Here is a 143,637-nt window from a genome sequence, read left to right as displayed (position 1 = left end):
CCACCAAGAGGGGAGAGTAGAGCCAATACAGAGAAAAGTTCATTGGAGAATACAGAGCCTTGTTTTGATAAGATCATTAAGCACCTAGATACAGCCATGCCTGAAGCCTATGGCTTGAATTGTAAGAGTCATAAATTACCGTTTGTCTTAACCGTTTTGACTTCAATTTCTGTAACGTGCAACTAAAGGAGTTTTGACAAATTTAGACACACAAATAGATGTGAAAACACAGGGGGGCTAAAATCTCTTAGATTACCATTGATTCACTTATTTAACAAATACAAAGTGCCTAGGTTTATCAAGCATTCTGCAGAGGTAAAATATACAGCCCCTGTCTTCAGAAATTAGCGGGGTCATTTTAGAAAAATATTGCTCAAGCCTTCCAAGTGATGCATTTTTATAACAAAATCAATAAATCAAGTGTTGCTGCTTAACTAGAAAGAAAGAAAGAAAGAAAGAAAGAAAGAAAGAAAGAAAGAAAGAATTTAAATGAAGATTTGAACTCTCAGATACCCTACCCTAATACTACAAATCTCTGTCCAAACTCATGTGTTTAAGAAATCAGTTTGCTTTATCTTTATAACTCTGCTTAATCTCTATCTCAAGCCTCATTCCTTTGGCTTGAAGGTCCTAGGCTCTTCCCTACACCCACCCCCAAGGTGTGGTAAGGTTCCACTGGTTTTTCATTGTGCCAATTCACTGAGGAAGATGAAGGGCACACAGTGCCCTCTGCCTGGTGGTCCATGTTCACCGATGCAGATAGAGGGCAGATGAAGCTTTCTTTGCTAAAGGTCATTAGCCCCTTCAGGTGTGTGGCAGACACTGCTAGTTGCTTTCCACTTCAGCTAGATACAGCCATGTGACTAAGTTCTAAGGAGATGTCAATAGATGTATTACAAGCAACTTCTGCAGTAGATCTTTCAAAAGCAGTTGTTTTGCTTGGGAGAAGCATTCTTTCAATCTTCCTGCGACCAAGAATTCAGATGTGATGGCTGGTGCCCTGGTAGCCACTTTGGAATTTGAGGCAACCTTGAGAAAGGAAACCATAAAGTGAGGATAAAGGAACAAAAAGATAGATGTCCCTGATTGCCTTGTGTCACTGGCACACCAGCTCTGGACTACTTGCCTCCAGTCTTCTCTGTTTTTTAACCCATGTTGCAAGCAGCTCAAGCCACAAAATTAGGAGAGGGTGGTCTCTGTTGCTTGCAGGCATTATGCAATTCCTGTTTCAAAATCTCCTAGCTCTCTCTGCTGCTCTTCCAGTTCAGAGACCCAGGGACCTAAGCAAGGGCCCCTTTCTAAGTTTGGGGAAAAGCCCTCTGTGGTCAAACCCTGCTTCTCCTGAATGGGTTCAGGATGCTGAAAGTGGGAGAGAGGAAAAGGAGAGTGTGCCCCAAACCCACCCCAAGGCAAGGAACACAGAGCCAACTCCCTGCTTAATGGGGGAAGGGGAGAGACACCAGGAGACAAAAAGAAAACATCACACATCTCAAAAGCATGATCCAACACACTGTTTCTGAGAAGGTTTTTGCCAACCGTGCTTCCGCCTTCCTCTGGAAACATTAATATTTCCTTCTCTTGCTTTTTACCCTAGCAACAACTTGTGCAAGATAAACACTTCTACAAAGAGGTGTAAGTTTCCATCTAATACACGCTGCCAATTGAGAAATTCATAATACATGAAAGCAACCTTGAAGGCCATGAAATCAGATGGATCTGGAGGAATACCATCAGACTTGTTGCGAAGAAAAACAGTTGTCAGGATGATCTTTGAAGTCAAGAAAATAACGAAAGGAAGTGAACACGGTCTAAGAAAATTAAAACGGATTATCTCCCTGAAAATGGGATGCTTAAATATGCTAACACACGCAGAAGTGGGTCCTCTGCCTGGCCCCCCAGGGCCCTGCAAATGATGATATGTGCTTTGTTTTAGGAAACCTGCTGAAAGAGCGGACCTTTGCCGGCCGACTCCATCTTGTTCTGTGTCCTCCACCTTGAGTGATTAGGTGCCCGACATGGCCCCCTTTCTGGGAAAATCACAGAAACCTCAGACCACGCCTCCTCCCCTTGAGTAACCTCCCGCTCACCCGTTCAAACTTCCCAATCAAAACAAAACCAGCGACCTGCCTAACAGGACTCCGACCCTTCCCCAGCCAATCGGCTGAGGCCACGACCCTTCCCCAGCCAATCGGCTAAGGCCACAACCATTACCTCACCAACTGCCCCTAGACCCCTGTAAAACCTTTGTGCTTTTGAAACTCGCTGGCTCTCTCTGGCATCTCACCACTGCATCGGTGCAGGTAGGGGATTGAGCTCGAGCTAGCTCGAATAAAGGCTCTTTGCTTTTGCATCGGACTCGGCTCCCTGGTGGTCTTTAGGGATCGCGAATTCTGGGCATAACGCTGCCTTGGTTTGGAAGTGTTTTTAAATGATTAAGGAGCAGAGATGTGCAGGGTAAGAAAAGAAGCGACTAAAGTTCTCTATTTCATTGGGAATCCGGCCCGACTTAAAAGTCCTGTTGCGCTGCTAATCAAAGTATGAAATACAGAGAGAGCTTGAAAACAGCATTAATCATTAATCTGGGGAAGTGCTTACGGTTATGAATTCTTCAAGAGTTTCGAAAAACTTGCAGCACTTTTCCAGATAATACTCGGGAGGCTGTGTGTTTTTATTTTTCTTTTCCTCAAGTCCCTTGTGAAGAGATAACCAAAAATAGTGTCAGGGTCAAGCTGGTGGGGGGCGGTGGGGGGCGTAGAATGAGCTATCCCTTCACAAACTGCTCCGGAAAACAACATACAATGTAAGTAATTTGTTTTTAAGTAACTAGCAAGGCATGGTGATTTCTTACCTGGGGCTTCAGTAAATGCCAGGTCGCTGGAAGCTGTTATATGGACATAAAGGCATTACTTTGCCATTCACTAATGTGAGTTCAATCAGTGTGTGTGCCTCTTCAGGAAGTCCCTGTTGTGCATTTATTTTCCTTGGTGCCATCATTCCGAAATCGGTAGTTAACCAAATGCAGGTTTCGCTTTTAGCTCCTTTCGGGTTTGTTTTTTTTTTTTTTTTTTTAATGTTTATTTATCTTTGAGCGAGAGAGGGAGCGCCTTCGAGAGCCGGGGAGGGGCAGAGAGCGAGGTGGGGCAGAGGATCCAAAGCAGGCTGCATGCTGACAGCAGAGAGCCCGATGCGGGGCTTGAACTCACCAACCATCAGATCATGACCTGAGCCGAAGTCTCAAGCTTAACCAACTGAGCCACCCAGGTGCCCCTAGCTCATTTCAGTTTTGTAGCAGCATTAAAAAACAAACAGAAAAAAAAAAAAAAAAAACAGGAAAGGAAGAATAAAGTTCGAATGAATAAATGTCAATCTTCTCAAGAAGAAACTATAGATTAATAATATATTACTATTTCCAAGGGAGTACATAGAGTTCATATGTTTCATCTGTCAGTCTCCTGTTTTTCAGTAACTGTTTTGGCTCCATGTCTGAAGTAGGAATCAGTCGCTAACGTTTTTCAGACTAACGTTCCCATGAAGCCACAAAGCTGCCCTCAGATGTGACGGGATGGGGCACAAACCAGTCTCTGCCAGGTTACAAGCACCCTGCACTTCTTACTTGCCCAGGGTAGCAAATGCCTTTGAACCACACTCCTTCCGCCTGGGTCAGCGATGCTCAAAACAGTGGGGAGAGGAAGGGAGGCAGGGTGGGAAAGTCACTTCAGAGTCTAATTTCATTTGTACACTTCAGAAAGAGCAGTGGAGATGTGACAACCATCTGATGATTTCGATCTGGATAAACAGCTCCGAAGGGACAGGGCTGAAAACAGCGGTTCTCAAAATGTGGTCCCTGGACCGAAGGCACCATCACCATCACCTGAGAACTTGCTAGAAATGCAAATCCTGGCTCCAGGCCAGAGCTACTGAACCTGACACTCTGGGGGTGAGTCTCAGCAAGTCCACCTGGTGATTCTAAGGCATAAGACTGAGACCCTGACTCAAGGTGTCCCTGAGGCAATCTGGCATGGCCTCCATAGGCTGCCTGAACTTGGAAAAGTCCCTTCACCCCTCTAAGGGTTAATTTCTTGAGATGTTAGAAAAAGGATAATGAGTGCTCTTCAAGATGGCAAGGACATGAGAAACAAGGAGGACCGAGAGACTGTCACAGGCCAGAGGAGCCTGGGGAACATGATGGTAACATGCAGCATGGTACCTGGATGGGATTCCGGAACAGGTGGAGGACAGCCAGACACTGAATGTTTGTGTCCCCCTCAAATTCGCATGTTGCATCCTGCCCCCTAAAGTGATAGTATCAAGGGGTGGGGTCTTTGGGAGCTCCCCAAAATGGGACTTCCCTGATAAAAGAGACCCCAGAGAGAGACCTCGTCCCTTCCCATCAGTGAGGACATAGCAACACCATCTATGAACCAGAAAGCAGGCCCTCCCCAGATACCAAATCTACCAACCCCTTGATCTTGCCTTCCAGCCTCCAGAGCGGTGAGCGATACATGCCTTTTGTTTGAACCCCTCACACCCCAGCCTTTTTATGATAGCATCCCAAATGGACTAAGACAAGGACATTAATGGGAGAACTGGTCCACACAAAGACCTAACAAGGTCAGTTCCTTCATTTTAACCAATGCACCCCAGTGAGGTAAGAGATGGCCAATGGGGAAAAGCGAGGGGGGTCCTGAAATCTCTGTTCTACCTTTGCAACTTTTCTCTAAATCTGAAACTATCCTAAAATTTGAAGCTTATTGAAAAAAAATAGAATGTTACCTAACTTTCAGACATCTTGTGATGAGTGTAGGTAATACCTAAGTAAATGCTCAGACACAGTAGACCAGTGGATGTCCAGGGAAGAGGGGGGATCGAACCAGCTTCGCCCTGGGGCTGCAGAAAGTTTCTCCCTCCCCACCCCGGCTTTCCAAGGAATATCACTGTGGGGAACAGAGTAGGCACGGCACCTTTTCCTCTCACCCTGACCTCCTTTGTCCTTTCTCTCCCTCCAGCCAAGCCCCCTCCCGGGAAGAGCACAGCCAAAGCCTTCCCACACAACGCGTGGTGACTTTTGAGTAGCTTGGACCAAGATTTATTGTCAACAGCCCAGTCGGTAACAGCTGTTTGCATTCCTCAGCCCCTCCATTGCCTCCTGAATGTCAAGTCTCTTAGCTGAAAAAGCATCCTTCATTTGGCTATGCCTGCTCGAAAGAATTACTTTTGCATGGTATGATCTGCTCAGCTATACCCATCTTCCACATCCAGTCCTCCCAAGCCAGACACGAATACAAAAGAAACGGAAGATTAATTTTAGATAGTACGTGGCTCAAGCCAATTAACTCAGCGCACACTGGATGGTCCCTAATCGCTCTTCTAGCGAGTGGAGGCTCTGCATTTCCCTTCTTACTGCCTTCTGGCCTCTCTTTGTAAATACATACTAGTCAGAATTGAATCTGTCTCATTGCACTTCCCTTTTGGAGCCTGGCTCTCGGAGCCACTTTGTTTTTTTCCCTTTTGCAACTGCGTTTCATAGAGTTGACCCTTGTTCCTCATTTGTAATCTTTCCTAGGTGGACTAGCTGAATAAATTCAACACCCACAAGGGGGACATTTGTCACCGAAAGGTGACAGCTAAAGCATCGCCACAGTGAAAACGCAGCGGGGCGGGGGGGGGGGGGGGGTGGGGGGGGTGGGGAGGGGACAAAGAAGACCCGAGGGCCTTTGCTTCCCCATCAAAAGAACAGTGAGGCACCTTAAAGAATCCATGGTTGGGGGTTGTGGTTGCATGAAGCTGACAACATCACCTGCTTTTTTTTTTCTTTTTTTTTTTTTCTCCTGCAGTTTTGTCTGGTTTGGTTTTGGTTGGATTTTTCATACATCTGTTGTGACTGTGCTACCCTAAGCAAAAATGTATGCCCAACGCACACACTGATTTATCACTGGGCCACATTAAATATGATCTCTAGTCTATCCCCTGCCAGACGTCTTTCCCTCCCCTCGTCTTGCCCCTCACCGCTGGGCTCTCTTTAAAGGGAATGAAAACACGTGGAGGCACAGCCAAGGATTTCAGCTGGGAATGGCCCAGCGTCTGTGCACGGATGTGTCGATCTACCCAGCATGAAGTTTCCAGCAAAGTTCAGCAAAAAGCGACACGTCTGAACTGAGGATTTAGACTCAGGGGCTGGCGGTATTGGCATTTCCATCTATGATGAAAAAGCAAGGGGGTTACAGAGCAAAATGTTCTCATCCTCTCAGCCCCCCTGCTGCTGGGACCACGTCTGTCCTGTTTCCCCAACAGCTGGCACAGGGCCAGGCACTGAGTAGTGTCGTGATAACAGCCCACGTGTGCTGAGCCACATCCAAGCCTTTGGTTGGTTCAACTGCTCCTCAGGGAACAACCCCTGACAACTCTAAAAGGTAGACACTCCTGTTATTGCCCAGGAAGGTGGAAGGAAATTGAAGCCCAGAGAGGCTACAGACATCTCCTAGAAACACACAGCTGGGGTGATGGTTGCAGGATTCAAATTCAAGCAGTTCACCCACGGCTTTCCTCAGAAACCCTGCCTGTCCTGAGCTTTCAGTATGAGAGTCTCAAGCTGTGGCATAAACTGAGGTGAGGGCAGGGCAGGTAAATTCTCCAGCACGCTGGAAAGAAAACAAATCGATTTCTATACAAAGCAAGCATCAGACAAGGAAGCAAAATGTTGGCTTAAAAAGAATCTTTTCTCAAAAAAACAAAACAAAACAAAAAAAAAACTTTTGTTTGTTTGTTTCACCAATAGAACAAGAGGGAAATTAAAGCTGTACCAAAAGCCCAGGCTGGGTACAGTGATTACAGGGAACAGATGTTTTGGGTTTTGTTTTTTTTTTTTTTCTTTAGTATCAGATGAATTAATAGATAACCCACTATGGCATATTGCTCAAATGTCATGAGAGTAGGGAACAGTATTCTGTGTCCTCCTAAGCCTTTGTGCTGTTCTTTTTGCCAGGATTGCCTTTCTTTCTCTGCCATTTAATGAGCTTACTTTTGCCATGAACACCCAACTTAGACATGGCCTGCTCTACGGTTTTCTCCAACTCTCTCCTCTGCGTTTTCAAAAGACTCTGATTTTATCTTCTCTGTTGTATGCATCATGCTTCATAGTGCAGGGATTGCAAACTCCGATATCCTGCAGGACCAAGCATGAGTGAGCCAAAGGGGGTGAGTCCTACCTAGGACAGTAGGGAGCAGTGGGGTGTGGGGAGTGGACACAAAGCGCCCTCCTAAAGTGAGGAGCTACCAGTCAGCTCCAACTAAGCATCGCCATATGTACATACTTTTCCTGTATTAACAAATATTCTGAGTTTTGTTCAAGAGAAGCCAGCTGTGATGGTTAGTTTTGTGTGTCAACTTGACTGGGCTAAGGGATGCCCAGGGAGTGGGTAAAATGTCATTTCTGGGTGTGTCCATGAGGGTGTTTCTGGAAGAGATTAGCATTTGGATCAGTAGACTGAGTAAAGATCATACTCACCAATATGGTGGGCATCACCCAACCCACCAAGGCCCTAAGTAGGACATAAAGGTAGAGGAAGGATGGATTTGCTCTCTCTGCTTGAGCTGGGACATTGGCACTCCTGGCTCTAGAGTCCTTCAGACTCAGAGTGAGATTTGTACCGTTGACTCGCCTGGTTCTCTGGCTTTGGGTTTGGACTGAACTACCCCACCAGCTGCCCTGTACCAACAGCTTGCGGACAGCAGATTCCATAATCACATGAGCCAGTATCTCTTTGTAAACCTCTTTCTGTATATTTGCATACATATCCTATTGGTTCTGTTTCTCTGGAGAACCCTGACAAATACATCAATAATCCAAATTGTTGTGGGAAAAAGCCCTCAGTTTTTAAATATTGGCACCTAACTTTTTAAATGTTTTAAATACTGTGCAGGCTGCCAATAGCATCTCGCTACTGGTTACTTGCTTCTGTCCTCGCCTCTACAACTAAATATAAGGCCCCCTTACAGGTTCAGCAGCAGTTGAGAAGACAGACCCATGTTGAAATCATGACTTTGCCCCTCACCAGGCTGCATGACTTTCAGTATATTACTTAACCTCTCTGTGCCTCAGTGTTCTCATCCTTCTTAAGTTGGGAGGAATAATAAAGCCTACCTCCTAGGCTCATTGTGAGAAGTCCACTAGCTAATGTGAATACAGTACTCAGAATATTGTTTTGCACAGGTTAAGTGCTCATTAAGCATTATGTATGACCATCATCATATCTTTATTTTCTCAGTACCCAGCACAATGCTTGGTACATAACTGCTGTGTATTTGATGTTTATTCGGATAACTAATATTAACATTCTTATCATGGGCTGAAAATGAAATATTCAGGCAGACAGGAAACTTCAAATCTGCTACATGTCTTTCCATCTCTTCGAGGTCTCCCAGGTAGATAGGCTCTGTGGTCAGATACCTTTCCAGATAATTGAATAGGAACACATTTGGTTTTTTATAAATTTGTCTTCAGTGTTTATTTCTTTTTGAGACACAGAGAGAGGCAGAGCATGAGCGGGGGAGGGGCAGAGAGAGAGGGAGACACGGAATCCGAAGCGGGCTCCAGGCTCCGAGCTGTCAGCACAGGGCCTGACCCGGGGCTCGAACTCACAAACCATGAGATCATGACCTGAGCCAAAGCCAGCCGCTCAACCGACTGAGCCACCCAGGTGCCCCAGTAGGAACACATTTGTTCAACAAAATTATCTCTAGAAACTTAGACCTGTTACAGCTCTCTCTTAATAAACCTGTGGGTGATGATGACAGAGAGCTAACTAGCAATGTGCCTACTAAACTACTCACCTTCCCAGACTCCTCTGCAAGTAGAAATGGCCGTGTGGTACCCTTCTCACCTGTCAGAGACAGAGGGATGTCCCTGGGGAAAGGGCCACTCCCTAAAGCAAAGATTCTTCAAGGAGAAAATGTGTTTTGTTCTTCACGTTCCCTTCTTTCTGCCTGGAAGGACATCAGCCCTCTTAATACCATGGGGACAAAAGCTGTGCACCAAAGGTCGCAGAGCAAGAAAAAATGAAGGAGTCTGGTTTTGGATGACTTCCTTGAGCAGGTGTACAATGATGCTCGTTCTGAATGTATTCCGTAGTGATGAATACCACAGGGAACCATCCAAGCCTAGTGCAAGTGTTACTTTTGCTTGTATGAAACTTCGTCCATGAGAACCACCAGATAATTGCAGAACACTGCACCCAGCTGAACTGAGCCATGTACCTGCCAACACCCATTTTCACAAGCAAACTTCAACCCTTTTGCAAGACAAAGGGCCATATTTACCATACTACCTATTGTATTTCATAACCATTTAGCACGTATAAAAAATATGCTACTGTTTTTATGGAGTTTCTATCTTGTGGATGTGTCCCTGCTGATTTTTTTAAGTTTATTTATTTGTTTTGAGGGAGAGAGAGAGAGAGAGAGCACAAGTGGGGACAGAGCAGAGAGAGGGAGAGAGAGAGAATCCCAAGCAGGCTCCACACCATCAGAGCAGACCCCAATGTGGGGTTCGAACTCATGAACCTCGAGAGCATGACCTGAGCCGAAGTCAGACACTTACCAATTAAGCCACCCAGGCTCCCCCATGATGATGTTTTTGAATGTTACACTCCAACATATCTTTCCTGTAAGACTGTGGTTTCTAACTGTCGTTTAACATAGTGTTGGAAGAAGTCCTAGCATCAGCAATCAGACAACAAAATGAAATAAAAGGCATCAAAATTGGCAAAGATGAAGTCAAACTCTCACTTTCCGCAGATGATATGGTAGTCTACATGAAAAACCTGACAGACTCCACCAAAAGTCTGCTAGAACTGATACATGAATTCAGCAAACTCGGAGGGTACAAAATTAATGTGCAGAAATCAGTTGCATTTTTATACACCAATAATGAAGCAACAGAAAGAGAAATAAAGAAACTGATCCCATTCACAATTGCACCAAGAGCCATAAAATACCTAGGAATAAGCCTAATCAAACATGTAAAAGATCTGGATGCTGAAAACTATAGAAAGCTTATGAAGGAAATTGAAGAAGATACAAAGAAATGGAAAAACATTCCATGCTCATGGATTGGAAGAATAAATATTATTAAAATGTCAATACTACCCAAAGCAATCTACACATTCAATGCAATCCCAATCAAAATTCTATTGGCATTCTTCTCAAAGCTAGAACAAACAATCCTAAAATTTGTATGGAACCACAAAAGACCCTGAATAGCCAAAGTAATATTGAAGAAGAAAACCAAAATGGGAGGCATCACGATCCCAGACTTTGGCCTCTATCACAAAAGCTGTAATCATCAAGACAATTATGGTATTGGCACAAATAGAGACCAGTGGAATAGAATAGAGACCCCAGAACTGGACCCACAAATGTATGGCAACTAATCTTTGACAAAGCAGGAAAGAGTATCCAATGGGAAAAAAAGACAGCGTCTTTAACAAATGGTGCTGGGAGAACTGGACAGCAACATGCACAAGAATGAAACTAGATCATTTTCTTACAGCATACACAAAAACAAACTCAAAATGGATGAAGGACCTGAATGTGAGATAGGAAACTATCAAAACCCTAGAGGAGAAAGCAGGAAAAAACCTCTTTGACCTCAGCCACAGCAATTTCCTACTTGACACATCTCCAAAGGCAAAGGAATTAAAAGCAAAAATGAACTATTAGGACCTCATCAAGATAAAAAGTTTCTGCACTGCAAAGGAAACAATCAACAAAACAAAGACAAATGACGGAATGGGAAGAGATATTTGCAAATTACATATGGGATAAAGGTCTAATATCTAAAATCTATGAAGAACTCACCAAACTCCACACCTAAAAAACATAATCCAGTGAAGAAATGGACAGCAGACATGAATAGACACTTTCCCAAAGAAGACATCCAGATGGCCAACAGACACATGAAAAGATGCTCAACGTCACTCCTCATCAAGGAAATACAAATCAAAACTACAATGAAATATCACCTCACGCCGGTCAGAGTGGCTAAAATGAACAAATCAGGAGACAATAGATGCTGGTGAGGATGTGGAGAAATGGCAACCCTCTTGCACTGCTGGTGGGAATGCAAACTGGTGCAGCAGCTCTGGGAAACAGTGTGGAGATTCCTCAAAAAATTAAAAATAGAACTACCCTATGACCCAGCAATAGCAATACGAGGAATTTACCCAAGGGATACAGGAGTGCTGATGCCTAGGGGCACATGCACCCCAATGTTTATAGCAGCACTTTCAACAATAGCCAAACTATGGAAAGAGCCTAAATGTCCATCAACTGACGAATGGGTACAGAAGATGTGGTTTATATATACAATGGAATACTACTTGGCAATGAGAAAGAATGAAATCTGGCCATTTGTAGCAACATGGATGGAACTTGAGGGTATTATGCTAAGTGGAATAAGTCAGGCAGAGAAAGACGGATACCATATGTTTTCACTCCTATGTGGATCCTGAGAAGCTTAACAGAAGACCATGGGGGAGGGAAAGGGGGAAAAAGAAGTTACAGAGAGGGAAGGAGGCAAACCATAAGAGACTCTTAAATACTGAGAACAAACTGAGGGTTGATGGGGGGTGGGGGAGAAGGGAAAGTGGGTGATGGGCTGGGAGGAGGGCATACGTTGGGGTGAGCACTGGGTGTTGTATGGAAACCAATTTGACAATAAATTATATTTTAAAAAAAGATTGTGGTTTCTACTGTGCGATTTTGCATAACACAGTGATTTTTAGTGCCTTTGTCCTATTATACTAGAACTGACCATACTGTCTTTAGACTGCTTACATCTGGGCTCTTGTCACATTAAAAAAAAAAATGTGATAATGCTTAAGCCAGTATTTGTAAACACAGCCAAACATATTCTCAACAGGTCCACTTTCATAAAATCTAGAATTAGAACTTCTGAGGGTGCCAAAGGGTATTATTCCAGATTTATTTTGAAAACCAGAATGCTCAGGCCAAAATGTCAAGGTATTTTTTTAATGCTTATTTATTCATTTTGAGAGAGGGAGAGGAGAGCACATGAGTGGGGAAGGGGCAGAGACAGAGGGAGAGAGAGAAATTCCAAGCAGGCTCCATGCTGTCAACACAGAGGCCGACGTGGGGTTCGATCCCATGAACCATAAGATCATGATCTGAACCAAAATCAAGAGTCAAACACCTAACTGACTGAGCCACCCACGTGCCCCTCAAGGTGTCTTGTTTTTATTTTATTTTTTTAATGTTCATCATTTTTGAGAGCGAGAGAGACACAGCACAAATGGGGGAGAGGCAGAGGGAGACGCAGAATCCAAAGCAGGCTCCAGGCTCCGATCTATCAGCACAGAGCTTGACATGGGGCTCGAACTTACGAACAGAGAGATCATGATCCGAGCTGAAGTCAGACGCTTAACTGACTGAGGCGCCAGGCGCCACCCCTCAAAGTATCTTTTGCTAAAGTTTCCTCCATCTTCTTCACCACTAACCCTGAGCACATATAGATGGGAGATGACTGTGTTATGTTGAGGAGGGGGGATAGCCGATGAGAGAGAACTTTTTGGAAGCTATCCTAATTTGGAACTGAAAACAAAAAATTCTTTGTGAAAGCCTCTCTCTCTCTAAGTGAGGCTTGGGCAGGGATGTCGTGAACCCCATGCTGGGGGAGTTGAGAATTATTCCCAGTGCTGTGAAGGGTTCTCCCCAGATGACTTGGGGAACGTGAGGTTTTCCTTTTTCTGTCACCACCCTGTCCCCACCGCCACAGGCACTGGTGACCTAAGAATTGCATCAAGGAGATTTCTAATACGGGTTGTCAGCAGAGGTTCCGTTTTCCTGTAACACGTGGAAAAAGCTGCCTGTGACATGTCCTCAGAGCTGGATTAACGTCTTCCGCCTCCCTGATGGGTGGCTTGTGCCTCCTCTGCCCCAAGTCAGAGTCGCCTCCCAGGCACCGATAGTCACCAGGAAATACGTCTTTATCTGTCTTGCTCCTGTTTCTCATGGGTTGGGTAATAATGACATAAAGATGTTTAGGGTTTTGCTTGTTTTTTTAACCAGCTTTGCTTTGTTTGTTTTGAGAGAAACAGAGACAGTGCAATTGGGGGAGGGGCAGAGAGAGAGAGGGAGAGAGAATCTCAAGCAGATTCCACACTGCCAGCGCAGAGCCCAACGCGGGGCTCGAAACCATGAACCGTGAGATCTTGACCCGAGCTGAAACCAAGAGTTGGACGCTTAAACAACTGCATCCTCCAGGAGCCCCCATTTAAGGTTTTGTGAGAACAAACATGTCAGAGTCCTAGAAGTCTGCAACAGGTCCTCATGAATGACGCATGCTATTTCTTTGAGCGAGCTTTCCAGGCCACGTTTGGGTCTACAAGTGGCCCAAAATGTCCAGGTTGTAGAAACAGACCAATCACACTTTATTCTGTCCTCTTCAGTGGCTCTGGTGGGGGACTGGGGTCTGGGAGCATACAGAATCCATGACAGGACTGTGAAATCAAAGGTGTTCCCATCCAGCCCCCCCAGGTTGCTCCGCCAGCTTCTCTGTCCTCATTGGCTGTCCCCCGCCTTCCCCATCTACCAGCAAAACAAGGCAGGAGTGAAACGATGACCACGACTAGTACGCCCATGCTGCTGCATTTGGAGGGGGTTATTCCTCAAGAGGCAGAATGTGTTCCTGATGGTCCAGAAAGCCTGTCCTGCAGGCAGTGCTAGCCTCAGAGGCTTGAGACACAGGGCAGGCAGGAGGACAGGAAAGCATGCTGAGGGATGATAAAGCTGTTGTCCTCAAGAGTCCTTGAGCAAATAAACTCTGATTAAAGTCCCTCTGAAGGGACAAGGGAGGACAGCCAGCAGACTCCTTCCTGAAGTGGCTCCAAGTGAGGGCACCCTTCTAAGCGGGTCACGAGGAATTGGTGATTTTCCTCTTGAGAGGGGAGTGGAGAGATGAAACCATTTGCCCAGCATCATATAAAGTCTCTGGTTTGATATGTACAGCTTCCTTGGGAACAGAGCGACAGAAGCCAGGACTTCGGGGACATGATGGCCCCACGAGCTGTCCAGTGCTTGAAGCCTAGCCCACTGCCAGTCTACACTACCCCGAGCCCCGCTGGCTGTGGGGATTTGTTCTGGGAGCTAGGGATGGGGCAGGGAGACTACGCCCACACAAACTGAACTCCTCTATGAACATAAGAGCCCTTGTATAAAGTGTGTTGGTTTTATTTTTAAAAATGATAAAATAACTGTTCTAGGAGGGTGATAATGAAAGGGTTTATGAGACCCCAATTCTGCTCTGTGATGATAGAAAATCAGTGACTAAGGTTTGAAATGGATGAACCCAAAAGTAAAATGGTAATCACATGCATATTGTTTAGAAATATAGAGACAAGGAGGACACATGTGCAATCTAGAACCTCTGCCGTACCGTTACTCTGTCGGTTAACATGTAGGTGCAGGGCAGACCTCTTGTGAACATGGCACATAACACAGCACACTGCTCAAGTGTCACACCAAAGCCCCGCCCACAGTGGGCTCTGTATTCTGTCCGGAATTCGCATGTTTCATGCCCAAGATCTTCCTTGTACCTGGAAATTGCTTCCCCCATTTCTCCACCAAGCGAATCCTATTCGAACCCTCCCTCCTCAGTCAAAACGAATCACTTCTTCCTCTAGTTACCATTCAGTGGTGCTCATTCCTCAATTTAGCATCCACGACTCTACTGGAAAATCACATCACACTGGCCACGTGACTGGCTCTGGGAAAGGCGGGTGAAGCAAGCCCAGCCAATCAGAGCCCAAGAGAGGCAGGGCCCACACGCTTGTGGGAAGGTCGGGAAATTACCTCTTTCCACTAAAGTTGCTGGAAGAAATGAAAATGAGTTTATATCTCCTGGCAGTCCTCTGATCCCCAGCGGAAGAAACCTGAGTGAGTGAGGCCAACACAGACGAAAGTCAAGGGGAGAGGTAAAGACACGCTCTATTTTTATTGTGGTAAAATACACACAACGTAAAATAAAATCCACCGCTGTAACCATTTTAAAGTGTACCACACAGTGGCACTTAGCACATTCACGGGGCTGTGCCATCATCACCATTGTTCCAGGACTTTCTTTTTTGTCACACAAAAGGAGACCTGGCAGCCATTCAGAAGTGTGTCTGTATCCCTGCTGGCCCCTGATAACTTCCAATCTACTTTCTGTCTCTATGGATTTGCCTGTTCTAGATACTTCAGAGAAGTGGAATCATACGCCATGTGTCCTTTTGTGTCTGCCCTATTTCCCTTATCATGATGCTTTCAGGGATCACCCATGTTGTAGCAAGTACCAGAACTTTCTTCTCTGACCCCCCACTTTATTGAGATATAATCGGTATACAGTATCATGTAAGTTTAATGTGAACAATGTGTTAATTTGCTATGCTTGTACATCACAACATGGCTACCACCAGAGTGTTAGCCTAACACTGCCATCATATCACATAATTACTGTCTCTTTTGTCTTTTTAATGTTTATTTGTTTTTGAGAGAGAGACAGACAAATAGAGAACGAGTAGGGGAGAGGCAGAGGGAGAGAGAGAGAGAGAGAGAGAGAGAGACAGGGGAAGAGAGGATCTGAAGTGGACTCTGTTGACAGTAGAGAGCCTGATGCGGGGCTCAAATTCATGAACCTCGAGCTCATGACTTGAGCCAAAGTCGGAAATTTAACCGACTGAACCACCCAGGTGCCCCCTATTTCTTGTTTGTTTTAAGAACATTTAAGATCTACTCTTTTAGCAACATTCAACTATATAATACAGTATTTATTTTTTTTAATGTTTATTTATTTTTGAGTGACAGAGAGAGACAGAGCATGAACAGGGGAGGGGAAGAGAGAGAGGGAGACACAGAATCCAAAGCAGGCTCCAGGCTCTGAGCTGCCAGCCCAGAACCCGACACAGGGTCCAAACCCACAAACTATGTGATCATGACCACAGCTGAAGTCGGATACTTAACCCACTGAGCTACCCAGGCTCCCCTATAATACAGTATGTATTAACTGTAATCACCATGCTAGATGTTAGATGCCCAGAACTTATTCATTTTATAACTGGAAGTTTGTGCTCTGTGGCCAGCCTCTCCCCATTTTCCCTTCCTCCTAGCCCCTGATAACCAGAAATCTACTCTCGATTTCTAGGACCTTGGCCTTTTAAGATTCCACATGTAAGTGAGAAAAGTATTTATGTCTCTAGGTCTGACTTGTCTTACTTAGCATGATGCCCTCAAGGTTCATCCATGTTGTCACAAATGGCAGGAATGCCTTCCTTTATAAGGAATATATAACGATATATAGAATATATAAATAACATCTTAAATATATATCAGAATATATATAAACAAATGTATCCAAATTTATATATATATATATATATATATAAAAATATATATATATTCTGAGATATATATATACATATGTGTATATATATGTGTGTGTGTGTGTGTGTGTGTATATATATATATATATATATATATATATATATATATATATCTTTCCCATTTTCTTTACCCACTATTCACCAGTAGACATTTAGATTGTTTCCATGTCTTGGCTGTTGTGAATAATACTCTAGTATACATGGGGGTGGGGGGCAGATATTGCCTTGAGATCCTGTTCTCATTTTCTTTAGGTGTATATCCACAAGAGGGATCATTGGATCATATAGTAGTTCTATTTTTAATTTTTTGAGGGACCTCCATACTGTTTCCTATAGTGGTGATACCAGTCTGCATTCCCACCAACAGTGCAAGAGGGTTCCCTTTTCTCCACATCGTCATCAACACCAGTTCTTTCCATTTTTTTTAATTTATTTTTTTTATTTACATCCAAGTTAGCATATAGTGCAACGATGATTTCAGGAGTAGATTCCTTAATGTCCCTTACCCATCCCCCCCACCACCACCCCTCCAGTAACCCTCTGTTCTCCACATTTAAGAGTCTCTTATGTTTTGTCCCCTTCAAGTTTTTATATTATTTTTGCTTCCCTTCCCTTGTGTTCATCTGTTCTGTGTCTTTAAGTCCTCATATGAGTAAAGTCATATGATATTTGTCTTTCTCTGACTGACTAATTTCACTTAGCAAAATACCCTCTAGTTCCATCCACGTAGTTGCAAATGGCAAGATTTCAATCTTTTTGATTGCCAAGTAATACTCCATTGTATAGATATATCACATCTTCTTTATCCATTCATCCATGGATGGACATTTGGGCTCCTCCCATACTTTGGCTATTGTTGATAGTGCTGCTATAAACATGGGGGTGCATGTGTCCCTTCGAAACAGCACACCTATATCCCATGGATAAATGCCTAGTAGTGAAATGGCTGGGTCGTAGGGTAGTTCTGTTTTTAATTTTTTGAAGAACCTCCACACTGTTTTCCAGAGCGGCTGCACCAGTTTGCATTCCCACCAGCATTACAAGAGATCCTCATTTCTCCACACCCTCACCAACATCTATTGTTGCCTGAGTTGTTAATGTTAGCCATTCTGGCAGGTGTGAGGTGGTATCTCATCGTGGTTTTGATTTGTATTTCCCAGATGATGAGTGATGTGGAGCATTTTTTCATGTGTCAGTTGGCCATCTGGATGTCTTCTTTGGAGAAGTGTCTAATCATGTCTTTTGCCCATTTCTTCACTGGATTCTTTGTTTTTTGGGTGTTGACTTTGAAAAGTTCTTTATAGATTTTGGATACTAACCCTTTATCTGATATGTCACTTGCAAATATCTTCTCCCATTCTGTCAGTTGCCTTTTAGTTTTGTTGATTGTTTCCTTCATTCTGCAGAAGATTTTTATTTTGATGAGGTCCCAATAGTTTATGTTTGCTTTTGTTTCCCTTGTCTCCAGAGACATGTTGAGTAAGAAATTGCTGTGGCCAAGGTCAAAGAGATTTTTGCCTGCTTTCTCCTTGAGGATTTTGATGGTTTAGGTCTTTCATCCCTTGTGAGTTTATTTTTGTGTATGGTGTAAGAAAGTGGTTCAGGTTTATTTTTCTTCATGTGGCTGTCCAATTTTCCCAGCACCACTTGCTGAAAAGACTGTCTTTATTCCATTTGGGTATTCTTTCCTGCTTTGTCAAAGATTAGTTGACCATACGTTTGTGGGTCCATTTCTGGGTTCTCTATTCTGTTCCACTGATCTGAGTGTCTGTTTTTGCGCCAGTACCATACCGTCTTGATGATGACAGCTTTGTAATACAGCTTGAAGTCTGGGATTGTAATGCCTCCGGCTTTGGTTTTCTTTTTCAAGTTTGCTTTGGCTATTCGGGGTATTTTGTGGTTCCATACAAATTTTAGGGTTGCTTGTTCTAGCTCTGTGAAGAATGCTGGTGTTATTTTGATAGGGATTGCCTTGAATATGTAGATTGCTTTGGGTACTATTGACAATTTAATAATATTTGTTTTTCTTATCCAGGAGCATGGAATTTTTTTTTCTTTTTTGTGTGTCTTCTTCAATTTCTTTCATAACCTTTCTATAGTTTTCAGTGTATAGATTTTTCATCTCTTTGGTTAGATTTATTCCTAGGTATTTTATGGGTTTTGGTGCAATTGTAAATGGGATCAATTCCTTGATTTCTCTTTCTGTTGCTTCATTATTGGTGTATAGGAATGCAATCAATTTCTCTGTATTGATTTTATATCCTGCCACTTTGCTGAATTCATGCATTGGTTCTAGCAGTTTTTTGGTGGAATCTTTTGGGTTTTCCGTGTAGAGTATCATGTCATTTGCGAAGAGTGAAATGACCTCCTCCTGGTCAATTTGGATGCCTTTTATGTCTTTGTGTTGTCTGATTGCTGAGGCTAAGACGTACAATAATATGTTGAAAAACAGTGGCAAGAGTGGACATCCCTGTCTTGTTCCTGACCTTAGGGGGAAAGCTCTGTTTTTCTCCATTGAGGATGATATTAGCGTTGGGTCTTTCATATATGGCTTTTATGATCTCGAGGTATGATCGTTCTATCCCTACTTTCTTGAGGGTTTTTATCAAGAAAGATGTTGTATGTTGTCTAATGCTTTCTCTGCATCTATTGAGAGGATCATGTTGTTCCTGTCCTTTCTTTCATGGATGTGATGAAACACATTGATTGTTTTGAAGATATTGAACCAGGTCTGCATCCCAGGTATAAATCCCATTTGGTCGTGGTGAATAACTTTTTTCATGTATTGTTGGATCTGATTGGCTGATATCTTGTTGAGGATTTTTGCATTCATGTTCATCAGGGAAATTGGTCTATAGTTCTCCTTTTTAGTGGGGTCTTTGTCTGATTTTGGAATAAAGGTAATGATGGCTTCATACAATGAGTTTGGAACAGGTATTTTTTGGAACAGCTTCAAGAGTATAGGTGTTAACTCCTCCTTAAATGTTTGGTAGAATTCCCCTGGAAAGCCATCTGGCCCTGGACTCTTGTTTTTTGGAAGATTTTTGATTACTAATTCGATTTCTTTACTGGCTATGGGTCTGTTCAAATTTTCTATTTCTTCCTGTTTCAGTTTTGGTAGTGTGTATGTTTCTAGGAATCTGTCCATTTCTTCCAAATTGCCCATTTTATTGGCGTATAATTGCTCATAATATTCTCTTACTATTGTTTTCATTTCTGCTGTGTTTGTTGTGATCTCTCCTCTTTCATTCTTGATTTTATTTATTTGGGTCCTTTCCTTTTTCTTCTTGATCAAACTGGCTAAGGGGTTATCAATTTTGTTAATTCTTTCAAAGAACCAGCTTCTGGTTTCATTGATCTGTTCTACTGGGGTTTTTTTTTTTTTTTTTCGATAGCATTAATTTCTGCTCTAATATTTATTGTTTCTGTCTTCTGCTGGTTTTATGTTTTATGTGCTGTTCTTTTTCAGCTCTTTAAGGTGTAGTATTAGGTTGTGTATCTGAGACGTTTCTTCCTTCTTTAGGAAGTCCTGGATTGCTATATACTTTCCTCTTATGACCACCTTTGCTGCATCCCAGAGGTTTTGGACTGTGGTGTTATCATTTTCATTGGCTTCCATATACTTTTTAATTTACTTTTTAACTTCTTGGTTAGGCCATTCATTTTTTAGTAGGATGTTCTTTAGTCTCCAAGTGTTTATTACCTTTCCAAATTTTTTCATGTGGTTGATTTTGAGTTTCATAGCATTGTGGTCCAAAAATATGCATGGTATGATCTCTATCTTTTTGTATTTACTTAGGGCTTATTTGTGTCCCAGTATGTGATCTATTCTGGAGAATGTTCCAAGTGCATTGGAGAAGAATGCGCATTCTGCTGCTTTAGGATGAAATGTCCTGAATATACCTGTTTAGTCTATCTGGTCCAGTGTGTCATTCAAAGCCATTGTTTCCTTGTTGATTTTGTGATTAGATGATCTGTCCATTGTTGTAAGTGGAGTGTTCAAGTCCCCTACTATTATGGTATTATTATCAATGAGTTTCTTTATGTTTGTGATTCATTGATTTATATATTCTGGTTCTTTCGCATTTGGAGTATAAATGTTTACGATTGTTAGGTCCTCTTGGTGGACAGACCCCTTAATTATGATATAATTCCCTTCTCCATCTCTTGTTACTTGTTTATTTTGAAGTCTAGATTGGCTACTTGGGCTTTCTTTTTGGCTACTTGGCTACTTGGGCTTTCTTTTGTCGAACATTAGCATGATAGATTGTTCTCCATCCCCTTCCTTTCAATCTGAAGGTGTCTTTAGGTCTAAAGTGGGTCTCTTGTAAACAGCATATAGATGGATCTTGTTTTCTTATCCATTCTGTTTTCCTATGTCTTTTGATTGAAGCCTTTAGTCCATTGATGTTTAGACTGAGTACTGAAAGATATGAGTTTATTGCTATTATGTTGCTTGTAGAGGTCGAGTTTCTGGTGGTTCTCTGGTCCTTTCTAGTCTGGGTTACTTTTGATCTTTTTTGGGTTTTTTTTTTTTTTTGTCTTTTCTCCCCCTCAGAGAGTCCCCATTAAAATTTCTTGCAGGGCTGGTTTAGTGGTCACAGACTCCTTTAATTTTTGTTTTTCTGGGAAACTTTTGCTCTCTCCTTCTATTTTGAATGACAGCCTTGCTGTATAAAGAATTCTTGGCTGCATAATTTTCCAATTCAGCACATTGGATATATCCTGCCTCTCCTTTCTGGCCTGCCAAGTTTCTGTGGATAGGTCTGCTGCAAACCTGATCTGTCTTCCCTTGTAGGTTAAGGACTTTTTTTCCCTTGCTGGATTCATGATTCTTTCCTTGCCTGAGTATTTTGTAAATTTGACTATGATATGCCTTGTTGATGGTCAGTTTTTGTTGAATCCAATGGGACTCCTCTGTGCTTCCTGGATTTTGATGTCTGTGTCTTTCTCCAGGTTAGGAACGTTTTCCACTGATATGCTCACATAGCCCTTCTACCCCTTTTCTCTCTCTTCATCTTCTGGGACCCCTATGATTCTGATGTTGTTCCTCCTTAATGAGTACTGATTTCTCTAATTCTTAAATCGTGCTCTTTTGTCTTAGTCTCCCTCTTTTTTCTGCTTCATTATTCTCCATAAGTTTGTCTTCTATATCGCTGATTTGCTTCTCTGCCTCATCCATCCTTGCCACTGTGGCAACCATTCAAGATGGCAGCTCATAGTATTTTTTATTTTGTCCTGACTAGCTTTTACTTCTTTTATCTCTGTAGAAAGTGATTGTAATCTATTTTCAACCCCAGCTAGTATTCTTTTCATTGTGATTCTAAATTCTGGTTCAGACATCTTGTTTGTATCTGTGTTGGTTAAGTCCTGGGATGTCATTTCTTCCTCCTCTTTCTTTTGGTGTGAATTCCTTCATTTCGTCATTTTGAAGTAAGAAAAGGAATTGATAAGGTAAAAAAAAATTAACATTCAAAAATTAAAAACAATACACACACACACATACACACACACACACACACACACACACACACACATACAAATCAAATACATGATGCTAGATCCTAGGTGTGTTTTGGTCTGGTTGTTAAAAGGAGCTTAATAGTTGGGAGAAAAAATGGGGGGAGGGAAAGGAAAATGTTTGAAAATTTGAAAAAATGAATACAATGAATTAGAATAAAATGAAATGATGGAAGTAAAATAGAATTCAAAAATTTTACAAAGAAGTAAAAAATATAGTAGAAAAAATTAAAGATTTTTAATAAAAATTGAAAATAAAAATAATTTTTTCTCTTTCTGTATTCAAGAAAAGGAAACTAAAAAGAAAGAAAATAAATTGAGTAGATGGACCCGCAAACAGACTAAAATACGATTGAAATTACATCGGTTTCCCCTTGAAGTCAAACTATGAAGTGCTTTATAATCCATCAACTAGGCAGGCGGAGAGACTTGTATTTCTGAAGAGCGAGGTTGGCCCAGTTGGGCGGGGCTTGGTGTAATGACTTCGTTCTCCACTAGATGGCGATGCTCAGCTTACTGGAGGGGATTGTTGTGGCGCTTGCGGGTGTGTATGCGCATGCGTGGGAGCCGTGAAAATGGCGCCACCCAACTGCCCAGTCTCTAATATCGAAACTCTGTGCTCTCCCCAACCAGCAATCATACACCCATCCTTTGTCTCTGGCTTCCTCCGCTCCTGCTTCTACACTGTCCGTGCAAGCAGTCAGGTTGCCAGGTGGCATCTCCCTCCTGAGTTTTATCTCTGACGTGGCTGTTTCCCGACCCCTCACTTCAGGGGAACTGCGGCTTGGACCCGCTCTGATCCTCTGTGGGAAGGTCTCCCTGAGCAATGGCCAGTGGTGGCCACAGCCAGGAACGTTTGCAGGACCCCTGCTGCTGCGACGCCCAGAGACTGCAGCCGGGTGCCAGCCCACCCCAGAGAAAGTTTGCACGATTGTGTAGCAGCAATGTTTCAGGGATCATGGAAAATCACAACACATATCTGGCCCCTGGCTTTGCCCTTAACAACCTTGTTCCAGCACCAGCGAATGTGGTTGTTCTCTGGGGTCTGCTGTGGACCATCTGGCCACAGCCTCGACCATATGTCCTCCCAGCAGGGAAACTGCCTCTCCCCATGTGACTGGAGGATAACCGGCCTTCACTCTGCGCCTGGGGATCCGCCCTTCCCACCAGAGCCCCGCCAGGTAATGAGCTGCGGAGTTTCAGACTCTGCCCTCCCCTGTTTTTAGAGTCTTAATGGAATTTCAAACCTCTCCTTTCTCCTTTCTCCCTTTTTAGTTTAGTCCCTGTGGCTGTTTCCACTTTTCCACTTTCTCTCCAGCTGCTTTTGGCAGTGGGTGGGTGCTTTTTCTGAACTCTCTCCCGTCTCCATCCTCTGTCTGCAAGCAGAAACAGCTCCCTGCCCTTCAGGGCTTCTCTCTCCCCCAGTTCACCTCTTCCTGCTGCATACTGCTGAGTTCTGTGGTTCAGGTTGTGCAGATTGTTGTGTTAATACTCAGATCAGTGTTCTAGGTGTGCAGAATGGTTTAGTGTTGATCTGGCTGTATTTCATGGATGCAAGACACAAAAAAACTTCCATCCTGTTCTACCATCTTGGCTCCTCCCTATATGATCTGTTTTTCTTATTAATTATTATTATTATTATTACTACCTTGCAGGTGTGAAGTTGTAAATTTAATTGTGGTCTTGATTTGCATTTCCCTATTGACTAATGATATTACACATGTTTTCATGTGCTTTTTTGCCATTTGGTTATCTTCTCAAGAGAAATGTCTATTCAAATTTTTTGCCTATTTTTTTAATTAGGTTTTTTTGAGAGACACATTCTTGATGACGTCTTTGAGCCCTAGATCCAACTATGAGACTTTGGGGTCTTACTCTTTTCAGTTACGGGAATCAATAGATTCAGTTTTCTGTGCAAGTCCTTTTTCATGTGTCTCTTGTCACTCACAACTAAAAACTACTCCTGAGAAATAGGCTAAGTCCACGGAACAAACCTGGATTCAGATCTGCTACTTGCATCCCCGAATAGCAACTCCTGAAATAAATTGCTCTTAGAGTTATGTTTATTTCTGCCAGAACTTTTTTTGTAATCAATGACCCAATTTTAAAAAGTAGAGAGTGCCTTTTAGGAAGATGAAAATCATCTGTATGATACTATAATAATACATATATGCCATTATACTTTTGTCCAAACTCATGAAATATACAACAGGAAGTGTGAACCCTGAGGTAAACTGTGGACATTGGATGATTATGATGTGTCCATGTAGGTTCATTTACTGAAAAATGTACCACTCTGGTGAATGATGTTGATAATGAGGGAGGCTATGCATGTGTGGGGGCAGGGGAGAATCTCTGTGCCTTCCTCTTAATTTTGTTGTAAAGTTAAACTGCCCTAAAAAAAAAAGTCTCTCTCTCTCTCTCTCTCTCTCTCTCTCTCTCTCTCTAATTAGAGTTTTAATGAAAAGCCAATCAGCTAGGATGGACCAGGAAGTTTCCTGTAGGTATATCAAGATTGCTCTGGTATAGCAGAGCCCTACCTCTCCCATTTCATTCATGGACTTTTCCTGCATGGCCCCTGCAGGATTTTAAGTTTGCAATTCCTGACTTAACAGATGTGTGGATTTAGCTGGATCTCTTACCCTCAGTTTTCTTAATGGGTAAAGTAAGACTGATTAATAATATATACTTTGAAAGTTCATGTGTGACTTAGGTACCAAATAATAAAAGTTATTATTGCTGCTTTTAAATTATCATCATCACTGATGATAGTCATTGTGGCAGATTCTTAGGGTGACCCCATCTTCCCCACCTCCTCATGTTCTTGCCCTTCTGTGCTCTCTTCCCTTTCAGTATAGGCATGACCTGTGACTTGTTCCTAATCAATAGAATATAGCAAAGGTAACAGGCTACACATGATTATATTACATAAGCTTGTAGCACCTGTCTTGCAAGAGTCTCTCCCACCTTTGTTGGCCTTCAGGAAGCCAACGTATGCTGGGAAGCTCCAGGTTGAAAGGAACTACCGGTGGCCTCTAGAAACTGAAAACAGGAAACTAAAACTTTTAGTCCCATACCATGGAACTGAGTTCTTCCAACAACATGCATGCTTGGAAAGAGATCCTTCCCCAGTCTAACCTCAGATGAAACCACAGCCCCAGCTGATACTTTGAATGCAGCCCCACAGAAGACCCAGTTATGCTGTGTCCAGACACCTGGACACAGAGAAACTGTGAGATAATAAATGTCAGTTGTTTTAAGTTCCTAAGCTTAAGGAGTATGGTTCACCCATACTCCTTAAGGTAGTATGGCTATGCAGCCAAAGATAAGTCATACATTAAGTATTAATGTCCTACTTATTAATACATAAATATTAAGCAATAATACATTAAGTATTAATGCACATTAGATAGCAGGAAGATTATGGAAGAGATGGTCTAGATAAGAAGGAAGAGAAAAGTAGGAGTGCCTGGGTGGCTCAGTTGGTTAAGAAGGAAGAGAAAAGTGACTTGCATCCGGTTCCCAATGATCCCACAGCAGCAACCAGCCACACAGACAAAAACCACAAAATGTTTCGTGTCCCCGTTTTCCAAGGATGATTTGCCCCCTTTCTGCTTTCCCCGAACAAACACTGCTTTTGACTTGCTTTTGACTGTCAAAGAGAAGTTTCATGCAAATGAGACAGCCCCCTGGAAAGAATGAATGATCCCAGGGTAGGATCCCAAAGAAGAAATCTTATTCAGTGGATCCTAACAAAGGTGCTTATGAAACCAATATTTCAAGGCCTAATTTTTAATAAAACGCCCAGGTGAGACTTGATAAAAGCATCTCTAGAGAAAAGAGAGGGAGAGTCCCAATCTTGCAGCCACTGTCCAACTGTACGTGAAGCCATAAGTGGAGAGATTAATGGCTCCTCACAGCCATAAATACATTGTTTTTCTCTTCGATGAGTCCTGGGGGACAGGAATCTGGTTATAATTGGATGTGTTGCAATATTGCTTTTTCATTTACAATTACAGTACTGAGAAAATGAAAAGGAATAGCGTGAGACTTGAGTGTGCTGGTGATTAAAAATGGCACTCGCAATATGCCATCAAGGCAGCCCTTCCTACCGTGCTGGCCCTCTCTTTCATGGGCACCTGCTCTGAAGGGGAGATGGGTGCCCTGTGACGAGGCAGGCACTGGGAAATTGGAGCTACCATACTTCCTTCTGCTGCCCTCACAAAGACAGGCAGCTCTCTTCAGTTTCTACCCTTGTGTTCTGCCCATCTCAAACACATGATGACATCCTCACCCAAGTTCAGGATTCCAGAGAAAAATGAGGGTCTCATCTCTCCTTCCTCATCTCTGTCACCTCCCCTCTCAGTTTTCCACAGTGGCGGTTATGGCTGTGCTTTCCGGAGCTTTGTTTTCCATAACATCCTCTCTGAATGCATTTACAAATCAGAGAGAGGATGTTTCAGGAAACTATAGAGGGAAAACTCTTCGCACTGGGTGCCCAGTGTGTCGCAGGTGCTTCATAAGTTCATTGCAGGTGCCAAATAATGAATAACTTAGTAGATTAATAACTTCATAAGTTCCTTCACTCCTTCATTTTGCATTCGCACCACTCCCCTCCTGCCAACCGTGGCCTCACTCACGTTCTCACTGAAATGCTTAGAAACTGGTCCCCCGCCACCATCCAGCCGTTGTCAGTGCGAAGTGTGGTCCCTAGACCAGCAGCATCAGCATCACCTGAAGACCTGTTAGAAATGCAAGCTGTCAGGCTCCAGGCCAGAGCTACAGAATCTGACACGTCAAAGGTGACGATTTGCAGTCTGCATTTTGTTGTTTTAATGTTTATTTATTTTTGAAAGAATGAGAGAGAGTGCAAGTGGGGAAGGGGCAGAGAAGAGAAGGAGACAGAGGATCTGAAGCGGGCTCTGCGATGACAGCACAGAGCCCGATGCGGGGCCTGAACCCGCCAACCGTGAGCTCATGACCTGAGCCGAAGTCAGACGCTTAACTAACTGAGCCACCCGGGTGCCCCTAGCAATCTGAGTTTTAACAAGCCCCCCAGGGGATCTGGAGGCAGGCTCAAACACCTCAAGTACCAATCTAATCCCTTTTAATGCCTGATGGATCATCCACATCGATATCCTTTACCACAAACTCCAGATTCACTGGAATTATTTTTGGGAAAAAAAAAAAAACCAAAAAACAGAAGACCATTTGCCAGAGCTTAGAAATCCATTCGAGAAATTTCTCTTGCTCTGCACAGGTTGTAAGAGGACTTCACTTGAAAATCACATATGGCTTGCTGATGAATTACTCTTTAGCTCCACTCTGTGGATCTTTTGTGTTTTGTACCTACCTGCTTGCAGAGAGGTGCTGGTCAATGTTTAACAACTGGCTTTCTGGGAGCAAGATGCCTTTGCCAATCTCCGGGGTGAAAACACTCCCACCGTGGCCCACGTCAGGCTCCCAACATGATGTCACCAAGCGCAGATTCAAGAAAAGACACATACAAGGGTTCTCACAAGCATGCACCTGTTATGCCCACTGCCTGCTTGCCAACAAAAGCCTGCATTTCTCAGGGTACAGAATCTGTCTTCTGCTTCTTTGGCATTGCCCCCAAGGGTTCTGCTTGGCCAAAGGGGAATGTGTCCGCCTCTACCCTTAGGATGGTGGTACGCTTGACTCTCTTGCCAACGATTCTGTGTCCCTTCTGTTCACACTAGCCCTGTGGGAGGAGGACTTGCTAACTGGAGGTGGCAGCTTGAGACAGTCGGTGGGGCACATTTTACTAGTTGGCTGGCTATTGGGATAAAGGTAGGAACCAGCTAGATCTTTCCTCTTTCCCTTCTGTGCCTGTGCATGGTGGCCCCTTGCCCACTTCCTATTTTTTGTCCCATGTCATGATGCCAGAAGACAAAGCAGCCCCTGGCTCCTCCTCCAGGGGCTGCGGGGGTCTGTGGCCCCAGAGTGGCTCACACACCCAGCCATTACCAACCCTGGGGGTAGGGTCCAGGAAGCCCTCTTGGACTTTCACCCCCAGACACACGCACAAAGAAGTCCAGTTCTCTGGGGGCGGGGGAAGGAAGGCACCAAGCCATGTGCCCACTGTTAATGCAGCCGCACTTCATTTTCCCTCTTTACCACTGTCCTTGTGGAGGAGGGGAGCAACCTTGGCCATGAACCCTGAAGCCCTAACGCCTAGCTCACTGCTCTGAAAATAGCAGGTACTTAGTTCTTTCGGGAGTAAGAAGGGCCTGGGTTTAGTAGACAATGGGTGCTCCATAAATGAGATATTTTGTAAGTCTTGTTTCATGGCATCTTCGGCCAAAGACTTGGCCCCTAGAGACCCCTGCCAACTGCTTCCCCAGGAGGCGAGGCCCTACAGGAGAAGCTGGGCCCCACGGTGGCCAGCTCAGTACCATGCGGCAGTTGTGACAAGGCTCCCTCCACACCAAGCCAGGCCCACTCACGCCAAGCTGTCATCTACCCAGTCTTCTGCAGGCAGGAGGCCATTCCCTCTCCCATGTGGCAGACCTTCAGGACTGATGGCCAAGTGTATGTTCTCTCCCTCCCTGTTTAAGGGCTCCACCAATCAAGGGATGTGGCTTAGCATTTGTTTCAGAGAACCTGACATTCAAAGATGGGGGTTAGGGGGACCAGGAGCATAGCAGGTACCTTAACGGTGATGTGGCTGCTGTCCCAGCCTTAGTCCTGGCAACCAAGATAGATTCTGGTGTTTCCACTTAATGTGAACACAAGTCCTCTAGGGATCACGTTAAAATGCAGATTCTGGAGCTCCTGGGTGGCCCGGTCTGTTGAGCGTCTGACTTTGGCTCAGGTCATGATTTCATGGTTCGTGGGTTTGAGCCCTGCATGGGGCTCTGTACTGACGGCTCGGAGCCTGGAGCCTGGTTCAGATTCTGCGTCTCCCTCCCTCTCTGCCCTCCCCCACTTGCACTCTCTGTGTGTGTCTCTCTCTCAAAAATAAATGAACATTAAAAAAAAAATTTTAATGCAGTATGCAAATGCCATCCTTCTCAGACTCCACTCTCATGACCGTAACACAATCCAGTCATAAATTACGGTTATGGTGATTTTTGAATTTAATTTCGAATTTTCTTTTATGTTATAATCAGGCTTAGAAGGAAAGGCAAAAACAATATATCACGCTCTTGTGTTTTATTGGTTAGGGTTTAAATACATTTGTTCATTTGACTACTCACTGATTGCATTTTTAAACATAACGTATTTTAATGCGATTTTTCTCTGCTGCACACAAAATGCTTTAAGGCCATAAAATTCTGTGATGAATAGTCACTCCTCTTAGAAACCAAGGCATCAGCGATTCCTTTGAAGAATTTCTTCAAATTGACTCTTCAAAAATGCTGTAATGTGGTTGTGTCTACGTGACATCAAAAACATCTGAAGCAAACTGTTTTGTCTACACAGAGCCAAGTCTTGAGATATTTACATACATTTGAAGACACAGAGGAAAAAGAATCCTGGCAAAGAGCTGATTTTCACTTCACATCTTGCTCACAGCAAGTAAAGAAGGAGCCCGTAACAAATGATGCTTAATTAATTACAGTAAAAACTCACGTCTGACTTAACAAGCATTACTGGCAACCCCATTAACCCAAATCCTGTGGATTCCCACACCAGCCGGAAAGCCTTCCAATCGCAGAGAGGATGGAATGAAAACACAACTAAATCACGTCTTCAGAGGAATGCCAGCAAAAAGCAGGAGTTAAAACATCCAAAGATAAATAGGAAACCGGCGAAAGCCACGAAGCATCCGCACATTTTGGTGAAATTACAGTCCATTTCAATCTCATTAGCGGCAGCCACCAGTGGAACGCAGAGCAGAGCTAGAAATAACTGGGAGGCATGTGCTACATCAGAGACGATGATTCTGTCCCGTTTAAGGTACAACTTGGCTAATTCACGGGCACCTGCGGGGCTCAGTTGGTGAAACATCCATGTCTTGATTTCAGCTCAGGTCATGATCCCAGGGTTGTGGGATGGAGCCCCGCCTCCCCTGGGCTCCACGCTGAGTGATTCTCTCTCTCCCTCTCTGTCTCTGACCCTCCTCCCTCGTGTGCTCTCCCTCTCAAAAATAGTAAACAAATAGAGGCACCCGGGTGGCTCAGTCAGTTAAGGGTCCAACTGCAGCTCAGATCATGACCTCGGGGTTCATGGGTTCCAGCCCAACATCAGCTCTGTGCTGACAGCTCAGAGCCTGGAGCCTGCCTCGGATTCTGTGTCCCCCTCACTCTCTCTGCCCCTCCCCTGCTCGCGCTCTGTCTCTCTCTCCAAAATAAACGTTAAAAATAATAATACATACATAAACATTTTTTTAAAAAACTTGGCTAATTCTTTCTCATTTTGCCCCACATTTAAAAAGTGAAACTCATTATTTGAGAGATCAGGGATCCTCTCTAAGCGAACCTTGGGTGTGGTCAGGCAAACCATTGCCACAATAACGCTGCAGAGCAAACCCCTCCCCTCCCCTCCCCTCCCTTCCCCCAATCTCAGTGGCTTACGCTCATGGCCCCGCAGTTGGGATGTGCTCTGGCTGATCCCAGCCGCAATTGACTGCATGTCTCTGCTTCAGACTGTAGGTTCAGTTCAGCTTGGCTCCAGGGGTCAAAACTGAAGGGCCAGTGGTTTCATGGCCACTAGGACACAAGAGGACAGGTCCCGCCGCCCAGCCACATTGCAAGCCTCTGCTCACACCCCAGGCCCCAACATCCCATTGGCCAGAGCGAATGATACGGCTGAACCCCAAGCCAAAAACGGGCCAGAGTGAAGAATTGGGGCCGATAACGTAAGCTACCACACCAGATACACCAGTGTTTCTCAATCTTGTACTCGTTATCACCCGTCACCCCCCCCCCCCCAGACAGCCTTTAGACTTAGGCACTCTGTAGAGAATGCATGAGAAGCACTTGACAACGAGTGCTAGAAGCTAAGTCCACTTATCCCTCTCCGCCTAACGTAATTTGAGCTCGCCTTCCCTGCTTTGCAGAAGAAGGAACCCGGCCACAGGTTGGATACCTACGATGGGTTCTTCATTACACTTTAGTCCCAGTTTGCTGTACAGGTGTCTCTACTCAAGTGCCTCTGCGGCCTGCTTCTCCCACTGACGCGCACAACTTCTCCTTAAGGAAATCATCTCATTTTATGCCTGAAAGCCTCTCCAATGCAGCCTGAATGTTATTACCAGTTCACCCGCATTTGCACGGCCTCTCAAACAACTAGCAAATCACAGACAGAGCCCTGATCCTGCAGCTGCCACCAGGATCCTGGCCACAACGCCAAGTGTCACCTCCTATCAGGGTAACAACTCCCTGCGGCTATCTTCAGAGCGCACTACGAACGCCTATTGCTGATCTGACTAGCATAATGTTAGAGTCTAATTCCCGCCTAATAAAAAAAAAAACTGTAGTTTTTTCATATTAATTACAACCCAGTTAATGTGCCTACAGGCACATCACACTCCTGAATAGCAGAAGATGTCTCTTACCAGTTAAGAACCACACTCAGCGACTCGTGCAAATCCCTAATGATACAAGAGGCTTAAACAAATTCAAGGTTTATTTATTTTTTCCATACACAAAAGAAGTCCACAGATAGAGAGACCAAGGCTAGAAGTAGAGGTACATCACGAAATCGAGCTTTTGCTTTCTTTCTCCCCTGGTATCCTTAGTAGATGGCTTCCTTCCTCGCTGTCACCTCATGGTCAAAAATGGCTGCTAGAGCTCCAGCTGTCACACCCATGCACCAGGCAGAGAAAAGGAGGAAAAGTAGAAGGGCAAAGACTGTGCTTGTCAGTGGATCCAACTGAGTTCATTTCTCTAAGTGCTATTGATGTTATTTCTAGAAGTCATCTGAAGTTATCTCATGTACCATGAGAAATATGTGTGGCACTCTTTGGCCCCAAGTACATGGGGTACGTTATGGTCACTCCGAAGTCTGTCTGCTCTGAAACCCTTCTCTTCCCCTTATTGCAAAGCCCTTCATTCTCCCCAAGGCCACCACCATGAAGCGTGCAGGTCGTGACCTTCTTTCCTGAAGAGCCAGGTCAGTTGCAGAAGAAAACCTCAATATGAGAAGGTAATGTTTAAAGTCCTCACCGCTAGGGCTCTCCTTGGAGTTGCAAAAGGAAGCCATCTAAACACACGGACCCTTTGCAGGTGGCAAAATCCTTTAACTGACACCCTGAAGGAGTGCTCTTGATCTGGTTCACCCCACCTCAGGTCTGTAATTCTCCCCTAAAATTTCTTCTGCAAATCTCTCCATTCAAATATTTATTAACCCTCTGGGCAAGTCGAGAGGTGAGCCACTCTCTTCTAAAAGGGAAAGAACACCTTCCCTGGACACTCCTCCCCCTTCCCAGATTATAAAGCCCTGAGGCTGTCCATTTGCAACTATAGAAGAGACTACTGGCTGCCTTCCCATTTTTACTTCTCTTCTACTCAAAGAACCTCAAATTTATTTCATGTGGCAATGTGACCAGCAGAAGGAGTGTTTCCTGACCTCTCTCACCGCTAAAGTTAGTCAGTATTATATAAGAATAAGTTGGTGGATGGAGTTTCCAGGGAAACTTAAAGAAGGGTTAATTGGGGTGCCTTCTCACCCAGGCTCAGTCAGTTAAGCATCTGATGTTGGCTCAGGTCATGATCTCATAGTTCATGAGTTCCAGCCCCGCATCAAGGTCTGTCCTGACAGCTTGGAGCCTGGAGCCTGCTTCAGATTCTGTCTCCCTCTCTCTCTCTGCCCCTCCTCAGCTTGTGTGCTCCCTCTCTCCCTCTCCCTCCCTCTCTCTCTCTTTCTCTCTCTATCAGAAATAAATAAATAAACTTAAAAAAAAAAAAAGAAGGCTGATTCATCCAGGAGATTCCTGTTTCTTTTTCCCCCTTGCTTCCTACTTCTTGCTTGGAAAAGCTTATACGTTTGCAGGGTTCCAGCAGCCATTTTGAACCATGAGACACTTTGACTATGAAGGCCTACATTTTACTGAAGCCAAATATATATATATGGAAGATAGGTCCTCACTGGCCATGAAGCCACACTATCAGTCCTAAACTCTTACTTCTGGACTTCCATGCACAAGAAAAATAAACATCTATCATATTTAAGCCACTGTTATTTAGGTTATCTTTTCTTTGCAGCTGATGAACCTTCCCTTAACTGATACAGCGATCCTGGGCTTAAAGACTTCATTCTGACTGTGACTGAATTCTCTAGCTCAGTGACTCTCACACTTTGCATGCTTCAGTCTCACTGGAGGGTTTATTAAAACAGATCACTGGGCCCCACCCCCAGAGTTCCAGATTTGGCCATTCTGAGGACCTGCATTTCTAACAAGTCCCAGGTAATGCTGATCCTGATGTTCTGAGGACCACACTTCTAGAATATCTACGCTGGCTCGTTCCTAATTATTTGGATGATTTTCTTCCTAGAGACTGTGAAGAAAACAAGCGGCTGGGAACTGAGTCATTCTTGTTTCTCCCTTTTTGGCTTTTTGGCTCACGAATTCCTTTCCCAGACGTAGCAAACTGTACCTTTTGCCTGATTTTTTTTTTCTTTTTTGGCAGTATGCCGCTCCATGTCTACCATTATGAGAACTGCTGCTAACTTGATCACACGAACTTTGAGTCCTGGCAGAGATCCATGTAATTCATATAAATCTGCAACTTGTGAACACTTCATCTTGTACACTTTCCATTTTCTCTTCATCTTTAAAAAAAAAAAATTTTTTTTAAGGTTTATTTGTTTGTTTGTTTTTTTATTTTTTTTCAACGTTTTTTATTTATTTTTGGGACAGAGAGAGACAGAGCATGAACAGGGGAGGGGCAGAGAGAGAGGGAGACACAGAATCGGAAACAGGCTCCAGGCTCCGAGCCATCAGCCCAGAGCCTGACGCGGGGCTCGAACTCACGGACCACGAGATCGTGACCGGGCTGAAGTCGGACGCTTAACCGACTGCGCCACCCAGGCGCCCCAGGTTTATTTGTTTTTGAGAGAGAGAGAGAGAGAGAGACAGCATGAGTTGGGGAGGGGCAGAAAGCAGGTACACAGAATCTGAAGCAGGCTCCAGGCTCTGAGCTGTCAGCACAGAGCCCGATGCAGGGCTCAAACCCACAAACCGCGAGATCATGACCTGAGCTGAAGTCATACGCTTAACCGACTGAGCCATCCAGGCGCCCCTTCTCTTTATCTTTAATGCCACACTTTTCATAGACAATAGTTCAAAATTGTGTGGCAAAAAAAAAAAAAATGATTTGGGGTTTATGGCTTTCAGTTTTGCTGTTTTGTTTTGCATTTGAAGATAGTTGTATATATTTTTTCCTCTCACATATTATTTTGGTTCATTATCTGTACAGCATGTCAGTTCACCCATAGCCAAACATGAATTTTTTGTTCAGAGTTCTTTTCACTGGACCCATACATTTTCCTCTTCTAGAGGATTCAAAGCAATGGTAATATATCACTGGGTAATTTTTTTTTAATTAAAAAAAATTTTAATGTTTATTTATTTTTGAGAGTGATAGAGAGACAGACAGAGTACAAGCAGGGGAAGGCAGAGAGATAGGGAGACACAGAACCTGAAGCAGGCTCCAGGCTCTGAGTTGTCCCACACAGAGCCCAAGGCAGGGCTTGAACCCACAAGCCATGAGATCATGACCTGGGCCAAAGTAGGAGGCTTAACCGACTGAGATACCCAAGTGCCCCACCGGACATTTTTTTTTTTTTTTTTACCCAGCAGCATCCATTCTCCTGTATTTGGGTGATAACATTCTGGTTTCCGCTTGAAAATCACCTCTCCTGGTTCTCAGCCATCCCCTCACAGTGGAACATGTCACCCATCCACAGCCAGTCAGAGCCCATGGTCTTCTCCTTGTGGGCAGAACTGTGCCCCCCTCCCCCATTCATATGTTGGAGTCCCAACCCCTAGGACTTCGGAATGTGACTGCATTTGGAGATAGGGTCCTTAAAGAGGTCATTAATTTAAAATGAGGTCCTTAGGATAGGACCTATTTTAATATGACTGGCATCCTTATAAAAAGAGAAGACAGCCATCTACAAGCCAAGGAGAGAGGCCTCAGAAGAAATCAATCTGCGGACACTTCAGACTTCTAGCTTCCAGAATCGTAAGACAATACATTTCTGCTTTTCACTCGGTCTGTGATTTTGTTATGGCAGCCAGAGAAAACTAATACATCCCTGGCCCTAGGGTCGGCAAACTTTTTCTGTAAATAGCCAGACAATAAACATTTAGACTTTGTGGGTCATATGGTCTCCATTACAACTACTCAACTCTGCCATTGTAGCATCACAGCAGCCGTAGGCAACATTCTAAACGAATGGATGTGGGTGTGTTCCAATAAAACTTTATTAACAAAAATAGGCAGGCTGCCCTTGTAGTGTGATTTCCTGACTTCTGTCCCCAGATGATTGGTTTAGGAGTAAACATGTGACTGAGTCCTGGCCAATAAGCACGATTCTATTCCTCTGACCAGAATGTTATGGTGACTCTCAGAATTTGCTCCAAACTAGGAGGAAAAGCACACTCTTTTTACTGGACCATAGTTAGGAGGATGTGAGAATGCAGCCGCCGTTCAGACACAAACCTGCCATCTTTCATCTGTTTTTACAGAGGCCAGAATTCAGTAAGTAGATGCACATAAATGCCTAAAGAACAAATAAGCAGTAATCAACAATTTAAAATCTTCTACATATCCAAATGGGCTTGGATGCTAGCTTGAATCAAGTTAACAAGAGAAGTGTCCATTGCACCGTTTGAAAACAACAGAAAGCAACATATCCTGCTCTATGGCACCTTAGGTAACCAGAACTTTAAAAGAATAACAAGACCCAGGAGAAAAAGCCAGAGGGAAGATACTTATCCAGATTCTCTGAGAATTCCCAGAAACAAAGCAGCTTTAAAAACACATCTGGGGGCGCCTGGGTGGCTCGGTCGGTTAAGCGTCCGACTTCAGCTCAGGTCACGATCTCGCGGTCCGTGAGTTCGAGCCCCGCGTCGGGCTCTGCTGACAGCTCAGAGCCTGGAGCCTGTTTCAGATTCTGTGTCTCCCTCTCTCTGCCCCTCCCCTGTTCATGCTCTGTCTCTCTCTGTCTCAAAAATAAATAAATGTTAAAAAAAAAAAATTTTTTTTTTAAATAAAATTAAAAAAAATAAAATAAAATAAAAAAATAAAAACACATCTGGTCAGTAATAAAGGAGATTCAAGGATGGCTGAATTTTTTTTTTCCATCAACTTACTTGATTTTAATTTAGATCTTTAACAGAAGAATTCAACATAGCTTCCCTGTTATGGATCAGATAGAAGAAGCTATCAGAGTTCTTAAAAATTGAAAATCGTATATTATTTTCTTTCCAGACTGATATTTATTTCTGTGTAGTAATTAACAAAATCAGATGCGAGCTTGCTTGTGTCCAACCGCTGATGGTGCTGGTGTCGGATAGTTAGCAGACCAAGTTAAGCTCTAGTAGTAAGCAAAACTCAAATCTCGGGGGCTTTATGCAAGTTTATTTCTTGTTCCTGCAAAGCCCTGAGTCTGGGCAGCTTTCCGGGGAAGCTGCCTTCCACGTGGTAACTACTTCCCATGGCACTTCCAACAGATGATTCACTATGGACAGAGAAACAACACGGAGAATCACACACAGCCTTTAAACGCTTTCACCCTAGTGTCAGAGGACACGCCTACTCTCAAGCCATTGGCCAGAATTAGTCACATGGCTTCCCCAACCACAGAAGCCTGGGAACTGTAGTCTTTTAGGTGTCCAGGAAGAGGGGGGAGGATGGGAAACAGTGATTATCACAGTGCGATTCCTTCCAGAGGAGGAAAAAGGGCAACTTGCAAACCAATGAGGAGGAAGCACAGAGAAATAGGGATGCAGGTAACTGGAGAAGAGACTACCATGGGGTGTTGCTCAGTTCCGTTGTTCTCAAGATGCACTTATGTACAAATGCCTGCCCATGACGTTGTTCGCTGAGCTGTGGTAAAAGGAAAAAAAAAAAAAGAACATGTCATTATAGAGCTAAATTGGCAGTGTAATCCTTCAGTGTTGCTAAGATTGACAATAAGAAATGGCCCTCCTACATTTTTTTTTGTTTTAAAATGTCATTTCTTTTTTTACTTGATGGTGATCATAGTTAGTAATTGCTTATCTAATGTCCTAACTTGGCAAAATAAAAGGTTGGCAGCCGCTCATAACTTTCACCATGTTTTAAAGTTACTGTGTCAGTCTGCAAAATGAAATTCTTGGAGCCAATGACCTAGTTAATGGCTTTGCCTAGAGCTTGCTTTAGCTGTGTAAGGAAATTTACTTTTTTGAGCACTCAATCTGCAGTGTTTAGCATTTTTCAAAGGAAGGTATCATTATCTCACATTTATAGATAAGGCAACAGAGACTCAGAATAAAGGGTTCCTGGTTATAATTTCTCAGTTGTCCCACTTTTCAGCCCTCTAATAAGTCCCTTTCTCCGCATTACTCTCTGTGGTTCTCCTGCTCTGATTGAACCCTTGCTGATACACACAAGGATCCTCTTCTCGGTGTCTACTTGTGGGGACTCTAACTTAAGACAAATCTCTTAATAAATGGTGCGCTATGTGACTTACCAAGGCCACACTGTTAATTAAGGCCAACAGTGGACCTCAATCCAGATGTACATGACTGAGGTACACGTTCCATCCCTAAAGCCCACTGTCACTTTAGATACTGAACTACATCAAAGCAGTGAATTAAGAGGAACTTCTGGGTCACGTTCACCAAGTGCATGTGGGCAGAAATCCCTGCAGCTATATTAGAATGATATTTAACTCAAGACCTGTTAATGAAGCACCCCTCGCCTGCACACTGGCAACAAGAAGGAGAATCATGCAGTAGGGTGTCTGAGAGCAAAAACGGGCTAATTCTCAGCACAGGTGCTCTTGTGGAATATTGATAGCTGTTCTGAAGACCAAATGGAGTATCTTTGGCTCTTTTTACCCCACCAGGTGTTTCTCACTCCCGGAGCCGAAAATGTATGTGCCTTCTAAGACTGTAAAAATAGACATCTCTCACATTCCTCTATAGGAACATTTAGAAACAAACAACATTTGGAAAGCTGCATACATCTTATATGAAATATAAAGCTGTTCCACTGTAACTAGGGGCTTGCTCAGTCTGATGCATGAGCATAGATATTTGTATATTCATAAATTTCTGGTGCTAATGCACTTGAAATTCACTGTTCCTGAGAAAGGCAGGAAGAGGCAAGACCACTTTGTTTTTTGTTTTTTGTTGTTTTTTTTTTTTTAATTTTTTTTTCAACGTTTTTTATTTATTTTTGGGACAGAGAGAGACAGAGCATGAACGGGGGAGGGGCAGAGAGAGAGGGAGACACAGAATCGGAAACAGGCTCCAGGCTCCGAGCCATCAGCCCAGAGCCTGACGCGGGGCTCGAACTCACGGACCGCGAGATCGTGACCTGGCTGAAGTCGGACGCTTAACCGACTGCGCCACCCAGGCGCCCCGAGGCAAGACCACTTTGAATAAGTTGGTGGGTTGTTTTTGTCTGAGATTTCTTCACTAAACAAGTTTGTAAATATCCAACTTGCTTTTATTATTGTTAAACCCTAAATCTTATGAATTATATTAAAATATCAAACTTTGAATAGGGTTTTGGGAAAGGCTAAAATAAAACTTAATTTTTCTGATTTAATAAATATTACTAATAAAATGAGGCCATTTTGTTTTCATCTACATACATTTCTAACAATCCCTCTTATATCTATACTTTCTTGTAAGTAGATAAAAATCAGTCCTATATATCATGAGTTATTTTAAAGCTACTTTTATTCCAGGACTTCAAAGACATACAGAATGTACTTTTCTTTAAGTGCTCTGCAACTCAGTATCCATGATACATCATCATAAAATATCAAAAATCTTATTATCCATCAGAAATATTTAGGTGGAATAGTTAATTAAATGGTGCAAAAACCTTAAAATTATGATTCACATTTGAGGCTATAAAAAGGTACTAAAGCATAAGGAAAGAGAACATTACCTTAAAGACTTAGAGGAAAAACAGAACTTAATGATCATCTTCTAAAAGACATGGACGTAATTTTTTTTTAAATATTGGTAAAATTGCAATTAATTTTATATTGATCAATTTAAAGGAAGACAGATAGATAGATAGAAAATCAAGAGTCCTCTATGAAACAAAAGTAGGAGGCCATAAGAGATGAAGGCAAAAATGCAGGGGAAAAAGCCAAATACAATTTTTAAAGAATTTAAGGAAATCTAAACTCTAATAGGAGAATTAAAATCCACACTGGAGACAGTTTAAAACAGAAAGAACACTGTAGAAAACTGCGTTATAGGAAAATTAGAAAACCCTAAAGATTATAGAGTAGGGAAAAAGAGGCAATGAAAATCAATTTTTGAAGGATAAAGTACAAAAGCAGTAATCATAAAACAAAATATCAGATATAAGACTAAATGGGTTAACATGTACAATGAAATATTACTTGGCCGTAAAAAAGGGAGAGCTATTGCCATGTGCGACAATATGGATGGACCTCAAAGGCATTATGCTGAGTGAAATAAGTCACAGAAAAACAAATACCATATGATTTCATTATATGTGGAATCTACAAGACAAAACAAATTAATTAAACAAATAGAAAGCAGAATCAGACCTATAAACACAAAGAACAAACTGATGGTTACCAGAGGGAAGGGGGATAGAGGGATAGACAAAATGGGTGAAGGGGCGTTGGAGGCTTCCAATTATGGAATGATTAAGTCATGAAAATAAAAGGCATACCATAAGATATACAGTCAATGATATTGTAATAGTATGGTAACTACATGGATGGTAGTTGGTAACTACACTTGTGGTGAGCATAGTAATGTATAAACTTGTTGAATCATTATGTTGTACACCTGAAACTAATATAACATTATGTCTCAGCCGTACTCAAATTAAAAAAAAAAAAAGGGGCGCCTGGGTGGCGCAGTCGGTTAAGCGTCCGACTTCAGCCAGGTCACGATCTCGCGGTCCGTGAGTTCGAGCCCCGCGTCAGGCTCTGGGCTGATGGCTCGGAGCCTGGAGCCTGTTTCCGATTCTGTGTCTCCCTCTCTCTCTGACCCTCCCCCGTTCATGCTCTGTCTCTCTCTGTCCCAAAAATAAAAAAAAATAAAAAAAAAATAAAAAAAAAAAAAAAAGACCAAACATGCTGACATTGCCAATAAATATAAATGGGTTACACTTCCCTGTCAAATGGTTAGGAATTTCAAATAAGGTTTTAAAAGAAGTTTCTTTTTTTTTTTTTTTTAACATTTATTTATTTTTGAGACAGAGAGAGACAGAGAATGAACAGGGGAGGGGCAGGGAGAGAGGGAGACACAGAATCTGAAACAGGCTCCAGGCTCTGAGCGGTCAGCACAGAGCCCAACGCAGGGCTGGAACTCACGGACCGTGAGATCATGACCTGAGCCAAAGTCGGACGCTTAACCGACCAAGCCACCCAGGCGCCCCTAAAAGAAGTTTCTTTTTTTTTTTTTTTTTTTTTTTTTAAATTTTTTTTTTCAACGTTTTTTATTTATTTTTGGGACAGAGAGAGACAGAGCATGAACGGGGAAGGGGCAGAGAGAGAGGGAGACACACAGAATTGGAAACAGGCTCCAGGCTCCGAGCCATCAGCCCAGAGCCTGACGCGGGGCTCGAACTCACAGACCGCGAGATCGTGACCTGGCTGAAGTCGGACGCTTAACCGACTGCGCCACCCAGGCGCTCCTAAAAGAAGTTTCAAATAAGGTTTATTAAAAATAAAACTCTAGGGGTACCTGGGTGGCTCAGTTGGTTAAGTGTCCAAGTTGGGCTCAGGTCGTGATTTCAGGCTTCATGAGTTCTAGTCCCGTGTTGGGCTCTGTGCTGACTGCTCACAGCCTGGAGCCTGCTTCGGATTCTTTGTGTCCCTCTCCCTCAGCCCCTCCCCAACTTGTGGTCTGCCTGTCTCTCTCTCAAAAATAAATAAACATTTAAAAATAAATAAATAAATGAAAACTCTATTTTGCTTATAATGTATATACCAAAAAGGCAGATTAAAATAATAGAGGAAGATCTATTAGACAAACGCAAACTGAAAATGAAGCATAGATGAGAGATAAAGTAGGTGAAAATTCGACATATGTGCATGGGCGTGGATAGGATGTGCTGGAGGCACCTTGAACTGACTCACAACAGCTGACTATACACATCTCTTCTTACCTCTACATTTAGTGACATTTTAGTACTTGTTTTTGCGGAGAGCTGGTTTACCAGCACACCACTGTGTATGCCCCTCTTTCCTTCACTCCTGTCCTCAATGTTTCCCAGCATTATGGATTTAATTTGTCATCTTAGATCTTGGTTATCATCATTAAAGTACTTTTATTTACTGTAATGGTTCATTGTATGTGTCAACTTTACCATCGGGTACCCAGATATTTCATCAAACATTATTGTAGGTGTTTCTGCAAGGGTAATTTTGGACAAGATTAACATCTTAATAGAGGAAAACAGATTGCCATCCATAATATCAGGAAGACTTAAATAGAACAAAAAGAATGACCTTCCCATGAGTAGAGAAAAGTCTCCAGCAGACTGCCTTTAGACCTCGTCTACATCATCCACTCTCCTGGATCTCCAGGCTGCCAGCCTTCGGACTGGAATTATACCATTGACTTTCCTGTATCTTTTTAGAATCTACACACACACACACACACACACACATACACACACCTCATTTGTTTCTTTTCTCAAGAGAACCCTAATTAATACATTTATACATTATATGCTTCACTTTATAGATTCTTTAAACATTTCCATTGTTTTATAGCTATATTAGGATTAATTTAGACTTCGTGTAAGCAGTTATTTTATACCTTCAGTTCCACATTCTTCATTTCTATACTTTGATTTTCCAGTTGTCTGGAGTATGATGGTAAATACTTTCAGGAAGTGTATGTTAAGATATACATCTTGGGGCACGTGGGTGGCTCAGTTGGTTTAGTGATGGACTTTGGCTCAGGGCATGATCTTGAGGTCCATAAATTTGAGTCCCACATCGGGCTCTCTGCTCTCAGTGCAGAGTCCTCTTCAGATCCTCTGTGTCCCTCTCTCTCTTTGCACCTCCCCTCCTGTGCTCTCTCTCTCTCTCAAAGATAAATATTTTTAATAAAAAGATATACATCTTGATCATGTCTGAAATTGTCTGTTGCCTTCCCACATGAACAAGAGAGGAGCCAGATCCTTACCTTTGATCACTGGTTTTGCAGATAAGAAATATCTTAGCCTTATTTTTTTTCCTAAGTAAGTAGTCTTTTATCCTGTCTGAATGCCCATCATATTCTTTTTCTTCTTAACATTCAAACATTTTGGGGTGCTAGGGTGGCTCTGTTGATGAAGTGTCTGACTCTTGATTTCATCTTAGGTCATGATCCCAAAGTCATAAGATCTAGCCCTGCTCCATGGAGCCTGCTTAAGATTTTCTCTTTCCCTAGGGACACCTGGATGGCTCAGTCAGTTAAGCATCCGACTTCAGCTCAAGTCACGATCTCACAGTTCCTGAGTTCGAGCCCCACGTCAGGCTCTGTGCTGACAGCTCAGAGCCTGGAGCCTGCTTCGGATTCTGTGTCTCCCTCTCTCTCTGTTCCTCCCCCACTCACACTCCGTCCCTCTCTGTCTCTCAAAACTGAGTAAATGTTAAAAAAAAAAAAAAAGATTCTCTCTCTCTCTCTCCCCCTCAGCCCCTTCCCTGCTCATGTACATGCTCTCTCTCCCTCTCTCTCTCAAAAAAAAATTCAAACATTTCATAAAAATAGCCTGTTTGATTGATTTGAAAATGAACATTTTATCACATGTTTACACCCTCTGGAATCAGGGTACAACTTACAGTCACTGTCTAACGTATGGCAGTATGATTCTGCAAACTCCTTCTATTTGACACCTGTGGAAAAGAATCAAGCATAAAACCCTCTTAGCCTTGATGCTATGTGGGTTATACTCTTTGCTAGTCTATTTTCATAAGTTTGTTTTGGCCTGTGCTCGGTAAACCATAAATTTAACATTATTCAGCTAAAAAAAAAAAAGGCATCTCTATTATTCCTTTGAATGATTCCGTCTCTATGTGCTGTTTGCTCCTTCTGAAATTCTTCTCATTCTTCTCCCTCTAGTCTGCATTTCTTTGATCTTTTCTTAAGTCTGTGTTCATGTCTTTGTCCTCTCCCTTTGGGTTTGGGGAGAAATTTTTAAACACGTCTCACACTGCTCTGATTCCATTTTCCAAAACAGACAACTGTGTTCTGTATAGCAATTGTGTCCACTGCAGATTTTCATTTATCCAGTGTGGATTTTCTCTCCATACAATCCTTCCAGTCTCCACCTCTTTCCTCTTTAATATCACCCGCAAATGTAATGTTTCCAAATGTAATGCTCCAAAGAATTGTGTTAAAATATACTTCAGAGATATCCTAAAATATGAGACATATCCTAAAATTTCTTGCAACACCCCTAGTTCGCAAGGCGATTTTTGTTCTTTTTTTTTTTTTTTAATTTTTACATGTTTACTTATTTTTGAGAGAGAGAGAGAGTACAAGTGGGGGAGGAGCACAAAGAGAGGGGAACAGAGAGAGGGGGACAGAGGATCCGAAGCAGGGGCTCGAGCCCACAGACGGTGAGATCATGACCTAAGCGGAAATCGGACACTTAACCGCCTGAGCCACCCAGGCGCCCCCAGCGAGTCTTGTTCTGATTGTTGAGTTTGATCCTACGATTTTGAGATCGCTCTACTTTCGTACGCCAGTTGGTTTCCTATGTGCTTGAGCATCTGGAGACATGAGCAGCGATGCCAAAGCCATCGTGCCTGGCCCTGGTAGTGTGTCTGTCAGGCTCAGAGTTTGAGTGGAAACATGATTCACTCCTGCCCTCGATCAATTTGCGACAGGCTTTCTCTTACTTCTTTCCTCCCCTCACCCTGTAAGGGAAACTCTTCCTAGAGAATTCAACTGTCCGATCGTGCTCCACGGGAGAGGAAACCAGTTCCTTTACTGGCCTTGTCTACTCTGTCCCAGACATGTGTTGTCCCTCTTCCTCCTGTTAATGCGTGTTGTCCCCCTCACCTCCAACAAGCCACTTTGCAGGAGTTCAGGCAACACATCTGATTGAGTTGTGTGTTTCTTCTTGAAGAATTTGATACATTAATACACGCCTATTCCCTAGACCTTCATCAGTCATTATTCCTACCAAGACAAAGTATACCCCAGAGGGATGTTTTGTTTCTCCTGAAATGATGTGAGATAATTAAGATGCTATTAACTAGTCTGGAATCATTTCGGAGTCTTTTAAATTCCGTTATCTAATGAGATGAGGGACTCACTCCGATATTATGGGAAGGTAATTTATTTCCTTCATCAAAATAAACAAGCAATTGCTCGCATCCCAAAAAGATAGTAAACACTAACTATATTCAAGAATAGGATATGAAAAGATGACAAAGTCTACATGATCTATTACTGATCCCATCAAGGTAGAAATCTGCATTAATGCTGGTCAGTTAGAACCAAATCAACAAAACATACTAATTGTCACAGGCACACACATCAAGATTAACTTTTTGCAATTGTATTCACATGTACTCTATGTGCTACCTTTTGGCAAAGCACAAACTCACTGGTCTATATTACATATAGATCGATACAAATACAATACACATACACTCATAGAATCCAGAATGCATCTATATTTTAACTAAATTGAATCTATACATTTATTCTTCAGTTCCTTCCCTTGGATTTATTGCTAACTCAAAATAAATTCACAAAGTTAATATTCAATTTCCATTTATTTCATTACAATCTTCGTTCTTTGGGGCCATAGTAATTTTGCTGGGGAAAGAAGTAAGAAAAAGTTTCATCCAAATATATTTTCTTTATTTAATTTTAATAATATAATTTAATATGTAACTGGTGTTTGGACTAAAATGGGTGGTGAATAAAAAGATTGGAAGAGAAATATGGGTTTTCTCAGAGTCTTGACATTTTGATATGAAATATAGTTATTTAAAGCTGCAGCTCACACTTAAAAAATTACCTACACACTGACTTTTGACATCCATGGTTACCAAATTGCTCTGCTCTTCTCAGCATCTACTTCATTCAAAAATACCCTTCCCTGGGGCGCCTGGGGGCTCAGTCCACTCAGGTCACGATCTCACGGTTCATGGGTTTGAGCCCCATGTCAGGCTCTGTGCTGACAGCTTAGAGCCTGGAGCCTGATTCAGATTCTGTGTCTCCCTCTCTCTCTGCCCCTCCCCTGCTTGTGCGCTCTCTCTGTCTCTCAAAAATAAATAAATGTATAATAAAAAAAATTTAAATAAAAATTAAAAAGAAATCCTTTGCCCAATATTTGCCAAGCTATGACCATGTGTCAGGTTAACTCGGTTAACACTCAAAATAGTCTTATGATTTACTTTTCATTCCTGTATTCCCATTTTACAAGTGGAAAGACTGAGGCTCAAGAAACTTGCCCACAGCCATGAAGTTGGTACGATGCAGAAACTGGATTCCAAGACATGGCTTCCTGTTTCCAGACCCCATGCTTTTGCCAGCCAGGACCATTGGGCTGAACCACCTTGGCTTGGAGAGTCTTTTGGTTACCATGGTTACCCCCCACAGATACACTGCTTTCCAAATGTGCTGTTAGCTAATTAACTAAAATACTTGTGGAAATCAAGAATGGATTAATACTAGGAAATCGAGAATTCAACATAGTTCTTCAACAGATCAAAGGAAAACATCATGATTGTATCAAGACATGCTGAAAACTATTTGATAAAATCCAACATCCATTCCAGGTTTGAAATAAACTCCTAAAAAGGAGAAATTATATGTATGAAAACTACCTCAGACCGGAAGAAGTGTATTAAAGTAGAAATGAACAGCTCCACTAAAGCCAAAGGCAAGGCATGACCACTATTAGATTTTCCTCTGCAGCAACCTCCTGGCCAAAGTCCCAGAGCTCTGGAAGCTGGTAACATACGGGTGGATTCTTCTCCCAAGAAACAAACGTGGCCAAGAGGAAATATCTGGAGAATGTGGAGCATGGAGATCCCTTGATGAAGCCAATTAGTCCGCCAGCCCGGCCCAGGCACACGATGATAGCCAAGAAACCACTGTGGGGATTTGCCAACCGCCAAATATGTCCATTCTAATTACACGTGGCTAGCCCCAAGAAGTGACAGGCTTCTTCTGAGAGCAAGTCTTAGAGGTTAGGACAAAGAACCTTTGGCCCTCAATGCTTCCACCAGGTGGGGAATTAATGTTTCTGTTTTCTTTTTTAATGTTTATTTTTCTTGAGAGAGAGACAGAGTGTGAACAGGAAGGGGAGAGGCAGAGAGAGGGAGACACAGAATCCGAAGCAGGCTCCAGGCTCTGAGCTGCCAGCACAGAGCCCCATGCGGGGCTCGAACTCATGAGCCGCGAGATCATGACCTGAGCCGAAGTTGGATGCTTAATCGACTGAGCCACCCAGGCGTCCCTGGATGCTTCTTAATGCACAGGTTTCTCAGCCGGAGGCTACTGGCATTAGGAGCAGGACGAGAACCTGCTTTGTGATTTATTTGTCTTAAAGAGTAATTCCCATGAATAAGCTCTTCCACAAGTTCATTTCTCCCACCGAAAGGATAGGTAAACTATCAAATTATTTCCTCCTTTCTGTTGTTCCAAGTACATGTCTTGACTTCTAAACATAATGCCTCACTCTAAATATCAGGGCTCTATATCCTATCTCCCTGTGCAGGTAAAACTACATTAAACATATTTACATTATATATTTACATTAAATAATAATAAATTCCACTTTTGAAATGAATCAACTTTGAATTTCCTGAGTCCATTTTTTTTTTTTTTTTTTTTTTACTAAGAAAGCACCTTCACCCCATGGGATTTCTTAGGCAGATAGAAGAAGTAAAGTCCAAATTAAGCATCTCAGAGGTCAGGAAAAGACCAGGCCATGAAAAAATAATTACAGATTTTTTTTTTAACGTTTACCTATTATTGAGAGACAGAGTGAGACAGAGCATAAGCATGGGAGGGACAGAGAGAGGAGGAGACACAGAATCTGAAGCAGGCTCCAGGCTCTGAGCTGTCAGCACAGAGCCTGATGCCGGGCTCGAACCCACCAACTTTGAGATCATGACCTGAATCGAAGTCGGATGCCCAACCGACTGAGCCACCCAGGAGCACTAATTACAGGATGTTTTTAATAGGCTATAATTTAATTTCATTTATTTAACAAATTAGTAATTTTATCCCCAAAATACAGCACAATGCATATTTGATGTCTTATTTGTATTATTTTTTGTTACGTTTAATTTTAATTTATGTTAATTGTATTTAGCTTAGAAAATTTTTTCAATGTGTATTTATTTTTGAGAGAGAGACAGAGTGCAAGCAAGGGAGGGGCAGAGAGAGAGGGAGACACAGAATCTGAAGCAGGCTCCAGGCTCTATGCTGTCAGCACAGAGCCTGACGTGGGGCTCGAACTCAGGAACTGTGAGATCGTGACTTGAGCTGAAGTCGGATGCTTAAACTCATGGACCACAAGATCATGACCTGAGCTGAAGCCGGGGTCCTTAACTGGCTGAGTCACCTAGGTGCCCCAGGTTTAACTTTTAATACGTTTTTTAACTATGTAGTTCAAAACAACAAATATAAGATAAACAATGAAAAAAATTCCCGTTCCTCCTCATTCCCATCTGAAAATTCCAATAGAAAACCAACAACCTTAGCTTCTTATATATCCTGCCAGACTTTCTTTATGTATATTCAAGCACTACACTCACAAAAAATTTCTTACACATCACATTGTACTTTGCTTTTTTCACTTAACAAAATCAATTGTTTTTGATGAATAAAAAGCCACAGGGTTTTGCGGGGGGGTGGTGGGGGGGGTGGATGGATTGCAGCCAGATATTAGGATATTTTGGCAATCATAATATTTTTGCATGTATGCTTGGGATGATAGCTGATTGTAATTTATAATTTACAGATTTAATTCTGTATACATGCTCTACTCCAATGACAAACTCCTATAGGAAAATGACATGGTTTATTAAAGATTGTCATAGGTCACTACGAGCAATGTGGTCCAATAATCGGACCCATATTTAGCATCTTCTACCTATGCTTCTTCCCCCGTCTGTGCTTCCATGAGACTGTAGGTGGAACCACATATGGAGAAAACACTGAAAGTCTATGTGTAAGTCCCCTCATGAACAAGATGCCAGGGAAATGGCCCCACCACCACCACCCCTACTTTCCATTCCCCACACATGACACTAACTCCAAGTCAGGCAAATGGATTACAACAGCGTCATCAATGCCTACTGACAAAGACGAACAGCTCTTAGATCATTATTATTCACAAGGTCAAAGCTCTTTGTCAGCGCCATGGTCAGGGCTTGCGTAGCCACCCGGACCCCAAGCTCGGAAGGGTCCCAGGCTTGGTTGAACGCTCTGCTGTCGCCATCTTGAAATTCCCATTACTTTTTTAACAAGATGCCCTGAATTTTCATTTGCACTGGACCCCACAAACTATGTAGCCAGTCCTCTGTTCCTTGTCAGAATACATTCTAAGAGGGAGAAGACGGTAAGGGAAAAGGAATGTCTCTAAAATTAAGGAAAAACCTGGGTCATCTGGGTGGCTCTGTTGGTTAAGCAGCCGACTTCAGCTCAGGTCATGATCTCTCTGCTGATGAGTTCAAGCCCTGCGTCGGGCTCTGTGCTGACAGCTCAGAGCCTGGAACCTGCTTCACATTCTGTGTCTCCCTCTCTCTCTGCCCCTCTCCTGCTCATGCTCTGTCTCTCCCTGCCTCTCAAAAATGAATAAATGTTAAAAAAAATAAAAATTTTAAAAAAATAAATAAAAATAAGAAAAACACACTTCACAAAATTTGCCTGACTCACATATTCTTTTCCCCATGGGAGAGTTTCCTCGGGGTTCCTCATAAATTCCTGCAAAAGGCTAATTGCCTAATCCATAAGAACCACTATCATTTCTTGATGTCCTTGCAAAGAGGGGCAGGTAATTGGTTTTCAGGTTCAGATTCATTCTTACTTTTTTTTTTCCTTTTCTGTTGTCAAACAGTAAAAATATTTTTATTTTAATTAGAGTCATCAAAAGTCCTTATTTCTGAGAAAAGAGATTAGTTTAATGATTAAATTCCCTGTGCCTCTATGAGTAATAATTAGTTAACCAAATACAAGTCTTCTCTCGGTGGAATAATGACACAGTGTTAGTACACAGGTGACTTCATTTTCAGACAATTAATGTAAGTGACACACACCAGTGGGTCTCCCAGGGACCTCAGGTCCCCGGCAAAGCTCTGTAGGTATTGCAATGGTTTCCTCCCTCCTACGCGTACCATCCATTGCCCGCAGACAGAATCGTAACAGGCCTCTCAAGGTCATATACTAAAAATTTGCACATGCTCGTAGACGCTGTCTGGTTTAATATACCACAGATCTATTTGAAACTGCTGCTGAATTCATAGTAGCTTTTTAAAAATGTGGCTGCAGGGCACCTGGGTGGCTCAGTTGGTTAAGTGCTCGACTTTGGCTCAAGTCATGATCTTGCAGTTCATGAGTTTGAGCCCCGCCTCAGGCTCTGTGTGGACAGCTCAGAGCCTGGACCCTGCTTCGAATTCTGTTTCCTTTGCTCTCTGCCCCTCCCTCACTCATGCTCTGTCTCTGTATCTGTCTCTTTCTCTCAAAAATAAATAACAAAAAAAGATATGTTTTTACTTTTTTTAAATGTTTATTCTTGAGAGAGAGGGAGACACAGAACCTGAAGCAGGCTCCAGGCTCTGAGCCATCAGCACAGAGCCCAACGCGGGGCTCAAACTCATGAACCATGAGATCGTGACCCGAGCCAAAGTGGGATGCTTAACTGACTGAGTCACCCAGGCGCCCCAAGAAATTTTTTTAAAGTGTGGTTGCCACCCACAGACACAAATCTACTACTGTCATCATGGAGGGATTGATCCAAGAGTATTCTGAGTTTATGTTAAAGGGATGTATAAGCATAGAAAGGATGTGGACCGTATGAGTCACGTGTTCAAGTCAAAGTGACTCAGTGACTCAGTGATTCATGGCCTGCCCCTGTTAGGCATCTAAGGAAGCAGTAGGGGGAGCAGGGGTGTCCACAGTTTTCGAAGTCAAGTAGAATTTGCTCCTGCTCCCACCTGGGGGCCATGGACAAGCTCCTTACCCTCCTATGTCCTCTTCTCCTTACGTGTAAAATAAGGAAAATAATAGTAGCTACCTTATGATCTTAGTGGACACCACCTCATTGTGCCCCCAGGACACCTTGAACTCAAAGGAGAATCATGGCAGTAGAAAAAGCCCCCAGCCCCGAATAAGGGAGAGGAAAGGGCTGAACAGAGCAAGGTAGAGCCGGGATGGTGGTTAGCAATGTGCCCCGCCCCAGCCACAGTGTCTGCACATTGCAAGCCCACAATAGACGTGACTTGGTTGTTGTCGCCATGGTTAGGTCGCTTGCCCACCTGTCTCTAGGTGAGTAGCTGTCCTAACTTGCGCGATCATTAAAAACACACTCTAGCTCAGTATATCTTTCTGTTCATTACCTGGTAAGACGTTATCTAATTTTTAAGACATTATCTAAGCCTCTAGGTTTTCCTAATTGCTTTCCCCATGAAATTTTAATACAGCAGATGCATTGCAATTCTATGTGTTGTCAGTAATTTCAAGCGTCGTCTCAGCTGGGCGGTGAGTTGTAAACCCAACCCCTAGTACACAGACTCGGGGGCGGGGGGGGGGGGGGGAGATGTTATAGGCTCCGGATGGAAGGTTCTTAGCCAAGCGAGACTGTGGCTCGTGACCTGAAAGACCTCGCCTCTCAGTTCCGCCCTTCCAGATGGTGGGCTGGACAACTTCCCTGAGAGGCAGTCCCAGGACGTTGGGCCCCACCTAGAAACCTCCTTGCTTGCTCTTCATCCCAACACTGCTATCTTCCATCACGTTCTCAACCTGCAACCTCTTTATCCCCTACGTAAAACTCTTGATATTCTCTTTTCCTTTCATAATCATCTTTAAAACATTTTGAAACTGGACCCCAAAGATTAGCAACTTTCCCTTTGTTAGAGGGCAGGGATGATCCAGGCACCAAATGCTCCTCAGCATTAAGAGGGAAGGTTTGGTTTTAATCCTTAGGAATACATGTGCTTCAGGTCTTAGAATGGGTTAGAGTGTTTTAAAACAGTTGTCACTGGGGCATCTGGGTGGCTCAGTCAGTTAAGCATCCGACTCTTGATTTGGGCTCAGGTCAAGATCTCATGGATCGTGAGTTCAAGCCCAAGCGCGATCTGAGCTGACAGCCCAGAGCCTCCTTCGGATTCTCTCTCTCCGTCTTCTCTCTCTCTGCCCCTCCCTCGCTCTCTGTCTCTCTCTCTCTCTCTCTCAAAATAAATAAACATATAAAAAATAAAATGGTTGTCATTAAGTTTTTAAATTAAAATTGGTTGAATGTTCATGTCCTGCTATTTTCTTCATCTCAGTTAACTTCTCTACCCATCACATGAGGTAGTTCCTATTATCAGCCCCCATTTTAAAGATGAGGCAACTCAGAGAGGTTAAGTAACTTGCATGAGGTCACACAGCTAGTAGGTACCTAAGCTGAGTTTTCAGCCCAGGTCTTTCTGACTTAGAGCCTGAACCCTTAAATCACCACAAGCAAACTCTAAGAGACTCAAAGGTATTCTGGCCCTAGGACAGGGTTAAACTCAGGAAACATTCTCTTTTTATCCAGCTTCTGGATTTAGCAGACATTCTGCATAGGTATGAGAAAGGCTGAGGTTGCTAAGAGAAATCACAGTCGTGGTCAACCTAAGGTTAACTGAGATATGCTGGGTTCTATCTCAGGGCAGAGGGAAAAAATGATGCTTAATCTTATTCCCAGCTCAATGCTAAAGGCCAAAGGCCAACTACCTGCCCTGTGTCCTGATGGGCAAAAAATAACTGGAACTCACAAAGTGACCTGGAGGGGAGATGGCTGTGGCGATCAGAACACCCTAAGAAATAAGAAAAAGTTTAGGAGAACTGTGGCGACAGAGGCCCGGGAAAAGAAGAGTCCCGTCACCTTATGTTGAAAACGTTTGCCCACTGGAAAAACTGAAATTTTAGTCTAGACAGAATCTGTGAGAATTTATGTCTGCCTCCCCAGATGCCAACTTTTGACGTTAAGTGTTGCCCACCACCCACATATTAAATCTCGAATTCACAAGAGTATCATCTTTAGCACTAATGAAGTATGTATATAGCACCTGGGAATTGGTTTTGGCTTCATTTTTATTACACATGCAATACATGTTCAAGGTAAGCAAGACCAACATCATGGAAGGGAATCAACGGAAAAGTAAAGGTCTTACTGCGATGCCAGCCACTCATTTCGCCTCCCCAGGAACAATCGCTTTTGCTAAGAGATTTAATTCCAGAGCTCTTCTAAGCAGTCACGGGAAAACATTGGTTTTTTTGCTAATGTTTTTGGGCAAATGGGACCGTACTAGACATTATTGTCTTGTAACTGCTTTTTTTCAGCATATAATAACATGCACGAGATAGCTTGCCACATACACCTTTTAATAGCCATATGATATTCCGCTCAGTAGAGATGTATGAAGAGATTTTAACTAGCCTCCTTCTTTGGACATTTAGGAGCAATATCTGAGAAATAATGATAGTTCACAAAATGATCTGATGAATAAACATTTTTGTACACAAGCTCCCGCTCGAATACGATAAATTCTATGGTGGCAAAAATTTCACCTGCTTTGTTTACTGATGAACCTCCAGCATTTGGTTCGCTGCCTGACATGTAGCAGGTGTCCAATAAGTGTTTATTGAGTGAATATATCTTCGTGTGTATATGTATCTACACAAGTATTTAAATTTTATGTGTATGTCGACCACTGCCCTTCCAAAATTATTGCTTCACTATCTATTCTCTACTCTGTTTTGTTCTGTTTGGTTTTGGTCTGCTGGGGATATCTTAAGAGCTCAGTGTCATGGAAATAGTGAGTGACTGTGTATGTTTCCCATTGTTGCTGTAAGTAGCTGCCATGAATTTCGTGGCTGGAAACAACATAAATTCATTATCTTCTAGTTCTGGAGGGCAGAAGTCTATAGTATAGGTTAGCAAGGCTGCATGCTCCTTAAGAAGGTTTTAGGATAGAATTCATTTCCTTGTCTTTTCTGGCTTTTAAAGCTTGCATTCCTTGGCTCATGGTCTCTTCCACATCACTCCAACACCTGCTTTCACTGTCACATCCTTTTCTCTGATTCTGACCCTCCTGCCTCCCTCCTTCCCTTCTCTGGATGCTTGTAATTTACACTGGCCCCACCTGGATAATCCCAGATAATCTTCTCGTTTTGAAATCACATCTGCAGAGTCCCGTTTGCCACAGAAGGTAACATATTTGCAGGTCCCAGGGATTAGGACTTGGACATCTTTCAGGAGCCATTATTCTGCACACCACAGCATGGGAATCAGGTTTGAACTTCAGCACTGCCTCTCCCACATGCACACCCTAAATACATGGTGTGTTCCTGCTTGCCACGTCCTGAACTAAATCTAAGCAATATACTAACTAACTCCGTGGTCTCGGCCAAGTTGTATAACTTCCCTGAAGCTCCATCTGTCACTTTCAGAATTGGAGAGATTAATATTTGTTTCACAGGAAATTCTGCCTGTAGAAAATTGCAGGCAAACCTTCCCATTCAGGAATTATTACACGTTGTTTTAACCTTGACAAAATGTAAGTAAAATCCTGGTTAAGCCGTAATGAGCTAGAGAAACAGATCCTCTTGCATCTGGTGATGTGAATGTAGATTGGTACAGGCTTTCTAGAGGGCAATGTTGCACTATGAATGTAACGAAAAGCCTTATGTTGGTTCTCTTTATCCCACTAATTATCCGTTCTAAGTATATCTTAAGAGCATGGTTGAATTTATGTGCAAAAATGTTCAGTGAAATATTATTTATAATAGGGGGTGATGGTGAAAACAAACTAAATGTCCATTAATCAGGGCTTAGATAAATAAGTGTGGTATATCCTCATTACAGAAATATTATCAGCCATGTAAAAGGATTCTGTAGAATACTAAATAGTATGCTCGAGGTTTGTCAAATATCAGTGACAAACTTGGAAACCCGCCTCACTTACTATCTCAAATCGGTAAAAGAATTGTGCGGTGAGGAGGGAAAAAAAAACAACTGAAAATACACATTTCATGGTATTACAGTGACTATTTCTGGGTAATGGAATAACGGTTGATTTTCATTTTCTAATAATTAAGTTGGGGGGGAAGGAATGTCCACATAGAACAATTCCTTTGGTTGGATTATCAGGCGGTCCTTGTGTAGAACAAAAACTTCCGAAGGTGTCCCTCTAGTGGAAGAAAGGATGCGGCGGCTGGGGGGACACCCGGGCGCGACTTTTTAAGAAACAGATTATTATTGCATTCAAGACATTTCGAGAGAAACAAGGGCCTGAAAGTAGTAAACTATTCTGCTCATTCAAAAAAAAAAAAAATGTTTACAGGGAGACAGAGACCAACTGCAAAAGTAAAACTGAAACCTCACCGTGGCAAAGAGGGCCACTAATTCTAGGCGCGCTTGGACAACTGACAGCTTTTTAATTGCCGAGGTTGGGGAACTAAACTCCTTGGGTTTAATTCTCCTCTCCTTGCTTTCGGGTAGCTCGGGTTCTAGTTGCAGATCCAGGCCGCCCCACCCTCCGACCCAAGGGACAAGGCAAGACGCATTCCCTAAAGGCCGTGGGCTGGAGCCTAAGGTCTGGAGCGGACACCTGTCGGGAGCTCGCAAGCACCAAGCTGCGGGGGAACTCTACGAATCTTCGGCTCCACTCGGCTCCTCTTCGGCTAAGTTCGGTCAGGTCTCCTCGCGGCTTCGGCTCCTCCTCGGCTGAGTTCGGCTGGCTCTCGACCTGTCGGGCTCGGCTCCCTTCGGCTTCCTTCGACCGACGCTCGTCTCCCGCTCGGCTCTGTTCAGCTGAGCTCGTCTCCCGCTCGGCTCTGTTCGGCTGAGCTCGTCTCCCGCTCGGCTCTGTTCGGCTGAGCTCGTCTCCCGCTCGGTTCTGTTCGGCTGAGCTCGTCTCCCGCTCGGTTCTGTTCGCCTGAGCTCGGCTCCCGCTCGGCTCTCTTCGGCTGAGCTCGGCTCCCGCTCGGCTCTCTTCGGCTGAGCTCGGCTCCCGCTCGGCTCTCTTCGGCTGAGCTCGGCCGCGGCCCCGGAAGGGCGCCCATGGAGCCGGTACCGCCGGCTCCGCCGACCGCTATGGCGCCGCTGCTGGAGTATGAGCGGCAGCTGGTGCTGGAACTACTGGACGCGGACGGGCTGGTAGTGTGCGCCCGCGGGCTCGGCGCGGATCGGCTCCTCTACCACTTCCTCCGGCTGCACTGCCACCCCGCGTGCCTGGTGCTGGTGCTCAACACGCAGCCGGCCGAGGAGGTGCGGCTGCCGGCGCGGGGGTGAGGGGGTCCCCGAGAGAGCTGGGAGCTTTCCGAGCGCATGCAGGCCCGGCGCGGGCGCGAGGCCTCTGAGGGCGCCGGCGATCCCTAGCGCCGGGGGAGGGCGTTGAATGGGGGTCCGTGAGGCAGATGCAGGGCCCTGACACCGGCGCGAGGACGTAGGGTGGGAGGGGTCCCTTGGAGGATGCATGTCCCTGACACGGGCGCGGGGACACCGAGAAGGATGAGAGGGGTCCTTGAGGCGGACGCGGGTTCCTGACGCGGGTGGGAGGACACGGGAATGGGAGGAGTCTCGAGGCCGACGCAAGTCCCTGACACCGGCGCGGGGACACCGAGGGTGCGAGGGGTCCCGAGCAGGGTGCAAGTCTCTGACACTGGTGGAAGAGCTTGGAACGGGGGTCTCTGAGACAGCTGCAGGTCCCTGCCGAGGGTGCAAGGACACAGAGGGACGGAGGGGCTCGGAGAGGGGGAGGGGAGTCACCACCAGAGGCGAGGGGCAGAGAGAAGGATTGGAGGTGCCGGAAGAGGACGCGATGGCCAGAGAAGGCTGCGGAGAGGAACGATGAGAGAGGCCCCAGGCTGGATACCATGGGGCCTGTTGGGTCAGAAGAGCGGGATCTGGAAAAGGGAACAGTGACGGGGATGGGGGAGTCTCAGAGGGTAATTGCAGGATGTGAAGGGAGAGACTGAAACTGGGGAGAGCTCTGCAGGGAAGAGGAGGGTCTGAGGGGGTTGACCCAGGCTGGGGGGAGGGGGCGGAGGGTCGGAAGGGAAGGGAGCTGGAAGCTGAGGACCTGGCGGTTAAGGAATGGAGGGCACTGAGGACAGAAGACGGATACACCTGTGCCAAAACGGGGCGTTTGCTATTGAGAGGTGGCACAGCCTGGTCTGACAAGTCTGCTGCGCCCCTAGGTAGAGCAGGTGGCCAGGAGGCAGGTGGCCGCTGAGAAGAATGCCCACAGACTCCTTGAGGGCAGGGATACTGTCTGATTTGTCTAGGGATCCCCGGTACCTGGCACAACCCAGGGCCCCCAGGAGAGGGAGGGTTGCCCTGAAGACACAAAGGGCCAAGCTCCCACTGACCTGAAGCCCCGCTGGGGCGGATGGGGACAGAGCCACCAGTCTAAAACTCGGCTTGGGAAAAGGATTCCTTGCGATGTCCTCACACCCTGTGCTTGCCTGCAAACCTGGCTTTGATGGCAAGTATTTTCTAGCTAGCCGAAGTCTTTTAACTGAGGGTTTTAAAGTCTTTGTTATTGTTGTTAAAATGCTCATAACTCAAGTGCAGTGATGCCTCAGCACAAACCCAAAAACACAACAAAAATAAAAGCCTGGTTGCATGTGGATGATTGGTTGATCACCTAAAGCAGTAACTTGGTTTGTATATTCCTCAAGTTCCCTGTCTCTCTTTTTAAATACAAAGACCTTGCCGCCCAGTAAAAACTGCCCTGTATTAAACAGACTGCTAATCAAACTTGATTTCACGTAGGAGTATTTTATCAGTCAGCTGAAGATTGAAGGAGTGGAACACCTCCCTCGTCGTGTAACAAATGAAATCACAAGTAACAGTCGCTACGAGGTCTACACCCAAGGAGGTGTGATATTTGCAACAAGTCGAATACTTGTGGTCGACTTCTTGACTAATAGAATACCTTCAGATTTAATCACTGGTAAGAATTTGACACCTTGTCATTATTTGTATAATGATACAAACTAGCACTGTTTTGTGCCTGTCCCCACTGCTAAAGTCTAAACTAGAACCTCCTTGGGGGCAGCACTGGGTGTTTGGACTCAGCATTGTACTCCCAGGGATTAGCACAATACCGGAAACATTTTAGATACTTAAAAAGTACTTGTAGCCTGAATAAGTAAGAATGACTTTTCCTTGCTCTCTAAGCTCCTATCTGGTTAATACTTCATAATTGGCTGGCATTTGCTTTTCGAACCTAATCAGCCTTGAAATGTTTATAGATATTCTTTGTATATTTCCTAAAATATTTGGTTTTCTCTTTAAAGAGTTTTTCTCCCGCCCGTGATTTGAAATTAAACCGAGTCGTTGCTTATTTATTTTGAGAAATAATGGCTTCATTTTAGCTAGAATTAATATAGAAAAGGAATTCGTTCTCATTATTATTCGTCTGTTTGGCAACCTTTTCTGATTTCCCCCAAAGCTCATTTGAGGTCCCTACCTCTCTGTCCTCGGGTTATCCTGTGCTTCTCCCCAGTCATAGCACTAAAGAACAACCCAGTATATTTGCCAGTTTATTTTTCTGTCTCACTCTTAGATAACAAGCTTCATAAGCACAAGGAACAATTTGTTCATCGCAGGCTAAGAACCTGATACGCAGGGTATTAAACACGTATTTGTTGGATGAACGTTGTGTGAATAAGCTGTGATCTTCAGTAAACTTCTGGAGGGCAGAGCGACTGTGACATTCATAATGGTATATCCCACTATTGCCCTGACCCAGAAGACCCTCAGGAAACATTTAGTGAATCAATGTATGAACGAATGTTTTATGTGGCTCATGGTAAACTGATTGAAGAAAAGTGTTTTTATACTTTTATAACATTTATAACTGTAATAAGCTGGGACACAGGTGGTGAGGTCGGACTCACCTGGCTTTGAATGGGGATGCCACCACTCACAAGGAAGTTATGTAATTTTGGTGAGCCTCAGTTCTCTTTTCTCATTTTTTTTAAATTTTAGTTAACATATACAGGGCAATATTATTTCAGGAGTAGAACTCAGTGATTGATCACTTACATACAACCCCCAGTGCTCATCACAAGTGCCCTCCTTAGTACCCATCCCCCATGTAGCCCATCCCCCACTCCCCTCCCTCCCTCAATCCTCAGTTCCCTGTGTTAAGAATGGCATGTTTCCCTCTCTTCTCTCCGCCCACTTCCCACGTGTTCATCTGTTTTGTTTCTTGAATTTCCACACATGAGTGAAATCCTATGGTATTTGTCTTCCTCTGATTGACTTAGCATAATACACTCTAGCTCCATCCACATCATTGCAAATGGGAAGGGGTCATTCTTTTCGATGACTAAGTAATATTCCATCGTATAGATAGATACACCACATCTTCTGTATCCATTCACCAGTTGATGGGCACTTGGGCTCTTTCCATAATTTGGCTACTGTTGATAATGCTGCTGTAAACATCAGGTGCATGTACCCCTTCCAATCTGTATTTTTGTATCCTTTGGGTAAATACCTAATAGTACAATTTCTGGATTGTAGGGTCATTTTATTTTTAGTTTCTTGAGGAACCTCCATACTGTTTTCCAGAGTGGCTGCACCAGTTTGCATTCCCACCAGCAGTGCAAAAGAGATTCTCTTTCTCCGCATCCTCACCAACACCTGCTGTTTCTTGTGTTGTTAATCTTAGCCACTCTGACAGGTATGAGGTATTATCTCATCATGGTTTTGATTTGTATTTCCCTGATGATGAGTGATGTTGAGCATCTTTTCATGTGTCTATTGGCCATCTGGATGTCTTCTTTGGAAAAGTATCTATTCGTGTCTTCAGCCCATTTCTTCACTGGGTTATTTATTTTTTGGGTGTTGAGTTTGAGAAGTTCTTTGTAGATTTTGGATGCCAACCCTTTATCAGATATGTCTTTTGTGAATATCTTCTCCCATTCTGTAGGCTGTCTTTTAGTTTTGTTGACTGTTTCCTTTGCTGTGCAGAAACTTTTTATCTTGATGAGGTCCCAATAGTTCATTTTTGCTTTTGTTTCCTTTGCCTCCAGCAACATATCTAGTAAGAAGTTGCTCCGGCCAAGGTCACAGAGGTTGCTGCCTGTGTTCTCTAGGATTTTGATGGTGTCTTGTCTCACATTTAGATCTTTGATCCATTTTGAGTTTATTTTTGTGTATGGTGTAGGAAAGTGGTCTGGTTCATCCTTCTGCTTGTCGCTGTCCAGTTTTCCCAGCACCACTTGTTAAAGAGACTTTTTTCCATTTTTCTTTCCTGCTTTGTCAAAAATGAGTTGGTCATATAGTTGTGGGTTCATTTCTTAAATTGAGAAAAAGAGCACCTCCTAGAGTTATCTTAAGGATTAAGTGAGTAAAAATAAACGGCTCAGTATAGTGCGTGATACATACTAAATGATAAATAATAGCAAAGAAAAAAAAAAGCATTGGCTCTTCGTAACCAGAAATTCTGATGCATCGTAAAGTCACTGTTTGCTGCTTTCTTCTCAGCTTAGTTTTATATTGCTTTAAGTGGATAAAATGGGGGCAGTGTACCGGAACTACCACTAGATGTCAGTATCGCTCTGACTTTTAGTCACCATTCAACCTACTTAGGCAGAGAGCGGGATGAATCAAAGAAACCTCCAAATTATAGTTTATAGGTAGTTCCTAATTAAAAGCGCAAAATTCCCGGCCCATATCTGATCAACAGCCACTAATGAAGGCGCTGTTGCTGCCGCTGCTTGGCTGCATGGAAGGTGAATGAATGCCAGACAAGAACCCTGCCCGATTCTGCTCCCCAAGGGATCATTCCACACACCCCCCCCCACCCCTACCCCCCACCCCCCACCCCGCTCCCGCCAGGCTGGCAATGACACTTTCACCACAACTCTGACAGACCAAACAGCAGTCCTTGAGACATGTAACCCTCCGGAAAGTTCTGAATGTCCCCGGCCCTAACCTGCCCCCCCACCTCCGCCGCTGCCATTGCTACTCGTGGTATCCGCCACCACACCCCACCCAAGGGTCCCTGCCAAACGCAACTCCCCGGTGCGGAGAGAACTGTGTAGATAGCGACCCTGGTTGTACTGGCAGGAGACAGGACAGGAGGCTTTCATTGCTTAAACGGCTCCTGACATCCCCAAATAGAACTCAGAACACGCTTTCCACGGGACGCTTAAAAAAACCCTCCCATGTTACATGTTAGGTTCGTGTGCCCAGTGCTATAATCCAGTTTTCTGTTCACTCAACAAACATTTAGTGTCCTAAGGGTCCTTTGTTTGGTAGGGATGTGATAGGTCCTGGAGACAGATGAACGAGGGACTGGTGAACTCTTGAGCTAGGCTCCCTCTGGGCTTGACCCCGCCTCCCCCCGTGTACCAAAGTTGTGACCCCTGGCACGTTCCTTAATGTCATCAGGACTCCGTTTACTCACCCATAAATGGGAGACTGTAACAGTGCCTTCCTCTTAGGCTTAGCACACGGGTGAAATGAGATCATGTTTGTAAAATTCTTAGCTTCATGCTCAGCACACAGTCAAGCATTCTCTGATGACTGCTCGTTGTGATGTCCTTGTCCTTGAGCGGTGTCGTGGAGGAGGCAGGTGGAAAGCAGTACTCGCAGTACAGGATGAGATAACGAACTGTTGTGGGAGCATCAGAATGAAATGTAAGGAGGCTTTGGTGAGACGGCAGTTGCCCCCAGAAATACACCTGCTCGTGTTTTCTTGTTGCTGGTTTTTCAAACGGTGTGTCGGGGGTGGTGGGGAGTCCTCAGGGGGTGTCACTTAGGAGAAACCAGGCTTTGTCTTCAGGCACACATGGTTTGGGACCTTTAGCCTCCCATTGCTTGGCGGATGACCTTGATCAACCTGTTTGCCTCTCCTGATCTCATAATAATACCTACATCATAGAATTCTGAGGATTAAATGAATAACAGTCTGCAAAAGTACCTGACCCCAGTGCCCGGGATCGAGTATTCTCTTCTTCCATCTGGGTTCCAAAAGAATGACAGCCTTTTGGAACACAACATTTTCTTTCTTTTTTCTTTTTTTAATGTTTGTTTATTTATTTTGAGAGAAGGGAGAACGTGTGCACACGTGCATGAGCGGGAGAGGGGTAGAGAGGGAGAAGAGAGAGAATCCTAAGCAGGCTCTGGGCAGGATCTCACGGGGCTCGATCTCACGAACCGAAACTGTGAGGTCATGACCTGAGCTGAGATCACGAGTCAGACGCTTACCCACCTGAGCCACCAGGTGAGCTGGAGCAGAACATTGTCTTAAATTGAGGCCCATCTTTCCTTTAGAAGCCCACCTTTATCACTTCAACCTTGTATAATAATTCAGTCTAGGCCAGCAAAGTGTAGCCCAGTGAAGTACTCGGAAAAGCCCAGCGTCTTAAGTCCAGGATCTTTTCCGAGTTGTAAATTTGTTAGGTACACGTACTGCAGTTATTGAAAACCCTTTGTCTGTAAATTCCTAAATAACACTGATTTTTAGCACATCTGAAAAATAGTGTGCTTAGCTAGAATTAGAATAGACGGTAGCTCTCTCCGCCTCAGTCCAAAATTTAAACGCCAAAAGAGCAGAATCTGAATTGAGCCTCCTGAACTACACTAAAAGGGGTCATAAATCACTATTAATGTCATTTCCCAGATGCTAGGAGTCATGGGAACTGGTACAAAAACACATAAGCACATTTATGACAAATTTTTATGTAAGGTAATTGGCTTGATGTCGGTCTCAAAGACTAAGAATCATCACAGAATAATTGAGTTTTTGATTCAGAAATGACATCCGTGCACTCTTACGTCATACGTCTTCCTAATTTCTCGCTAATCACACTGCATCAAAATGGCATATATGTGTCATGTCTCGTGGATGTATTATACACACAAAAGAAAGATTATCTGGTCAGTGCTCTCATTTTATAAATAAGGAAACGTATAATAATTTCCTTGTTTTTGTGATCTCAGAAGTGTCCTAATCACAGCACCCCCAAACCTGGATGTAGTAAATATATTCATTAAAGGCCTTTATTTTAATGGGCTAGTTTATCTCTCAGTTGAATATCCTCTGATTCCAAAAATTGAATTATTCTAGTAGGTGGTACAGATGTTACCCAGACTTGTGAAATGGCCCTCTTTTCTGTAGTCCACATCTGGTTCACATATGAAAGGAGAGTCATTGAGGCACTTTGCTTTCAGAAACTCTTCCTCCGCCGTGCCAGACACACCCCACCCCAGGGCCTTTGCTCTTACTGTCCCCTCATCCTGGAATGGTCTTGGTGCACGTGGTTCCAAGGCTCACCTCCTCTTTTCCATCTAGCCTTGGCCCAGATAGAGCCTCAACGAGGCGACCCTGCCTAAAGTTGCCCCCCATCACCTGTCACACACACTCCCTCTCCTCCTCCTCCTCCTCGGATTCCTTTTTTCCTCCCCAGCCCTTATCGCTGTACAACTTACTAAATCGTCTCTTTGTTTATATTGTGTATCGTAAGTACCGCAAGGACACAGATTGCCATCTGTGTGTTCACTGCTGTATCTCCGGCCCAGACGAGCACACTGCCCGTGCTCAAGAGAAATGTGGTGAAATCAGTGAATGAAAACGAGCATGAACTTCCTTGTCTGTTCTGTAATCTAAATTATTATCTCCTCCCAGGCATCTTGGTGTATAGAGCGCACAGGATAATCGAGTCTTGTCAAGAAGCATTCATCTTGCGTCTGTTTCGCCAGAAAAACAAGCGTGGTTTTATTAAAGCTTTCACAGACAATGCTGTCGCCTTTGACACTGGTTTTTGTCACGTGGAAAGAGTGATGCGAAATCTTTTCGTAGGGAAGCTGTATCTGTGGCCAAGGTAAATAGCCTTATGTGACAGATTTCTGTGAGAGAATCCACTACGACTTAAGCGTGCACTTGAAAGTGATGTAAAATTTATAGGAATTGCACTTGACATATGATAGCCGGGTCCATACCAAGTGCATCAAATAGAAACATATGGTTACCTCATTTGTGATTATTTTAAAAGGAGAGACAGATTTGATATTTCCTTTTCTGGTAGCCCGTCACATCCATCCAAGGGCAGCCACTTTATTGCCTCTTCTACATTTAGCGAAACCCCCAGGGAATCTAGAGCCTAAGGTATATAACAGGTTTAGGAGAACTAAACTCCCTCTGAAGATTACCCGTTGGGGAATAAGGCACAAAGATTGTTTTATTAATTTTGTTTAACGTTTATTTGTTTTTGAGAGACGGAGCACGAGCAGGGAAGGGGCAGAGAGAGGGAGACACAGAATCCGAAGCAGGCTCCAGGCTCCGAGCGGTCAACACAGAGCCTGACCCAGAGCTCGAACTCATGAACCGTGAGATCATGACCTGAGCGGAAGTTGGACGCTTAACTGACTGAGCCACTCAGGGGCCCCAAAGCGTAAAGATTTTTGAAGAATTCCTGTAAATGTCTGGGGAAACCCGGAAGGTTCCAATGTTCAAACATCTCGCACCTATGCTGATACGTATTTTGGTTACACTACATGGCATTTGAGAGTAATTGCCAGGGTCTTTTGCCTTTCTTGATTATGCTGTCTCAAGGATAGGCATGCTTTTTCTGTGAAGGGCCTGATAGTAAATATTTTGGGCTTTGCAGGCCATGTGGTTTGTGACAATGCTTCCAGTCTGCTGTTACATCAGAAAAGCAGCCATAGACAATACATAAACACTGGGCACGGCTGTGTTCTAATAACACTATTTCTAAAAACAGGCAATGAAAAAAAAAACAACAAAAACGGGGCGCCTGGGTGGCTTCACTCGGTTGAGCATCTGACTTTGGCTCAGGTCATGATCTCATGGTTCATGGTTTCCAGCCCCACGTCAGGCTCTGCTGACCGCTCAGAGCCTGGAGCCTGCCTCGGATTCTGTGTCTCCCCCTCTCTCTGCCCCTCCCCTGCTTGTGCTCTGTCTCTCTCTCCCTCTCTCTCAAAAATAAATAAACATTAAAAAAAAAAAAAAAAAACAGGCACTGGTTTGGGCCCAGACCATATTTTTGCTGACCCCCCGCCTTATTCAACGAATGCATCCTTTCGTTGAGATTAAAAGTACTTCTGAAAACATTGTCATTTTGCTGTCTGTTTGGTTTGTGTCTTAGTTGCATTTCCAAAACCCCTGTGAGAGCAAAAACTGAGAGCCGTGTTATTTCTGGTCTCGGAGAAAACGTTTGGAAACAATTTGTCTCTTCAGGTTCCATGTAGCAGTAAACTCATTCTTAGAACAGCACAAACCTGAAGTTGTAGAAATTCACGTTTCTATGACGCCTGCCATGCTCGCCATACAGACTGCCATCCTGGACATCCTAAATGCGTGTCTGAAAGAACTGAAATGCCACAACCCATCCCTCGAAGTTGAAGATTTGTCTTTAGAAAATGCTATTGGAAAACCGTTTGACAAGGTACTCTGCCTCTTTTCCTTATAAGCGCAGTGTGTTAGGTTACAGCTTTAAAGAATTCCCGGTTCTTTTGCTAATTGCAGTGTCCTCAATAGGATATCGCTGTTATTTTTTTAAATGTTTTTTTATATGCATTTTTGAGAAAGACAGAGAGACAGAGTGTGAGCAGGGGAGGGGCACAGAGGGAGGGAGACACAGAACCCGAAGCAGGCTTCAGGCTCTGAGCTGTCAGCAAAGAGCCCAGTGCGGGGCTCGAACTCACAAACCGCGAGATCATGACCTGAGCCGAAGTCGGACGCTTAACTGACTGAGCCACCCAGGCGCCCCAGAAATTGTTGTTATTTTAAAACTAATCTGGAGGCGATTTAAGTACAACCTGTTCGGTTTACTGGAGAGTCATAATTTGTAGTAGAATACATGGATTGACCTGTAAGCACAACTCTTTATTTTTGCAGTTATACAGTGATTATCTTGTATTTCAAGGATAATTAAGAGAAGGAAAAATAACCTTTTTGCTCTGAAATGACAGCATTTGGATATCTACAGATAGAAGAGTTTTACATGAGAATGCTTTCATAATTTATGATCTTTTGTTTGGAATAAAAATAATTGGGACGAGTTTTCATTACTGAGGAATGTGAACCTTGCTGTGTCCTAAAATTACGTTTTCAGTTGAGAAAATGTTAAGACTTTTAGTTCAAGGAACTTATATTCTAACTGATGTTTTCTATTGTAGATGAATATTAATACAGATGCGTAAATGTCTAAAATTGAATTGTAGATCCAGAAAACGCTGACTTTTAAAAAAATTCCAGGCAGCTTTTTTTTTTTTCTATATTTTGGTGGAACAAGTTCCTGTCTTTTAAGCTCTGAATGCATCTCTGTGTCACTGGAAATAATTCACAGTGATTATTTAAAAGGAAAAATTTAACTCCTCATATCTCTGATTCTTCCAGAAAGTGCTTTTATTGAAATAATGATACATAAAACTAATTACATTATGTTTTGTTCCTCTGTTCTTACAGTTTAGTGCATGTGAAGCCACAAAGAAAAACCACAAAAAAACCCTTCCCATTCTTTTAATAGAATGTGTGCGTCCTTATTAAAAAACACAATATAACCTGATAGGTTTTGTGCTAAGTTTCTGTTTCTCATTCCCTGGTAAAGGTCAAAGTATTATTTTGGGTATTCTTTCAGCAACCAGATGTAAATGCAGACATGACTCTCATCTTGTTAGAAAATTAACATTTTAAAATTTTTTTTATTTTTTATTTATTTAATTTTTTTAAACATTTATTTATTTATTTATTTATTTATTTATTTATTTATTTATTTAGAGAGACAGAGAAAGACAGAGCATGAGCAGGGGAGGGGCAGAGAGAGAGGGAGACACAGAATCCGAAGCAGGCTCCAGGCTCCAAGCTGTCAGCACAGAGACTGACTTGGGGCTCAAACCCACGAACCGTGAGATCATGACCCGAGCTGAAGTGGGATGCTTAACCAACTGAACCACCCAGGCGCCCCAGAAAATTAACATTTGTTTTAGAGACAGAGCGAGGGGCGCCTGGGTGGCTCAGTTGGTTGAGCGTCCGACTTTGGCTCAGGTCATGATCTCATGGTTCATGGGTTCGAGCCCCGTGTGGGACTCTGTGCTGACAGCTCAGAGCCTGGAGCCTGCTTCGGATTCTGTGTCTCCCTCTCTCTCCGCCCCTAACCCACTCGCGTTCTGTTTCTGTCTCTCTCAAAAATAAATAAACATTAAAAAAAGAATAGGAGAGAGAGCGAGAGCATGAATGAGAGAGAGGGGCGGGGCGGAGGGGTGGGGTGGGGAAGGGGCAATCCTAAGCAAGTTCCACGCTGAGCGTGGCTTGATCCCACAACCCTGGAGTCATGACCCAAGCAGAAATCAATAGTCGGATGCTCAACTGCCTGAGCTGCCCAGGTGCCCGGAAAATTTAACTTTTGTAGATTATTTTACAAAGCAGGCATGCAGTTATATGTCCCAGTTTGTCTAGGATAGTTCTAGGATCTGTCTGTTGTCCCGGAGTGATTATTAATAATATAATTTCATTTTCATAAGAGTCCCAGATTGGACAGTAAACTATATGGTCACCCAGATACTCCTTCTGAGTATGAATTTGTTGGGTAAAGTGCCGTGTAGTGATACTGCTTCCATAGCATGCTACAGGTATTATCCTTTTTAGTTAAGAAATAGTTTGTGGGGCGCCTGGGTAGTTCAGTCGGTTAAGCATCCGACTTCAGCTCAGGTCATGATTTCGCCGTTCGTGGATTCGAGCCCTGCGTCGGTCTCTGTGCTGACATCTCAGAGCCTGGAGACTTCTTCAGATTCTGTGTCTCCCTCTCTCTTTGCCCCTCCCCTGCTTGCACTCTGTCTCTCTCTCAAAAATAAATAAACAGTAAAAAAAAAAAAAAAAAAAAAAAAAAAAAAAAGAATCAGTTTGTGAAGGACGTGTATATACGTAGCAGTGGATACGTAGATACCTACATAGTACATGCCAAAGCTAGCCTTCATTTTAGGCAACACTTTAGGATCCCAGAAAATATTCAAATGTAGTCCCTTGTTAATTTAACAAATTCTTTTCCATCCATGAATCACATTGGGGGGGCGGAAAACCCAAGCAAATCACTTACACCACAAAGTTAAGGTACGTCGTTATTTAATTTGATATCATGTAGTTTCCCTGGTACGTGCCCTCTGTTCCCTGTTCAGCTGGATCCCACATCTTTATGTATCCAGGATAGGGTCACAGCCAAATTCGGCAGAAACTGGGCGGGTCTAAGCTGTCAGCTTTGATGTTTCATGAAAACAAATGATTGGGGACACCTGGGTGGCTCAGTCAGTTCAGCGTCTGAATTTGGCTCAGGTCATGAGCTCATGGTTGATGAGTTCAAGCCCCACATTAGGCTCAGCACTGACAGCGTGGAGCCTGTGTGAAATTCCCTTTCTCCCTCTCTCTGCCTCTCCCCTGCTCCCACGCTCGCTCACTCGCTCTCTCTCTCTCAAATAATAAATAAAAAAATAATAGCTATATCCAATATATTTTTAGCCATACTAAACTGTATTCTTGTTTTAGACGATCCGCCATTATCTGGATCCCTTGTGGCACCAGCTTGGAGCCAAGACTAAGTCCTTGGTTCAGGATTTGAAGATATTACGAACTTTGCTGCAGTATCTCTCTCAGTATGATTGTATCACATTCCTTAATCTTCTGGAATCTCTGAGAGCGACAGAGAAGGCTTTTGGTCAGAATTCAGGTGGGAGATAAAAATACTAATATTATTATGGGAGCTGATTTGAATAAAGTGTCGGATTTTGTTGGGGAATCAGATGTGGGGAGTGCTATATTCAACTACACGGTATACTAAGCTTTCAAATTACGTTTTATGTTCATAGCATAAGGATGTAGGTTTTATTGATAGCTAATGTTTCCGCCTACTGAACTTCTGTTCTGTATAATAATAAATATTCATATCCATTCCGGGCAATTTTATTTCTAGAAAAGACTCTGTATATTACAGGCAGTCCCCAACTTAGAAATAGGTTGTGTTCTGGAAGTTTAGTTGTTAAGAACTTCAAATTCATTTTCTCCTAAGAAACAGCAAGGGAGTTTAGGGTTTCATCAGCTAGAGTGCTGAAGACTGAAGAGATTTGTAGAGAAACATACTTAAACAGTTGGCTACCGTCTTCTTTTTCTACCAGCCACATCTGCCCCACTAATGTGACCTCTGTCACTGTTTGACTAGACCGTTGATTTTCAAAATGGGGTCCGTTGTCCTCTGAGGCCAAGATTTACTACCATTAGTAATGTTTTTAACTTTTAAAAATTATTTTGTTTTATTTGAGAGAGAGAGAGCAAGCAGGCAGGAAAAAGGGGCAGAGGGAGAGAGAGAGGGAGAGAGGATATTAAGCAGGCTCCATGTTCAGCACAGAGCCTGATGCAGGGCTCAGTCCCACAACCTCAAGATCGTGACCTGAACAGAAAGAAGGAGTCAGACACCCCACCAACTGAGCCCCCCAGGCGCCCCTACAATTAATAGTTTTTATTGCTTCATCAGGGACATTAAGTAATAAGCTACGAATGCACAGCAGTGAAGAACACATTGACCACTAGTACTCTTTGGTTCCACTGCCTTGATGATGCTCAGGCACCCAGCAGTGTTACCCCCTAATGCTTTTGCACCATTACCAGAAATGTCACCACAGTGGGAAAAAAACCAAATAAGGAATTATTACTCATCTGAGAATAGTTTTGAGCTCCAGACTCCCTGAAAACATTTTGGTGGCCTCCAGAGGTCACTAGGCCACACTTTGAAAGCCCACTGGCCTAATCAAACAGTGATTGAGGCCTCAGTAAGGGAGAAGGTACGGTTCAGAGAACACTATGGCAGGCAGTTGTATAGATAGGGCATGTGACCATCAGAGAGTCTTTAAAATTCATCCCAAATTGAAGGCCTTTTTTTTTTTTTTTAACTTTTCATATTAGGTTGGCTCTTTCTTGACTCCAGCACCTCGATGTTTGTTAATGCTCGTGCAAGGGTTTATCATCTTCCAGATGCCAAAATGAACAAAAAAGGCAAAGTGTCTGAAAAAACGGAAATTGAACAAGTACAAGGTATCCTGTAGGCTTCATCTTTAACTGTGTCTCTTATTTAAGTATTTGGTGTGAAAATTCTTACCAAGTCAACGTGTAATCCTCAGTCTCCTTCAGCTGTGTGAAGAATGCGTGCCTGTATGTTAAAGGCGTGTTATGTGTAACGTAAGTTAAAAGTATCCAGCATGGCAAGTCCTAGAATCCGTTGTTAGAGGATTCCGGATGACAAGTGCCAAATATCAGTCAAGAGTGTTCTTACTGCTATATAAGAACTATTGATTGATACTTTTTTTTTTTTTTTACTTCAGAATAATAACTGCTTTTGGCACTTACAGTCTTAACAGAATATTTAACATTCCTTTTAGCTGTACAAAAATAAATATACCAGAATGAGGCGAGAATAGGTTTATTCCAATACTTATCTAGTGGGTATGACAAATATCATTGGTTTTTTAAAGCATGGGATAGGATTGATGCTGACTTTCTGCCTAGTTCAAAGGTCTAGTTCAAAACTTAAATACATTAGTGATGCGTTTGGGTACTTACAGAAATGTTTGATTGTGGTCTCCTTGTATTCCATTTTCAGGAATGTGAAAGTCATGCGGATTAGAAATAATAAATACTCTTCCTCTGTACTAATTCTTTCGTTTTATGTAGCAGCTTATATATAGTATCACGGTTGACGACTAATATAGAATCATCTGAAATTCATGACGTACATGTAACTTTCTCTCAAGGCACTATGAAACCTCTCTTTCCTTGAAATTAAAGTTCATTTATTTATTTTGAGAGAGAGCATGTGTGCAAGCCAGAGAGAGGCAGAGAAAGAGGGAGAGAAAGAATCCCAGGCAGCCTCCATGCTGTAAGCACAGAGCCTGATGTGAGCTCAAACCCATGATCCATGAGATCATGACCTGAGCCGAAACCAAGAGCGGACGTTCAACCGACTGAGCCACTCAGGCGCCCCACTGTGAAACCTCTGTTAATGTCGGTTTCAAATATCTTCTATTTAGACCTTAAAGAGACCTTTTTCAAGAAAGTAGTTTCTATCTGGCCTCAGGAAGGAAGCTCAAAAGAACAAGCTTTTGGAATGACGCTTGTGTTGTCTGTGTTGTGTTGTTTTGAAAGCCTGTGGAACACTTTACAGGTGAATACTACCCTGGAGAATGAGGTTATCCTTTTATTCCCATACAGAAACAAAAAAGGAATTGGTGCTAGAAAGCAACCCGAAGTGGGAAGCTCTGACCGAAGTACTGAAAGAAATTGAGGCGGAAAATAAGGAGAGTGAAGCCCTTGGGGGTCCAGGTAGGAAAAAAAGAGAAGAGGACGTTTGCTTTCAAAATGGAGCAAATGAGTCTTCGTTATTAGTCCTTTAAAAGTAACTTACTGTTATTGGGGCGCCTGGGTGGCTCAGTCGGTTAAGTGCCCGACTTCAGCTCAGGTCACGATCTCATGGTCCGTGAGTTCGAGCCCCGCGTCGGGGTCTGGGCTGATGGCCCAGAGCCTGGAGCCTGCTTCCGGTTCTGTGTCTCCCTCTCTCTCTGCCCCTCCCCCGTTCATGCTCTGTCTCTGTCTCAAAAATAAACATTAAAAAAAAAAGTAAAAAAAAAAAGTAACTTACTGTTATTTTGTTTAGCAGACGTAAAAGAATAAGTGCGAGATGAACACAGAAATCCTAGTGGCAGCCTCCTTTCTGTTCGTTTGATGTGATTTTCTCCTGGTTGAATCCTTGCATACTTGTAGAAAGCAGGCTGTCTTGCTGGGCTGGTTGACTTCTCAGGACTTCTATTTAAAGATGCAGCTAATCTCCACATACACATTCACCACGATTTCAATCTAGAATCCCCCGAGGAGAAAGCTAATGGGCTTTTTTTATATTCTCAGCAAGTGTCTTTCCAAAGACGTCTCAACTGTTCTGTGGATCAACACTGACGTGGCCCTGAAAAAAAAAAATTCCAGATTTTAGGGCCCCTCTCTTCAAGCATGAGTATACTAGTAGATTAGCATCGTAGACCAAACCCGCTAAAATTTTTTTTAAATAAAACCAGATATTTACTTTTTTTTTTAATGTGTATTTATTTTTGAGAGAGAGACAGAGGCAGAGCACAAGCAGGGGAGGGACAGAGAGAGGGGGAGACACAGAATCTGAAACAGGCTCCAGGCTCCGAGCTGTCAGCACAGAGCCTGACGTGGGGCTTGAGCCCACAAACCGTGAGATCATGACTGAGCCAAAGTCAGACACTTAACCGATTGAGCCCCCCAGGCGCCCCAAAACCAGATGTTTAAAAAAACTAGATTTTTCTTTAGTCTATTGAGACTTTGAACTCCTATGAATCAGTAAAGGCAAGCACATAATTCTTACATGAGTAAATACGCTGGTGATATTATCTGAGAATGTATGGTACTTTGATTTAAGACTCCAAGTCATGCCTGCTCCCTTAGGAAAATTGAAAAGTACCAAGAAAAAAGAGAAAGGAAAAAATTATGGCTAGAAGCCACATTGGTGTATTTCCTCCAGGTTTTCTTTTCTGTATTTTCTGTTTCACATTGTTAAGGTCACAGTGCAATGTAATTTCTGGATATATAATTAGCAAGTCAAATGATAACGTTCTTGAGACATATTACCACATTTGACTTACATGAAATTTTTATGAGTTTTCATTTCTTCTAGCAATGTTAGAGCTCATCTCTTTTTCACTTAGCAGTGACTGGAGATCATATATTCGTGTGTGTGTATACATACATATGTGTAACAATTTTATTAATTTGGAGAAAAATGTTCATTTGAAATTTGGTATTTGCTAAGCTCATTGTTTTCTTTTTTTAATGTAAAAAACGTTTTTTAATGTTTATTTATTTTTGAGAGAGAGAGAGCACAAGCATGAAAGGGTCAGAGAGAGGGAGACACAGAATCGGAAGCAGGCTCCAGGCTCTGAACTGTCAGCACAGAGCCCGATGTGGGGCTCGAACTCATGAGCTATAAGATCATGACCTGAGCTGAAGTCGGACTTGTAACCGACTGAGCCACCCAGGCGCCCCAAGTTCAATGCTTTCTTAATGCTTTTTCCTCTTTGGTGAATTGTCTTTCTTTTCCTTGGCCAAATTAGGGTATGTCCTCGGTTTGTATTGGCTTTTTATATATTAAAGATACTATCATTTATGATAGTTGTTTTGTAAAGTCGTTTTTCTGTCTTTAGCTTTCTTAATGCACAGTTTTTTTCTTATATAGAGTCCCTCTCAGATTATAGATATCAGTCTTGTCTGAGATATCTTCCACTGTTTTTAAGCCTAGAAAATCATCTCCATCCACAGAGATGGAGAGTAGTTGCCTTTTTTTTTAATGATTTAATGTTTAACATTTGACTCAGTAATCCATTTGGAATTTATTTTGGCATATAAAATCCTCTGGAAAATTATTAATTAAAAAGAGCTTCTGTAAAGCCTCCATTATACCACAGCTAGGCTTTCCTAAGACTAAATGTTTCTGGCTTCAACTTTACTCAAAAGATTTCACTAATCCTGTCAGAGAGGGAAAGCATTTGATAAGCATCTGAGACCCTTTTTAAACAAATTGTAAATGCGCCAAGGGGTAAGATGTGTCTTCTTTGTCAGGGGAGGAGGCGAGCAGGCGGACAGAGAACGGGGGTGTGGTGGCAGTGGGGGGACACGTGAGGTAATGGTAACAATACGCTGTTTGGTAATTTTAGGTCAGGTACTGATTTGTGCAAGTGATGAGCGAACGTGTTCCCAGCTGAGAGAGTATATCACGATCGGAGCAGAGGCCTTCTTGTTGAGGCTCTACAGGAAGACCTTTGAGAGGGACAGCAAAGCCGAGGACGTGTGGGTGCAATTTAGAAATGAGGACAGTGCAAAGAGAATGGCGAAATCTCACAAAAGGCCTAAAGACCCCCACAGCAAACAGAGGGCTGCCCCCAAAGAAAGGACTCTCAAGAAGAAGAAGCGGCGGTTAACTTTAACACAGATGATAGGAAAGCCTGAAGAACCGGAAGAGGAAGGGGATGCCAAGGAAGGCTGTCCTGGAGACACGGGCAGTAGCCCAGACAGTTCCTTAGAAGAAATCAAGCACGAGGAATTTGACGTAAACTTGTCATCCGATGCCGCTTATGGAATACTGAAAGACCCGCTCACCATCATCCACCCTCTCTTGGGCTGCAGTGACCCCTACGCTCTGACAAGGGTGCTGCACGAGGTGGAACCGAGATACGTGGTTCTGTACGACGCCGAGCTAACGTTTGTTCGCCAACTTGAGATTTACCGGGCAAGTAGGCCCGGGAAGCCTCTGAGGCAAGTTATAAAGAACATGAGCTCTTTCCTCTCTCTTTTTTGATGCATATATATATATATATATATATATATATATCTATCTTTGTTATTGAAGTATAGCTTGACCTGTTCGATTAGTTTCAGTTGTACAACACAGTGATTGGGCAATTATATACGTTCTAAAATGCTCACCATGATAAGTGTGTTACGATATCATCGCCTATATTCCCAATGCTGTACTTTTCATCCCGCGGCTTATTTATTTTATAAGTTTGTACCTCTTCATCCCTGTCGCCCATTCTGCCCATTCTCCCCACACCCCCTCTGGCAACCATCACTGTGTTCGCTGTCTGAGTCTCTCTCTCTGTTGTTGTTTGTTCATTTGTTTTGTTTCTTTTTAGATTCTACTTATAAGTGAAATCATATGGTATTTATTTGTCTTTCTCCGTCTGGTGTATTTCGCCTAGCACACTGCCCTTGAGGTCCATCCACGTTGTGGCAGATGGCAAGATTTCATTCTTTTTCGTGGCCAAGTAATATTCCATCCGTTGAACTATTTCTGAAAGGCTCCAATCTCACAGTTCTTCAGGCTTTAACACAGACACCGCACCAGCTACACATGGATTGTCTTTAACATTCTGTTGTCATGATGGGTGGGTGGAGTTTATGAAACCTTCTTTTGCTTTCTGACCAATCTAGGAAGTTTACATATGAAGCGTGTCAGATGTCCTAGCAGAACAACAAGTCTAGGGAATGATTTGTATTCCCATTACTTACTGCCCTGCTGTTCCATACTGTGTGCCTTATGCATTGGTTGTAGCTTCTGGGGTACTGGATCTGAACAAGGCCAGAAAATCTATAATATCATAACCTCCACCAAAAATTACTGTAGTTATGACTCACCTCCGTAATTTCAATCTTCTGAAAGGTCATCCTTATAAATTTGAAGTGACTCTAAGTTACATCCACATAAAATGAAAGTGTTTGGGGAATTATTGTACCAAGTTTTCTTGAGTTTCAAGAATTAGCAGCTAAAAAAATCTAGAGAAATATCAGATTGAGAAAATGATGCCTCTCAAAGAATATAGTGTTCTGGCCCTCCAATTATCTGAAGGAAATAAACAGCAAAATTAATATCCTGAACTCAGTCTGAACCAAAAACAGAGCCAAAAGAAACCTTCCTAGCGGCTTAACTGACACAACCTTCCCGAGCAGAGATGAATGGAGCAGGTGGGTCAGAAATAATACAGGATGAAGAGATTGGACGAAGCTGGTCAAATAATTATAGGCTGGTAGATTTTTCATACTTTGCTATTGATCACCTGTGTAGATAGCTTGTTCACTGTAAAGTTCTCTGTTGCCTGAGAATGGAACAGTGTGATATTTGAAAACAAAATGTGAGAATTGGAAGGGACCTAGGGGTTCCACTGGTCTCCATCAGTGGGAAACTGAGGCCCAGAAGTGATGAGTTACTTGCCCGTGGCCATGTCGCACTTCTGGGGGACAGCTGAGGTCCCTGGACTCATTGTCCAATGGTTTTTTTCATATGTTTTTTTGTTTTTGAGCTGTCCACACTTCAAAGAAAGATAACCTAGGAGTATGATGTCTGGAAGAAAAGTTGAGGACTGAAAACCTCCGGTAAAAGGTGAAGAAGGAGGACAGACAAGGTGCTTAATTCAGCCTCTTAGCAACAAACAAGATAGGAAAGCTGCCCTTCCTAAGAGAAAATAATATATCGAATTATTGTCTTGAGGCTGATAGCATCCATATGTCTTCCATGCCCATGTGTTTATATAAAACGTGCACTGACTCGGTTCTGTTAAGACATGGGTAAAAAAGAACCGAGAAGGAAGATAAAGGTCATATAGATTTCATGTGTTTATTTCTCACTGGCATGAACTTTCACAAGCTGCGTTTTATAACTAGCAGCCAGCTTTTCAAATTATCGTTTGGCAGAGGGGTAAAGAGAAAAGTGACAAAAGAGAAGCCGCCGAGATTCTGTGTTTTCTGATTTGTTTATACTTCTGAGGCAAGACTTACTCTCTCCCTTTAGTTATATTTCAGTGTTTACCTAAACTCTGTTCCTCCTTTCTGTGAAGGGGGCAAAAAAATGTGGTAATGAGACTTTTAACAGGTGGGGGTTTAGGCAGCTTCGTTTTTAGGTGTGTGATTAATGGAACCTTTTATTCTTGGTCAAATATTTATTATTGCAGCCCTCTAGGTTGCTGATTTCAAATGCTGTGCTGTGCTCTTCCTTTTAGGGATTAAAAATTATGTTTTTACAGCCTAAAAGAGTTCTGTTTTAACTGGCAGGGTTTACTTTCTTATATACGGAGGCTCAACAGAGGAACAGCGCTATCTCACTGCTTTGCGGAAAGAAAAGGAAGCTTTTGAAAAACTCATAAGGTAATAATACATGGAAATTTTCAAGGTCTAGGGGCTTCTCTGAGTGGAGGCATAGCATAATCACCCTCAGGAGGGATGGAGAGGGGGAGACCCTGGGAGGATCGCGTCAAGATAAACCTGTGGTCCGCTTCATCCCTGGGGTACGTGCACCTTTCTTCTTTCTCCCCCGTCTCGGGTTGCCTTTCGATGGTTTGACAGAATATTGGAAACGTGGAGAGACCTGCTTCTCTGCTTGTAAAGACGTGCGACGCAAAACACCAAAAATACAGCTCAACCAACTACTTTCCTAAGAAATAACGTTCTTAAATTTCCCATACCCCCATGCACGAGATTTCTCCTTTGCCTTGGAGTGATGATTTAGTTCCTCCTTGTAAAATTTCCATGGTCTGGGGGTGGGTGACTGCCTTCCCTTTGGCCGGGAAATGCTTTTACAACCCAGTCACTTCAGATCACCAGCAGTAGAATCACCCCAGGAAGACATTTTTTTTGTCGGTGTGACATTTACCCAAACATTCGTGTATGAGTTTTAGGACGAGCGTCTGGCAGCGTGCCGAACCCAAATCGAAAATGCTCTTCTGTGTAACATAAGGCAGATGTTCTAAGTGAGGTACGCACAAACCAGTCAGCTACCTTTTACCCCCCTAGGTCCTGGGGAAATCTGATAACCTCGCACCAGAGGATGCTGTCCAGGAGGTGGCAGCTTGGTGAGGGAAGATGGGCCACATGATCTCTGAGGGGCCTCAAAAGCCAGGGCAGGGGCTGGACAGGGCATCCTCGAGCTGAGCTAGAGAAAAGGCTAGAGTGGAGGAGACCGTGGCTTGGACTGACCAATCGTCCAAGCCTCAGACATTGGCAGTGTATCAGTGGCAATGAGAGAGCGGAAATCATTGTCACTGGCTATCAGCCCACCAGGGCTCCCCACAGAATTTCACAATGGACAGCCTTCCTCTAATACTGGCTGTGGGCTCTCAGTATACACGTAAAATGTCCCCATACCCCACTTCCTCCGGGGCATGCTTTCTTGGAAACGCGTGCTTACTGAATCCGTGCCACTGGGTCCCTGTGGAGGGGCTCAGCTCGTTACATGGGCAGCACCCTTCCCCCCCCGCCAAATCCTCTGTGAATACGATGTGCTTTGGCCGTGGATTCTTCCAGCTTCTGGCCAGTCCTTTCAGCCTATGAAAGTATTTTCTATTAACAGGCTCTGTGGGATGGTTTATATGTGTGTACTTATGGTTTTGGGCAAAATATTTCAGAAAGTGTGATAACCAACCAGGTATTCAACAGACTGCCTCTTCCTGTCCAAAGCTTTTAGCGTTTCTTCTGTGCCTTCTAGACCCTCTCTCCCCCACGACTCAAAACCGCCAAAAGACATGTACCGGGCATCTCTGAGGTGCCAAGCCCTGTGCCACTAGGAACATGCTGTAGTCACAGCAGTGCCGGAAGTCCCTGCGCTGCTCGAGCTCATCCTCTGGTGGAAAAGACGAGCGTTAAGTGACCATGAATATTACACTAAGTGGACCTGTATGGAGCCCGGCCACAGTGGTGAAAGAACAGGGTGTGGTAGTGGGTGCCAGAGAGACCAGGCCCGGTGTGGGGACAACGGGTGGCTTCGCTGGAGAGGTGACGCGTAAGCCGACGCGTGAAGAATGTGCCCTAGGTGCTAAGACGACAGGGCGGAGAGGAGTGTGCGTGAAGGCGCCGAGATACAGGAAGCCCTGGTGAGGATCGAGAACGTGACTGTGGAGGCAGTGAGACAGCACCGAAGCGTTCTAAGTGGGAAGTCTATTTTTAGAGGCGCTCTCTGGCATCAAACTGGGGAAGGGATGGAACAGGGAAACGAGTCAGGAGAAAAGGTGGTAGCCAAGATTAGGCTGACGAGGAGAAGGGAACAGATTTCAGAGATTTGCAGATGCTGTTCCTTCGCTCTTCTTAAAACATCCTCTGCCCAAGCTTGCTCTGGTTGATGGTCACCAAGCCCCAAATGAGCACGTAGAGCTAAGACCATTCAGATTAGGTTACTGGCGTTCATGTGAAGGTCCGCAAGACCCTCCTCAGATTCGGGGATGGACCCGAAGGACCCACGAGAGCCAGAAAACACTGGTATACTCCCAGTCATGGTTTATTACAGCAAAAGGACACAGATTAAAATTAGCAGAGGGTAAGAACCCATGCGGCACAGTCCAGGAAAAACCAGGCGGAAGCCCCCAGGTGTCCCCTCCCCGTGGAGTCACATAGATGTGCTTCATCCTCCCAGCTGCGGAGAGTGACAGCACGTGCTAAGGGTTGTCAACGGGGAAGCTGACCAGAGCCTTGGGGCCCCGAGTTTTTACTGGGGATCAGTCACATGAGCACAGAGTACCCATCGTGATTGTAGTTCTCCAGCCCCCCAGAGCAAAAGCAGGTATTTACACCACATCAAGTTAGCATAAAGCATCTGATCAGACCGGGGCCAGGTGGCCCCAGGCCTCCGGTGTGCAAAACCCTTGATGAGGCAGACGATTGCAAGGGTTCAGAGCTCAACTCCCAGAAGCTGGTCAAGGGCCAATCCTCAGGAGACTGGGCCTTTCCTGCAGCGGCGTAGCCAAAGGAGCCTGGTGGGATGGGGGGGGAGGGGGGGGGGAGAAGGCCTGAGCGGGTGAGGTTTTGTGCTCCAGGCTGCCTCTTGTCGAACACATCAGGGAACCTCATCTAGAAAAGAGTCCTTTTAGTAGATTGTAGCAAGCTGCCGGGGACCCCAGGCCATTCGTATTTTGGAGCGAGCCTCCACATCAAAGGGCTCGGTGGTAAGCTGTGGGTAAGCCTGTCACGTCCTAGAAACCAGCCGGCAGAATCTGGAATACAGACTGTCCCCTGCCTTTCCATCTACATGATCATTTCCATATCAGAGTTTAATGTAATTTTATCTGTGGTCCAGCCTAATCTCCTAACTCAATGGTGGTTGTCTACTTATTAGAAGTTAGATCTTCCCATATTACACAGCAATCAGGAAGTTACACCATCTAGACTCTCAAGATATTTACTTTCCCAGAAAACTTGGGGAATTTGAGACGTGTTTGTTTTGAAAAGGAAAATATATATGAGGTGTGGTGCTGAAAGAGCATTTGCACTGAGCCCGCACTGAGAAATTTAATGTGAGAAAAAGACAATGTGCTTTTGCCAGGACCTCCGTGGGTGATGTCGTAAGAATAAAAGCAGTGCTACTATTTAAAACAACCAGAAAGGAATGAATCCCGCAAACTGGCAGTGAACAGATGGCTTGTCTGGGCAAGATCAGTGGGTTACCGATGACAGAAGAAAAAAAAAAATGGCACTCCTAAGTATTGATAATAAAACGCTCCCCGGGTAGAAAGATTGGCCGTAACGTTCCGAGTAGACATAGTTTGGAGAGGTCACTGCTTTGCAAAGGTGGGGGTGAGGTTATTTGAATAGCTCATGATCCCAAAGTGAGTTAGCGTGAAGGCCAGAATGCGTGCCCGTTGGAAGAGACTTACGGTTCAGCACCTCCTCCCTACATCATCACGTTATACAAGCTATTCAAATATCATTAAAGATGCTGAAGTAAAAATAAGGAACCTCAGTACTTTAGATTAAGTGGGAAGAGGGGTCTGCACTTGTAATTATTTTCTGTCTGTCATATGGAACTTGGGTAATCATGCTAAATGTTGAAGGCGAAGGAGCGAATGTTTATAATTATGGCAGATTTCTGTTCATTTGAGGGAGACTTCTGATTTTCCTCCCAATCCAGGCTTCATTTCAGGAGCTTATTTTTTCTCAGATTCCATTTGCTGTTATGCTGTACAACATTTCACGGTAAACTGGCTGTTTTTATAGAACGATATTCATTGAAACCCTCGTGGAATCCTTTGAAGGCAAATCTCTAGTGTTTTAGCATTATCATGGATAATTAAGGGGTGAACTTACCACATTATAAGAAAAGTAGAATTATAATAACAACTAACCTTTTATAATGCTTTTTATATTCCAAGCGCTATTCTGAGTACTTTACATGTATTGGATAATCCTCCTAACGTGCCTCTTTTAGGGTAGGTTTTATTATTGTCCCCATTTTACAGATGAAATTGAGGCACAGAGCCATTAAACTACTTGCCTGAGACCACACAGCCAGTGAGTGGTTTCAGATTCCACAAAATACAGGTTCGTACGCTAACCCACTATGCCGCTCACAGACTACAAATTAATCAGAAAATTGGGATGCCCCCATGTGTGATATGTAGCGTAACAAGTAAAGTAAGTGGAAATAAAGAAAAAAAAAAATCCCTACTATTAATCCCAAATGTTAAAGAAAAAGAAGTCAACGAGCAATTATTTTTCTGAATAGATTACTCTTTGTCCTCAACTAGAGTCTAGTAGGTGTCACGGATCCGTAACGAGTGGCTGTTGGGGCCACGGCCACTGCCAAGCCGATTTCAGCAGGGCCACGGTGGACACTGACTTTGAGAAAAATAGGAAAAATGGAACTGGTACTGTGGCCACCCCCTTGTGCCATTTAGCTATAAAACGTTGTACTAATAATAACTTTGTATATTGTTTCAAAGGGTATATATAGGATTTAAAATCGTAATTTCTGTTCTTTGGTGGTAGCTCGTAGTGGCTAAAACATCACTTATCCAGAGTTGGTCGCAAAATTGGTCCATCTGGTTTTATTTCCTTTAACTGGAAAATCTTTGTTGTTTCAGCCCTTCCTGAAATTATTAGTGAGTACTAAATATCCCCCTTCTGTTTCACCTTACGCCGCGCTCTGTGACCGCCGTTGGTCAGTGCCGCTGTTGTTTCACCCTCGCTCTGTTTTCTCGACTCCGTTTCTACGAGGGAGGAGACCCAGCCTTGTGCATCCTTTCTGCCGTTCCCGGCACCAGTCAGACACACAGCGCTTGCTGGCTCATGAATTGACTATAACCGACTTCATTGGTTCTGAAAAATACGACTGTGGCAAACCTGGTCCGCTCTTTCTTTGGTCGTTGAGGATTGTAGTTCCTGACCACAAACCTTAGTTATGATAGTTCGGTCCTGTCCGTCGACCAGCCCTGAGATACTGAGCTACCTCGAAGACAGGATTTGTTGTGTAACCATATTTAAATCCAAAGCACCTAGCACAGCAGGGAGGAGCACTCCGGAAAGGTTTTTCAGCAAATGCACGAGTGAATGAATCCTTGCTGCTCCGTTGTCTCACCTGAGACGTCGATCTTTGTGTTGAATCTCTGTTGGAAATTTGTATTACTCTGGATTGTCTTGTAAAATTGCAAGTATTTAATGGGGCTCCCACCTGTTTTTTTTAAATCAAAGTTGTATCATCTGTGCTTTCATTTTCTTAATCACTGATTTTTAACATTTCTACCTATGATTTACTCTGAAAGTATTGGAATATAAGTGGCTTGCATTATTTTTAACGCTCAGAAACGTATTAGCACATTTTTATAAAAAATCTCCATCTCTCTGTGGCATTTTTTACATGTTTATTTCATGTGTCAGAGTGCTTGAAGGACGCACAGAATGGAAACTAAACAACAGATTTTGTGACTCCGGAAGATCAGAAGTAGCACCCAACCAAGAAACTCTTTTCTCCTTCCTTTGCCCGTTGTTCGTCCGTGTGTATTTACTGTGCTTGCTGGTCTAACATATTTCTTGTGTTCTCTTTGCCACTATAGTCACGCAGATCATTTTCTTATAATGTATGGAAATTTAAAATCTGGAATTTTGAAATTAGTTGAAACAAATGTTTAAAATATCTTCCGCCCCAGGGAGAAGGCTAGCATGGTTGTGCCTGAAGGGAGGGAAGGGAGAGATGAGGGGAACCGGGACCTGGTGAGAGGCTCCGCGTCCACAGGCTCGCCCACCGACACGCGGAAAGCAGGTGAGTCCTGCCCTTTGCTGGGCACCCCCGTCGCCTGTAAAGGAGGCTGTGGGTTTCCAGAGCTTCTCCACAGAGGTGAGGTTTTTCTCAGCAACCTCGTACAGGTGGCTGCCTGCTCCCATACCCAGTGCCCGTGCTGACATTTGCTAACCATGTGTCCCTCCCGGGCCGTTGGCTGCTCATCTGTAAAATAAGGGGGCTGTGCTCCAGGCGCCCCAACCTCGGAATCCGTCACGCCCCGGCATTGCTCGCAAATGTGATTGGCTGAGATACAGAACTCAAGGAACCTGTACAAGTGGCAATTAGGTTCTTACCTTCACCCAGAGAAGCCGGTTTACCTCACAGGTAGGCAGGAGCTGTGTGGGGCACGTCCCCACTTCTCTTCCTGCGTCCACGTGTTGCTTCTTGGCACGTCTCCAGATCCCGGGTGTGTGGCGCCCTCATTGCGGTCTGCGCTGTGGCATGCCAGCAAAAGCCGCTGAATTCCGAGTGCAGTGTGACCCAAGAATAACCCTGTCCCCCTCCCCAAGTCCCCATTTGCCCCTGGCGGTGGCTGCTGCCAGCCAGGTGGCATGAGGAAAGCAATATGACTGAGTTGACTTAGCGCCCAGAGCGGGATCGGTTAGAGCAGCAGGACTCCAGGCGTCAGGGTCCTCGGGAATAACCTCAGAGGCTTGTCAGAGCTGCGGATCCACAGGCCCCCCTCCGTGGAAATTCTGACTCAGTGAGTCTGGAATGGGATCGGCCTCTCAGGGCCTCCTGATAGGAGTGATCTCGGGACCCTACTTTGGGAAACCTGGCCTCAGAGCATCTATATCTTTTTTAAAGAAGATTCTCGTTGACTCAGATAGGCTGCTGACATTTCATGCAGAACTACCAAACATCAGCCATACGAAGGAAGTGAGATTTGAGCACGTAGATGCCACGCAGAACGCTGTTTACAGAAGTCCGTCCTTCTGAGTTCAGTCCTCCAGGCCCTCCAGCTGCCATAACAACTTGCCACAAATCCAATGGCTTGAAACAGTATACATTTTTTTGAATGTTTATTTATTTTTGAGAGAGAGAGAGAGAGTGCACAAGTGGGGGCGTGTTGCAGAGAGAGAGGGAGACACAGAATCAGAAGCAGGCTCCAGGCTCTGAGCCGTCAGCACAGAGCCCATTGCGGGGCTCAAACCCCTAAACTGTGAGATCATGACCTGTGCCGAAGTCAGACGCTTAACTGACTGAGCCACCCAGGTGCCCCGAAACATATATATTTATTATCTTATGATTATTTTCTTCAAATTCTGGAGTCCAAATGGGTTTCACTGGGCTAAAACCAAAGTATAAGCCAGCTGTGCCCCTCCCACAGGCTCCAGGGGAGACCCCATCTCCTTGCCTTTTCCACCTTCTAGAGGCACCTGTGCTCCTTGGCTCCTGGCCCTTCCTACACCTTCAAAGACAGCGCCTCTGACCCTGACCTTCCTGCTTCCCTGTTTCACTTGTAAGGACCCTTGAGGTGGGCCTGGGTAATCCAGAATAATCTCCCAATCTTGAGATCCTTAATTTAGTCACATTTGCAAAGTCCCCTTTGTCACATAAAGTAATATATTTACACATTCCTGGGATTAGGATGCGGGCATCTTAAAGGGGCCACCATTCTGCCTACAGCAGCCCCTGGTCCTTCCGGGTGTAGTCCTTCAGCCAGCATCCTTAGCATTCACCTGCGATCTCATTAGAAACATGGTGTCTTAGGCCCTACCCCAGACCCTCTGAACACAGAACCGCCTTTAACTTGCTCCCAGGCTGTTCTGTGCACATTCAAGTGTGAGAAGTTCTGATCTACCGGCTTACGGTTTTTCCCACCTTCTTCCATTTTCGCACCTCCGGACTCACTGGTACAAGCACTAACAGCTCCAAAGGTTCTCACAGCAGCTTATAAGGCAGTTTACTCAGCGAGCCTTTTTAGGCATCTAGTATGTGCCGGACTCTGCCGTGGGAATCAGGAGTAGAGTGGGGCCGTGTGCAACCATCAGGGACCGTTCTTAGAGGGGCAGAGAGAAGGCAACAGTGAACGCTGGTGTTCAGGAGTCATTTGTGACTTTTCCTTTTAACTCTGTTCAGTTTAAGAGAAAATCGCCTTTAGTGACTCTGTAAACAGACCTTTCTGAAAATAGAGAAAAAGGAGGAATAAGCATGGGTTATTATATGACAGCGGATCCGAGGTTAGCAGCAGCAACCCAGATTTTAAACTTTAGTTGTTCGGCTTCGTCCTTGAGAGTTCTTCCTCAGTGACATCACTTACCGTGCCACCTTTTGTTAACAGGTGGCCAGGAGCAGAACGGTACACAGCAAAGTATAGTTGTGGATATGCGTGAGTTCCGCAGCGAACTCCCATCCCTGATCCACCGTCGGGGCATTGACATTGAACCGGTGACGCTGGAGGTCGGAGACTACATTCTGACTCCAGAAATGTGCGTGGAGCGCAAGAGCATCAGTGATTTGATTGGCTCTTTAAACAACGGCCGCCTCTACGGCCAGTGTATCTCCATGTCCCGCTACTACAAGCGCCCAGTGCTCCTGATCGAGTTCGACCCCAGCAAGCCCTTCTCGCTCACTTCCCGAGGTGCCTTCCACCAGGAGATCTCCGGCAATGACGTCAGTGCCAAGCTTACCCTCCTCACGCTTCACTTCCCCAGACTCCGGCTTCTCTGGTGCTCCTCCCCCCACGCCACCGCCGAGCTGTTCGAGGAGCTGAAAGAGAACAAGCCGCAGCCCGACGCGGCCACGGCCATGGCCGTCACGGCGGATTCGGAAACCCTCCCGGAGTCAGAAAAGTATAATCCGGGTCCCCAGGACTTCTTGTTGAAAATGCCAGGGGTAAATGCCAAAAACTGTCGCGCCTTGATGCACCACGTTAAGAACATCGCAGAGCTGGCGAGCTTGTCGCAAGACAAGCTGGCGGGTATTTTGGGCAACGCCTCGAACGCGAAGCAGCTCTATGACTTCATCCACACCCCTTATGCCGAGTTTGTGTGTAAAGGCAAAATGAGAAAGTGAACGAGGGCGGCCGTTTTCTCATCCCGTGACTCTGACTTCCAGCCACCCTGTACTGGAATGAACAGACCGAGATGAATCACGAGCTCAGAATTCCGCTCTCTTCAGCACCTTATGACCGCGCAGTCCGCTTCTGGGGTCAGCGGACCACAAGCCCAGATGCCCCTCTGGACTTTGTGTCTAGGCACTGATTTTAACCTTCCCATGCCGGCCCGCCTCCCTCCCTGCGCCGTCAGGGCCAGAGGCAGCGTGTCCCGCTCTTTGGTCGGGAGTCAGAATCAGGCGAGGCGTCTTGTGGGGGCTTATAGGAGGCCGCTCTTGACGCAAGCAGCAATTTATGTTTCCCCCGCAGGCCGATAAGACACGCTATCATGTCCCTGCCCTCTTTGTTCAGGACGGGCCCCCGGAACGCCCAGAAGGAACCTTGTCTGCCATTCCTCGCCAGTTCTCACCTTCTTTTCCGCAAATACGCGCTTCCCCCTTTAAGAAAAACCCATGGGGACTTCCTCGTACTGACGTAAGACGTAAGATGGCGCCCGTGAAACTAGCCGGTTCCTCATCCCCCGAATGTGTGACGCGTACCAGAACTCGATTGTGCAAAGCCAGCAGCTTTAAAACGTGAGATGAATTGTTCCCTATTTCCAGAATTTGATGGTGAAGGAGCGCTGAGGACGTGCCCTTGTGCAGACATCTTACCTCCTGAAGCGCAGAGATCTCTAAGCCCAAAGGGCTCGTTAGAGTCTCTTAAGACTTCCTCTTTCCCCCCAAGCCTCTCCCCACACGCCTGAGACCACCAGCGCCACATCCTCTCCACACGCAGCGTCAGCCCACCCTCTGTTCCCCGCTTCTGTCCCTGGGCCAGCGTGCTCGCTGGCGTCTGTGTGAGGACTCACGACGGACAAGCAAACCGGTGGCCCCCCGAGTCTTTAAGATTGGGTTTCCTTCTTGGAGTGGAGATAAAAGAAGTACAAGTAAATGGAAGATCGGCGCATAGAATATCTAAGAATTCTAGAGAAATTTACACACTTAAAAATTCACAAAGCCATCTCCTTCTCCAACCTTCCGATTGAGTTAGGTTAGCTTTTTACTGAGGTGCACATACAAGACATTCATAGCATCTTTGTGCAGTTTTTAAACTTTTCTATTTCAGCTTTACTAAGGCATTATTCACACATCTAGTAACGAGTAGTAAATTTTCTACCTCAAGAGCTGATGCGGACGTAGACAGCAGTGCCGCCAGCCAGCCACACCGCACAGTTTCGCGTTTTCCGCGTCGGCCATGTTTTCGTTTGTCACAGTGTTTGAACTCCGAGTGGACGCGGGAGCACCGAACAGAGAGTGGTCTTAGCCTCCACAGACGTTCTTTCCACCAGCCTTTCCACTCATATTGACGTCTCGATCCCTCCATATGTTAACACTTGTTGATAAGGTTAAAGCAGACGTGGATTTCCAACTCTCTGCCAGGGTAGGACAAGAATGAATTGAGAGAGATCAAGGAACCGTGTCCTTACATGGAACTGTGTACAGTGATCTGAGGAATGGAGAAGACGACAGGAAACAAAAATTAGTTTAAGGTAGAATAAATAGTTGGGCTACTCATTTTTTTCCCCCAGAGTTAAAAATACACCCTTGAGGGGCACCTGGGTGGCTCACTTGGTTAAGCGATCGACTTTGACTCAGGTCATGATCTCGCGGTCCTTGAGTTCAAGCCCCGGGTCGGGCTCTGGGCTGACACCTAACAGCCTGGAGCCTGCTTCATATTCTGTGGCTCCCTCACTCTCTGCCCCTCCCCTGCTCACACGGTGTCTGTCTGTCTGTCTCTCTCTCTCTCTCTCTCTCTCTCTCTCTCAAAAATAAACATTAAAATAAATATACACCCTTGAGAATAGAACACAAAATGTTGAGAACATTATGTATTTCTTTAAGAGTCCAGTCAGAGTTAAAAGTACATTAAAATAGACATCCCGCACCAAATGGAAATGGCTATTAACAATTTTTCTTCACCCAGTTCTAGCTCTTCTGCTTGTGGCAGATGAAATTGCTATTTTTGTTTTCTTCTTGTGTAATCCCACCTGCCGTATTTTGTTCTTCCATTACATAAAAGGCAAATCCGAACATAGCACATTTTTTGATGTGGGTTTCCCTCCGATAGAAGTCTTCAGAAATAAGCCCTAGTCCTAAATCTACCATTTTAAACAGCCCTTGTTATCTAGTCCTACATAGGTAACAGTCTTAATTGTATTCAGAGCACTGTTGTCTCCCTGCTCTGATTCTGTCGTTTGCTGTTGGACCTACCGGACCCTTGAAGACAGGCAGGCGTGCTGCCTCACGTGTATTTAATTTATGGACGATAGTTTCTAATGAACTCGAACGTGCTTGTTGTAGACACAAGTCTCCCGCTGCCACTTCCCGTTCCCACTAAGGAAATACATCTTAATGTGTGTCCAGTTGTGGGGAGCCTTCAGCACAACCATCGTGTATTCACTTTTATCACATTCTTTGACACATTTTTACAACCTGAGACTCTTGGCAAAGGACTAATGCATGAGTTTGCAAAACTAACGTATCGCTTTATTTTCCAGCATCATATTGTTACCTTTGCCTTTTTTTTCCTTTCAAAATAGTAAATATCTAGTTCACTTATGAACTCACGCTTAGCTTTTTTCCAAACCTTTTTTAAAAACCTGAGATCGGCATTATACTATTTTTTGAGCTTTTTTGCATAAAAAAATCAGCACGTATGAAATAGGAGAGAGAGCATTTTGACTGAAAATAATTGTCCCATCCATGCACCCATCGGGACACAGAGGGTTAAGTCTAGATTTGGTTGTGTTGAGGTAACAGAGTATAGAATTAATAAATGGCCTCCAGCAAGAAAGCCTACCCCGAAGTCAGTCCAAAGAATTGGGTGGGGGCAGAGAGACAGAGTGTTGTTAGTCTTTGCTTTTGTTTTTCAAGCATAATTTGATTTTCCTCTGGCTCAGAAAACTTCTTTAGGGAACTCCTCTTCTCTTTTGTGTTCAGTTTAGCCCAGAAACATCCTCCTAAAACCCAGCAGTTTAGGAAAGTTCTTTTCTCAGTCTTGAATACATTCAAATGTATCCAGACTTCAACGTGAGTTGTCATTTTTCTTAATTATTTTGCTTTCTATTTTGGTTTATTGCTACTTCCTGCCCAATTCTGAACTTCAGTACTTAACCGTCTTTATCCACAGGTTTTTAGTGGGTCACACCCCTGCTGTTTTGTTTTTTTTTTTAATTTAAGGTTATGTAAGCCAAAAGGGAGACTGATTCATATCAATTTGTAACAAGAGGCGTGTGTGTGTGTGTGTGTGTGTGTGTGTGTGTGTGTTTAATAAAATGTGTATTTATTCAGTGTTTTCCTCAGCATTCTGTGGGCAAAATAAAAATAACAATGTATAGTGAAAGGACATGTGTTCCCAGCGGGTAGTTTTTACCAACATGTTGGTAACTATAATCAGAAACGAAGACAATATGTAACGTGCTTTCTTTTTTGTTGTGCACAATAAATGATTGCAAACCCCAGCTTCTGCGTTTGACTTGCGTGACAAACCCACTTTCTAAGGCTGCAGCACATTTTTCTTTTCAGTTATTTTTCCTTTACTGCCTTTTATTTTGTGCGTATTTCCTTAAGGAGTGGGGGAGAAAAAGTATTCTTCTGAAAACACTCGTTTGTTGACGTGTAATGAATATGTGCTAAGCACAATGCCTGGAACATCTTAACTCAACAGAGAGATTAATTTCCTGCCGCCCCTGACTCATAAGTTCTTGTTCCTTCAGCGTCAGAGTTGAAAGTAAATAATCCTTGCGACACATCTAGAATTTATTATAACCTCTTATGTTTAATTATTATTTAATTAGCTTACTAATTGGCTCATCTTGAGGATTTCGTTATTTTCATTTCCGTCTTAAAATGTAGAACCGATCCCTTTGTAACAAGACATAAGACAGGTTATTTTGCAAAATGTTTTAATATTGGAATAAAGACTGGTAGAATAATTAACCCTTTTTTAGTAGTAGTGATTTAATTCAATTCACATTTACTGAGCCCTTGTGCATGATCTCTTTTCATCACAAAGACAAAGGTGCTATTATTTAAAAGCCTCTTTTACGGTGGGGGAACTGAGGAGCAGAGAGGTTAAGTCATTTGCCCAGGGTCACCCAGCAGTAAATGATGGAACCTTGATTTGAACTCAAACAGTCTGACTCCAGAGCCCATGCTGAAACAATGGTGATGAGTGGTGGGGGGAGAGAGGTTTGTGCCCACTTTCAAATATTTCATTACAAATATGTCACAGAGAAAGCAAATTGGTTTGTTTTCATGCCTCTCTTAGTTAATAGTTTCAAAAGCAAGTATATAAAATTTGAAAAAAGGTCAGAGATTACTGAGCTGGATGATGTCGGGGCTCCCGGCTGGCTTAGTCAGTGGAGCATTCCACTCTAGATCTTGGGGTTGTGAGTTCAAGCCCCACGTTGGGCTCCATGCGGGGCATGAAGCCTACTTAAAAAATAAATAAAATAAAGTAAAAAAGAGCTGGATGTTGTCCAGACGCATATGCTCCCTGGGGATTATCTGGTTTTCCATGGCTGCGTACCTCTTACTATTTCACAACTTTATGAGACTAGAGGTTAACTTGTAGAAAACCTGAAAGCAATACAAGCCATTCCTGTTCAGTAGTGTTGCAAGGTTATTGCCCGGTGAGACATGAACCAGTGCTACATTCATTAGCAACTTTATTTCCGCATTCATCTGACCAGCTACCAATCTCTGGGTCTTTAATTTTCCTTCAAATCAGTCTTAACATCTAACTGGTTTCCTCGTGCATTGAATCTAATAAAATCTTTGACCCCTTTTGTTGTTGTTTCTATTTGTATGAGAGCCATGTTTCTAACTTTCTGAAAATGGTGTTGCCAACATGAGCTTCCATATGACGATAAAACCGTGTTTCCAGCCTCAATCATCCCCAAATTGCACCTTGTAAACTAGAAGATGGGTAATATACATATGCATATGTTTAAGAACTGTGGTTTGATAACTAAGATGTTAATACTACAGACTATAAGTGGATCAAATTTAAGAACTATAGACTCATTTTAAGATGCTCCGTGGACCCCTGTTTCTCTGTTTACAAAAGCTTAACTGAATGTTTCATCTCAGCTCTGTTTCCCTACAGCCCCTGACTATGAGTGTTCGGGAGACTGATTCATGAATGAGAAAGAAGAGGAATTTTAGATATTCCCAAGGATCCATTTGCCCTACAAAGATATTTCTACATGAAAAGAACAGTGCTCCCCAAGGGCCTGGGAGACAGGTAAACAAAATCAGTTTGTGATTTCCACCAAGGGAGTTTCCCGGGATTCATGAAAACAGTAAATAGACCAGGTCTGATGGAACGGCAGCGGCACAGTATATTTAAGATGATGATCTTTGGGGACCCTTTTCCAACAGAATTTGGTGTCAGTGCGTGCCTTTCACTGAGAGATTTGCTTCTCTGTGCAACTTTGTTTCTGGGCAGGGGGACGCCCAACTGAAGCTCAGGGAAGAAGATAGTTCAGTAGACTAAGAGAAGCATGACTGGGCAGGTTTGTTTTCGTTTTCAGCGTAAGGCGTTTCCTGCAGAGGGCAGAGGGCCAGCTCTGGGTTCGATGCCGTAACAGCACATGCCATCAAGGGACATTCAGCCTTGCAGTGAAGGCAAGTCAGAGAATGAACCCAAGCGACTAAAACAACTCAAATGCACGAGAGAAGTAGAAGTGCTTTGGAGGTCAGAGGAAGATGCCGCATCTGGCTGTAGGGGGATCTAGAATGGCCTCAGAGGGAAGGGCGGAGCATGCATGTCCACGTGCAAGAGCTTTAGCAAAGACATGGAGAAAGTGGTGGTGTTTAAAAGAAGGAGTCGAGAACAGCAGAGTTGGGGCAATTCGCTGGAGACATATCCTAGGGGTCTCAAGTGCTAGGCTCGAGGTGTTCTTATTTTCGTAGAAAAAGAAATGCTCAAATAAGGGAAGGGTGTGAGCAAGAAGTCTGTTTTACAACTGCAGCCTGGGAGTAGTGAGTTTGAAATGGAAATATTAATTGAGCACTTACAGTGTGCCGGATATTTTAGGTACTTTACCCCAAGTACGTCCTCACGCCCTGAAGCAGGGAACATCCCTGCTTTGGTAATGGGGCTGGTAAGATTGAGAGAGCAAGAATTGAAAGTCACAGAGGAAATAAGCGGCAGAGGTGGGACTCAAACTCCACGGCCCCCTTTCCTTCTGCAGCCCCTTTCTACCTAGAAGGAAGGACTGGAGGTGGAAAGGCCATTCAGAAGGCTTTGTAATAACCCAAGCAACAGAGAATGACAGCCAGAACGAAGATTATAGCTTTGGAAATGGAAAGAAGGACAGAAATTGAATAGGCATCGAAGGGGAATGGCAAAGAAAGTCAATGCCAGGGAATCTAAACACTTGCCTTTAAGCCCAGGCTCAGAAAATGATGATGCCGTGAACAGAACCAAAGAGGACCCAGCCGTGTTGGAAAGAAAGTGAAGTTCTGGGGTTTTTTGTTGTTGTTGTCATTAAAGTTTATTTATTTATTTTGAGAGAGAGTGAGAGCAGGGGAGGGGGGGGGGCAGAGAGAAGGGGAGAGATTGAATCCCAAGCAGGCCCCATGCCGCCAGCACAGAAGCCAGTGCGAGAGTCGAACTCATGAACCGCCAGATCATGACCTGTGCCTAAACCAAGAGTCAGATAGATGCTCAACCGAATGAGCCACCCAGGTGTCCCAGGCTCAGAAAACGATGATGCTGTGAACAGAAACAAAGAGTCTGCAGAAGGACCCCATTGTGTTGGAAAGAAAGTGAAGTTCAGTTTTGACCAAGTCGATTTCAAGATAGCCGATAGGCAGACAGTCTCAATTCAAGGTGCAGTTGACCTCTGCACAGAAGTGAGAACCGAAGGCATCAGATAAATGGTTAACACAGAGAAAGATGCAAGAGAAAATTAGAAAATGCCCAAATCTTGGGAGTGAGAGCATAGAGGAGGCAGACTCTTAGAAGATCCTCAATGTGTAGCAGCCACCAGAATCAAAAGTGTCAGAGAACTTCAAGGGAGACCCACAGGGCTGGGAGCTGAGCTCGGACGCGCTGGTGGCCTCACACTGTGACGAGAGGGCATCCTGGGCAGGGGTTCCTGGGATCCCAAGGGCACACACCAGACAGGGGCACGGTGAGTCTGGAGACAAGGAGAACAGGCAAGCAGCACTCCCAAGGTGATCATGTGTGTTGGTGATCAGAAGAAAGGAGCGCAGTGGAGCCAAAGAAGGAAGATGCAGGGCGCCCGGGTGGATCGGTCGGTTGAGCGTCTGACTTTGTCTCTCAGGTCATAATCTCACAGTTCGTGAGTTCGAGTCCCGCATCGGGCTTTGTGCTGACAGCTCAGAGCCCGGAGCTTGCTTCTGATTCTGTGTCTCCGTTTTGCTCTGCCCTTCCCCCGCTCACGCCCTGTCTCTCTGTGTCTCCCCAAAAATGAATAAACGTTAAAAAAAATTAAAAAACAAAAAAAGGAAGATGCTAGAGAGAGAACAGATCGTTAGTGGAAGCAAAACCCACTGTTGGGGGTCCTGAGGGTGGAGGGAAACAAAAGTGATTTTTACTTTTTTTCCTTTCACAACCACAGAAAACCCATTTTTGTATCTATTTGCTGCTTCTTTTGGGGGAGGGGGGCAGAAATAGAGAGAAAGTGGGAGAAAGCACAAGCAAGGGAGGGGGAGAGAGAGGGAGAGAGAAAATCCCAAGCAGGTTCCATGCTCAGCACAGAGCCCCACGCAGGGCTCAATCCCACCATCCCAGGATCATGACCTGAGCCGACATCAAGAGTCAGACACTCAACTGACTGAGCCACCCAGGCGCCCCTGATTTGCCTGGTCTTAAAAGCTAACATTTATAGTACCATGTACCCCCAACTTGGGAAGGAACCGGCAGGCCACAAGAAGTCACAATGAGCCCTTTTCTGAAACCTGTTTTAACAACAAAATGCTGCTGTTTGGCAGTGAGGTCTGCTTGCGTTTAAACTGGCAGGGGGGGATGGCCTAGAACCCCTCCATTTGTAACCTGGCTGTGGAGTTTTATTATTCTTTAAAGCATCCCTTGCAGTGAACTATGAAACCAAAATGTATGCTGGCTACTGTCGTCTGCAAACAAACTGGATGTTCAGTAGCTCTCCCTAGCCAATCCTAAGACTGGGAAGGATTTTTATTTTGGTCGCCCTGAGCTTACTGTAACTGGGGCGGCTGGGTTGCTATGGTGATTTCTTCCCCAAACAGCGCTTTGCTGCAATACACGGAAACAGCAGATAAATCTGCTTTATGTTGATTTGATAGCGACATTAATTCTGGTTGGCACATCCCGCGTGCCTCCCATCAGGACTTGTGTGTAGGAATTTTCGATCGGGGCCGAGGAGGCCTTGTCTAAAAGAATAATAGAAACTTCGGTTTTTTGAACCTGGGCCTTCCTTCACAATTCATGCAGCTGAAGACGGCTGGCTCAGGGCCTAGAGCCCGACCACGGGGGTGGGAGGGATGGGGGTTGTAGCTGGAAGAAGGTCCATCGCTGAAGCAATTATGTGGTTAATCGCTCCAGTGTGGGCATAGGCTGAAGGTTGTGACTCACGCCCGACTCTGTCACTAATAATCGGGGGTTGGGCAGGATGCACAGAAAACTCAGCCGGTCCTTCCCGTTCCTCTTGCAAATCTGTAACTTCCTACATACAGGATCTGTCCGTCCTTGGAGTGGGGCGAGGAAGCAAGGCCTCAACTCCGGGACGCGGCGCTCCCTGTCTCCACCAGTAGGGGTCCCCATCGAGTCACAGCTCCTTAAACCAGCTTCGCTGGAGTCGCTGGACGCTTTAAGGCCGACCGCACTTTGAATGGGGGTGTATCTGCCTCTGATTCTTGCCTAACCGTGACATGGGAGAGAAGAAAAGTAGCTGCCTGTTTCCAGCATGACTCATTATAAACAAACGGAGGACAGATCGACTGCCTCTTATCAGAGCCCGAGTATGTGCCCCAGGCCTGAGGGTGAGTCACACTGGAAGTCGCAAGTCTTTTGTTGGGTGGAAGGGATTTTTTTTCCCCCTAGCAGAAGAGGTGATTTCTTAAATACAATCAGTGACCACCCCCCCCCCCCACAGTGAGCCCTGGGCTTCTAGATGAGGTCAAATGCTCCCCCCACAAAAAACCAAAAAGGCTTCCAAATAAAACTGGCCTCCTGCACAAGGACCCATTTAGAGTTGATGATGGAAGCATTTGCAATCTGGCCGCGATGGTTTCACAACATACACACCTGCCAATAAATCATCCAAGGGTGCACCTTAAGTATGTGCAGTTTATTGTATGTGAACTACACCTCAAAGATTTTTTTTAAGTTTTTTTTTTTTAATTTATTTATTTTGAGAGAGAGAGAGAGCGTGCACAAGCTGGGGAGGGGCAGAGGGAGAGGGAAAGAGAGAATCCCAAGTAGGCCTTGCGCTGTCGGCACAGAGCCCTACACGGGGCTAGATCCCAGGAACCTTGAGATTATGACCTGAGCTGAAACCAAAAGTCAGAGGCTCAGCCGACTGAGCCACCCAGATGCCCCTTCACTGCAAAGATTTTTAAGAAGAAATACAGTTAACAAGTTAGTGAGGAGGGGGAAAAAAAAAAAAACCCTGGCCAACCCATTTTTGTGAATTATCATGAAGCTGCCTGCACACCCCCTCACTCCCTTATCCGTACCCTTCTGTTGCTTTGCATTTCGGTGCAAACCCAGACAGGGTGCCCGCACCTGAACGGAACCTCATGCTGGTAGGCCGATCCCAACCCTCAGAGTGTGTGTTGGTAGGCGAGTTATTTATTTCTCCCGAAGGAAGGCGGTAGAGAGAGGTATCACTGGCAACAAATTTGGAGTCGGGGCAGATGGCGGGGAGCAAAAGGAGAAATAAGCCCCCTCGATGTACCTGCTCCTCGCCGGTTCCCGGCTGCCAGCAGAACGCAGGAGGCTGTTTATGCCCTGGGTGCCTTCATATTTCAGCCCATACAAGTCAGGTCAGGCCAGCTGCATGACTGCAGTCAGGAGCTCCGCGGACGGGCTGTGCCGACAGATCCTGCACACGTGAATGACCTAACGCTTGGCCGCCAGAGCACGAGTGAATTCAGAGGGAAACGAACATGTATGTGCTTAGATGGTGGAAAAGAACCAAGTAGCCGGGTGGGTGGGGTGAAGCCAAAGAAAGCAGCGAGCAGAGGAGGGGTGGCCCCGATATAAAAGCTGACGACCTCAGTTAGGAAAATAGGGACACGTGTTTGCTCGTGGGCTCGCTGATGCATTTCTTCCAAAAAGCAATTGACATTTTTCTCCTTTCAGATACTATGCTCTCAAGTGGGCAGGAAAAGTGACTCATCTTGCAAATACCTGCTTCTGACTGCTTAAGGAAAAGGCCTTACCTATTTCTTTCATGTTTCTGTACGTCTTTTCCTGTTGCTGTCTTTGGGTGAAGAAATTCAGGGTACACATCAAAGTGGGGGAATCCGGCTGTCATCTTTAACAAAAGGGTCATTAACGTTGGAGGGGGTTGTCTTCATTTCCTAATCTCTCAGTCAGTCGCTGTCACTAAATGTGTGTGTGAGAGACTGTGGGGGGGTGGGGAGAGTCGTGTGTGTGTATGTGTGCATATGAGTGCGTACGAGATCATTTGAGTATGTGTGTGGGGGTCGTGGGTGGCGGACGGGTATGTGTGTGTGTGTTATTTTCTGACTCCCTGGATTCTGTGTATACTTTGAAGGTACGTCTTTGCCCACAGCAGCTGATCTCACATATAATGGCTATGTGTGTCCTTAATCTCCAAAGGCAGAACCAAATTCCAACAATTCGTTTTGCTCCCGTAATCCCATACTCCCATACATATATTCATACCTTTTTAGATCTTTTTTGTTTTTGTTTTTGTTTTTGCTGGATAAATACAACCTGTAGGAAGAATGTTTCTCCCGACAGGTGTTTTCTCTTGACATCCAGGGTCTTCATGTTATGATTTGGCAAACAATGCCAGTTTCCTCAGCAAATGTTCCTCAAGGGCCTACTGTGTGCCAGGAAAGTGGAACGTGACCCATAGACTGGAGTTACAGGACGTTTTTTCCCCGTCTTGGAGTCCAAAAAGCAGAGCCAGAATCTATATTTATAACAATGGAATTACGGTAAAGTGTTACTCTTATTAAAAACAAAAACAAAAACCCGCTCATTGCATGGAAATGACCGAACTTTCAAAGTGCTGTGATATACATTACCGAGTTCTGGGCTGTGGGGAGCACAGGTTCCAGAAGTGGTAAGACTATACATCGTGGCACGTTGCCAGGCAAAAGGCCTTATTTCACATTTAATGCCTTGTAGGAATGAGATAGCATGAGACGGGTCTTTCGAGCAGGCGAGAGACTTTAGTTGTCTTGAAAAGCCAAGGACCCGCGTCCGCATTGTTCAGGATCTTTCCGGCTAGATACTGGTGTCGCTGAGTGGTGCCAGAGGGTACTTTTGAAATGGGAGAGAATTGTTACAAAAGGAAAGACGTTCTCCAGGTAGGTCTGTTTAACGTTTTACTCCTTAGGGCCCTTTAGAAGATACCTTGGTAATGCGGCTCTTAGTAGGTGCTCCTAGCCTTTGCTCTGTCCCTTCCAATGGCATCTTCAGTCTGTCATCCCAATCCAAGCTTTGTGGGATTTCTCTAATTAATAATCTTGTTTCTCTTACCACATTCTAACTTTTGTTTAAAATAGATGGGGTTTTTTTTTCTTAACTGGATTCTCGCTACCCAGAATTGGAGTAATCATAATCTTGGTTTATGAAACACACTCACCACCAATCCATGCACAACTTGCTTTGATTTAGATTGTTATTTAAAAAAAAAATTTTTTTTAACATTTACCTATTTTTGAGACAGAGAGAGACAGAGCATGAACGGGGGAGGGTCAGAGAGAGAGGGAGACACAGAATCTGAAACAGGCTCCAGGCTCTGAGCTGTCAGCACAGAGTCCAACGCGGGGCTTGAACTCACGGACCGCGAGATCATGACCTGAGCCAAAGTCAGACGCTTAACTGACTGAACCACCCAGGCACCCCTAGATTTTTATTTTTAATGTTTATTTGTTTTTGAGAGAAAGGGACAGATTGTAAGTGGGAGAAGGGCAGACACACACACACACACACACACACACACACGGAATCGGAAACAGGCTCCAGGCTCTGAGCTGTCAGCCCAGAACCCGACGCAGGGCTCGAACTCACCAGTGGTGAGATCATGACCTGAGCTGAAGTCGGACGCTTAACCGACTGAACCACCCAGGCGCCCCGACTGTTATTCTTAATAATGCAGAAAAGTACTCACGAAGCTACCGTCCCTCTTGCAAAATGCTAGAGCTTTGATGAGAAGATTATAACCTACGTCTAACCCTATAAGGTCCACCCTCCCGGACTCTATGACCCTGCTCCTCCAAAACCAAAATGAACCCTCATCCTGATTTCTGTGTTCAGTATTCCCTTGCTTTTCTTAAATTTAGTTTCAGAACTGAACTAAATTTCTTACGTGCGTTATATGTATTCCTGAAAGTGTGGTGTGTGTGTGTGATTCTTAACTTCATTAAAAAAAAAAAAAGATACCATGTCATATGTAACTTGGTGGGACCTATGTTGGTAAGATCCAACCTGCTGTGCATGTTACTGTCATTCACTTGTTTCTGGCCTCTCTATAGTATTGCATTCTCTGAATATACCCCAGTCGACCCCACCGATCCTCTCAGTACTCGTCGTTTGGACTGCGCACTGATGCTCCATATTGTAAACAGTTCTTTTATGAACATCCTCGTACCTGGTCTTACACGGGTACAAACATTCCTCTTGGGTACGTACCTCGGAGCAAAATCGCCACGTTGGACAGTATATGTATGCTCAGCTTTAGGGCGCAATGCCAACCTGGGTACTGAAGCTGTGCGGACCCACACTTTGTGTCAGCAATGTGTATGCCAGTGGGTGGATCCACACCCTCCCTGACACACTGGACTGTCACTGCTGGAGTGTGTATGAAAAAGAACCTCATAGGGTCCTGACTGGCATTTTCAACTACTATGCGATCTGCCAAATATGTCTCATATCTCCTGAGAAATATCAATATTTTTTCGCTCATTTTTCTACCATTGTATGCGTTCTTCTCATTCAAGGAGCCCTTCATATAATCTCATGCTGAGCCTTTGTACTTCTTTTCACTTTCTTTTTTTTTAGTTAATTAATTAATTAATTTATTTATTTATTTATTTATTTTTAATTTAGATCTTTTCACTTTCTTTAAGGTATCTCCTGATGAATCCAAGTTCTTAAAATAGGAAAACTGTATCAGTCTTCTATAATTAATGCTTTTCACTTAAGAAGTCCTTTAAGGGGCGCCTGGGTGGCTCAGTGGGTCAAGCATCCGACTTCGGCTCAGGTCATGATCTCATGGTTCTTGAGTCAGAGCTCCACATCGGGCTTTGCACTGACAGTGTGGAGCCTGCTTGGGATTCTCTGTTTCTTCCCTCTCTCTTTGCCCCTCTCCCACTCCCACTCTCTCCTTGTCTTCTAAGAATAAATAAACATTAAAAAAAAATACAATGAACTTCTGCTAACAAAATTATACTTAGAGTCTTGTGCAGTTACTAGAAAATAAGGGTAGGCAAAATGATGTCTAATTTGACTAGCCAGAATTATGATTTCTAGCATTTTGATGTGTATTCTAGACTTTTTTATATTTTTCCTTACATATGTATTATATTCCATTAAAAATGGAATCTTCTTGTAGATGCTATTTTTTAAGGGTTTTTTTGGGGGGGAGGGATTGGTTATTTTGCTTAACATCGTATCCCATTTTCCCAGTGTAAGAAATATTTTTCCACACCATGATCTGAGGGGTACAGAGTATCTCCTTTTGTGGGTAAAATCTAGAATATTCACCAAGTGTGCCTCACAGCCACCAACCAATCCTAATGGATGCTGACTACTGCTCTCACACACTCCTTTCAGCCTTGGGCATTATTAAACCAGTTCCATACTGTTGACCCTTACATTTCCAATTACTCGCTATTAGAAGCAATGATGAAATGAGCATCTTTTAATTACACTAAAACTTTGCACACATCCATGATCATGTTCTCAGGATAAATTCTGTAAGTGGGAATTCCTAATGAGTAAGAACATGTTTTTACTTCATGATACTTACAACTGAATTGCTCTCCAAAAAGGTTTTATTCACTTATATTCACATTAGCAGAATATAAGATGACCTATTCTCTCCCACAACCTCACTAACAATAGTATTGTTGTGCCTTTTATCATCAGTATGCCAAGTTCAAGTGCCATTTTACTTAGTGCATATTTCTTCAGTGACGATGAGGTTCAGTTTTTTCATGTTTTCTGGCCATTTGTTCTTGAGTATGTATTTGTGTGTGTGTGTGTGTGTGTGTGTGTGTGTGTGTGTGTGAATTGTGTATTGGTGTCTATTCCCCCTTTTATCTATCAAATGTTCTTTCTCTTGTTTATTTGTGCATGTTCTATCTGTGGAGGGTTTTAACGTTCATGAGCATTGCGTACATTTTTCTAAATTTGTCTTTTGTCCTTTTTTCTATGCTTTTTTGCCTTTCAGATTTTCAAAATTGCCTATGTTGTCAAATCTTTCAGTATTTTCAAAATTCCCTTTTCATTGGAGAATATATATCCCAATATATAGGCTTTTCAACTGAAAGCCTAAATTTTCTTCTGGTTTTCTTTCTTTCTTTCTTTCTTTCTTTCTTTCTTTCTTTCTTTCTTTCTTTCTTTCTTTCTGTTCTTCTTTCTTTCTTCCTCTCTTTCTCTCTTTCTTTACATTTCCATCTCTGTTCCATTGACAACTCCTGTCAGGTGGTGATGGAGCTAACTTTGTTCAAAATGGTTAGCCAGCTGCCAGCACCATTTGTTGAAAGAATATTTTCTTTACTTGCTAGTGCAAATTAGCACCTTTGTCCTCCTGTATTTATATTTATATTTGAATATGGTCTTTGCTTCTAATTCTGTTCCTGTTATGAGGATTGTGCCTATATAAGACCTTGTGAGTTTAATTATCATTTCATAATAAGTTTGGGTATACATTTTTGGACAGATACCTCCCTAACATTATGCTTTTTGGAATTTTTATTGGCTAGCTGGCCATCCATAAGCACTTATCCTTCCAGATGGACATTTGGGGTCAAGTTTCCAACAAATGTTATGTTTTGATTTTTATTAGAATTACGTTACACTTATGTTCTTTGGGTGATAATAGACACCCTTACAATGTTGGGAAAATGGCTCATTTTACTTTACTTGTGTCGAAGTCGGGTTTTTTTGGTTCTTTGGTAGGATTTGGTGGTTTGAGTCCTATAAATCCTTGACGCATTTCTTGCCAAGTTAATTCAAAGTTATTTGTTGCCATTGCAGACTGTGATTATACTCCCTTTCCTCCCCCAGCCTCTCATCATTCTGCGGCATTAACGTTTACGGCTTTTATAACTGGCTACCTCGCAGAGCTCTAACTCATCTTAACATTTTCTCTGCTGGTTCCTTTGGATAATACAGGTAGGCCATCATTGCATTCAAAAATAATAATAGTAGGGGTGCCTGGGTGGCTCGATCAGTTAAGCAGCCAGGTCTTGACGTTGGTCATAACATTGAGCCCTGTATCGTTCTCTGCCCTGAGTGTGGAGCCTCCTTGGGATTCTCTCTCCCCTTCTCTCTGCCCCTCCCTTACTCATGCACTCTCTCTCTCTCTCTTTCTCTCACTCTCAAGATAAATAAACTTAAAAAAAAAATTGCATCCCCACCCAAGAGGAAGGCGCTGGGGTGGGTTTAAAAAATAATAATAATAATGGTAATTTTGTCCCCTTTTCAATATTTATGCCTCTTTCTCTATTTCTTATCTCTATTTCTCTATTTCTTATTCTTACCCATTCTCCAGCATGGGTTGGAGAATTCAGATGCCCATGGGCCCAGGCAGGTAACATTAATGCATGAATTGGGCCAAACTGAGGCCTTTGGCAAACAGAACACAGATCTTTTCTCAAGGGGGAAGTCCATACTTAGCTCCAGCCAATTTTTGCTGTTTGGGGAATAGCTCTCATGTTGACAGATGGTCAGATTTAAAAAAAAAAAAAAAAAAAAAAAGTATGCCAAAGATCATTTCTAATGTGAAATCTGTAAGAATCTTAAATGTTGAAAATGAATTCAACGTTTTTAAACATCAGACAAGTCAAATGTGGACTGACAGTTAGGTTCAACCCAGGCTCACAATGTGCCCCACTTTAGCTGAAGCTTCCAGAATTTAAGAATATATTGAGTTGGACTACTAAACGTTCTTGCCTTATCTTTTATTAAATTAGCAAAAGTGCCTCCAATTATTTGACCAGTTAGCCTTTTTGTAGTCTCTTGGGTTTATTATTCTTCATATTAAGCCTCTGACTCTGTCCAATTAAAAATTTTTTTAATGTTTATTTTATTCTTGAGAGAGAGAGACAGAGCACGAGTGGGGAAGGGGCAGAGAGAGAGACACACACAGAATCCGAAGCAGGTTCCAGGCTCTGAGCTGTCAGCACAGAGCCCGACACGGGGCTCGAACTCACAAGCTGTGAAATCATGACCTCAACCGTCGTCAGACACTTAACTGATGGAACCACCCAGGCACCCTAGCCTCTGTCCGGTTTAATAGGAGTATTGCAGGAAGAAAGAAAGTTGACTTCTGTTAGCTGATATGGTTTTCTTCTGTGACCTGTGTGATGAATCCATACATTTTCTATTATTGAACTATCCTTGCATTTGTGACTGATGGAATTAAACTGTACTCAGTCATGTTATATCATTCTTTTAAATATACAGTCGTGTTCCATCTTCTGTTTTATTTAATGATTACGAAATAGGAGGCACTCAACTGGTTTTTTTTTTTAGCAGCAAGATTCACCTATTGCCCCTCTGTCTCATACTGCCACTGTCCCCTACTTGATTTCCTCTGGTAAATAGTGTAATATGCTGCTTTGAGGGAAGGGAGGGGCCGTCACACTTTATCACACCCACTAGATATGCTTGTGCATTGGTAGATGATGGCTTGGCTTTTGTTTTGCTGGGGGAACGAGGTTAAAGCTAGATTGTTCTCCATAAAGAAATCTTATTTTGGGGGTGCCTGGGTGGCTCAGTCAGTTAAGCGTCCGGCTTTGGCTCAGGTCACAATCTCACGGTCTATGGGTTCAAGCCCCGCGTCAGGCTCTGTGCTGTCAGCTCAGAGCCTGGAGCTTGCTTCGGATTCTGTGTCTCCCTCTCTCTCTGCCCCTCCCCGACTCATGCTCTGCCTCTCTCTCTCTCTCTGTCTCTCTCAAAAATAAGTAAATGTTAAGAAATCTTGTTTTTTAGAGGCTCTGTGATTGGGAGAAGACCTTAAACAACAGGACAGAGACGTGTAAGAGTATCTGCTGTGGCTTGAAACGTGGTTCCTTTCTCTGATGTCCCACCAAACTATTAATGAATTATCTACTTGTCTTCAATGTGCTGTTGGGTTGGATCTTTTGGGGCAGTGTGACAAAGTGCTAAGCAGCCACTCCCTTAGACCCGGGCCCCGGGCGGCTTTATAGGGCTTTGCTCCGTCCCTCTTTTCGCCACACTCCTCCCCAGCAGGTGGGGACACCACAGGCCCTGCAAGTAAGCGCAGACCTATCTGGGTTGGGAATTCTGGGGGCCTGCATGTCCCCTGCCTTCTAGACCATGTTCTGAATAGCCAGGACCCAGAATTTTCTACCTAAATGGTGCTAGCCTGTACCCAGCACTGGTGCCGGCCTCTTTCCTAGGTCCATCCTCCCCAGGGAGAACCACACTACAGACATTTGCACCCCTGGGCCTGATCAGTGACCAAGCACAGTGGGTTGTGTGGAGTACAGACGAAGCCCGGACACGCGGGCTGGAGTGTCTGCAGTATTCCCACAAGGCCCATTATGATGTAGGAAGGAGCCAGGAGCCATGAGGAAAGGGCATTCAAGTGTCTTTACAACAATAATATTTCAGACCACCAAGGAGCTTGAAAGAATTATAAATCCAAGCTTGGCTCCCCAAGTGGTTAGGAAAATACATTCATCAACGGAGAAGTAGAACAATTTTTTTTTTTAAGTTCTTATTTATTTTTGAGAGGAAAAGGGAGCGCGTGTGCAGGAGGGGAAGGGGGAGCGGCAGAGAGGAGGGGAGGGGCAAAGAGAGAGGGGGAGGGGCAGAGAATCTGAAGAAGGTTCCACACTGCTGACAACAGAGAGCCCAAAGTGGGGCTTGAACTCAACGAATCGTGACCTGAGCCACACTCAGACACTTAACTGACTGACTGAGCCACCCAGGCACCCGGTTTAGTAATTTTTAAACACAGTTTTATTTATAGCTTTAAATACTTTAGCCATATGGCATATGGCCCCCTGGCCCCACAGTTGCTTGGGGGTAGCCCACTGCTGAGGCTACCCTTCGAGGCCATCTGGGCAAGACCACAACAGGAAGCAGTGCTGGGACTTTTGTAACACAAAGAGACTGAAGTCACCAAAGAAATAGGGGAATCCTTACCTCCCTATCTATACGGGTCTCCTAGCGCTGCCATAACAAATACCACAAACTGGGGAGCAAATATATGCGTTAACAGCTCTCCATAGTTTGAAGACCAGCAGTCCAAAATCAGGCCGTCACCAGGGCCGTGTGCCTTCCAGAAGCTCTAAGGGAGAACCTTCCTTGCTTCTTCCAGCTTCTGGTGGCTGCCAGAAATGCCTGAAGTTCCTGCCACATGGCTGTGTCACTCCAATCTCTGCCTCGGCATTCACATGGCCTCTTTCTTCTGTCCCCGTGTGTCCTCTCCTCTTCTTAGAAGGACACCAGTCATTGTGTTTAGGCCTACCCTAATCCAGTAGGAGCTCATCTTAATAACTATGTCTGGTGGGGGGGGGGGTGCCTAGGGCCCCCCCCATCGGTTAAGCATCTGCCTCTTGATCTTGGCTCAGGTCATGATCTCACGGTTCGTGAGTTCGAGCCCTGCATCAGGCTCTGCGCTGACATTACAGAGCCTGCTTAGGATTCTTGCTCTATCCCTCTCTCTCTGCCCCTCCCCCCCCCAAAATAAAAGACCCTATTTCTAAATAAGGTCACATTCTGAGGTTCCAAGTGGATGTGGATGGCGGGGGGGGGGGGCGGGGGGAGGCGGGGGGACGGACACCAGGCAGTGTAGCCCGCTATCCCTACGTAGGTTTGGTCTATAATAATCTCGTTCTCTCCCATAGCGTTTCTGTCTCTCTCTTCCTCTCTTCTCAGTATTTGTTTATCAGGGTTGGGTTAGATTTGTAGAACTAATTAGGACACTTTTAAACTTTCTCAGTCCCTAGGAACAACTAAATCACGTAGAAATTATCTCTTACCTTGAGGTTTGCCGGAATTTGCCCCCCACCCCCCAAATCATCGGAGCACACACGTTTCATCACAGTGCCCAAGACTTCTTTAGCAGTCTCCTTTATGACTTTTTGTCTACTTGGGTTTTCTCTGCTTGCTCTTGAGTGAATTATGTGGCCTTATTTTGGCTAATATTTTATCAGCATAAATTTCAACATAGGCTCTTCGTTAGCTTAATCTCCTTCCATGTCTTTGTTTCTAGTCCCTTTTAGACTCAATCTAGCACTATTTATTTGTATTTTGTTTTCCTTATGCAACCTTGCCAGAAGTTTCTCTCTTTTATTGGTCTTTTAAAAGAATTAGGTCTTGGGGCGCCTGGGTGGCGCAGTCGGTTAAGCGTCCGACTTCAGCCAGGTCACGATCTCGCGGTCCGTGAGTTCGAGCCCCGCGTCAGGCTCTGGGCTGATGGCTCGGAGCCTGGAGCCTGTTTCCGATTCTGTGTCTCCCTCTCTCTCTGCCCCTCCCCCGTTCATGCTCTGTCTCTCTCTGTCCCAAAAATAAATAAAAAACGTTGAAAAAAAAAAAATTTAATAAAAAAAAAAAATAAAAAAAAAATAAAAGAATTAGGTCTTTGATTTTTCTTACCAACCCCTATTGTTTTTCTGTTTTCTAACTTGCTTACATCTGCTTTTTTTACTTTTCATTCTTTCCTTCTGCCATCTGTAGAGTTATTTTCGTTTTTTTTTTTTTTAAGGTTTATTTAATTTTGAGAGAGAGAGAGAGAGAGAGAGCGTGAGCAGGGGAGGGGCAGAGAGAGAGGGAGACACAGAATCCAAAGCGGGATCCAGGCTCTGAGCCATCAGCCCAGAGCCTGACGCAGGGCTCAAACTCATGAACTATGAGATCATGACCTGGGCCGAAGTCGGACGCTCAACTGACAGAGCCCCCCGGGCGCCCCTATTTCCTTAGTTTTTATCTCAGGGCTTAATTGCTCACTTTTAAACATTGTTTTATTTAATTACAAAATCATTCAAGCTTTCTCTTTTCTCCAAGGAGTAGACAGAGAGATGAACACACTGTGAGAATGTTGTAGGTGGGGAGAAGCGCCTGGAAATAGAAACGACCACGCACGCACTTCTCTGATGGGGACCTGGCTGTGCATCCAGAAAGCCGGGTGAGCAGATAATGCATCACTGCTTTTCTGCTGGTGCTTCCTGCTAACCAGAGGGCCCACATGGTCCCTAATTGCTATAGATTGAATGTTTGTGTCCCTTAAAATTCATAGCTTGAAAACTAATCCCCAGGGTGCCTGAGTGGCTCAGTCCGTTAAGCGTCCAACTGTTGATTTCGGCTCAGATCGTGATCTCACGACTCGTGGGATCGAGCCCCCGCCTTGGGCTCTGGGCAGACAGCACAAAGCCTGCTTGAGATTCTCTCTCTCCCTCTCTCTTTTGGCCCCTCCGCCACTCATGATTTCTCTCTGTGTTGTGTTTTAATTAATTAATTGTTTGATTGATTTTTTTAAATAAAGAAAGAAAACGAATCCCCAGTGTGATGTAGCCCAGATGGGATCTTTGGGAGGAGTCTAGGTCATGAGGGTAGAGCCCTCATGAATGGGATTAGTGCCCTTAGAAAAGGGACCCCAGAGAGCTTTCTCACCCCTTCTGCCATGGGAGGATACAGAGAGGATGACCATATATGAACCAGGAAGTAGGCCCTCACCTTACACTAAATCTATCAGCACCTTGACCTTGGACTTCCAAGCTCCAGAACTATGAACAATACGTTTCCATTATTTATAAATCACCCGACCTTGATACTCTGTTATAGCAGCCTGAACAAACTAAGATTCTAGTCAAGGACGGGACTCCCATCTTTCCAGCAGTTGGTACTGTAAATATCCCCTGGGCCTTTTGCAGGTAGTGGTCAGTATAGAGGAAATACAAAGTTTGGGGGTGGAAACACAAAGGTCAACTGCCAGACCTCCCTTCTTCAGTGGATGTAGATCTTTACTCCTCATCAGTTCATTGCAGAGTCTCAGTCCTAGACTCCCGTTCCTAAAATGATACATAATAACAAACGTCTACTGATCTTTCCCTATGTGCCAGATACTGCCGCTTAGTTCATTTTTTTAACAGCTTTATTGGAGTAGAATTTATATACCGTTAGATTGGCCCATTGTGAGTGTACAACTCACTAATTGTCAGAACATGTATAGAGTTGTGCAGTCACTATCACAATCCGGTTCTAGAACATTCCGTCACTTCCCAACGCCACCTCAAACCTAATTGCAGTCAATTCCCACTCTCCCTCTCAGTCCCAGGCAACCACGGAACTGCTTGCTGTGTCTACAAAATTGCCTTCTCTGTACACTTCAGAGAAATTTAATCTTTCAATCCATGATCTTACATCTGGATTCTTTTCACTCCATATGTTGCCGAGGTTTGTCTATGTGGTAGCATGTATTGGCATTTTGTTCCTTTTTTATTGCTGAGTAGTATGACCTTGTAAGGATAGACCGCGTGTTCTGTATCTAGGTACCGGATGATGGCCATCTGGTTTGCTCCAGCTTCGTAGCTACCATGAATGACACTGCTGGGAACACACACACATCCAAGCCTGTACGTGGACATACCTTTCATTTCTTTGGGGCAGATACTTTGTTGAAGTGCCGGGTGGTACGTGAGCTTATGTTTCACTTTTTAAGAAACTGTCAAGCTGTTTTCCAAAGGGGCTGCGCTATTTTATATTCCCGCCAGCAATATAGGAGGCACCGGCTTTCTCCACATCTTTGCTAACACTTGCCATTGTCTGTTTTCCTGATTACAGCCATTCTTGTGGGTGCATGGCAGTATCTTAGTTGTGCTTGCTTTTTGTTTTGTTTTGTTTTTAATTGAATCCTCCCTCCCACCAACAGTGTATTAGTCAGGATAGGCTAGGTGATGGCAGTAAGAAACAACCCCCAAACCTCATTGGCTTAAAACAACAAAGATGTGTTTCTCACTCATGCTATGTATCCAGTGATGATTAGAACCAGGGAGGAGGGGTGGTGCTCATCACAGACACTCAGGGACCCAGGCTGCTAGGAACCCCTGAAGTTAAAAAGCAAACCGCACACCAGCTTGCAAAGCTTCCCCCTGGTGGCAGGAAATCACTGTCATCATTTCGCTGGCAGGCAAGTCACATGGGTGTGGTTCGCTTCAAAGTGCATAAAAAGTATAATATTGATTTTATCACATACCTAGAGAGGAAGGGGAATTGGAATATCTGTGAACAGATTGATGGCTTTTCACAAATACTAAGAGGAAGATACTATTATCACTATTTTACCAACCTCAAAGGTCAGAAATGAAGTGCCTGGGGGGAGGATTCATAGCTAATAAATGGAACCAAGTCACTCCGACTCCCAAGCCTGCGTTCGCAACTACTACATTAGTTTCCATTGAGATACTGTTAACTACGGATAGATTTTTGAGACATCCCCATTGGGGGAGGAGGTGAAAAATTTAGGCACAGGCTTTACTTGATGTCACAGTGGGATAGATCACAGGTCTAGAGAGATCCATACTGTGGTCACCAAGTTCTATTGGATATTGGCTTCTGCTTCAGACTGGGGCCCATGTATTCCCATCTCAAATGGTAGAGAAGACCCATATCCCGTCACTACCCTTATAACCACAGGTCGTATCCTTCTGCCCGCACCCCAAGCAAGTAACATGTTTTGCTCCAGAAAAATCAAGACCCAAGAGCCCTGTGTGATTGGATCCAATCAAATAAACTTCTTGGAAACCAACAGAAATGCTGATAGAGGGTCCGTTTTAGTGAGTAGGCATAGAATCAGGTAACTCCTGGCAGGCTTGGTGCGAAGGTGGCTGGGGGGTTCCAGGCATGTGCTGAGTGCCTTATGATGCCCAGGCATGCAGGCTGTAGGCTCAGACCTCTGTTGGCTGGCCATGAAACCTGTGCAAGGTGCTCCAAGCCTCAGTTGCCTCCTGTGTAAACAGGAATAATGCGCAGGAGGATCCTTTCCACAGGGCTGCTAGGATTTAATCAGAAAACGTGTGAAAAGTACTTAGCATGGTGCCTGGAACTTAGTAAGGTTCAATGTTGTGTTAATAATACCAATAGCGTCTTGGGTGCCTGGGTGGCTCAGTCGGTTAAGCGTCTGACATCGGCTTAGGTCATGATCTCACGGTTCATGGGTTCGAGTCCCACATCGGGCTCTGTGCTGACGGCTCAGCCTGGAGCCTGCTTCAGATTGTGTGTCCCTTTCTCTCTGCCCCTCCCCGCTCATGCTCACTCTCTCTCTCTCTCTCAAAAATAAACATTAAAAATTAAAAAAATAAGATACCAATAGTGTCTTAAGTCATCATCAAAGCATTGAGGTAGATGGAGACAGGAAATTCTCCAGATGTGGTGCTCAGGGATTCGCTGGTCTTTGAAGCATGTTCTTGACTGATGTCATCCTTGGATAACCTTACCCACCTCGGATCATACCCTGCTTCTGTCAACACTGGTCCAGGGCCATGTATGATACATGGAGGCAAAGGGAGGTAATTTGAGAAAAATAAGATAAGAATAGGCAGGAGAGACAGTAATTTCCTGGAGTGTAGAAACAGCATAGCACTGTGGTTAAGAACACAGTTCTGCCTTTTTACTAGCTCTGTGACCCCGAGCAGGTCACTTACCCCATCTGGCCTTCTATCTAGGAGAGCTCATGAGGTGAGGCCATCAAGGCAACTTTACTTTTGTCTTATCTTAGCTCTTTCAAATTTCAGTGGGGTACATCCTTGTCCTGGCCGTGCATGAAAACTTCAGGCAGGCACCATGACTTTGCTTTTCATGCCTAATTTTTTAATTAAAGTCCTATGATTTCTAGGTCACAGATTAGTCTCATTTCCCAAATCAGAGTGTCGTGTCCAGTATGTTAATCAACACTTCAAACTTTATTTAAAAATAAGCCTCCTCTCCTCTTCCTCCACCTGAGGCCCACCATAATGGGCCACTGGCCTTCAGGAAGAAGGAAATAGACACTGTCTTCCCCCAAAATGTACACACAAGAGGTTGGAAGAGAGAAGATGTAAGGCAAAATGAGGGTGGGTGGGTGGGTGGAGTTCCTACTTGACTATTAGAACCCAAAGATGGTGTCGCCCCCTCTCGGTATGCTCAAGTATCACACGGGGTAATGGGAGGGTGGTGGACAGTCCCCAGCATTGACAGGGTAACTCACACCAGGGACTCACTAACACTCCTCTGAGTCTGATGATCCGCCTCCAGCCTCTGTCTGATGAGGGCTCAAGGCCCTTCTAGGCCGCCCTGCGAGACACTCTCTAAGGTGACCCATTAGGCAGCTTGCTCACGTGAGGCCACAGGAAAACACGTACAGTCTTCGCCAGAATGAGCGTTGGGCTCATAAACTTCCTGGCCACGTCTCTCACCCTCTGAACTTCTCAGAAGTGAGTCAGGCACGGTTCCCTGTGTCTCCATCTCTGCAGCAACAGGATGGCTCATCAGACTCTCCGTAGTATCTCAAAGAAGCCACTCTCCCCAGGCTTGAGATGCACAAATAGGTTAAACACCCCCACCTTGCTCACATACGTGTGTGTGTGTTGGGAGGTGGATGACAGCATGGTGTTTGTAAAAAAAAAAAAAAAAAAAAAAGTAGTAAAATCCTCTCTTCATACCTATTGAGTCTTTTACATCTTCTTTGTGGTTTAGGGGTTTGTGAATGAGGGATTAGTATTTGAAACTGGTTGTCGAGTCTTTGCTGGGAAAAACCTACATCCACACCTGGCCACTCGCTTTGCAATTTCTGTTCAAATCTCCAAGTCTTGCCGGAACCTCCTAACTTACCATCCTATTATGTGTCAAGTGGGGATCTCATTCGTAGCTGCCCTGTAGGGTTTTTTTTAGGAGATGCAGCCACATAAATGCTCAGTGCCAAGCGCTGAGCGGAGTGCCCAACGCTTAGAAAGAGCTCAGCTACGTGCTGATGGTCTTGGCTCTGAACCCCCTCGCTGAGCTGAGCGCATGCGTTCAATGCATGTTAATGATGACTTGTAAATAACTATCTCAAGGCAGAATAGGCTAAGGGCTAAGTAAGCACCTAAGTTCCATACTGTGGTAACCAAGCGAAGCGGTAGGTAATTCTGACGGATACCGTGGGGGAGGCCTCAGCAGAGTGTTTGGGATTTCAGTAAACAGAGAAAGGAGCCATTGTGCAAGTGCACGGAAGCAGGCTGGTACGTGTTTCTGGAAGATTCCAACAGGGCGAGGAAAGAGCTATCACTTGTGGGTGGGGCTGGGCTGTTGGTTTGGCCAAATCATGCTTTATTAGGGGCCGGCTGGCTCTGTTAGGGACTCTGTCAGCTGCACATGATAGGAAATCAGCCTTGACTGGCTTACAACAGCAGAGGGGAGATACTGGCTCCTGAAAGCTCAAGGCTGAAGGGCTTGTCCACCTTTAAGTGCAGCTGGACTCAGGGTTCGAAGACCATCACCAAGACCTGTTTTTCTCAGCGCTGATTTCGTTCTCAGCCACGTTCCTCCTGGAGCGGCCAGATGGCTGTGGCCCTTGCGAGGTGCCCACCTCCTGTGCCAATCCACAGGGAAGGTCCGTGTGTCTTGTGCCTAGCATTCCCAGAAGAAATCCTGAGATTCAGGGTCATTGGCCTGACCTCAATCCCATGCTGACAGGGAGTTCCGGGCGTGGTCCGGACCCAAGCGATAAAACTGACAGATACAGACTCTGTGCACTTAATTTTGACTCCAGGAGGCTGCTCTTGAGCTCAACTGCCTGACTCCCCATCCTGACTCACCAGCCGTCTGACCTCGAGCAAGGTAATACTCAACCGGTGCCTCACTTTCTTCATCTGTAAAATAGAGATCATCATGGTCCTTAAGTCATAGGGGTTTTTAGAAAGATTAAGTGAGCTGTTGCGATGTTCTAGAACAGTGCTTGGAATGAGCTGGCCAAGTGCCGATTCGGTGATCACTGTTGTCCCTCCGGTGATTTGACCTGGTTGCCCCGTTGCTTGATGTCTCTTCACAGTTGTTCCAGGTCTTTCCACCCCAACTTGTCTGTCACGGTGATGTGATCACTGCACAGTTCAAGCGCACTACCCAGTGAGAGGCAGAGCAAAGCCATAGCAGGCTTGGAACACAAGCTGCCTTGCTCCCTACCAGACAGGTCCCCATGCCTGAGGACAGTCCGTTTAATTCGTAGCTCCAGGTCTGCCATGGAAACGCTAGCCATCTCTGTGTTTGGCAGCATGGGAGAAACCAAGAGGAAAGTCTACCATTTGGTCCCTTCCCTTAGGGAGTTTGCAATCTAATCTAAAAGACCAGAACACTCTGTCAAATACAACCTGAGCCAGGACCCATTCCCCGAGGGAAATGCCAAATTGTCCAGCCAGGGCGCTTATAGAGTGACATCCTTCCTCTCCGGCTCCCTCTCGGTTATAACGTGAATGAGAATTTAGAAAAAAAGAAACGAAGGAGACAGGATCAGGCCAAATCCCAATGTCTGACTCACCTGCTTCGCTCCTGGACCACACTTAACAAGAAAAAGGACAACCCTTTTTCACATAGTACCAGCGGGGTAACCTGAGAACATCCATTTAGCGCATCTGTCCCTGTGAAAAGGACCTTTCAGTGACACTGAGCTGAGTGTATCCTGCTCTATTTATAGGCACTGTTTGTTTAATTTGAGTCCGGTCTCTAAGAATAAATAATGAACTCATCCTGGGGACAAGCCAGAACCTACAACTCTGAGGCGACCCGTAAATCCCTTATTCCTTTCCTTCTGGTTCTAGAAGGGAGTTTGTAGTTCAAAAGTGAGCCACCTTTTGCTAGCTGGGTGGGGGTGGGCTTGACACCCAGGCATGTTTGGAGATTTGGTTTTATGGAGGTTTTTCATGATGGGTTGGGGGGGAGATTTTTTGGTATTTGATTTGGGGTTGGCGATTGAAGAATGAGGTCTTGGAATCTCTGTCACCTCCGAAGGAGGGACAAAGACCAAATAGCTTGAGCCCTTGGTTGGTTAAATGTCAGATGCAAAACTACCCATTAGGACCCAGATGTCCACTGCAGACCCCAAAAATCAAAGTCAGAACCTCAACGTGCTGGTGACTCAGAAGAACCCACATGTTCTTAATGGAGACAAACTCCTCGAAGGTACCGCTGAGTCTGAAGGGGATGACCCAAATTAAACCATTGGGTTTGATTCAGCACATTTGCATACTATGGCTCTCTGCCCCACCCCACCCCCCATTCTCCCTTTCCAGGAATTTATCCTTAAGAAGGTAACCAGCTTCTTTGGGAAGGGAAAGAACAGTGTCCATTCATTGATTTATTCTTCCACCGTCTGCAGACTCTCTATTCTGTGATAGATACTATTCTAGGCATGGGAGATGCCTTGATGGAGAGGACAGGGTGGTCAGCCAGTGACGAGGTCTGATTCACTTTGAAAGATCCAGCCTCTTTGCTGTCTTCCAGCTGAGTCAGGCCGGCTGTAACGTGCTTTCCCAGCAGACCCCGAGTTCCATTCGCTTTTCCCCCCTCCCATTCAAAAACTGTTTACGAGGCTCACTCTACAAGTTGGGCAAGGGGTTGGTTTACTTACACCACTGGACACGGTAGTGAGGTAATGAGATCATCCCCGCCTTTCAGAAGTTTGGAGTCCAGTGGGGAAGATGAGTCTTACTCAAATTATCACCTAAATATAGATATTATTACAAATGTTGTGGAGTCTAGGAGAACGAAGTTCAGAGTGTCTTGTGAGGGACTAACAGAGGAATGATGGATCTGTTTGGGTGAGCGGAAAACCATCAACAGCAGAATACTTGAGATGCTCCAGACGGCATGCTGTCTGCGGAGTACAGGAACAACCGAGGTCTGTCTGCCGATGTGCTTTTGAGTTCCCGTTCTCTGGGCTGAGCCATCCACACTCACCGGATCGTCCTGAGGACTGTCACAGACGAGCAGATCTAGGTAGCCTCGAGGAGAGTTTGTGTCCATCAAGAACATGTGGGTTCTTCTGAGTCATCAGCACGTTGAGTTTCTGACTTTGATTTTTGGGGTCTACAGTGGACCAGGCGAGACATTCTTCTTCGGGGACATTCTTCTCTCTCTGCCTCAGTGGAGAAAGGAGGAAACAATTCCACCCCACGCTGTTTCCGTGCTTTTACTTGTGAATGGTGGTGTTGCCACCATACTTAGACACCTGGATGGACAGGTGGCCCCAGGTGCCTCTCTACAGTTTCATGCCCTCAGATGTTCACATGCATTGGCCTAGGAAAGGAGCCATTGGTGCTACCCAGGTCCCGTTCCCTACTAATTAGGGTGCGACTTTGAACGCATCGCTCTGCTGCCATGTTTTGGTAAGCACCAAGTTAAAGCCAGGACAAATGTAACAAGTTGCCCTGCTCCAGAAACGTTTACAAGGTCATTCAGAAAAGACTTCTCCTTCGTTGACCCAGCAAATATGTATTGAGTCCCTCCACTATGGCGGACACAGAAGGAGGAATTACGAGGGACACACATCAGTAGGACCAGCGCAGTCCCTGCTCTGTGGAGCTTACAGTCTAGCAAAGGGGGAGAGATACTCAAGCCATCAAGGAACACAGTAATTTCAGATGGTTTTTACGCCCCAGGTAGGTCAGAGAAGGCTTCCAAGAAGGTGTGATGTTCAAGCAGAGTCCTGAATGATGAGATGGGGCCAACTCTGAAAAGATTTAAAGGAATTCTAGATCCTAGAAAAAGAGCAAGTGGAAAGGCTCTGTAGGAATAAGGTGACTGATTGGCTTGTCTCAGGAATGATCGATAAGAAGCCTGGAATGGCTGAATGTGTGGTGAGTGATAGGGAAGCCAGCGTGTAGAGTGTGAGTTTTATTTTGAATGCAGAGGAAGCTGGGGCACCTGGGTGGCTCAGTCAGTTAAACGTCCAACTTCGGCTCAGGTCATGATCTCACGGTCTGTGAGTTCGAGCCCCACGTCAGGCAGCTCGGAGCCTGGAGCCTGCTTCGGATTCTGTGTCTCCCTCTCTCTGCCCCTCCCCCGCTCATGCTCTGTCTCTCTTTCTGTCAAAAATAAATAAACATTAAAAAAAAAATTTTGAATGCAGAGGAGGACTTTGGCAGGTAAACAGATGACCCTTTAGCCTGTACCTCCCCGTCTACCTGGGGGAGAGTCTGTTGCCTTGGTGCAATTTTGGGAACGATGGACCCAGGATTCGTAGAACTCAGAACCTCAGGTAAACGTACAGACAGAAAGAGATGTTGATGTTTGCCTCTTTCTGGATAGGAAAGAACTGTCACGTCTAACCTCAGGGGCCTTCCTGAGTAGGGAAAGATCAAACAAAGTGAATAAAGTGCAGAACAGCCTCCTGCTTGCTGCTCAGCAGATCCATTCCATCACCTTTTGGGTCCAGTGCTTGAAATCTCCTGTGGGAAACCACTGCTTCCCTGTTCTTGGGAATCTGGTTTGGCTTAATCGGATCAATGTGTATTTCACCTTCCTGCCCCATACCAAAATGATTGGCTTGGGGATGGTCATACAACCCAGTCATAGCCAACGAAACACAGGAGGACACTTCTTGGTAACTTGTGGCAAAAAGAAGGTTCCTCTCTCTTCCTTGGGAGCCACCAGTATGAGGATGTGAGGTCTAGACCCACTGCTGCAGCCATTTGTGATCACGGGGGAAGATTCTAGAAGTGCTAAAGATTGTTGGGGAGCACAGAGTGGTGCCCGAGGTTGAAGCCAACACCACAGAACACGGAGCCGAGAGAGGGAGAGAACCGAGTCTTTGGGATGGCACAAAAAACCCCTGGCTCGAACCCTACCCGAAGCCTGACCTTTTGCTAGGCCTTTCGGTGGCCTCAGCCAATTAAACAATCTTTATTATATAACCCCGTGTAAGTAGGGATCTCTGAGTCTTGCACCATAAAGAACCGATTTGATGCAAACCTTAGAATAGGTACCTGACAGTTCCAAGGGCCTCCTCTGCGCCCCGGGGCCTCTAGGAGGAAGTGAGCCTGTTCCAGAACCCAAATAAAAGGTCTCACTTCCCACTTCTCTATTTCAGGGTTTCCATGCCTCCCGTCTCCATAGCGCTGTGACTCTCTTGGAGAGGCGGAGGAACCAGAGAAGGAGAATGGGGCCTGTTTCCAGGCTGCGCTGCCACGCTGAATGGCTGGGGAGGCTGGGGGGCTGGTGGGAGAGGCGGCTCCACGCTTGACATTTCAGGATAGAGATAACAGGGTAAAAATAAACCCCCAAGCGCCTGTAGCCGAGCTCTCGCTTCTCTCCTTCACAGTTCTCATCTCTCTTGGCTTTGGGGCCAGAAAGGTTCCTTTCAGGTCACGCTGGGCCTGTCTCTCCACAGCTCTGGGGTGGGGGCGAGTACAGGGAGTCAGTTTACGCCAGTCCACACCTGCAAGGCCACCTCCGGGAAGTCCAGGGATTCCCTCCATCCTGAAGCCCCCCTTTCGATGTTTGCAAATATTAATCCTTGACATCTTTGTCCTCATCTGATACTCGGGTTGCTGGGTCACATGAGCAAGGCCAGGAGCCGGGGTCTCCATTTCCCAAGAGTCAAGAAGGGCTCGTCGGGAGCCCCACAGCCAATGAGTACTGATGGATGCTGATGGAATCCCAGGGCCCTCTCTGCCTTTCTGTCCCAACCAGAGGTGCAAAGAGCTGGAGCCCTTTCTGCAGGCCTGTGTGCACCCCATGACTGCCGGGGTTGGGGGCAGATGGAGGCATTCGTGCCACCTGCTCCGTAAGTATCACCCTGTGCTGCCCAACAGCCCCGCCCCTTGGTCCCTTCCCTGTCCCACATCCCCAGAGTCTAGTATGTAGCAGTGAGTCATTTCCTTGTTTACTGTAGAGACACGGCTGGGACGATACGGCGCTGAGTGGCAAGCCTTGGTTCTGCCCTGAAGGTTCACAGAGACCCCCGGACCTCAGTCTTCTCATCTGTAAAATGGTGCCGAAAGCGGACGGCCGTGTAGGACTGTTCCCCGGATGAAATAAGCCGTTTCGTGCAACACACTCAGCCTGTGGCTACTACTTGTTCCTCTGAACTTCGGAGCTTTCATAACTTTTCCTGTGCCCATGTTTGCGTAGGGTGACGATGCCACTCACCTACGTGGGTACGGCAAACCCCTTGGGTTCTTGCTCTCCCAGCGGCCAAGGATTTGCACTGAACCATTGCATCAGTTAAGACTCGTGGTTGCAAGTGACCGAAGCATTGATCCTTACTAGATTACATGAAAGGGGAATTCGTTGGCTCCGTGGGGAGCTCTAAAGGCGGCCAAGGGTAGAGGGCTGGCTTCAGGCACCGCTGGATCCAGGGATGGAACTGATACCATCAGGATCGGGTTTCTCTCTCTCTTCATTTCTCACCGCCCCCCTTCCCTCATTGTTGGCTCCTTCCCTGTGGTGGCAGAAATGGCTCTAGTCTCATCTTCTCAGGATCAAGGCCAGTGGGAAAGAGCCAGCCAGCCCCAGAATTCCCAGCAAGAGTCTCCATGCATCTCTCTGCCCTTCCCGGAGCCCATCCATCGCTGTGGCCAGAAGAATGGGATGCCCAGGGGAAGCCAGGCTCAGATGGCATGCCAGCCCTAAAGCCACCGGGTAGGTCTGCTCTGCTCAAACCCCAGATCCAAGAGGACAGATTGGTGGTTGTCCAGAGGGAAATCAGGTATGGCAGCCACCCACACTCTATGGCCGTGTGTCCCCAAGTGGACCTTGAGGAGCTGACTTCTCGAATCTCAAGAAACAGAATGGGCTACGAGTGGGTGCCAAGCCAGGCTGAGTGGCTCCGAAAAAAATTAAAAACTCCCATCTGAGCCTCCTTGGGGGCCAGCTGCTGACCAACTCGACCAGCTGACCTTGAACGGGATCCTTCCCTCAACTTGACCCACAGCCTGCCAGGGGGAAAGCTGGCCTCCTGGATCGAGGGGCTGACAGGCTGGAGACTTTTCCAAAGCGTTTGTCATTCGGCAGGGTCCAGCAACCACTTTGATTATTAGTTACTAATTATTTGTCTTTCCTGTAAAAAGGAACCAGCCTTTAGTGCAAAGTCCCCCTCCCCCACCACCCCCAGGGCTCACAAAAAAATAATCACAATGGGGGCGCCTTGGGTGGCGCAGTCTGCTAAGGGTCAGACTTCAACTCAGGTCATGGTCTGGTGGTTTGTGGGTTCCAGCCCAGCATCGGGACCTGTGCTGACAGCTCAGAGCCTGGAGCCTGCTTCGGATTCTGTGTCTCCCTCTCTCTCTGCCCCTGCTCCGTTAGAGCTCGCTCGTGCTCTCTCTCTCTCTCTCAAAAATAAATAAACCTTAAAAAAATTTTTCTTTAAATAATCACAACGAAAAGCAGCCCTAGTAAATTGCAGGTAGTCGCTCTTACTTGTTCTCAGCCTGGGGATTGCCGTTTGCCCCAGTCAGAAGGAAGGTTAGCAAGTTTCCCGGAATGTAAGGACAGACCCAGCCCCAGCTTAAGACTTGATGGACTCAAGACAAGTAACACCAATTAGAAAGGGAGTAACTTCCCACCAGGCCAGTCGGGGTGTTTAGCGCTAGCGAACTGCCTTTTGCATTTGTTGTCTGCACCATCTAGAGCCCTGTCACGTGCCGCAAGCCGGTGGCGTGTGGGTCCCACACTTCGCCTGCGAGAACACGGTTCATGCAGTTAAACCCTGCGACCACAAAGACACCCTAGCCGCTCGCTTCCCTCTCGCCTGTCCTCTCCAAGCCTGCCGCAGAGATGGAAAAGAAACGGAGAAAGACTCCTTTTTAAATAATTATGGTCATTATGTATGCATTTCCAGGGGGCGATTCTGGGAATTATTCCTAAAAGGCTGCAAAGAATTTCTTCTTTTGATCTCGATTCTGAGCCGGAGAAAACCAAATTAAAAAAGCAAAGCAACTGAGAATTCTCAGTGGGGAGGAAGCTCGGGGGGGGGGGGGGGGGGGGGGGGGGGGGGGGTTGCTGCCAGCAGGGTCCTGGGGCAGAAGAAAGGGAAGGGAGAATCCCCAGCACCTTCCAGAGAGGAGGCTGAGGTTGCATCGCTGGTGGTGTTTCCTGCGAGGCTGGCTTCCTTCCCTTCCTTCCAGGGCCCAGAGGAGAGGTCCCCTTGGAGTTGCTGAGAGCCTGGTGGCCGCACACGTGGCGGGCCAGCCTGCCCCAGCGATGGCCCTGACTTGCGGGGAGCCTCCCCCCCCCCCCCCCCCCCCACTTCTAACCCGCGTTCTGAGCCGCCACAACAAGATCCGCCAGTGTAGGCGGCAGGCAGCTCTGGGGGAAAAAAAAAACCCTCCCTTTGAGGCGCGGGGAGAAATGGTCCTGTCACTTCCCTAAATCTTCTCCTGCCGTTGCTAAGCAGCACGCCTCTGCCCCTCCACTTCCCTCTGTTCCCTGTCTGCTCTCTCCACCCTCCACCCCCTCACGCCCTCGCTCGAAGTGCGCTTCCCGGCCTGGTTCCCAACGCCCAGAAGAGTCCCGAGCCCGTTGGCTCCTGGGGCCACAGCAGGCCAGTGGCGGGGGCCTCGCAGCCCCTCTGCAGATCAGGCCCTTCCGTCCTGGCAGGAAAGACCTTGCGGAGCCGCTCTGGCTCCTCCCCACCCCCACCCCCACCCCCACCCCCATCGCAGAGCTGAGGTCGGCCTTCCCTCCCCCGCTTTCCTATTTTCCTTCCTTCCTCCCTCTCTGTGTTCCTCCCTCCTGCCCATCTTCCCCCCACAAATAACACTGAACACTTAGCCGGCACCAGGAGGCCTCGGGGAGCAGCTAGGCTCCTCAAGAGGCCACGGGAGCACCTCCGGGAGCATCGAGAGTCAGGCCCCTGAAAGCGCGCCTCTGCCCCCACGCCTGAGTGAGGGCTGTGGATTTTGTGGAGTGTGTCGCAGGAGCATTAAAGGGGGGTGGGGGGGGAGTTTGCCGCTTCCCTGCCCAACATGCCTTGACCTTCTCCACCCAGCCCCGGGTCCCCCCTCTGATGCTCTCCTAACTGCCTCTCGGGGGCGCTCTCTGCTTCTTCCACCTAGTCCCCGCCTCTCCCCCCACCCCCCACCTCTCCCCTGTCTGGGTTTCGCGCAGCTTTCCAGCTTTGCTTTTCCAGCTTTTGACTTCAAATTTGCAGCAAGTGTTGGGTGCTGCCACCAGGCTCTTATCGCCATCACCCATCAGGAGAGGTCATCCAATGTTCTGGACCCAGCCTGGGCCGCCAGTGTGCATGCGGGGGCGGGGGGGTGGGGGGCGGTTGCCTGTGGCCGCCGGCACAGGCACTCCAATGTCATTTAAGGCTGGATTCGAAGTATAAAGACACACACATGGTAACCCTAAAAATGATCGATTTAATAAATCGATCAGTCCTCTGCTGGGGAGCGTGGGGGGGACGATTTCAAGGAAGTGCTATACTCAGGCATGGGAGGTGAGGAGGCCTGCACTGGTGTGACCCATCCTCCTGACTTGCCAGGGACTGAGGGGGTCCCCGGAGGGGACAAATTGGCCGCCCTAGCCTGTGATGCTTTATTATTATTATTTTTAATATTTATTCATTTTTGAGAGAGAGAGAGAGCACGAGAGAGGGAGGGGCAGAGAAAGGGGAACAGAGGATCCCAATGTAGTTTGAGCCCCACTGCAGGGCTCGAACTCCTGAACCGTGATCACCACCTGGGCCGAAGTCTGCCGCTCAACCGACTGAGCCACCCAGGCGCCCCTGTGATACTTTATCTTTTAAGGACGGGTGTGGGTACGTGGGCCTTTGCTCCATTACTTCTGTATCCTTTTGTAGACTTAGAACATTTCACTGAGAAGAGAGAGACAATCTCTCCCAAGAGGTGTGTTCTCTGGGGGCCCCCAAGAGAAAGTCACTGATTGTGTGGGGAGACGAGAAAAGACTTGTAGGAGGCACTATTCGAGGTGAAGCTCGAAGTGGAAGTGAGAATCCCTCCAGCTCTCACCACTCAGTTTTGGAATTATTTTCCTGCCCCTCTGCGTGCCTTGCTAAGCTGCAGGCTTCGGGAGAAGGAGGACCGAATGGCAGGGCCCATTTTACGTGTCAGCCTCAGCGCGCGCAGATATTTGGTTCAGCGTTGGACCTGGGGAGTCCGTGAGGGTGTTTCTGGATGCGATTAACGTGTGCCTGGGTAGACTGAGTACAGCAGATGGGACAAAAGGCTGAATAAGAAAGGATGCTTCCCCTCTGCCTGCCTGTCTTAGAGCTGTGACATCCGTCTTCTGCCTTCAATCTCAGACTTGAACTTGCACCATCGGCGCTCCTGAGACTCAGCCCTGCAGACTCAGGCTAGAAATATCAGCTCTCCTGAGGCTCCAGGTTGCCTCCCACAGATCTTGGACTTCTCAGCCTCTATAATCACATGAGCCATTGCCTTATGATTAGTATCTATCGACTGATCAATCAATCGATCGATCATCTATTCTATTGGGTCTGTTTCAGTGGAGAACCCAGACTCATACCCTGGGTCTTATACTTCCGTCCCCAGTACGTAGCCCAGACATGCATACTAGGTGCTCTGCAGACGTCTGCTGCCCGAGGATACAGATGCAGATCCCGGCAACTGCACGAGGTGTGGACCCGTGTCGGCATCTGGCTCGTTTGGTGAGTGGGCAGAGACTGGCGTGGCCCATGGGCCAAGAGGTAGGGGTGAGGGAGGGAGGGAATGGAGGGGTGAGCAGGAACAAGGCTGGAAAGGCAGACAGAGGTCAGGTCACCTACTGCCCCCAAGCTGTGCTACAGGAGCCTTGGCCTAGAGACGAGAGTGGGAAACTCAAAAGCAGGCGGGTGCCAGCTGGTCGTGCGAGGAGGAAGGGAGGCTTCGCTGTAAGGCCAGGGGGACGAGTGGAAGCCGTTCCCCGAGGAACACATGCCTGGAGAGGTGTTGTGCTCAGCTGCAGCCAGCTGTGGCCACACAGGATCAGGGCTCCACGTCTCAAGAGAAGCTAGGAAAGTCAGCTTTCGTGCAAAACTTCGAGATTTTTAAAAAACTCAAGGCAGGCCAAGCAAAACCCCATCTGTGGGCCTCCAGTCCCTGGAGGGGAGCCAAGTAGGGTTTCCAAACAGGCCTATGACACAGTCCATTTGAGTTTTGGACGAATGGCTTCAGTGACAGACTGAACAGGAGGAAGGCAGTGGCTGTGGGCAGCACGTTGCAGCTCCCCAAAGGCCTTCAGAGAAACCCAAGGGCTCGATGGCGGCCCCGGCCCTAACTTCCGGAGGACCCTTATTTGAGTGGGTGGGAGAGGGGGCCAGCTGGACCCCAGACACATGCTGGGGAGTGGGGAGAATGGACTATCACTTTTCCCTTAGTTCCCAAAGCCACCCAGGCCATTGCGTCCACGCCCACCCTGGGCCGCAAAGACCACGGGTTACTAAGGGTCAGTCCCTGGACAGATGTGGCCACAGGCCATCCCAAAGGACCATGGGAGAAGCTGGAATGACACATCACACTCCAGGCTGGGTTGTGACCCCAGGGGATCACACTGGGGTAACTGCAGGTCATCGGAAATGGAGTAAACAGAGGCTGTGCTCTGACCTGCTTGGACCCCTTGGAGGTACCGCAACCAGGCTCTCCCCTCCCCGGCCGGGCCACAACCTCCCTGCTTCCTTTCCATTGGCCACAGACTCTGGACTGCAGCTCCCCTAAAGGAAACCAGCCAAGTCCCAGAGGAAACAGAGGACTAGCCAGCCGTGCAGGGGGGACTGACCCTCGGAGGCTGAAGGTGAGAGCCCAAAGCTCGGAGAACGCACTTTCCAGGTTCTGTTCGGTGACTGGAATTTCCTCCGTGGGAGCAATTCCCCAGCAGCTCCTGCATGAAGCCGGAGTCCCCTTCCACCCTGGGCAGCTACCAGCACAGACTCAGACTCTCTCTGTCTCCTGGTTTTCCCCCAGGTGCCGGGCTGCCATTGGCAGCGGTGCTGGGGTGCCCTTGGATTTCACCTGCCAAGGGCCCAGGGCCGAGGTGTCCAAACTTCCAGTCTCCAAGAACGGCTGAGCGAACCCGCCCAGCTGTATGGGGGAAAGCTACAGACAGATATACGCACCTTCAGTCTCTGCCCTCTGCCCTTGGGGCTGCCCTGCCCTGCCCTGCCAGCCTCCAGGAATTGGTGAACATTAGCTGGGAATACAAAAATGACCTGTGGAGAATGACAGAGCCAACTCACTTACGCATTTCCTTGGTTTCAAGAGTAGTAAAGGGAGCTGTCTTCACAGAACTTTTTAAAATCATGAGGAAGAGAGGAACAAAGTATGGGATCTTTTTTTTAAAAGTTTATTTTATTTATTTTGAGACGTGGGGGAAGGGCGGAGGGAGAGGGATGGGGAGAGACAGAATCCCAAGCAGGCTCCATGCTATCAGCACAGAGCCTAATGCAGGGCTCCATCCCTCGAACCTCTCATGAACCCTGAGGTCATTACCTGAGCCAAGATCAGAGTCAGTGGGGGCCCAGGTGGCTCAGTCGGTTAAGTGGCCGACTTTGGCTCAGGTCATGACCTCGAGGTTTGTGAGTTCGAGCTCCACGTCGGGCTCTGTGCTGACAGCTCGGAGCCTGGAGCCTGCTTCGGATTCTGGGTCTCCCTCTCTCTCTGCCCCCTACCCCCTCATGCCCGGTCTCTCTCTCTCTCTCTCAAAAATAAACGTTAAAAAAAGAGTCAGATGCTTAACCGACTGAACCACCCAGGGGCACAGAAAGTGTGGGCTCTTAAAATCAATTCTACTCCGTGAGTTTTGATTGCTGGCCAATCAAAGGAGTCCTGCAAAGGAGTGAAGGATTCAACAGGACAGGGGTCTCCTAGCAAGACTGGTTTGGGGGATGGGAGCGAGCTCAGACAAAAAGCCTTGCCAGTAGCAGGTGGGAAACCAGGAACCAGGTGAGGCTTGTGAATCTAGTCTTCACTAATTATGAGGAGTAGGTGGTATTATTGCCTCCGTATTGACAAATAATATTTCATTGTACGGTTATGCAGTAGCCCCGTCTCATCTGTGGTTTTGCCTTCCTCAGTTTCGGTGACCATGGTTGACCGAAGTCCTGAAGCAGATGACCCTCCTTCCGAAGTCTCATCAGGAGGTCAGTGGTAGCATCGCGCTACGTCACAGGGCCTCCGTCACTCACCCCACTCACTTCATCTCATTACGCAGGCATTTTCTCATCTCCCATCATCATAAGAAGAAGGGTGAGTGCAGGACAATCAATCAGATATTTTGAGATACAGAAGTTGTGGTGTGTATATAGATATGATGGCATACTTCTCAGCCATAAAAAAGAGTGAAGTCTTGCCACGGGGGACACCGTGGATGGACCTAGAGGGCATTATGCAAAGTGAGATAAGTCAGACAGAGAAACACATGTACCATATCATTTCCCTTATATGTGGAATCTGAAAAACAAAATAAAAACAACAAACAAAAAGCAAAAACATACATGCATAAATACAGAGAACAAACTGGTGGTTGCCAGAAGGGAGGGAAGGGGGGTTAGATGGGCAAAATAAGTGAAGGGGAGTGAGAAATGGGTGAAGGTACGGGGTGGAATGAACAAGGCACAGAGATTAAAGGTACCGCATAAGGAAAATAATCAATGACACTATAATGGTGTTGAATGGTGACGAATGGTACCCACACTTGGGGTGAACACAGCATGAAGTACAGAGTTGTCAAATCAGTGTGTTGTATGCCTGAAACTAATAGGCATATAGTTGACATTGCGTGTCAACTACGTTTCAATTAAAAAAAAAAAAGAGAGGGATACAGGGGGCGTGTGGGTGGCTCAGTCAGTCGAGTGTCCAACTTGATGTCGGCTCAAGTTGTGACCTCTCAGTCTTGGGATCGATCCCCATGTCGGGCTCCATGTTAAGCATGGAGCCTGCTTAGGATTCTCTCTCTCCCTCTCTTTCTGCCCTCTCCTCTGCTCATGCTCTGTCTCTCTCAAAATAAGTAAAAGTTTAAAAAAAAGAGAGACACAAAAAAGAGACATTTAGAGAGAAAGAGACTACATTCACCTACCTTTTAGTACAGTATATTGTTATAATTATAATAGTTTATTATTAGTTATCATTGTTAAACTCTTACTTGGCCTAATTTATAAATTTAGTATAAATGTATACTTTATCATAGGTATGTATGTATAAGAAAAACTATATAACATCTAGAGACTTCGGGACTATCCTCAGTTTCAGGCATCTGCTGGGGGCCTTGGAACCTATCCCCGCCGATTAGGGGTATCTACTGTACCACATTTTACTTACTCGGATTTCAGCTCATAAGACTTTTGGGTGGTTTCCACTTTTTAGCTATTATGAATAACGTTGCTATGAACATTCATGTAGAAGTTTTTGTGTGGACATGTTCTTTTTCTCTTCTGTATACCTAGGAGTGGAATTGCTGAGTCATGGGGGAGCTCTAGGCCTAGCTTTTTGAGAAACTGCCAAACTGTTTTCAAACGCAGCTGCAATGCTTTGCATTTCCACCACAACATGTGAGGGTTCCTATTTCTCTGAACCCTCACCAATACCTGTTATTATCTTATCTTTTTTATTCTGACCGCCCTCAGGGGTATGAGGTGGTATCTCATTGTGGTTTTGGTTCGCATTTCCTTGGTAGTTAATGATGGTCAACATCTCTTCATGTGTTTATTGGCCATTTGTTTATCTTCTTTGGAGAAATGTCTATCCAGATCCTTTGTCTGTTTTTTAATTGGGTTATTTCTTTTCGTAATTGATTTGTGGGGTACCTGGGTGGCTCAGTTGATTAAGCATCCGACTTCAGCTCAGGTCATGATCCCACAGTCCGTGAATTCGAGCCCCATGTCAGGCTCTGTGCTGACAGCTCAGAGCCTAGAGCTTGCTTCAGATTCTGTGTCTCCTTCTCTCTCTGTCCCTCCCCTGCTTGGTCTCTCTCTCTCTCTCTCTCTCTCAAAAAAACAAATAAATAAACATTAAAAATATTAAACAAAAATAATTGAGTTGTAATAGTTCTTTGTATATTCTAGATGCAAGTCCTTTAGCAGATATATGATTTTTGCCATTCTGTGGATTATCTTCACTAGTTTTTCATTTTGATAAGGTCCAACTTATCCATTTTTTTTCATTGATGTTGTTGCCTGTGCTTTGGTTGTTATATCTGAGACCCTATTGCCTAATCCAAGGTCATGAACATTTACCCCTATGTTTTCTTCTCCTTTTTAAATGTGTCTTTATTTCTTTTGAGGGAGAGAAAGTACACACACTTGCATGAGCTGGGGAGGGGCAGAGGAAGAGGGGGAGAGAGAGAGAGAGAGAGAGAATCCCAAGCAGCCTCCTTACTGTCAGCGCAAAGCCCAATTCAGGGCTCGATCCCATGAACCATTAGATCATGACCTGAGCCAAAATCAAGAGTTGGACACATAACCAACTGAGCTGCCCAGGTGCCTCAACCCCTCTGTTTTCTTCTGAGAGTTTTATAAGCTTAGCTTTTAAATTTAGTCTTTGATCCATTTTGAATTAATTTATTTATGATGTGAGTAAAGGGTCCACATTCATTCTCTCAAATGTGGCTATCCAGTTGTCCCACTACCACTTGTAGAACGAATTGTCTTGGGTCCCTTGTCAAAAATCAATTGACCATAAATTGTGAGGGTTTATTTCTACATTCTCAATTCATTCTATTGGTTGGCCTATGTGTCTGTTCTTGTACCAGTTCCACACTTTGCTGTTACTGCCACTTTGTAGTAACTTTTGATATGAGGAAGTGTGAGTCCTCCAACTTTGTTCTTTTTTTTTTTCAAGATTATTTTTACTATTTCAGGTCCTTGAATTTCCATATGAAGTTTAGGATCAGCTTGTCAATTTCCGCAAAAAAGTTTCTGGTATTTTGATACGGATTTCATTGAATCTGTAGATCAATTCAAGGAGTGTTGCCGTCTTAACAGTATTAAATCTTGCAATCTATGAACATGGATGTCTTTCCATTTATTTAGGTCTTCTGTAATTTTTTGTGACAGCATTTTGTAGTTTCCAGTTCAAAAGTCTTGTATTTCTTTGGTTAGACTTACTCCTCAGTATTTATTCTTTTTGATGTTGTGGTAATAAAATTATTTTCTTAACTTCATTCTTGATTTGCTCATTGTCAATATGTAGAAGAAATACAGCTACTTTTTGTATATTGATCTCATATTCTGCAACACTTCTGAATTTATTTAGAAGTTCTAATGTATTTGGGTGGACTCTTTAGCATGTTCTACGTACAAGATTACATTATCTGGAAATGAGGATAGTTTTACTTCTCCCTTTCCGATCTGGATGCCTTTTTTTTTTTTTTTTTCTTCTTGCCTAATTGTCTGGGATAGAATCTCCAGTAATATTGAATAGATGTGGCAAGAGTAGGCATCCTTGTCTTGTTACTGATCTTAGGGGGACTGAAGACTGATCTTCAGTCTTTCACCATCATGTATGATGTCAGCTCTGGGTTTTTCATAGATGACCTTTATCTGGTTGAGAAAATCCCCTCTTATTCCTAATATATTGGGTGTTTTGTTTGTGAAGCATGTGATTTCCTTTTCCCTCTCAACCTTGTGAGATTGATCCACGTGTCACTATAGATTGTAATACCTACTTTTACTGAAGATTTCTTAGGGTAGCTGAAAAGCTTAAGTCATGCTTACCCATCTCTTTTAGGTACATCTTCCTTATCTCTCTCACACCACTCCCCAAATGCCCCTGCCACAACTCCCTCCCCCCAGGCAAACTCTCTCCCCTCTCATCCAGTTTCAAAACCAACACAAAAACTGTCTTCCTTTTCATCCCGCTGGGGACAATTATAGGACAGTGGGAGTTCCATGGAAGAATCTCTTCGCTGTGCTTGGTGGGAGGGAGGTAGATCAGCAAAAGCTTCCTGAAAGAGGGTGAATTTGAGCCTAGATTAGAATGATGGATAAGATGTTGCCAAGGAAAGGAGGAAATCGGTTGAGCAAATGCATCTTTTGGGATAGGTTGTGCTCTATCATTAAATGAAACTGAATGCAGCCCCTAACAAGGTCTAGGCAGCTTAGACTCCATTGTTATTACAAGGATCTTCTGCTTCTGTGATAATTGCATCCGTGGGTCTATAGAATCAATATGCTTTCTGGTCTTCAGAGTTACCCTGTCTGATATGGTGGCTGGTCACATGCAGCTATTTTAATGTATATTCATTGAAATGAAATGGCATGAGGGGCACCTGGGTGGCTTAATTGGTTGAGTGTCTGACTTCGACTCTGGTCGTGATCTCACCATCCATGAGTTTGAGCCCCTCATCACTCTCTGTGCTGACAATTCAGAGCCTGGAGCCTGCTTCAGATTCTGTGTCTCCTTCTCTCTCTGCCCCTACCCTGCTCGCACTTGGTCTCTCTCTCAAAGATAAATAAACATTAAAAAAAATTTTTTTTTTCAAAATGAAATGGCATGAAAAGTTTAGTTTCTCATTTGCCCTAGATTCATCTGTAGTGATCAACAGCTACATGTAGTTAGTGTTTATCGGAAGGGATGCCACGGCTATAGACGTTTCCACCCTCTTTCAGAAGGGTCTATTGGGCAGCACTGATCTAGCCTTGGAGAGAGGGAAGATGTAATTGAAGAAGATGGCTGAGGAGTTTGAGCCAGACCCATGAACCCCGGGCGTAAGGTAAAGGCAGCTGAGCCTGGAGATTAGTAGGTTGGGTGCCACTTTCAACTCTGCCACCCCTAATTCTGGACAAATCACTCTCCCTCTATGGTTTTCTCCTTGCTACGAAGATGAAATTGTCAGGCAATGCAATCCCGTGAGCCCATCCAGTGATTTATAGATTCTGGGATTGTTTGGCAGAAAGGGATTTATTAAGCTATTTCTTCCAGATGTAGAGAAAAGAGCCCTGGACTCAAAGAGGGAGCAGGTGTTTCTGGTACTACCCACTGGATCAGGATGTGCTAACCATTTAACCTTTCTGAACCCTATTTCTCTATTTGCAAAGGGGGATTATTTAGTTCATACTAAAAAGGGTGTAAAGGAAAGCGCTTAAAGAAGGAACCACGGATAGCAGGACGCCAGTAAATCAGATAAAGTGGGAAGGGTAAAGCAAACAAAGCTAAGTGGGGTTATTCATGCTAAGATTCCTCAGAGCCTTTAATATATGAATGTGTCCTATGAATCTCTGAGCATTTCCCAAAATGATATGACCACAGAATTCCATTTTGTTCCATCTCCCAAGGAATGCTCACAGGCCTTAGTTACTGTTGACACAGAGCACACTTGGGAATCGCCATTCATAAGGATGGAGCGCCTTCCTTGGCCGCAGCTTGTATTGATGGCTGTCACCCAGAGTTGCCCCTGAGAAATGTGTGACCTAAGGAAGAAGTTGAACGACCAGGGTTGGATGACATCATAGGGATTGCTTACAGTTGGGGCAGCCGTATGAGAAAACCAGAGAAGAGAGGCAGGAGGGGAGATCTGGCGAACGCGCAGAGTGGCAGAGGGAAGGTACCGTTACTGAATGCAGATGTAAACTATGTGCCGTTGACATTGTGCGTGGCATTATCTTGGCAGTTCCATATGCATCATTTCCCATTTTCCAAGCAACTCCAGGCAAGTGGTGTCATGCCCTTTTCACAGATGAGGAAAGTGAAGCTCAGAGGTTGCATGGCTTATCTGCATTTCGACATGTAGTGAATGATAGAGCTGGAATTTGAACCCGGGGTTGCCTGAGTCAAAAGCCCCAGATCCTAACCCTTCTGCTTCAGGGAGCCTAACATGTAATGGCCCTAGAGCTTTCATCCTGTATGGGATGGGGGAGCAAATGCTCTGTGGTTTGTAAACCTAATGGTGTCATCATCTATCTTTTTGCTTGTATCTGAGTGAACTCTTTCAAATGGAATGATCTTAATCCATTATCCTCCCCCAGGACATCCAGCTTCCCAACATAGATGATTCAAGAGGCCCCCAAAGCAGAGCTAAAGTCAGCCTTTCATCCTGGCCACCCCACATCACTGACTGCCCTAAGAAGCACCAGCACTTAAGAGGCCAGTGTTAAGCCTGGGATTTTTCTTATGCTCCTATCCAGAACCATCTAAGGGAAATGCAGAGGGCTTGGCTGGTAGGATGGGAGCCTGGGTTCTTAGGCAAGGCTGAGGGGGCCTGGCGTGGAGCATCGACCTCTATGGGTGTAGCGAGTCTGATGGTAGATTGTGCAATCTCCATTTTGGGGCCTGGATATTGATCAATTGCGATCAAAAGCCATTGTACTGATTTATATTTTAAAAGATCTAACTTCTTTAGGGCATCGAGCCTTTGCCTCTGCAGAGATCCAGCCAAACAACAAATAGAAACTCTCATGTCATGTCACTAGGACTTCAGCATTTAAAAACAGGATGGCAGGTTGGGGCCCTTCAAGGAGAGAAGAGGGGAAAACATTGTAAAAAGCATGTACTTGTGACCATTTTGGCTGAACTTGAAAACTGTCTTCATTTGCAGTTAATTAGATTAACTCAGCTGTGATTACAAATGGAATCTCTTGCTCCAGCAACAACCAACGTTTGTTGGACATGTGTTGTAATCTTGCCTTTAAATACAACCACATGTATGACATATTTTGTTTTCTCTTGGCCACTGGACTGGAAAACTATTAAGACAACATCTGCTTTGCTTTCCGATTGAATCAGGGGCAAAGAGCAGGTCTCTCTAGTGTCCTTCAGATTATGCCTGGGATATCGAGTTACAGCTGCTAACCACTTTCCCACTCCCTGAGAGTCTGATCCTGAGCGTGAGTTTTCTACTGGAAACTCCGGTCTCACTCACTCAAAGACCAAACTGCCTTCTGATCTTGGCTCCAGTCTGTGAAGCCCCCCCTCGTACATCTCATGCCTCTTCAACCTTCTCCTATAACCCCTTGTTGGGTCTGTTGGGTTTTTGTAGGTAGTACCCAACCCAATTTGAAATTGTTTTCTTTTCCATTTCGTTGTTTGTCTCCACCAAGGGAAGAGTCTCTCTGGGAGGGCAGGAACCATGTGTATTTTCCTTTCATCCCCATTATTCATCGATGCCCAAGAGCATTTAGTAGGTAACTCAATAGATATCTGTTAAATAAATCACAGTGTTCCCCGACTGGGTGAGGCATGAAGTTAAGTCTGAACCATTTGGTGAGGAAATTGTTGGCTTTGCAATCATTTCAACCCATCTGATAACATCAAAAGTTGCAGTTTGGGGGCGCCTGGGTGGCGCAGTCGGTTAAGCGTCCGACTTCAGCCAGGTCACGATCTCGCGGTCCGTGAGTTTGAGCCCCGCGTCAGGCTTTGGGCTGATGGCTCGGAGCCTGGAGCCTGTTTCCGATTCTGTGTCTCCCTCTCTCTGCACCTCCCCCGTTCATGCTCTGTCTCTCTCTGTCCCAAAAATAAATAAAAAACGTTGAAAAAAAAAAAAAAAGTTGCAGTTTGGTGTGAATGTGTGTCCAACATGCTATTCCTCTCCCCACCCTCTCTGCCCCCCTTTTAAAAACCTGCCCATCTATATATCTAATCAGAAAGAACATCTCTGGGCTCAGAGCACAGTTACCAAGGCTAGCTAGGATTCAATAACATTGTTTTGTTTTCTGAGTGTTTAATTTTTTTTTTTTCAAATAATCATCGTGGCTCTCCACTTTAAAAGAAAGTCCTCTTTTAAAAGAAAATTTTAACTTCAGGTGTATTGGTCTTGAGGAAAAATTGTCACAGTGTGGGAGGAACGAACCAAAAGCCTTGAAGGTGCCATCCATATGTTTGAAGTTTTGGACTGAACGGATGTGCGCGTGCTGTAGGGATATCCATGTATAGAGGAAGTTTGGCCAGTGCCTTCTGGAAGAGAACTTTATTTTTCTCTCTTCTCCAAATGGTTGAGGTTTGTGCTGTTAAGTCCCACCTCCTAATCTCTTCACCTTCCTCTTTCCCCCCCCCCCCCCAGGCTGCCCATGGCAGGCAGTGGGAGGGGTGAGGGTGGGGGTGGGGTTATTATTTGGAAAGAGACCAAGGAAGGCTAGGGGACCTGGGGACATTAGGCCTGGTGTGGGTAGCCCCTCAGGACATGGGGAGGAAGTACTTAGAGCTGAGTCCTGAAATTGCAGACCAGTCGTGCCTTTTTCTGGAGGGAAGTTTGCCATCATTCATCAGGTGCTTAACGTGCCCTAAGAAGGTTTCAGAACCGCTGGCCTGGGGGCTCCACCAGGAACGAATTGTTGCCGTAGAGTTCTGACCCTTGGTTCTCTGCCACCCACAGCTGGTCAGTTAATAATGCAGCAAGTTAATAATTAAAATAGAGGTTATGTGATCCTTAAAGATGCACACTCCCTCACTCCTTGTCTTCACTTGAAAAGCAGTGTCGCCAGCAGAATCCGCGGGAGCTCCCAGGGGGCTCTGGGCTCACCCGTGTCATTAGCACAGGGAACAATTCAGGGTCTGGTTTCTTGTCTGTGTCCACACGACGCTTTGTGCTTATGCACACAGAGACCGAGTCTGTCTGGTTTACCCTTCGTGCCTAAACGCCTGCGTCCCCGCTCTCTCCCCTAACTTGCCCATACTATCTCTTGCTAGTACCCCAGGATCAAGAGCGGACAACTTACAAGCCAGGAGGCAGGAAATCAGGGTTGGCTGTGTGACTTTAAGCAAGTGACTTAACTTCTCTGACTCCTAGGAGTATGGTTAAATTTAGATCAAATAAAAGAACAAATGTGGGAGCTCTGTAGAAAGTTAGAAGAGTCATAAGATGTCAAAGCGCTGTTCAGAGGGCAGCATTCAAATCACCCTCATGACTAATTCATAGAAGTCCCTGGAATAAGGTTCCTCCCAGCGTTTTTAAGCATGGAGTGTTTGCGACATTGTTAAGCATGATTCGTTTTTAGATGGGTTCCATGTAGATTCTTCAAAGCATAGTAAATACTCACAATCAGTAACTACCCGCTGTAGGTATTTGTGGTTGTTGGAGCGACTTCTACCTGCGCTAAACCACCCCACCCTGAGGTTTTGAAGTGAAGTGTTTTGATTGGCTCCGAATGTGATCATGTGATTGAGGATTGGCCAATGAGATCATCGCATTCCTGCCAAGTTATCGGCTCAGGTAAGAGTACACCATTTAGTTGGGGTCAATGAGATACTGAAAAGGTTTTATAGAAATTTCAAGATTGCGGTTGTGTTCCTTTCAAATAGATCAGAGACTATCAGGGCTGTAGCAGCTGCTGGCTTCTTGGCAGCCAGCTTCTTGGTAGCAGAAAGAGAGAATTTGGGGCACCTGGGTGGCTCAGTGGGTTAAGCGTCTGACCCTTGATTTTGGCTCAGGTCCCGATCTCGTGGTTTGTGGGTTGAGCCCCCACTGGGGTCTGCGCTGAGGGTGTCCCCTGCTCAGGCTTGCTCACGTGCGTGCTCTCTGTCTCTCAAAATAAATAAATAAACCTTAAAAAAGAAAGAAAGAAAGAATTTGAGGATGATCAACAAAAATGTAACACAAGATGGAGTTGGAGGTGTGATTTTGTTGCTTGAGTCCTTGTATCCAACTGGGCCTGAATCAAGTGCTTTGACATGAAAGTTGTGTTTGTTTTCTGAAGCCACTTTGGCATGAGGCTAGTGTCCCTCGCAACCACAAGAGTCCTGGCTGACTACAGATAATCTTAACATCTTCCTCAAGAGCCGTTTCTTTCTTGATGTTGATGACTTACAACCCACGGCCTTGGGCCCCATGCGGCCCCCACTGAAATCATCAATCTTAACTTCCATTTGTATTTTGCTTCTGTTTGGTACCCCAAGCGCGGTGAGAACCATCCATCACGTTTACTCAGCACTTCATAGTTGACAAACCATTTGCGTGGGTGCTGTGTCATATAACCACGTGTTACCTAACTTCACAGATGTGGAAACTGAAGATCAGAGAATGGAAGTGACCTTGTGCTCAAGGTCACCCAATTAACAGTTCGTGGTCTCCAGCCTAGGGCTTCTGATTCCCGGGAGCATGTACTTCCATACTGTGGCAAGGGGTTAAAGGGTTTGAGGAGATGCAGGTAATACCCTGACTTCAAGAACAAGATACTCTGTCAACTGAACCCAATGTTCCCCTCCCCACAGCCTTGCTGTGTATCCCCAATACTCCCAATACTGTATGGAACAGCAGATACCCAACGTGCTGCGGGTAATAGCAGCAGCCCAGAGCTGTCCTGAGCTTGTTTTCTCCCGAGCTGAAGATGTGTCCTTCTCAGACTTGGGGAAAATTTGCATCCTAACCTATTATGCTCCCTTGCCACATCGTACTGTTTTGCACCCCTGTGCCTAAGCTCTGTCGCTCCCTTTTTCCTCTAATTACTTAGTCATCCTTCCTGCCTTTGTCAGGGTTCTCGGTTGAGAACAACAGAATCCATTTCAGTTACTTTGAAAAGAAAGGGAAAATGTTAGATGGTGTTAGGCAACTCGAGGGAGCCCCAGCAGGACCAGGTCATTGGGCTTAGAGGGTGCAGAGCCAGGAACAACACCTATGTCTTCGCTGCAAAGGAGTCTAGTAAATGGAGCTTCTCGTCTCCGCCTTGAAGAGAGGAGAATCTCGGGAAATTTCCCAAACCTAAGAATTGTATGTAAGAGGTGTGATCAAAAGCACCAGACGTTGTACACTAAACTTCCTAATTCTGCTCACTCATCCCTGAGGCCAGTGACCCACCCTCCCCAGGAGCCTTCCTCCTGTGTGGGACCTGGTGTCTGCAGCTGTGATCGTGCGTGGTTGTCATTGACTACTCCTCCCCCATCCGAGAACATTATTTCTCCATTCACAGTGCAGTTCGCCCTGCCTGAATTTGCCCTTTGCTTCCCAACCACCACCCTTGTGCCTTTTCCCCTAGTTAACTTTGATTTGGTCTTCATGAGTCACGTCAAAAGCAGCATCCTCAGAGAAGCCAGTGCTGACTCCTGTCCCAAGTTATCCACTGTCTTAGTCCATTCAAGCTGCTGTAACGAAACTATCACAGTCTGGGGGGCTTAAACAGCAGGCATTTATTTCCCATAGTTTTGGAGACTGGGAAGTCCGAGACCAAGGTGCCTGGCAGGTGGAGTGTCTGGTGAGGACCCACTTCCTGATTAATAGACAGCTGTCTTCTCGCTGTGTCTTCACACGGCAGAAGGGGTGAAGGAGTTCTCCAGGATGTCTTTTTTTTTTCAATCTTTTTAAATGTTTATTCATTTTTGAGAGATGGAGAGAGACAGAGCATGAGTGGGGGAGGGGCAGAGAGAGAGGGAGACACAGAATCCAAAGCAGGCTCTGGGCTCTGAGCTGTCAGCACAGAGCCCGACACGGGGCTCAAACCCATGAACCGCGAGATCACGACCTGAGCCGAAGTCGGACGCTTAATCAACTGAGCCACCCAGGTGCCCCTCCAGGGTATCTTTTATAAGGGCACTAATCCCATTCATGAGAGCACCACTCTCATGAACTAATCACCTCCAAAAGCCCTCCCCCCCCCACCAATACCATCACACTGGGGATTAGGTTTCAGCATATGAATATTGAGGGGACACAAACATTCTGTAGATGGCATTCACCCATCGTCTCTTGTCCTTTTAAATTCATCTATTGTTCATGGTTTATGTTTTTTAAAACCTGTCTCACCTACTGGGGAGAAATGAATCTGGAGAGATCGTTCAAACAAATCTGAGTGATAATGAGGCCAGAACAGAACATGGCAAGCAGGCAGACGGAGCTGTTTTTTCTTGGAGAATGCAAAGAGACGCGTACTGTCCCCTTTGCTAGAGGGAAGTCGAAGCAGGGTGGGTAGCAGATCCTGTGGGGTGCCCTGACCCCAGCTTTGTGGCATGAAGAAAGGGAGAGCAGGAAAGAGGCGGATGGGTAAGGAAGTTCTCAGGCTTCACTCCTGGGTTGGAGTGGGGCAGAGCATAGGAGAGAAGCTACTCCCATTTTGTGAAACCGTGTTTTAGTTCAACTTGTCCAGCCTTGTTGGGACCCTCGTGCTTGGGAGCCAAGGCATGGCCCTTTTCATAGTGTCCTTGCTCTGTAAGAACCGTAAATGCTTCATTCTTTCCTTCTCCCTCACCTCCTTCTCCAGCAGACGAAATGCCCAGATCTCTCTTATCTGTAGAATCTTCTCTTACCCCTGCTTTCTCTTTCTTCACTGCCAGTATTCTAGAAAGGGCTGACCCCACCGTGTATAGCTTGCTATCTCTTTAACCCCTGGCCATTCAGCTTCTGCCCCTTAGTCTATGGGACTGGCTTGTCTGAAGCAAAGTTACTCATGATCCTAAATCAGTCACTCCGTCCTTTCTAGAGTCTCTTTGAGAGCTTTATGGAAGCTTTGGTCTTCCCTTCCAATGAAAACACACTCTTGCACCCAGGTAAAAAAATGTAAATAGTTTAAGAAAACCATATGCCTCATAAGCTCTGCCTCAATCCCTGGGATAACGCTGTTCCTGTGTGTAAAATCAGAGGTCTTCTCTAAACCAGCTTTGGGGATGAAGAACCCAGGTTCTGAAGTCAGTCTGCGTGGTATAAATCCTGGCTCCACGCTTGCTGGGTACATGAACATGAGCTCTCTGAGCCTCAGTTTCCCCAGATATCAAAAAGGAATAATAATATCGAACTTTACAGGGTTGTGGTAGAAGCTTAAATTTCATTCAGGTAAGAACAGTTCTTGGCACATTAAATATTCACAAGTTTATCATCATTGTCTCTGTTATTATTTTCACCAACCTCATTCATTCTGGATCAAACATGGTTTCATATCTGACTCACAGATGCATCTTGTGGGCTACACATTATTCTAAAAAAAAAAATTCATTGACAACATTTAGAAATTAAGAGTTCACATGAAAATCTGTCTTTTTGGCTTCCATTGGAAAATCAGATCTGACGATCCTGGGTCGTTTCCACCTGGCATCATGGCCTGGAACTGGGTAGTGTGAGTAATTCTCCAATTTGCCACCGTCCCCACCCATCCCCAGCGCTGAGACCAAGAACCCACAGCCCGGGATCATTGCACATACGTAGTCTTGTTCCTTGACAGTCAAGAAATTGCTCTTGTATCAAGGAAAATGAAAGCAAGGCCAAGGAAGCCTTGTGTGTTAAAAAAAAAAAAAAAAGGCAGTATAAATTAGTTCATGTAAGTAAAGATTAGCTTGTGAGTTTTGTGTTGCAAACACCTCTCCATCGCTTGCTGACTGCCCAGCCCCTGCAGGCCTCTGGGTTCCCCATCTCTGGCTCTAAAAGATGTCTAAGCGTTGGCCATCACTTGCCTTCTTTTCATGTCTATCCTCTACTGGCTTCCTTGTCGCAGCCCCACTTTTTGGTGGTCTCGCTCATCCTTTGGTGGGTTTCAGAGCTGAATAGACTTGGATGCAATCCTCCCTCTTCTGAGCTTCAGGTGTGCGTCTGTGGGGAAGACACACGCGCTTACGTGGTAAGGCTGTTGGAGACTCAAACACCAGCATCCAGCCCTTAGAGCGATGGCTGGCAAAGCACAGCTGGTTCACACCGCCAGTTCCTTTTCTCTGCCTGCGTGAGGGTTACCCTCAAGGTTCTTCTGGCCCCTTCCCGAGGTTCTGTCCAGCCCTCTGGTTTGGGGGAGCACTCCCCTTCCTCTGTCTTTGACTGTTGCCTCTCTGCCGTTGACGTCCACAGCCATCAGTGCCAATATGCCTCTCTTCTTCTTCCTCTTTGCCTCTACGTCCAGCAACGACTTTAAAATACCACTTTCTAGAGAACATGGAATGATCCTTCCATCTTTCCTACAGCGTGTTGACTGATTGAATTTGTTTTTCTATTCTTTTTTTTTTTTTTTTTCATTTTATGTTTTCAAAGAGAGAGAGACATAGCCTGTGCAGGGAGGGTCAGAGAGAGAGGGAGACACAGAGTCCGAAGCAGGCTCCAGGCTCTGAGCTGTCCGCACAGAGCCTGACGTGGGGCTTGAACCCACGAACTGTGAGATCATGACCTGAGCCGAAGTGGGACGCTTAACCGACTGAGCCACCCAGGCGCCCCTGTTTTCCTATTCTTGATAACTTATAAACTTTTCTTTCAGCCTTACAACTTTGTATTGGTAACATCATATGAAATTCTAGAAATGTTAAATTTGGAAAATTGCCATCAGGTTTCTTTCATATATGGGCTCAAAGGTTTGGAGTAATTTTCCACAGACCAGCTTCTGGCTCTGTGCGCTTCAGAGCTTGTTTCTACTCCGTTACTCACATCCTCAGGGGTAGATTCATATCGTGACGTGTCTTTAAGTCATAATTCCAGGTGAATTGGCCCAGTGGGTAGTGAGAGGATTCCTGGAAACTATTCCTGCATGAAGATAGCTGGCAATTACTTAACTGTAGGGGAAGTGACTGTGAACTGCTTAAATAAACCCCACTCAGCATAGGGGACAGCAGGTGCAAAGACGTGTACCACTCACCTGTAGTGTGGGGACACCAACACTGGGTGTGTTCGTTTTCAGTCGCTGCTGGGACACACAGACACACGTTTGGTGGCTTACATGGGACATATTTATTTACACAGCTGCCTGATGCATTCCCAACTCAGCTTCCTTTAGCTAGACCCAACAATCATCCACAGAAATCCCAGTGCCACCCGACGCAAGAGGAAGTGAGACGGAAGAGAAGCCAACCAACCGGAAGGAAAACTGGCCTTAATTGGTGGTGGGCGAACCATCCTATTCGTGCAAATCACATGGAAACACGTGACCCTGTGAGCACCTTGCTAGGGACTTGGGAGTGCCCGTGCAGGTGCTAAACCCTGATGCTTAAGCTTAACGCCTTTCACAGTACGTTCACCTGTGACTACACACTCTGCCTTCTGGCAAACTGGATTGACACCCATTGCCTGAGCGCCCCTGCTGTTCCCCCATTGCCTTGCCTTTTCTTGCATGAGTCCACCCTCCTGCGGGCCAACTCATATCTAAGTCAGATCCCTTCCTCCCTTGCAAACATCCGGGCCTTTTCAATCAATTCTCTTCCGTTAGCCTCCGCACCCTTAGAGATTCTCATCCTTTGCGTCTTTGATTGCTGTTGCCAGACAGTACCTTGTATTTTAGTCTTCCTTTCACTCGGTGGGTATTTGCTGAATCCCCAGCCTGTCTCAGCCATCGTTTGGGCACTGGGGATACCAGAAGGGAGGCCAAGTCCCAGCATTCTTGGAGCCTGTAGCTTAGTTGGGTGGGAATTATAAGTACCTGAAAATGCAGAGATCCTATCAGAGGGTGATAGGGCCATGGAGAGGACCAGAGTGGCCAGGGGAGAGCGATGCTGCTTTGGTAGGTTGGTCATGGAAGGCCCTTCTGACGGGCCGAGGGAAGGGCATTCTCAGCATGGAAAACAGCGGGTTCCAAAGCCATAAGTCAGGACACCGCAAGGCCATGGTGGCTCCAGATAAAATTATGTCGGGGGCCACTCTCCTTCCTGTCTCTAAGGAGCCCTTAGCCCCTGCATGCTGTTCAGGGTCCTTTCACACCTGTTCCCTCCCCAGATCTTCCCTTCCAGAGAAGGGTCCTTTTCTGCTTGGAATTTCTGGCCTCTGTGTCAGAACATGCCTGTTCTACGTTCTGGGACAGGCAATGCCTCCGATTGCATGTTAATCAGTGACAGGCTGCTAATGCATTATTTCATCTCAGATGGTGTCTGTGCTTATCAGCAAGGCTTTTTTTTTTGAGAGAGAGAGAAAGAGAAAGAGAGAGAGAGAGAGAGAGAGAGAATCTCAAGCAGGCTCCACACTCAGCACAGAGCCCACAGAGTCTCATAACCCAGAGATCCTGATGTGAGCCGAAATCAAGAGGTGGATGCTCAACCGAATGAGCCCCCCAGGTGCTCCCCCACCAAGACTTTTGAAGGGAAAAAAATGCCTTAATTTCAAGGTGCACCTCTGACAGCAGGGGTCTAAGTCAGTGTGACGGGTCACTAGGACAGATATAGACTGTAGACCATGCAGGCAGGTCCTGCAAATCACATGCGGTGTATTCGTTTTCTATCGCGACTGTAACGCGCAGCCACGGGTTGGAAGGCTTAAAACAAAGTCTGTTTACCCTTTCATGTGTCTGTAGGTCAGAAGTCCAAGTTCACCGTGCCCTGGTGGGTCCTTTGCTTAGAGTCTCCCAAGACTGAGACCAGAGTGGTCAGTGGGACCATGTTCCTTTCTGGAGGCTCTGGGGATGAATGTGGTTCCAAGCTCATTTCAGTAGTTAGCTGAATTCAGTTCCCCGTGGTTGTGGGACTGAGGAGCCCCTGCTTCCAATGGGGGGGGCTGGTCCTTGCAACTAGAGGCTGCCCACATTCCTTCTCGTGCTTTCCATGCACCCCCCGCCAGCAGCAGTGGGGCAAAACCCTCCCAGGCTTCAAATCTCTGACATCTTCCAGCCCATTTCTCTGCCTGCGGCCAGAGAAAGTTCTCTGCTTCTGAGGACTTTTTGGAATTATGTGATTATAGGGGTGCCTGGGTGGCTCCGTCAGTGAAGCAGCGATCTCTTGATTGCCGCTCAGGTCATGATCTCACAGTTTGGGAGTTCGAGCTCCACGTCAAGCTCTACACTGACAGCACAGAGCCCGCCTGGGATTCTCTCCCTCTCCCTCGCTCTCCGCCCCTCCCCGACTCACTCTCTCTCAAAAATAAGTAAACATTAAAGAAATAAAATCAGATCGTGTGATTATGTGGGGCCCACGAGGAAAACCCAAAGCAATCTCCCTATTTTAAGGTCTGTAGCCTTAACCACGGCCGCAAAGCCCCCTTTGCCCTATAACATAGCGTCCTAACAGGTTCTGGGGACTGTGCCGTGGGCATCTGTGGAGGGGGGCGTTCTGCCCACCACGCCGAGCAAGGAGGCAGAGCGACAGGATTTACATCCTCACGCTTGCATCACGTGGCACTACGATGGCCCTTACGGCATACCGTGGCCCCTTGTGCCGCCTGCGGTAATTCTCCAGCAGGTAAGGGCCGCTGTCGCAGAGCTGGTGAGGAATCTGGGCTCCGGAGCCAGACTGCTCGTGCTCAAAGCCTGGTGCCTCTGTTCGCTGTGTGAGGCTGAAGAAGTTTTTAAGCTCCGTGCTTATTTCGTTGTCCACACAGCGGAGACAGCGACCTTGGCCGCAGAGGGTAGTTAACGAGGAGTAAACGAGTTGACACACGCAGGGGGCTGAGTACTGTGCCCGGCACACGGTGGCAGCAAGCTGTCACCACCATCAACCACCTTATCATCAGCAACCGCACTGCCACGTCCTGCCACGGTCCCCCACGGCCCTTTTTACCATTTGCAGGCATAACTTTTTTTTTTTTAAGTTTACTTATTTATTCTGAGAGAGAGAGACAGAGAGAGAGAGAAAGGGAGAATCCCAAGCAGGCTCCACACTGCCAGCACAGAGCCTGACTCGGGGCTCAAACCCATGAACCCTAAGAGCATGAGCTGAGCTGAAAACAAAAGCCCGACGCTTAACCGACTGAGCCACCCAGGCTCAAGCCTAACTTTTGTCCGTGTGTTTGCTCAGTGTGTATTACGCCCAACGAGATTGAAGTTCCGTAAGGGGTATTCCGTGGGAGGGAGTTGCATCGGATCCATTTTCAGTTACCTAAGTTATCAAGAATACATTTTGAAAGCAGATCGAAAATTCGAGAACGAGGCCAAGGTCTCCGTTGGGCACCATGTTTCTTCCTCCTGGTCCCTTCTCTCCCCCAAAGAGAGGCGGCCTGAAGTCGGATGATATCAAGTGTTGCTGTGGGTGTGAAGAAATGGAAATGCCCAGATGATGTAAGTGGATACGGCCTCCACCGAGGGCAGCCTGGCGGCAGCGATTAAAATTAAAAACGGGCATTTCTCATGACTCGGCGGTTTCGCTTCTCCGGGATCCCTTACAGCCACACAGGAGCCGCAGAGAGGGATGCCCTTTGCTGTATTTTTCGTCACGGCAGAAACGAGACAAGTAAACCATCATCCAAAGAGGAACGGTGAATTAAAACACAGCTTCTCCCGGAAGGCGGTGCAAGGAGTAAATGTGGGCCTTCTAGCTCTGTTTCAAAACTTCACATTCTTGTTTGTACTTCGCCTGTTCTAATAAGACCAGCAGCCTTGCTGGTTCTAGAAGGGGTAGGCGAGGCACAGACGTTAAGTACCTTCCCCGAGGTTATCTAATGGGGCTGGAATCTGAACCCGGGCAGTCTGACGCCCAAGTAAGTGGGGTCAGTCCCGATGCGAGACAGCCTTTTCCTTTTCTTTTTTCGCAAGGCACGGAATATATTCATATCGTTCAAGTCTTCGTGTGTACAAAAGCAATGGGCAACAAGTGAGAGTCACCGAAAGTTCAGAACTTTAAGGGCGCCTGGTCACCGAACTTTCGAGATAGCTGGAGAGCAGTGGACAGCCACAGAAAGGAACAGGTGGGTCTTTATGGCCAGTTCCGTCTTGTTTACTTTTGTTTTCCCAGTGCTTCCCAAGGCAGCTCGCCCATGGTAAGAACGCATCAAGTATTAAGGAATAAATAAATAACCTTAGTGCAAGGCCTGCCCTCCAGTCTGACCGAAGGCAGGAAAACAGAGCCCGGACCTAGGTCTTCATGTTCCTTGTACCCCGCCCCCCAGGCCCTGCGTCCCTGGGATCCTGGCTGGGCAGCTGCAAGAAGTTTCGGGTTTGCTGGAGCATAGAGCTGGAGGTCTTTGAGGCTAAGTGACGAACTGGACATTCCTGGAAGAGCATTAGGGAACCTCAAAGAAAAAAACAAAACAAAACCAAAAACGGCTCCTAGACCTACTAATTGAGTATCGTAAGGTTGCAGGATGCAAAGTCGGCACCAAAAAAAATGGATTATTTTCTACATCTTAGCGATGAACAGTTGGATCCAAACTTCAAAACACAGTATCGCTTACGGTCGCTTCTCCCAAGGAAATTTTTTAATGTTTATTTATTAATTTTGGGAGAGAGCGAGCGTGCACGCACACACACACGCATGCGTGCAAGCGGGGAAGGAGCAGAAAGAGAGAGAGGGAGAGAGGATCCCAAGCAGGCTCCACACTCAGTGCAGAGCCCCACGGGCTCGACCCCACAAGCACAAGATCGTGATCTGAGCCAAAACCAAGAGTCAGATGCTCAACGGACTGAGCCACCCAGGCGCCCTGATGAAGGAAATTTTTAAAAAGACCTAAGTAAATGGAGAGACACGCTGTGTTCATGAATTGCAAGACTCAGCATTGCGTACTCCCTGCACTGATTTGTAGGTTTAACCCATTGCTTCTCAGAATCCCAGCAGACAATATGATTCTAAAATTTACACGTAAAGGCAAGGGGACTAGAATAGCTAAAACAGTGTTGGAAAAGAAGAAAGCGGGAGATTATAGGTTCACTCTGGTGTGAAGGCTCATTATATAGTTAAGGTAATGGAAACTGTGGTATTGCAGCGGGACAGACACGTAGATCAATGTGACCAGGATAGAAAACTCAAAAGCAGACCCACGCAAGTGTGCCCCACTGATTTTTGATAAAGGTGCAAACACAATTGGCCATCCATAAGCAAAATATGACCCCCAAACTAGTCTCACATCATGCACAAAAATTAACTTGAAGTGGATCATAGCTCTGTGAGTGAAGCATTAAAATACAAGACTAGCAAAAAACAAAACAAAACAAAACAACACATAGAAGGAGATCTTTGTGACCTAGGGTTAGGAGAAGAGTTCAATATAAGGCACCAAGAGCACATCCATAAAAGAGAAAATACTGTTAAGTTGGACAGTATCACAATGTGAAACTTTAGTCCAACTTCAGCTCAGGTCATGATCTCACGATTCGTGGGTTCGAGCCCTGCATTGGGCTCTGTGCTGACAGCTCAGAGTCTGGAGTCTGCTTCAGATTCTGTGTCTCCCTCTCTCTCTACGTCTTCCCGTTTGTGCTCTTTTAGCCTCTCTCTCTCAAAAATAAATAAACATTAAAAAAAATTTTTTTAAAGGAAATGGTCAAAAGTAGATGTGAACAGACATTTCACCAAAGAAGAAATACAGATAGCAGATACGTACGTGGAAAGGTGTGGCCATTGTGGAAGTGAGACACAGAGCTACGACGAAGGATAACTGTGCACCTATTGGAAAGGCTCACTTGAAAAACTACTGACATACTAAGTGTTGGTAGGGATTTAGAGCACGCAACGTCTCCTACTGCTGGGGGAAATGTAACATTCCCAAGCAGTGGTACAGTCAGTCCAGAAAAGAATTTGTCTATTTCTTGTAGTTAAACAGGCATTCACCATATGACCCAGCAATTGTGC

The 143,637-nt window shown here is 45.2% G+C and overlaps 1 protein-coding gene and 4 long non-coding RNA genes across 8 annotated transcripts; 4 read left to right on the top strand and 1 right to left on the bottom strand.

The window, feature by feature from the left end:
- The first annotated feature begins 1,850 nt into the window (after window positions 1-1,850).
- On the top strand, window positions 1,851-5,648 carry LOC131501175 (uncharacterized). 3 transcript variants are annotated; one of them, XR_009256673.1, is made up of 6 exons: window positions 1,856-2,800; window positions 3,464-3,659; window positions 3,746-3,937; window positions 4,481-4,611; window positions 5,007-5,221; window positions 5,564-5,648. It is a non-coding gene; the product is annotated as an uncharacterized LOC131501175 (long non-coding RNA). The 3 variants fall into 3 exon arrangements; XR_009256674.1 differs by lacking the exon at window positions 5,564-5,648 and having other exon boundaries at window positions 1,851-2,800; window positions 4,481-4,648; window positions 5,007-5,446; XR_009256672.1 differs by lacking the exon at window positions 5,564-5,648 and having other exon boundaries at window positions 1,857-2,800; window positions 5,007-5,446.
- A 30,840-nt stretch (window positions 5,649-36,488) lies between these two features.
- LOC131500608 (uncharacterized) lies at window positions 36,489-61,143 on the bottom strand. The gene is made up of 2 exons (XR_009256383.1): window positions 60,720-61,143; window positions 36,489-36,976 (listed from the first exon to the last, which is right to left on the bottom strand). It is a non-coding gene; the product is annotated as an uncharacterized LOC131500608 (long non-coding RNA).
- ERCC4 (ERCC excision repair 4, endonuclease catalytic subunit) lies at window positions 55,311-88,478 on the top strand. The gene is made up of 11 exons (XM_058709852.1): window positions 55,311-55,558; window positions 57,068-57,248; window positions 62,943-63,138; window positions 64,515-64,722; window positions 67,815-67,995; window positions 69,225-69,353; window positions 70,527-70,637; window positions 73,040-73,637; window positions 75,930-76,022; window positions 81,785-81,897; window positions 84,203-88,478. Exons 1-11 carry the CDS (start codon window positions 55,352-55,354, stop codon window positions 84,934-84,936), a joined length of 2,751 nt encoding a protein of 916 aa, XP_058565835.1. The 5' UTR covers window positions 55,311-55,351; the 3' UTR covers window positions 84,937-88,478.
- An 11,273-nt stretch (window positions 88,479-99,751) lies between these two features.
- Window positions 99,752-118,326, top strand: LOC131500607 (uncharacterized). The gene is made up of 3 exons (XR_009256382.1): window positions 99,752-100,573; window positions 111,159-116,165; window positions 116,274-118,326. It is a non-coding gene; the product is annotated as an uncharacterized LOC131500607 (long non-coding RNA).
- Window positions 118,327-119,666: 1,340 nt separating this feature from the next.
- Window positions 119,667-143,012, top strand: LOC131500606 (uncharacterized). 2 transcript variants are annotated; one of them, XR_009256381.1, is made up of 5 exons: window positions 119,667-121,013; window positions 123,414-123,585; window positions 132,328-132,478; window positions 137,903-138,091; window positions 139,065-143,012. It is a non-coding gene; the product is annotated as an uncharacterized LOC131500606 (long non-coding RNA). The 2 variants fall into 2 exon arrangements; XR_009256380.1 differs by lacking the exon at window positions 119,667-121,013 and adding an exon at window positions 121,079-122,134.
- The last annotated feature ends 625 nt before the right edge of the window (window positions 143,013-143,637 follow it).

This window comes from Neofelis nebulosa, chromosome 18, assembly GCF_028018385.1.
Source record: "Neofelis nebulosa isolate mNeoNeb1 chromosome 18, mNeoNeb1.pri, whole genome shotgun sequence".
Classification (NCBI taxonomy): domain Eukaryota; kingdom Metazoa; phylum Chordata; class Mammalia; order Carnivora; family Felidae; genus Neofelis; species Neofelis nebulosa.
The sequence above is the reverse complement of the archived record's forward strand: the minus strand, read 5'-3'. Positions and strand labels throughout refer to the sequence as shown.

What these genes read in the sequence shown, in the direction of transcription:
- ERCC4 (XM_058709852.1), top strand. Translation starts at nt 55,352, where the DNA reads ATGGAGCCGGTACCGCCGGCTCCGCCGACCGCTATGGCGCCGCTGCTG. An exon ending in AAGCTGTATCTGTGGCCAAG is followed by an intron (nt 63,139 to 64,514) that starts GTAAATAGCCTT and finishes TTGTCTCTTCAG; the next exon opens with GTTCCATGTAGCAGTAAACT. An exon ending in AGGCCCGGGAAGCCTCTGAG is followed by an intron (nt 73,638 to 75,929) that starts GCAAGTTATAAA and finishes TTTAACTGGCAG; the next exon opens with GGTTTACTTTCTTATATACG.